Source organism: Bombus pascuorum, chromosome 3 (assembly GCF_905332965.1).
Source record: "Bombus pascuorum chromosome 3, iyBomPasc1.1, whole genome shotgun sequence".
Lineage (NCBI taxonomy): Eukaryota > Metazoa > Arthropoda > Insecta > Hymenoptera > Apidae > Bombus > Bombus pascuorum.
Window position 1 is genome coordinate 9,982,398 of NC_083490.1, and position 144,179 is coordinate 10,126,576.

The window sequence follows — 144,179 nt, forward strand, 5'->3', positions numbered from 1 at the left end:
ATTAGTTTATAACGTTATACGTTAGGACGTAATAGTATATAACGTTACTCGTCATTACGTATTAGTTTATAACGTTATACGTCATTACGTAATAGTATATAACGTTACACGTTAGCACGAAATAGTATATAACGTTATACGTTAGCACGTAATAGTATATAACGTTATACGTTAGTACGTATTAGTTTATAACGTTATACGTTAGTGCGTATTAGTATATAACGTTATACGTCATTGCGTAATAGTATATAACGTTATACGTTAGTACGTAATAGTATATAACGTTATTCGTCATTACGTATTAGTTTATAACGTTATACGTTAGTACGTAATAGTATATAGCGTTATACGTCATTACGTAATAGTATATAACGTTATACGTTAGTACGTAATAGTATATAACGATATACGTCATTACGTATTAGTATATAACGTTATACGTCATTACGTAATAGTATATAACGTTATACGTTACTACGTAATAGTATATAACGATATACGTCATTACGTATTAGTATATAACGTTATACGTCATTACGTAATAGTATATAACGTTATACGTTAGTACGTAATAGTATACAACGTTATACGTTATTACGTAATAGTATATAACGTTATACGTTAGTACGTATTAGTTTATAACGTTATACGTTAGTACGTAATAGTACATAACGTTATTCGTCATTACGTATTAGTTTATAACGTTATACGTCATTACGTATTAGTATATAACGTTATACGTTAGTACGTAATAGTATATAACATTATACGTTAGTACGTAATAGTATATAACGTTATACGTTAGTACGTAATAGTATATAACGTTATACGTTAGTACGTATTAGTTTATAACGTTATACGTTAGTACGTAATAGTACATAACGTTATTCGTCATTACGTATTAGTTTATAACGTTATACGTCATTACGTAATAGTGTATAACGTTATACGTTAGTACGTAATACTATACAACGTTACACGTTAGTACGTAATAGTAATAGCGTTATACGTCATTACGTAATATTATATAACGTTACACGTTAGCACGAAATAGTATATAACGTTATACGTTAGCACGTAATAGTATATAACGTTATACGTTAGTACGTATTAGTTTATAACGTTATACGTTAGTGCGTAATAGTATATAACGTTACACGTTAGCACGAAATAGTACATAACGTTATACGTTAGCACGTAATAGTATATAACGTTATACGTTAGTACGTATTAGTTTATAACGTTATACGTTAGTACGTAATAGTATATAACGTTATACGTCATTGCGTAATAGTATGTAACGTTATACGTTAGTACGTAATAGTATATAACGTTATTCGTCATTACGTATTAGTTTATAAGGTTATACGTTAGTACGTAATAGTATATAGCGTTATACGTCATTACGTAATAGTATATAACGTTATACGTTAGTACGTAATAGTATATAACATTATACGTTAGTACGTAATAGTATATAACGTTATACGTTATTACGTAATAGTATATAACGTTTTACGTTATTACGTAATAGTATATAACGTTATACGTTATTACGTAATAGTATATAACGTTATACGTTAGTACGTAATGGTATATAACGTTATTCGTCATTACGTATTAGTTTATAACGTTATACGTTAGTACGTATTAGTTTATAACGTTATACGTCATTACGTAATAGTATATAACGTTATACGTTATTACGTAATAGTATATAACGTTTTACGTTATTACGTATTAGTATATAACGTTATACGCTATAAGGTAATACTCAATAACGTTATACGTTAGTACGTAATACGATATAACGTTATACGTGATTACGTATTAGTATATAACGTTATACGTCATTACGTAATAGTATATAACGTTATACGTTATTACGTAATAGTATATAACGTTTTACGTTATTACGTAATAGTATATACCGTTATACGTTAGTACGTAATAGTATATAACGTTATACGTTAGTACGTAATGGTATATAACGTTATTCGTCATTACGTATTAGTTTATAACGTTATACTTTAGTACGTAATAGTATATAGCGTTATACGTCATTGCGTAATAGTATATAACGTTATACGTCATTGCGTAATAGTATATAACGTTATACGTTAGTACGTAATAGTATATAACGTTATACGTCATCAGGTAATACTATATTACTTTACACGTTATTACGTAATAGTATACAACGTTATACGTCATCAGGTAATACTATATAACGTTACACATTAGTACGTATTAGTTTATAACGTTATACGTTAGTACGTATTAGTTTATAACGTTATACGTTAGGACGTAATAGTATATAACGTTACTCGTCATTACGTATTAGTTTATAACGTTATACGTCATTACGTAATAGTATATAACGTTACACGTTAGCACGAAATAGTATATAACGTTATACGTTAGCACGTAATAGTATATAACGTTATACGTTAGTACGTATTAGTTTATAACGTTATACGTTAGTGCGTATTAGTATATAACGTTATACGTCATTGCGTAATAGTATATAACGTTATACGTTAGTACGTAATAGTATATAACGTTATTCGTCATTACGTATTAGTTTATAACGTTATACGTTAGTACGTAATAGTATATAGCGTTATACGTCATTACGTAATAGTATATAACGTTATACGTTAGTACGTAATAGTATATAACGATATACGTCATTACGTATTAGTATATAACGTTATACGTCATTACGTAATAGTATATAACGTTATACGTTACTACGTAATAGTATATAACGATATACGTCATTACGTATTAGTATATAACGTTATACGTCATTACGTAATAGTATATAACGTTATACGTTAGTACGTAATAGTATACAACTTTATACGTTATTACGTAATAGTATATAACGTTATACGTTAGTACGTATTAGTTTATAACGTTATACGTTAGTACGTAATAGTACATAACGTTATTCGTCATTACGTATTAGTTTATAACGTTATACGTCATTACGTATTAGTATATAACGTTATACGTTAGTACGTAATAGTATATAACATTATACGTTAGTACGTAATAGTATATAACGTTATACGTTAGTACGTAATAGTATATAACGTTATACGTTAGTACGTATTAGTTTATAACGTTATACGTTAGTACGTAATAGTACATAACGTTATTCGTCATTACGTATTAGTTTATAACGTTATACGTCATTACGTAATAGTGTATAACGTTATACGTTAGTACGTAATACTATACAACGTTACACGTTAGTACGTAATAGTAATAGCGTTATACGTCATTACGTAATATTATATAACGTTACACGTTAGCACGAAATAGTATATAACGTTATACGTTAGCACGTAATAGTATATAACGTTATACGTTAGTACGTATTAGTTTATAACGTTATACGTTAGTGCGTAATAGTATATAACGTTACACGTTAGCACGAAATAGTACATAACGTTATACGTTAGCACGTAATAGTATATAACGTTATACGTTAGTACGTATTAGTTTATAACGTTATACGTTAGTGCGTAATAGTATATAACGTTATACGTCATTGCGTAATAGTATGTAACGTTATACGTTAGTACGTAATAGTATATAACGTTATTCGTCATTACGTATTAGTTTATAAGGTTATACGTTAGTACGTAATAGTATATAGCGTTATACGTCATTACGTAATAGTATATAACGTTATACGTTAGTACGTAATAGTATATAACATTATACGTTAGTACGTAATAGTATATAACGTTATACGTTATTACGTAATAGTATATAACGTTTTACGTTATTACGTATTAGTATATAACGTTATACGCTATAAGGTAATACTCAATAACGTTATACGTTAGTACGTAATACGATATAACGTTATACGTGATTACGTATTAGTATATAACGTTATACGTCATTACGTAATAGTATATAACGTTATACGTTATTACGTAATAGTATATAACGTTTTACGTTATTACGTAATAGTATATACCGTTATACGTTAGTACGTAATAGTATATAACGTTATACGTTAGTACGTAATGGTATATAACGTTATTCGTCATTACGTATTAGTTTATAACGTTATACTTTAGTACGTAATAGTATATAGCGTTATACGTCATTGCGTAATAGTATATAACGTTATACGTCATTGCGTAATAGTATATAACGTTATACGTTAGTACGTAATAGTATATAACGTTATACGTCATCAGGTAATACTATATTACTTTACACGTTATTACGTAATAGTATACAACGTTATACGTCATCAGGTAATACTATATAACGTTACACATTAGTACGTATTAGTTTATAACGTTATACGTTAGTACGTATTAGTTTATAACGTTATACGTTAGGACGTAATAGTATATAACGTTACTCGTCATTACGTATTAGTTTATAACGTTATACGTCATTACGTAATAGTATATAACGTTACACGTTAGCACGAAATAGTATATAACGTTATACGTTAGCACGTAATAGTATATAACGTTATACGTTAGTACGTATTAGTTTATAACGTTATACGTTAGTGCGTATTAGTATATAACGTTATACGTCATTGCGTAATAGTATATAACGTTATACGTTAGTACGTAATAGTATATAACGTTATTCGTCATTACGTATTAGTTTATAACGTTATACGTTAGTACGTAATAGTATATAGCGTTATACGTCATTACGTAATAGTATATAACGTTATACGTTAGTACGTAATAGTATATAACGATATACGTCATTACGTATTAGTATATAACGTTATACGTCATTACGTAATAGTATATAACGTTATACGTTACTACGTAATAGTATATAACGATATACGTCATTACGTATTAGTATATAACGTTATACGTCATTACGTAATAGTATATAACGTTATACGTTAGTACGTAATAGTATACAACGTTATACGTTATTACGTAATAGTATATAACGTTATACGTTAGTACGTATTAGTTTATAACGTTATACGTTAGTACGTAATAGTACATAACGTTATTCGTCATTACGTATTAGTTTATAACGTTATACGTCATTACGTATTAGTATATAACGTTATACGTTAGTACGTAATAGTATATAACATTATACGTTAGTACGTAATAGTATATAACGTTATACGTTAGTACGTAATAGTATATAACGTTATACGTTAGTACGTATTAGTTTATAACGTTATACGTTAGTACGTAATAGTACATAACGTTATTCGTCATTACGTATTAGTTTATAACGTTATACGTCATTACGTAATAGTGTATAACGTTATACGTTAGTACGTAATACTATACAACGTTACACGTTAGTACGTAATAGTAATAGCGTTATACGTCATTACGTAATATTATATAACGTTACACGTTAGCACGAAATAGTATATAACGTTATACGTTAGCACGTAATAGTATATAACGTTATACGTTAGTACGTATTAGTTTATAACGTTATACGTTAGTGCGTAATAGTATATAACGTTACACGTTAGCACGAAATAGTACATAACGTTATACGTTAGCACGTAATAGTATATAACGTTATACGTTAGTACGTATTAGTTTATAACGTTATACGTTAGTGCGTAATAGTATATAACGTTATACGTCATTGCGTAATAGTATGTAACGTTATACGTTAGTACGTAATAGTATATAACGTTATTCGTCATTACGTATTAGTTTATAAGGTTATACGTTAGTACGTAATAGTATATAGCGTTATACGTCATTACGTAATAGTATATAACGTTATACGTTAGTACGTAATAGTATATAACATTATACGTTAGTACGTAATAGTATATAACGTTATACGTTAGTACGTAATAGTATATAACGTTATACGTTAGTACGTATTAGTTTATAACGTTATACGTTAGTACGTAATAGTACATAACGTTATTCGTCATTACGTATTAGTATATAACGTTATACGTTAGTACGTAATAGTATATAACATTATACGTTAGTACGTAATAGTATATAACGTTATACGTTAGTACGTAATAGTATATAACGTTATACGTTAGTACGTATTAGTTTATAACGTTATACGTTAGTACGTAATAGTACATAACGTTATTCGTCATTACGTATTAGTTTATAACGTTATACGTCATTACGTAATAGTGTATAACGTTATACGTTAGTACGTAATACTATACAACGTTACACGTTAGTACGTAATAGTAATAGCGTTATACGTCATTACGTAATATTATATAACGTTACACGTTAGCACGAAATAGTATATAACGTTATACGTTAGCACGTAATAGTATATAACGTTATACGTTAGTACGTATTAGTTTATAACGTTATACGTTAGTGCGTAATAGTATATAACGTTACACGTTAGCACGAAATAGTACATAACGTTATACGTTAGCACGTAATAGTATATAACGTTATACGTTAGTACGTATTAGTTTATAACGTTATACGTTAGTGCGTAATAGTATATAACGTTATACGTCATTGCGTAATAGTATGTAACGTTATACGTTAGTACGTAATAGTATATAACGTTATTCGTCATTACGTATTAGTTTATAACGTTATACGTTAGTACGTAATAGTATATAGCGTTAAGCGTCATTACGTATTAGTTTATAACGTTATACGTCATTACGTATTAGTATATAACGTTATACGTTAGTACGTAATAGTATATAACATTATACGTTAGTACGTAATAGTATATAACGTTATACGTTAGTACGTAATAGTATATAACGTTATACGTTAGTACGTAATAGTATATAACGTTATACGTTAGTACGTAATAGTATATAACGTTATACGTTAGTACGTAATGGTATATAACGTTATACGTTATTACGTAATAGGATATAACGTTATACGTTAGTACGTAATAGTATATAACGTTATACGTCATCAGGTAATACTATATAACGTTACACGTTAGTACGTAATAGTATATAACGTTATACGTTAGCACGTAATACGATATAACGTTATACGTTATTACGTAATAGGATATAACGTTATACGTTAGTACGTAATAGAATATAACGTTATTCGTTAGCACGTAATACGATATAACGTTATACGTTATTACGTAATAGTATATAACGTTATACGTTAGTACGTATTAGTTTATAACATTATACGTTAGTACGTAATAGTATATATCGTTATTCGTTAGTACGTATTAGTTTATAACGTTATACGTTAGTACGTAATAGTATATAACGTTATACGTCATTACGTATTAGTTTATAACGTTATACGTTAGTACGTAATAGTATATAGCGTTATACGTCATTGCGGAATAGTATATAACGTTATTCGTCATTACGTATTAGTTTATAACGTTATACGTTAGCACGTAATAGTATATAACGTTATACGTTAGTACGTAATAGTATATAACGTTATTCGTCATTACGTATTAGTTTATAACGTTATACGTTAGTACGTAATAGTATATAGCGTTATACGTTAGTACGTAATAGTATATAACGTTATAAGTTAGTACGTAATAGTATATAACGTTATACGTTAGTACGTAATGGTATATAACGTTATACGTTAGTACGTAATAGTATATAACGTTATTCGTCATTACGTATTAGTTTATAACGTTAAACGTTAGTACGTAATAGTATATAGCGTTATACGTCATTACGTAATAATATATAACGTTATACGTTAGTACGTAATAGTATATAGCGTTATACGTCATTGCGTAATAGTATATAACGTTATACGTCATTGCGTAATAGTATATAACGTTATACGTTAGTACGTAATAGTATATAACGTTATTCGTCATTACGTATTAGTTTATAACGTTATACGTTAGTACGTAATAGTATATAACGTTATACGTCATCAGGTAATACTATATTACGTTACACGTTATTACGTAATAGTATATAACGTTACACGTTAGCACGAAATAGTATATAACGTTATACGTTAGCACGTAATAGTATATAACGTTATACGTTAGTACGTATTAGTTTATAACGTTATACGTTAGTACGTAATAGTACATAACGTTATTCGTCATTACGTATTAGTTTATAACGTTATACGTCATTACGTATTAGTATATAACGTCATACGTTAGTACGTAATAGTATATAACATTATACGTTAGTACGTAATAGTATATAACGTTATACGTTAGTACGTAATAGTATATAACGTTATACGTTAGTACGTAATGGTATATAACGTTATACGTTATTGCGTAATAGGATATAACGTTATACGTTAGTACGTATTAGTATATAACGTTATACGTCATCAGGTAATACTATAAAACGTTACACGTTAGTACGTAATAGTATATAACGTTATACGTTAGTACGTAATACGATATAACGTTATACGTTATTACGTGATAGTATATAACGTTATACGTTAGTACGTATTAGTTTATAACATTATACGTTAGTACGTAATAGTATATAACGTTATTCGTTAGTACGTACTAGTTTATAACGTTATACGTTAGTACGTAATAGTATATAACGTTATACGTCATCAGGTAATACTATAAAACGTTACACGTTAGTACGTAATAGTATATAACGTTATACGTTAGCACGTAATACGATATAACGTTATACGTTATTACGTAATAGTATATAACGTTATACGTTAGTACGTATTAGTTTATAACATTATACGTTAGTACGTAATAGTTTATAACGTTATACGTTAGTGCGTAATAGTATATAACGTTATACGTCATTGCGTAATAGTATATAACGTTATACGTTAGTACGTAATAGTATATAACGTTATTCGTCATTACGTATTAGTTTATAACGTTATACGTTAGTACGTAATAGTATATAGCGTTATACGTCATTACGTAATAGTATATAACGTTGTACGTTAGTACGTAATAGTATATAACGTTATACGTCATTACGTATTAGTTTATAACGTTACACGTTAGTACGTAATATTATATAACGATATACGTCATTACGTATTAGTATATAACGTTATACGTCATTACGTAATAGTATATAACGTTATACGTTAGTACGTAATAGTATATAACGTTATACGTTAGTACGTATTAGTTTATAACATTATACGTTAGTACGTAATAGTACATAACGTTATTCGTCATTACGTAATAGTATATAACGTTATACGTTATTACGTAATAGTATATAACGTTTTACGTTCTTACGTATTAGTATATAACGTTATACGCTATAAGGTAATACTCAATAACGTTATACGTTAGTACGTATTAGTTTATAACGTTATACGTGAGTACGTAGTAGTACATAACGTTATTCGTCATTACGTATTAGTTTATAACGTTATACGTCATTACGTATTAGTATATAACGTTATACGTTAGTACGTAATAGTATATAACGTTATACGTTAGTACGTAATAGTATATAACGTTATACGTTAGTACGTAATAGTATATAACGTTATACGTTAGTACGTAACGGTATATAACGTTATACGTTATTACGTAATAGGATATAACGTTATAGGTTAGTACGTAATAGTATATAACGTTATACGTCATCAGGTAATACTATATAACGTTACTCGTTAGTACGTAATAGTATATAACGTTATACGTTAGCATGTAATACGATATAACGTTATACGCTATAAGGTAATACTCAATAACGTTATACGTTAGTACGTATTAGTTTATAACGTTATACGTTAGTACGTAATAGTACATAACGTTATTCGTCATTACGTATTAGTTTATAACGTTATACGTTAGTACGTAATAGTATATAACGTTATTCGTTAGTACGTACTAGTTTATAACGTTATACGTTAGTACGTAATAGTATATAACGTTATACGTCATCAGGTAATACTATAAAACGTTACACGTTAGTACGTAATAGTATATAACGTTATACGTTAGCACGTAATACGATATAACGTTATACGTTATTACGTAATAGTATATAACGTTATACGTTAGTACGTAATAGTATATAACATTATACGTTAGTACGTAATGGTATATAACGTTATACGTTAGTACGTAATAGTATATAACGTTATACGTTTGTACGTAATGGTATATAACGTTATACGTTAGTACGTAATGGTATATAACGTTATACGTTATTGCGTAATAGGATATAACGTTATACGTTAGTACGTATTAGTATATAACGTTATAAGTCATCAGGTAATACTATAAAACGTTACACGTTAGTACGTAATAGTATATAACGTTATACGTTAGCACGTAATACGATATAACGTTATACGTTATTACGTAATAGTATATAACGTTATACGTTAGTACGTATTAGTTTATAACATTATACGTTAGTACGTAATAGTATATAACGTTATTCGTTAGTACGTACTAGTTTATAACGTTATACGTTAGTACGTATTAGTTTATAACGTTATACGTTAGTACGTAATAGTACATAACGTTATTCGTCATTACGTATTAGTTTATAACGTTATACGTCATTACGTAATAGTGTATAACGTTATACGTTAGTACGTAATACTATACAACGTTACACGTTAGTACGTAATAATATACAACGTTATACGTTATTACGTAATAGTATATAACGTTATACGTTAGTACGTATTAGTTTATAACGTTATACGTTAGTACGTAATAGTACATAACGTTATTCGTCATTACGTATTAGTTTATAACGTTATACGTCATTACGTATTAGTATATAACGTTATACGTTAGTACGTAATAGTATATAACATTATACGTTAGTACGTAATAGTATATAACGTTATACGTTAGTACGTAATAGTATATAACGTTATACGTTAGTACGTATTAGTTTATAACGTTATACGTTAGTACGTAATAGTACATAACGTTATTCGTCATTACGTATTAGTTTATAACGTTATACGTCATTACGTAATAGTGTATAACGTTATACGTTAGTACGTAATACTATACAACGTTACACGTTAGTACGTAATAGTAATAGCGTTATACGTCATTACGTAATATTATATAACGTTACACGTTAGCACGAAATAGTATATAACGTTATACGTTAGCACGTAATAGTATATAACGTTATACGTTAGTACGTATTAGTTTATAACGTTATACGTTAGTGCGTAATAGTATATAACGTTACACGTTAGCACGAAATAGTACATAACGTTATACGTTAGCACGTAATAGTATATAACGTTATACGTTAGTACGTATTAGTTTATAACGTTATACGTTAGTGCGTAATAGTATATAACGTTATACGTCATTGCGTAATAGTATGTAACGTTATACGTTAGTACGTAATAGTATATAACGTTATTCGTCATTACGTATTAGTTTATAAGGTTATACGTTAGTACGTAATAGTATATAGCGTTATACGTCATTACGTAATAGTATATAACGTTATACGTTAGTACGTAATAGTATATAACATTATACGTTAGTACGTAATAGTATATAACGTTATACGTTAGTACGTAATAGTATATAACGTTATACGTTAGTACGTATTAGTTTATAACGTTATACGTTAGTACGTAATAGTACATAACGTTATTCGTCATTACGTATTAGTATATAACGTTATACGTTAGTACGTAATAGTATATAACATTATACGTTAGTACGTAATAGTATATAACGTTATACGTTAGTACGTAATAGTATATAACGTTATACGTTAGTACGTATTAGTTTATAACGTTATACGTTAGTACGTAATAGTACATAACGTTATTCGTCATTACGTATTAGTTTATAAGGTTATACGTCATTACGTAATAGTGTATAACGTTATACGTTAGTACGTAATACTATACAACGTTACACGTTAGTACGTAATAGTAATAGCGTTATACGTCATTACGTAATATTATATAACGTTACACGTTAGCACGAAATAGTATATAACGTTATACGTTAGCACGTAATAGTATATAACGTTATACGTTAGTACGTATTAGTTTATAACGTTATACGTTAGTGCGTAATAGTATATAACGTTACACGTTAGCACGAAATAGTACATAACGTTATACGTTAGCACGTAATAGTATATAACGTTATACGTTAGTACGTATTAGTTTATAACGTTATACGTTAGTGCGTAATAGTATATAACGTTATACGTCATTGCGTAATAGTATGTAACGTTATACGTTAGTACGTAATAGTATATAACGTTATTCGTCATTACGTATTAGTTTATAACGTTATACGTTAGTACGTAATAGTATATAGCGTTATGCGTCATTACGTATTAGTTTATAACGTTATACGTCATTACGTATTAGTATATAACGTTATACGTTAGTACGTAATAGTATATAACGTTATACGTTAGTACGTAATAGTATATAACGTTATACGTTAGTACGTAATAGTATATAACGTTATACGTTAGTACGTAATGGTATATAACGTTATACGTTAGTACGTAATAGTATATAACGTTATACGTTAGTACGTAATGGTATATAACGTTATACGTTATTACGTAATAGGATATAACGTTATACGTTAGTACGTAATAGTATATAACGTTATACGTCATCAGGTAATACTATATAACGTTACACGTTAGTACGTAATAGTATATAACGTTATACGTTAGCACGTAATACGATATAACGTTATACGTTATTACGTAATAGGATATAACGTTACACGTTAGTACGTAATAGTATATAACGTTATACGTTAGCACGTAATACGATATAACGTTATACGTTATTACGTAATAGTATATAACGTTATACGTTAGTACGTATTAGTTTATAACATTATACGTTAGTACGTAATAGTATATATCGTTATTCGTTAGTACGTATTAGTTTATAACGTTATACGTTAGTACGTAATAGTATATAACGTTATACGTCATTACGTATTAGTTTATAACGTTATACGTTAGTACGTAATAGTATATAGCGTTATACGTCATTGCGGAATAGTATATAACGTTATTCGTCATTACGTATTAGTTTATAACGTTATACGTTAGCACGTAATAGTATATAACGTTATACGTTAGTACGTAATAGTATATAACGTTATTCGTCATTACGTATTAGTTTATAACGTTATACGTTAGTACGTAATAGTATATAGCGTTATACGTTAGTACGTAATAGTATATAACGTTATAAGTTAGTACGTAATAGTATATAACGTTATACGTTAGTACGTAATGGTATATAACGTTATACGTTAGTACGTAATAGTATATAACGTTATTCGTCATTACGTATTAGTTTATAACGTTAAACGTTAGTACGTAATAGTATATAGCGTTATACGTCATTACGTAATAATATATAACGTTATACGTTAGTACGTAATAGTATATAGCGTTATACGTCATTGCGTAATAGTATATAACGTTATACGTCATTGCGTAATAGTATATAACGTTATACGTTAGTACGTAATAGTATATAACGTTATTCGTCATTACGTATTAGTTTATAACGTTATACGTTAGTACGTAATAGTATATAACGTTATACGTCATCAGGTAATACTATATTACGTTACACGTTATTACGTAATAGTATATAACGTTACACGTTAGCACGAAATAGTATATAACGTTATACGTTAGCACGTAATAGTATATAACGTTATACGTTAGTACGTATTAGTTTATAACGTTATACGTTAGTACGTAATAGTACATAACGTTATTCGTCATTACGTATTAGTTTATAACGTTATACGTCATTACGTATTAGTATATAACGTCATACGTTAGTACGTAATAGTATATAACATTATACGTTAGTACGTAATAGTATATAACGTTATACGTTAGTACGTAATAGTATATAACGTTATACGTTAGTACGTAATGGTATATAACGTTATACGTTATTGCGTAATAGGATATAACGTTATACGTTAGTACGTATTAGTATATAACGTTATACGTCATCAGGTAATACTATAAAACGTTACACGTTAGTACGTAATAGTATATAACGTTATACGTTAGCACGTAATACGATATAACGTTATACGTTATTACGTGATAGTATATAACGTTATACGTTAGTACGTATTAGTTTATAACATTATACGTTAGTACGTAATAGTATATAACGTTATTCGTTAGTACGTACTAGTTTATAACGTTATACGTTAGTACGTAATAGTATATAACGTTATACGTCATCAGGTAATACTATAAAACGTTACACGTTAGTACGTAATAGTATATAACGTTATACGTTAGCACGTAATACGATATAACGTTATACGTTATTACGTAATAGTATATAACGTTATACGTTAGTACGTATTAGTTTATAACATTATACGTTAGTACGTAATAGTTTATAACGTTATACGTTAGTGCGTAATAGTATATAACGTTATACGTCATTGCGTAATAGTATATAACGTTATACGTTAGTACGTAATAGTATATAACGTTATTCGTTATTACGTATTATTTTCTAACGTTATACGTTAGTACGTAATAGTATATAGCGTTATACGTCATTACGTAATAGTATATAACGTTATACGTTAGTACGTAATAGTATATAACGTTATACGTCATTACGTATTAGTTTATAACGTTACACGTTAGTACGTAATATTATATAACGATATACGTCATTACGTATTAGTATATAACGTTATACGTCATTACGTAATAGTATATAACGTTATACGTTAGTACGTAATAGTATATAACGTTATACGTTAGTACGTATTAGTTTATAACATTATACGTTAGTACGTAATAGTACATAACGTTATTCGTCATTACGTAATAGTATATAACGTTATACGTTATTACGTAATAGTATATAACGTTTTACGTTCTTACGTATTAGTATATAACGTTATACGCTATAAGGTAATACTCAATAACGTTATACGTTAGTACGTATTAGTTTATAACGTTATACGTGAGTACGTAATAGTACATAACGTTATTCGTCATTACGTATTAGTTTATAACGTTATACGTCATTACGTATTAGTATATAACGTTATACGTTAGTACGTAATAGTATATAACGTTATACGTTAGTACGTAATAGTATATAACGTTATACGTTAGTACGTAATAGTATATAACGTTATACGTTAGTACGTAACGGTATATAACGTTATACGTTATTACGTAATAGGATATAACGTTATAGGTTAGTACGTAATAGTATATAACGTTATACGTCATCAGGTAATACTATATAACGTTACTCGTTAGTACGTAATAGTATATAACGTTATACGTTAGCATGTAATACGATATAACGTTATACGCTATAAGGTAATACTCAATAACGTTATACGTTAGTACGTATTAGTTTATAACGTTATACGTTAGTACGTAATAGTACATAACGTTATTCGTCATTACGTATTAGTTTATAACGTTATACGTTAGTACGTAATAGTATATAACGTTATTCGTTAGTACGTACTAGTTTATAACGTTATACGTTAGTACGTAATAGTATATAACGTTATACGTCATCAGGTAATACTATAAAACGTTACACGTTAGTACGTAATAGTATATAACGTTACACGTTAGCACGTAATACGATATAACGTTATACGTTATTACGTAATAGTATATAACGTTATACGTTAGTACGTAATAGTATATAACATTATACGTTAGTACGTAATGGTATATAACGTTATACGTTAGTACGTAATAGTATATAACGTTATACGTTAGTACGTAATGGTATATAACGTTATACGTTATTGCGTAATAGGATATAACGTTATACGTTAGTACGTATTAGTATATAACGTTATAAGTCATCAGGTAATACTATAAAACGTTACACGTTAGTACGTAATAGTATATAACGTTATACGTTAGCACGTAATACGATATAACGTTATACGTTATTACGTAATAGTATATAACGTTATACGTTAGTACGTATTAGTTTATAACATTATACGTTAGTACGTAATAGTATATAACGTTATTCGTTAGTACGTACTAGTTTATAACGTTATACGTTAGTACGTAATAGTATATAACGTTATACGTCATCAGGTAATACTATAAAACGTTACACGTTAGTACGTAATAGTATATAACGTTATACGTTAGCACGTAATACGATATAACGTTATACGTTATTACGTAATAGTATATAACGTTATACGTTAGTACGTATTAGTTTATAACATTATACGTTAGTACGTAATAGTTTATAACGTTACACGTTAGTACGTAATATTATATAACGATATACGTCATTACGTATTAGTATATAACGTTATACGTCATTACGTAATAGTATATAACGTTATACGTTAGTACGTAATAGTATATAACGTTATACGTTAGTACGTATTAGTTTATAACATTATACGTTAGTACGTAATAGTACATAACGTTATTCGTCATTACGTAATAGTATATAACGTTATACGTTATTACGTAATAGTATATAACGTTTTACGTTCTTACGTATTAGTATATAACGTTATACGCTATAAGGTAATACTCAATAACGTTATACGTTAGCACGTATTAGTTTATAACGTTATACGTGAGTACGTAATAGTACATAACGTTATTCGTCATTACGTATTAGTTTATAACGTTATACGTCATTACGTATTAGTACATAACGTTATACGTTAGTACGTCATAGTATATAACGTTATACGTTAGTACGTAATAGTATATAACGTTATACGTTAGTACGTAATAGTATATAACGTTATACGTTAGTACGTAACGGTATATAACGTTATACGTTATTACGTAATAGGATATAACGTTATAGGTTAGTACGTAATAGTATATAACGTTATACGTCATCAGGTAATACAATATAACGTTACTCGTTAGTACGTAATAGTATATAACGTTATACGTTAGCATGTAATACGATATAACGTTATACGCTATAAGGTAATACTCAATAACGTTATACGTTAGTACGTATTAGTTTATAACGTTATACGTTAGTACGTAATAGTACATAACGTTATTCGTCATTACGTATTAGTTTATAACGTTATACGTCATTACGTATTAGTATATAACGTCATACGTTAGTACGTAATAGTATATAACATTATACGTTTGTACGTAATAGTATATAACGTTATACGTTAGTACGTAATAGGATATAACGTTATACGTCACCAGGTAATACTATATAACGTTACACGTTAGTACGTAATAGTATATAACGTTATACGTTAGTACGTAATAGTATATAGCGTTATACGTCATTGCGTAATAGTATATAACGTTATACGTCATTGCGTAATAGTATATAACGTTATACGTTAGTACGTAATAGTATATAACGTTATTCGTCATTACGTATTAGTTTATAACGTTATACGTTAGTACGTAATAGTATATAGCGTTATACGTCATTACGTAATAGTATATAACATTATACGTTAGTACGTAATAGTATATAGCGATATACGTCATTACGTATTAGTATATAACGTTATACGTCTTTACGTAATAGTGTATAACGTTATACGTTAGTACGTATTAGTTTATAACATTATACGTTAGTACGTAATAGTATATAACGTTATACGTTAGTACGTAATAGTATATAACGTTATACGTTAGTACGTAATGGTATATAACGTTATACGTTAGTACGTAATAGTATATAACGTTATTCGTCATTACGTATTAGTTTATAACGTTAAACGTTAGTACGTAATAGTATATAGCGTTATACGTCATTACATAATAATATATAACGTTATACGTTAGTACGTAATAGTATATAGCGTTATACGTCATTGCGTAATAGTATATAACGTTATACGTCATTGCGTAATAGTATATAACGTTATACGTTAGTACGTAATAGTATATAACGTTATTCGTCATTACGTATTAGTTTATAACGTTATACGTTAGTACGTAATAGTATATAACGTTATACGTCATCAGGTAATACTATATTACGTTACACGTTATTACGTAATAGTATACAACGTTATACGTCATCAGGTAATACTATATAACGTTACACATTAGTACGTATTAGTTTATAACGTTATACGTTAGTACGTATTAGTTTATAACGTTATACGTTAGTACGTAATAGTATATAACGTTACTCGTCATTACGTATTAGTTTATAACTTTATACGTCATTACGTAATAGTATATAACGTTACACGTTAGCACGAAATAGTATATAACGTTATACGTTAGCACGTAATAGTATATAACGTTATACGTCATTACGTAATAGTATATAACGTTATACGTTAGTACGTAATAGTATATAACGATATACGTCATTACGTATTAGTATATAACGTTATACGTCATTACGTAATAGTATATAACGTTATACGTTAGTACGTAATAGTATACAACGTTATACGTTATTACGTATTAGTATATAACGTTATACGCCTTTACGTAATAGTGTATAACGTTATACGTCATTACGTAATAGTATATAACGTTATACGTTATTACGTAATAGTATATAACGTTTTACGTTATTACGTATTAGTATATAACGTTATACGCTATAAGGTAATACTCAATAACGTTATACGTTTGTACGTATTAGTTTATAACGTTATACGTTAGTACGTAATAGTACATAACGTTATTCGTCATTACGTATTAGTTTATAACGTTATACGTCATTACGTATTAGTATATAACGTTATACGTTAGTACGTAATAGTATATAACATTATACGTTAGTACGTAATAGTATATAACGTTATACGTTAGTACGTAATAGTATATAACGTTATACGTTAGCACGTAATACGATATAACGTTATACGTTATTACGTAATAGTATATAACGTTATACGTTAGTACGTATTAGTTTATAACATTATACGTTAGTACGTAATAGTACATAACGTTACTCGTCATTACGTATTAGTTTATAACTTTATACGTCATTACGTAATATTATATAACGTTACACGTTAGCACGAAATAGTATATAACGTTATACGTTAGCACGTAATAGTATATAACGTTATACGTTAGTACGTATTAGTTTATAACGATATACGTCATTACGTATTAGTATATAACGTTATACGTCATTACGTAATAGTATATAACGTTATACGTTAGTACGTAATAGTATACAACGTTATACGTTATTACGTATTAGTATATAACGTTATACGCCTTTACGTAATAGTGTATAACGTTATACGTCATTGCGTAATAGTTTATAACGTTATGCGTTAGTACGTAATAGTATATAGCGTTATACGTCATTGCGTAATAGTATATAACGTTATACGTCATTGCGTAATAGTATATAACGTTATACGTTAGTACGTAATAATATATAACGTTATTCGTCATTACGTATTAGTTTATAACGTTATACGTTAGTACGTAATAGTATATAGCGTTATACGTCATTACGTAATAATATATAACGTTATACGTTAGTACGTAATAGCATATAACGTTATACGTTATTACGTATTAGTATATAACATTATACCTCTTTACGTAATAGTGTATAACATTATACGTTAGTACGTAATACTATATAACGTTACACGTTAGTACGTAATAGTATATAGCGTTATACGTCATTACGTATTAGTATATAACGTTACATGTTAGCACGAAATAGTATATAACGTTATACGTTAGCACGTAATAGTATATAACGTTATACGTTAGTACGTATTAGTTTATAACGTTATACGTTAGTGCGTAATAGTATATAACGTTATACGTCATTGCGTAATAGTATATAACGTTATACGTTAGTACGTAATAGTATATAACGTTATTCGTCATTACGTATTAGTTTATAACGTTATACGTTAGTACGTAATAGTATATAGCGTTATACGTCATTACGTAATAGTATATAACGTTGTACGTTAGTACGTAATAGTATATAACGTTATACGTCATTACGTATTAGTTTATAACGTTACACGTTAGTACGTAATATTATATAACGATATACGTCATTACGTAATAGTATATAACGTTATACGTCATTACGTAATAGTATATAACGTTATACGTTAGTACGTAATAGTATATAACGTTATACGTTAGTACGTATTAGTTTATAACATTATACGTTAGTACGTAATAGTACATAACGTTATTCGTCATTACGTAATAGTATATAACGTTATACGTTATTACGTAATAGTATATAACGTTTTACGTTCTTACGTATTAGTATATAACGTTATACGCTATAAGGTAATACTCAATAACGTTATACGTTAGTACGTATTAGTTTATAACGTTATACGTTAGTACGTAATAGTATATAACGTTATACGTTAGTACGTAATAGTATATAACGTTACACATTAGTACGTATTAGTTTATAACGTTATACGTTAGTACGTATTAGTTTATAACGTTATACGTTAGTACGTAATAGTATATAGCGTTATACGTCATTACGTAATAGTATATAACGTTATACGTTAGTACGTAATAGTATATAACGATATACGTCATTACGTATTAGTATATAACGTTATACGTCATTACGTAATAGTATATAACGTTATACGTTAGTACGTAATAGTATACAACGTTATACGTTAGTACGTATTAGTTTCTAACGTTATACGTTAGTGCGTAATAGTATATAACGTTATACGTCATTGCGTAATAGTATATAACGTTATACGTTAGTACGTAATAGTATATAACGTTATTCGTCATTACGTATTAGTTTATAACGTTATAAGTTAGTACGTAATAGTATATAGCGTTATACGTCATTACGTAATAGTATATAACGTTATACGTTAGTACGTAATAGTATATAACGATATACGTCATTACGTATTAGTATATAACGTTATACGTCATTACGTAATAGTATATAACGTTTTACGTTATTACGTATTAGTATATAACGTTATACGCTATAAGGTAATACTCAATAACGTTATACGTTAGTACGTATTAGTTTATAACGTTATACGTCATTACGTATTAGTATATAACGTTATACGTTAGTACGTAATAGTATATAACGTTATACGTTATTACGTAATAGTATATAACGTTTTACGTTATTACGTATTAGTATATAACGTTATACACTATAAGGTAATAATCAATAACGTTATACGTTAGTACGTATTAGTTTATAACGTTATACGTTAGTACGTAATAGTACATAACGTTATTCGTCATTACGTATTAGTTTATAACGTTATACGTCATTACGTATTAGTATATAACGTCATACGTTAGTACGTAATAGTATATAACGTTATACGTTAGTACGGAATGGTATATAACGTTATACGTTATTGCGTAATAGGATATAACGTTACACGTTAGTACGTAATAGTGTATAACGTTATACGTTAGTACGTAATACTATATAACGTTACACGTTAGTACGTAATAGTATATAGCGTTATACGTCATTACGTATTAGTATATAACGTTACACGTTAGTACGTAATAGTATATAACGTTATTCGTTAGTACGTATTAGTTTATAACGTTATACGTTAGTACGTAATAGTATATAACGTTATACGTCATTACGTATTAGTTTATAACGTTATACGTTAGTACGTAATAGTATATAGCGTTATACGTCATTGCGTAATAGTATATAACGTTATACGTCATTGCGTAATAGATTATAACGTTATGCGTTAGTACGTAATAGTATATAGCGTTATACGTCATTGCGTAATAGTATATAACGTTATACGTTAGCACGTAATACGATATAACGTTGTACGTTATTACGTATTAGTATATAACGTTATACGTCTTTACGTAATAGTATATAACGTTATACGTTAGCACGTAATAGTATATAACGTTATACGTTAGTACGTATTAGTTTATAACGTTATACGTTAGTGCGTAATAGTATATAACGTTATACGTCATTGGGTAATAGTATATAACGTTATACGTTAGTACGTAATAGTATATAACGTTATTCGTCATTACGTATTAGTTTATAACGTTATACGTTAGTACGTAATAGTATATAACGTTATACGTCATTGCGTAATAGTATATAACGTTATACGTTAGTACGTAATAGTATATAGCGTTATACGTCATTGCGTAATAGTATATAACGTTATACGTCATTGCGTAATAGATTATAACGTTATGCGTTAGTACGTAATAGTATATAGCGTTATACGTCATTGCGTAATAGTATATAACGTTATACGTTAGCACGTAATACGATATAACGTTGTACGTTATTACGTATTAGTATATAACGTTATACGTCTTTACGTAATAGTATATAACGTTATACGTTAGTACGTAATAGTATATAACGTTATACGTTAGTACGTAATAGTATACAACGTTATACGTTATTACGTATTAGTATATAACGTTATACGTCTTTACGTAATGGTGTATAACGTTATACGTTAGTACGTATTAGTTTATAACGTTATACGTCATTGCGTAATAGTATATAACGTTATACGTCATTGCGTAATAGTATATAACGTTATACGTTAGTACGTAATAGTATATAACGTTATACGTCATCAGGTAATACTATATTACGTTACACGTTATTACGTAATAGTATACAACGTTATACGTCATCAGGTAATACTATATAACGTTACACCTTAGTACGTATTAGTTTATAACGTTATACGTTAGTACGTATTAGTTTATAACGTTATACGTTAGTACGTAATAGTATATAACGTTACTCGTCATTACGTATTAGTTTATAACGTTATACGTCATTACGTAATAGTATATAACGTTACACGTTAGCACGAAATACTATATAACGTTACACGTTAGTACGTAATAGTATATAGCGTTATACGTCTTTACGTAATAGTGTATAACGTTATAAGTCATTACGTAATAGTATATAACGTTATACGTTATTACGTAATAGTATATAACGTTTTACGTTATTACGTATTAATATATAACGTTATACGCTATAAGGTAATACTCAATAACGTTATACGTTAGTACGTATTAGTTTATAACGTTATACGTTAGTACGTAATAGTACATAACGTTATTCGTCATTACGTATTAGTTTATAACGTTATACTTTAGTACGTAATAGTATATAGCGTTATACGTTAGTACGTAATAGTATATAACGTTATTCGTCATTACGTATTAGTTTATAACGTTATACGTTAGACGTAATAGTATATAACGTTATTCGTTAGTACGTATTAGTTTATAACGTTATACGTTAGTACGTAATATATATAACGTTATACGTCATTACGTATTAGTTTATAACGTTATACGTTAGTACGTAATAGTATATAGCGTTATACGTCATTGCGTAATAGTATATAACGTTATACGTCATTGCGTAATAGTTTATAACGTTATACGTTAGTACGTAATAGTATATAGCGTTATACGTCATTACGTAATAGTATATAACGTTGTACGTTAGTACGTAATAGTTTATAACGTTATACGTCATTACGTATTAGTTTATAACGTTACACGTTAGTACGTAATAGTATATAACGTTATACGTTAGCACGTAATACGATATAACGTTGTACGTTATTACGTAATAGTATATAACGTTATACGTCTTTACGTAATAGTATATAACGTTATACGTTAGTACGTAATACTATATAACGTTATTCGTCATTACGTATTAGTTTATAACGTTATACGTTAGTACGTAATAGTATATAGCGTTATACGTCATTACGTAATAGTATATAACGTTATACGTTAGTACGTAATAGTATACAACGTTATACGTTATTACGTATTAGTATATAACGTTATACGTCTTTACGTAATGGTGTATAACGTTATACGTTAGTACGTATTAGTTTATAACGTTATACGTCATTGCGTAATAGTATATAACGTTATACGTCATTGCGTAATAGTATATAACGTTATACGTTAGTACGTAATAGTATATAACGTTATACGTCATCAGGTAATACTATATTACGTTACACGTTATTACGTAATAGTATACAACGTTATACGTCATCAGGTAATACTATATAACGTTACACCTTAGTACGTATTAGTTTATAACGTTATACGTTAGTACGTATTAGTTTATAACGTTATACGTTAGTACGTAATAGTATATAGCGTTATACGTCATTACGTAATAGTATATAACGTTATACCTTAGTACGTAATAGTATATAACGATATACGTCATTACGTATTAGTATATAACGTTATTCGTCATTACGTATTAGTTTATAACGTTATACGTTAGTACGTAATAGTATATAGCGTTATACGTCATTGCGTAATAGTATATAACGTTATACGTCATTGCGTAATAGTTTATAACGTTATACGTTAGTACGTAATAGTATATAGCGTTATACGTCATTACGTAATAGTATATAACGTTGTACGTTAGTACGTAATAGTATATAACGTTATACGTCATTACGTATTAGTTTATAACGTTACACGTTAGTACGTAATAGTACACCCTTGGACAAAAAGATAGCACATGTGTGCTATCATTAATTTCTCATAGATAGAGTCCGAATTTCCCAAGTTTGACGAATGGCATATAAACAGTACCTTGTAGTAATAAGGTATATGAGCTTGAAACTGTATCTTCGCTATTCCTCTTGTATTTATCAACAATGATTGTGAAATCCGGTCGGCGAAATGATAGCACACCAAGCATTTTGTTTCCATTCCTTAGTATTTCTGTGTATTCTGAGTGGTGTAGACGTAGTGAAAAGTAGAAGAATTTCATTAGAAACCTTACAAATTTCGATTCAAACAATGGGACGTGGAAAACAGCTAAATAGTGAAGAGATTCAAACAGTTTTGAAATTAAAGAAAGAAAACTTTACTATTTCTAAAATTGCAAAAGTTCTCAGTAGAAGTCGGAAAGTCATTTATAATTTACTGAAAGATGTAAATAATTATGGAACAAAAAAAAGCAGTGGGAGACCTTCCGCGATTAGTACTCGTGAAAAACGTGCAATTTTACGTGCCGCGTCAAATTCGCTTCTCACGTCACGTGAAATTGCAGAAAAAGTTGGCGTAAAAACTAATCCTCGGAATGTCAGACGTGTACTACAACAATCCGCGCACATAAAGCGGATGAAATTAAAACGAAGACCAGCTCTAAAGCAGATTCACAAGGAGCATCGATTATATTTTGCAAAAGAACATATACGGTGGAACAAGAAGTGGAGGAAAGTTATATTTACAGATAAAAAAAGATTTAATTTAGATGGCCCAGATGGATTCAATTTTTACTATCATGATGTAAGAAAAAAAAAAATTGTCACAAATACGGCGTCAAATGGGTGGAGGTAGCATTATGCTTTGGGCAGGTATTGGGTATAACGGAAAGACTGATTTAATATCAATTCGCAGCAAGATGAATGCTATAACCTATCGTAATTTGATACAAAATCAAATTGCAAAGTACGCAACACATATTGCGAGACAAGATTTTATTTTTCAGCAAGATAATGCTGCAGTTCACACCGCTAAGGTTGTGAAAGAATATTTTTCAACAGAAAATATTGCAGTTTTGGACTGGCCTGCATGCTCCCCCGATTTAAACATAATCGAAAACTGTTGGAGTAAATTAAGCAATGCCGTTTATAGAGAAAATAGGCAATTTGAAAGTATTAATCAGTTAAAAAAGTGCCTTGAAGAGGAATGGAGAAATATATCGCTGGATTATATTAGAAAACTATATCGTTCTTTGCCGAAACGAATGCTGGAGGTGGTGGAGAATAAGGGAGGATCCACACATTATTAAATTTTAAAAGGTTTTTTATTTTTGTACAATTTAGTAGATAATAAACACTACAACTTTTGAAAGTGTGCTATCATTTCGCCGACCGGATTTCACAATCATTGTTGATAAATACAAGAGGAATAGCGAAGATACAGTTTCAAGCTCATATACCTTATTACTACAAGGTACTGTTTATATGCCATTCGTCAAACTTGGGAAATTCGGACTCTATCTATGAGAAATTAATGATAGCACACATGTGCTATCTTTTTGTCCAAGGGTGTATATAACGTTATACGTTAGCACGTAATACGATATAACGTTGTACGTCATTACGTATTAGTTTATAACGTTATACGTTAGTACGTAATAGTATATAACGTTATACGTCATCAGGTAATACTATATTACGTTACACGTTATTACGTAATAGTATACAACGTTATACGTCATCAGGTAATACTATATAACGTTACACATTAGTACGTATTAGTTTATAACGTTATACGTTAGTACGTATTAGTTTATAACGTTATACGTTAGTACGTAATAGTATATAACGTTACTCGTCATTACGTATTAGTTTATAACTTTATACGTCATTACGTAATAGTATATAACGTTACACGTTAGCACGAAATAGTATATAACGTTATACGTTAGCACGTAATAGTATATAACGTTATACGTTAGTACGTATTAGTTTATAACGTTATACGTTAGTGCGTAATAGTATATAACGTTATACGTCATTGCGTAATAGTATATAACGTTATACGTTAGTACGTAATAGTATATAACGTTATTCGTCATTACGTATTAGTTTATAACGTTATAAGTTAGTACGTAATAGTATATAGCGTTATACGTCATTACGTAATAGTATATAACGTTATACGTTAGTACGTAATAGTATATAACGATATACGTCATTACGTATTAGTATATAACGTTATACGTCATTACGTAATAGTATATAACGTTATACGTTAGTACGTAATAGTATACAACGTTATACGTTATTACGTATTAGTATATAACGTTATACGCCTTTACGTAATAGTGTATAACGTTATACGTCATTACGTAATAGTATATAACGTTATACGTTATTACGTAATAGTATATAACGTTTTACGTTATTACGTATTAGTATATAACGTTATACGCTATAAGGTAATACTCAATAACGTTATACGTTTGTACGTATTAGTTTATAACGTTATACGTTAGTACGTAATAGTACATAACGTTATTCGTCATTACGTATTAGTTTATAACGTTATACGTCATTACGTATTAGTATATAACGTTATACGTTAGTACGTAATAGTATATAACATTATACGTTAGTACGTAATAGTATATAACGTTATACGTTAGTACGTAATAGTATATAACGTTATACGTTAGCACGTAATACGATATAACGTTATACGTTATTACGTAATAGTATATAACGTTATACGTTAGTACGTATTAGTTTATAACATTATACGTTAGTACGTAATAGTACATAACGTTACTCGTCATTACGTATTAGTTTATAACTTTATACGTCATTACGTAATATTATATAACGTTACACGTTAGCACGAAATAGTATATAACGTTATACGTTAGCACGTAATAGTATATAACGTTATACGTTAGTACGTATTAGTTTATAACGATATACGTCATTACGTATTAGTATATAACGTTATACGTCATTACGTAATAGTATATAACGTTATACGTTAGTACGTAATAGTATACAACGTTATACGTTATTACGTATTAGTATATAACGTTATACGCCTTTACGTAATAGTGTATAACGTTATACGTCATTGCGTAATAGTTTATAACGTTATGCGTTAGTACGTAATAGTATATAGCGTTATACGTCATTGCGTAATAGTATATAACGTTATACGTCATTGCGTAATAGTATATAACGTTATACGTTAGTACGTAATAATATATAACGTTATTCGTCATTACGTATTAGTTTATAACGTTATACGTTAGTACGTAATAGTATATAGCGTTATACGTCATTACGTAATAATATATAACGTTATACGTTAGTACGTAATAGCATATAACGTTATACGTTATTACGTATTAGTATATAACATTATACGTCTTTACGTAATAGTGTATAACATTATACGTTAGTACGTAATACTATATAACGTTACACGTTAGTACGTAATAGTATATAGCGTTATACGTCATTACGTATTAGTATATAACGTTACATGTTAGCACGAAATAGTATATAACGTTATACGTTAGCACGTAATAGTATATAACGTTATACGTTAGTACGTATTAGTTTATAACGTTATACGTTAGTGCGTAATAGTATATAACGTTATACGTCATTGCGTAATAGTATATAACGTTATACGTTAGTACGTAATAGTATATAACGTTATTCGTCATTACGTATTAGTTTATAACGTTATACGTTAGTACGTAATAGTATATAGCGTTATACGTCATTACGTAATAGTATATAACGTTGTACGTTAGTACGTAATAGTATATAACGTTATACGTCATTACGTATTAGTTTATAACGTTACACGTTAGTACGTAATATTATATAACGATATACGTCATTACGTATTAGTATATAACGTTATACGTCATTACGTAATAGTATATAACGTTATACGTTAGTACGTAATAGTATATAACGTTATACGTTAGTACGTATTAGTTTATAACATTATACGTTAGTACGTAATAGTACATAACGTTATTCGTCATTACGTAATAGTATATAACGTTATACGTTATTACGTAATAGTATATAACGTTTTACGTTCTTACGTATTAGTATATAACGTTATACGCTATAAGGTAATACTCAATAACGTTATACGTTAGTACGTATTAGTTTATAACGTTATACGTTAGTACGTAATAGTATATAACGTTATACGTTAGTACGTAATAGTATATAACGTTACACATTAGTACGTATTAGTTTATAACGTTATACGTTAGTACGTATTAGTTTATAACGTTATACGTTAGTACGTAATAGTATATAGCGTTATACGTCATTACGTAATAGTATATAACGTTATACGTTAGTACGTAATAGTATATAACGATATACGTCATTACGTATTAGTATATAACGTTATACGTCATTACGTAATAGTATATAACGTTATACGTTAGTACGTAATAGTATACAACGTTATACGTTAGTACGTATTAGTTTCTAACGTTATACGTTAGTGCGTAATAGTATATAACGTTATACGTCATTGCGTAATAGTATATAACGTTATACGTTAGTACGTAATAGTATATAACGTTATTCGTCATTACGTATTAGTTTATAACGTTATAAGTTAGTACGTAATAGTATATAGCGTTATACGTCATTACGTAATAGTATATAACGTTATACGTTAGTACGTAATAGTATATAACGATATACGTCATTACGTATTAGTATATAACGTTATACGTCATTACGTAATAGTATATAACGTTTTACGTTATTACGTATTAGTATATAACGTTATACGCTATAAGGTAATACTCAATAACGTTATACGTTAGTACGTATTAGTTTATAACGTTATACGTCATTACGTATTAGTATATAACGTTATACGTTAGTACGTAATAGTATATAACGTTATACGTTATTACGTAATAGTATATAACGTTTTACGTTATTACGTATTAGTATATAACGTTATACACTATAAGGTAATAATCAATAACGTTATACGTTAGTACGTATTAGTTTATAACGTTATACGTTAGTACGTAATAGTACATAACGTTATTCGTCATTATGTATTAGTTTATAACGTTATACGTCATTACGTATTAGTATATAACGTCATACGTTAGTACGTAATAGTATATAACATTATACGTTAGTACGTAATAGTATATAACGTTATACGTTAGTACGTAATAGTATATAACGTTATACGTTAGTACGGAATGGTATATAACGTTATACGTTATTGCGTAATAGGATATAACGTTACACGTTAGTACGTAATAGTGTATAACGTTATACGTTAGTACGTAATACTATATAACGTTACACGTTAGTACGTAATAGTATATAGCGTTATACGTCATTACGTATTAGTATATAACGTTACACGTTAGTACGTAATAGTATATAACGTTATTCGTTAGTACGTATTAGTTTATAACGTTATACGTTAGTACGTAATAGTATATAACGTTATACGTCATTACGTATTAGTTTATAACGTTATACGTTAGTACGTAATAGTATATAGCGTTATACGTCATTGCGTAATAGTATATAACGTTATACATCATTGCGTAATAGATTATAACGTTATGCGTTAGTACGTAATAGTATATAGCGTTATACGTCATTGCGTAATAGTATATAACGTTATACGTTAGCACGTAATACGATATAACGTTGTACGTTATTACGTATTAGTATATAACGTTATACGTCTTTACGTAATAGTATATAACGTTATACGTTAGCACGTAATAGTATATAACGTTATACGTTAGTACGTATTAGTTTATAACGTTATACGTTAGTGCGTAATAGTATATAACGTTATACGTCATTGGGTAATAGTATATAACGTTATACGTTAGTACGTAATAGTATATAACGTTATTCGTCATTACGTATTAGTTTATAACGTTATACGTTAGTACGTAATAGTATATAGCGTTATACGTCATTGCGTAATAGTATATAACGTTATACGTTAGTACGTAATAGTATATAGCGTTATACGTCATTGCGTAATAGTATATAACGTTATACGTCATTGCGTAATAGATTATAACGTTATGCGTTAGTACGTAATAGTATATAGCGTTATACGTCATTGCGTAATAGTATATAACGTTATACGTTAGCACGTAATACGATATAACGTTGTACGTTATTACGTATTAGTATATAACGTTATACGTCTTTACGTAATAGTATATAACGTTATACGTTAGTACGTAATAGTATATAACGTTATACGTTAGTACGTAATAGTATACAACGTTATACGTTATTACGTATTAGTATATAACGTTATACGTCTTTACGTAATGGTGTATAACGTTATACGTTAGTACGTATTAGTTTATAACGTTATACGTCATTGCGTAATAGTATATAACGTTATACGTCATTGCGTAATAGTATATAACGTTATACGTTAGTACGTAATAGTATATAACGTTATACGTCATCAGGTAATACTATATTACGTTACACGTTATTACGTAATAGTATACAACGTTATACGTCATCAGGTAATACTATATAACGTTACACCTTAGTACGTATTAGTTTATAACGTTATACGTTAGTACGTATTAGTTTATAACGTTATACGTTAGTACGTAATAGTATATAACGTTACTCGTCATTACGTATTAGTTTATAACGTTATACGTCATTACGTAATAGTATATAACGTTACACGTTAGCACGAAATACTATATAACGTTACACGTTAGTACGTAATAGTATATAGCGTTATACGTCTTTACGTAATAGTGTATAACGTTATAAGTCATTACGTAATAGTATATAACGTTATACGTTATTACGTAATAGTATATAACGTTTTACGTTATTACGTATTAATATATAACGTTATACGCTATAAGGTAATACTCAATAACGTTATACGTTAGTACGTATTAGTTTATAACGTTATACGTTAGTACGTAATAGTACATAACGTTATTCGTCATTACGTATTAGTTTATAACGTTATACTTTAGTACGTAATAGTATATAGCGTTATACGTTAGTACGTAATAGTATATAACGTTATTCGTCATTACGTATTAGTTTATAACGTTATACGTTAGACGTAATAGTATATAACGTTATTCGTTAGTACGTATTAGTTTATAACGTTATACGTTAGTACGTAATATATATAACGTTATACGTCATTACGTACTAGTTTATAACGTTATACGTTAGTACGTAATAGTATATAGCGTTATACGTCATTGCGTAATAGTATATAACGTTATACGTCATTGCGTAATAGTTTATAACGTTATACGTTAGTACGTAATAGTATATAGCGTTATACGTCATTACGTAATAGTATATAACGTTGTACGTTAGTACGTAATAGTTTATAACGTTATACGTCATTACGTATTAGTTTATAACGTTACACGTTAGTACGTAATAGTATATAACGTTATACGTTAGCACGTAATACGATATAACGTTGTACGTTATTACGTAATAGTATATAACGTTATACGTCTTTACGTAATAGTATATAACGTTATACGTTAGTACGTAATACTATATAACGTTATTCGTCATTACGTATTAGTTTATAACGTTATACGTTAGTACGTAATAGTATATAGCGTTATACGTCATTACGTAATAGTATATAACGTTATACGTTAGTACGTAATCGTATACAACGTTATACGTTATTACGTATTAGTATATAACGTTATACGTCTTTACGTAATGGTGTATAACGTTATACGTTAGTACGTATTAGTTTATAACGTTATACGTCATTGCGTAATAGTATATAACGTTATACGTCATTGCGTAATAGTATATAACGTTATACGTTAGTACGTAATAGTATATAACGTTATACGTCATCAGGTAATACTATATTACGTTACACGTTATTACGTAATAGTATACAACGTTATACGTCATCAGGTAATACTATATAACGTTACACCTTAGTACGTATTAGTTTATAACGTTATACGTTAGTACGTATTAGTTTATAACGTTATACGTTAGTACGTAATAGTATATAACGTTACTCGTCATTACGTATTAGTTTATAACGTTATACGTCATTACGTAATAGTATATAACGTTACACGTTAGCACGAAATACTATATAACGTTACACGTTAGTACGTAATGGTATATAGCGTTATACGTCATTACGTAATAGTATATAACGTTACACGTTAGCACGAAATAGTATATAACGTTATACGTTAGTACGTAATAGTATATAGCGTTATACGTCATTACGTAATAGTATATAACGTTATACCTTAGTACGTAATAGTATATAACGATATACGTCATTACGTATTAGTATATAACGTTATTCGTCATTACGTATTAGTTTATAACGTTATACGTTAGTACGTAATAGTATATAGCGTTATACGTCATTGCGTAATAGTATATAACGTTATACGTCATTGCGTAATAGTTTATAACGTTATACGTTAGTACGTAATAGTATATAGCGTTATACGTCATTACGTAATAGTATATAACGTTGTACGTTAGTACGTAATAGTATATAACGTTATACGTCATTACGTATTAGTTTATAACGTTACACGTTAGTACGTAATAGTATATAACGTTATACGTTAGCACGTAATACGACATAACGTTGTACGTTATTACGTATTAGTATATAACGTTATACGTCTTTACGTAATAGTATATAACGTTATACGTTAGTACGTAATACTATATAACGTTATTGGTCATTACGTATTAGTTTATAACGTTATACGTTAGTACGTAATAGTATATAGCGTTATACGTTATTACGTAATAGTATATAACGTTATACGTTAGTACGTAATAGTATACAACGTTATACGTTATTACGTATTAGAATATAACGTTATACGTCTTTACGTAATGGTGTATAACGTTATACGTTAGTACGTATTAGTTTATAACGTTATACGTCATTGCGTAATAGTATATAACGTTACACGTCATTGCGTAATAGTATATAACGTTATACGTTAGTACGTAATAGTATATAACGTTATACGTCATCAGGTAATACTATATTACGTTACACGTTATTACGTAATAGTATACAACGTTATACGTCATCAGGTAATACTATATAACGTTACACCTTAGTACGTATTAGTTTATAACGTTATACGTTAGTACGTATTAGTTTATAACGTTATACGTTAGTACGTAATAGTATATAACGTTACTCGTCATTACGTATTAGTTTATAACGTTATACGTCATTACGTAATAGTATATAACGTTACACGTTAGCACGAAATACTATATAACGTTACACGTTAGTACGTAATAGTATATAGCGTTATACGTCATTACGTAATAGTATATAACGTTACACGTTAGCACGAAATAGTATATAACGTTATACGTTAGCACGTAATAGTATATAACGTTATACGTTAGTACGTATTAGTTTATAACGTTATACGTTAGTACGTAATAGTATATAACGTTATACGTCATCAGGTAATACTATATTACGTTACACGTTATTACGTAATAGTATACAACGTTATACGTCATCAGGTAATATTATATAACGTTACACATTAGTACGTATTAGTTTATAACGTTATACGTTAGTGCGTAATAGTATATAACGTTATACGATATTGCGTAATAGTATATAACGTTATACGTTAGTACGTATTAGTATATAACGTTATTCGTCATTACGTATTAGTTTATAACGTTATACGTTAGTACGTATTAGTATATAACGTTATTCGTCATTACGTATTAGTTTATAACGTTATACGTTAGTACGTAATAGTATATAGCGTTATACGTTAGTACGTAATAGTATATAGCGTTATACGTTATTACGTAATAGTATATAGCGTTATACGTCATTGCGTAATAGTATATAACGTTATACGTTAGTACGTATTAGTATATAACGTTATTCGTCATTACGTATTAGTTTATAACGTTATACGTTAGTACGTAATAGTATATAGCGTTATACGTTAGTACGTAATAGTATATAGCGTTATACGTTATTACGTAATAGTATATAACGTTATACGTCATTGCGTAATAGTATATAACGTTATACGTTAGTACGTAATAGTATATAACGTTATACGTCATCAGCTAATACTATATTACGTTACACGTTATTACGTAATAGTATACAACGTTATACGTCATCAGGTAATATTATATAACGTTACACAATAGTACGTATTAGTTTATAACGTTATACGTTAGTACGTATTAGTTTATAACGTTATACGTTAGTACGTAATAGTATATAACGTTACTCGTCATTACGTATTAGTTTATAACGTTATACGTTAGTACGTAATAGTATATAGCGTTATACGTCATTGCGTAATAGTATATAACGTTATACGTCATTGCGTAATAGTATATAACGTTATACGTTAGTACGTATTAGTTTATAACGTTATACGTTAGTGCGTAATAGTATATAACGTTATAAGTCATTGCGTAATAGTATATAACGTTATGCGTTAGTACGTAATAGTATATAACGTTATTCGTCATTACGTATTAGTTTATAACGTTATACGTTAGCACGAAATAGTATATAACGTTATACGTTAGCACGTAATAGTATATAACGTTATACGTTAGTACGTATTAGTTTATAACGTTATACGTTAGTGCGTAATAGTATATAGCGTTATACGTCATTACGTAATAGTATATAACGTTACACGTTAGCACAAAATAGTATATAACGTTATACGTTAGCACGTAATAGTATATAACGTTATACGTTAGTACGTATTAGTTTATAGCGTTATACGTCATTACGTAATAGTATATAACGTTATACGTTAGTACGTAATAGTATACAACGTTATACGTTATTACGTATTAGTATATAACGTTATACGTCTTTACGTAATGGTGTATAACGTTATACGTTAGCACGAAATAGTATATAACGTTATACGTTAGTACGTAATAGTATATAACGTTATACGTCATCAGGTAATACTATATTACGTTACACGTTATTACGTAATAGTATACAACGTTATACTTCATCAGGTAATACTATATAACGTTACACATTAGTACGTATTAGTTTATAACGTTATACGTTAGTACGTATTAGTTTATAACGTTATACGTTAGTACGTAATAGTATATAACCATACTCGTCATTACGTATTAGTTTATAACGTTATACGTCATTACGTAATAGTATATAACGTTACACGTTAGCACGAAATAGTATATAACGTTATACGTTAGCACGTAATAGTATATAACGTTATACGTTAGTACGTATTAGTTTATAACGTTATACGTTAGTGCGTAATAGTATATAACGTTATTCGTCATTACGTATTAGTTTATAACGTTATACGTTAGTACGTAATAGTATATAACGTTATACGTTATTACGTAATAGTATACAACGTTATACGTTATTACGTATTAGTATATAACGTTATACGTCTTTACGTAATGGTGTATAACGTTATACGTTAGCACGAAATAGTATATAACGTTATACGTTAGTACGTAATAGTATATAACGTTATACGTCATCAGGTAATACTATATTACGTTACACGTTATTACGTAATAGTATATAACGTTACTCGTCATTACGTATTAGTTTATAACGTTATACCTCATTACGTATTAGTTTATAACGTTATACGTTAGTACGTAATAGTATATAACGTTATTCGTCATTACGTATTAGTTTATAACGTTATACTTTAGTACGTAATAGTATATAGCGTTATACGTTAGTACGTAATAGTATATAACGATATACGTCATTACGTATTAGTATATAACGTTATACGTCATTACGTAATAGTATATAACGTTATACGTTAGTACGTAATAGTATACAACGTTATACGTTATTACGTATTAGTATATAACGTTATACGTCTTTACGTAATAGTGTATAACGTTATACGTCATTACGTAATAGTATATAACGTTATACGTTATTACGTAATAGTATATAACGTTTTACGTTATTACGTATTAGTATATAACGCTATACGCTATAAGGTAATACTCAATAACGTTATACGTTAGTACGTATTAGTTTATAACGTTATACGTTAGTACGTAATAGTACATAACGTTATTCGTCATTACGTATTAGTTTATAACGTTATACGTCATTACGTATTAGTATATAACCTTATACGTTAGTACGTAATAGTATATAACATTATACGTTAGTACGTAATAGTATATAACGTTATACGTTAGTACGTAATACTATATAACGTTATACGTTAGTACGTAATGGTATATAACGTTATACGTTATTACGTAATAGGATATAACGTTATACGTTAGTACGTAATAGTATATAACGTTATACGTCATCAGGTAATACTATATAACGTTACACGTTAGTACGTAATAGTATATAACGTTATACGTTAGCACGTAATACGATATAACGTTATACGTTATTACGTATTAGTATATAACGTTATACGTCATTACGTAATAGTATATAACGTTATACGTTATTACGTAATAGTACATAACGTTATTCGTCATTACGTATTAGTTTATAACGTTATACGTCATTACGTATTAGTATATAACCTTATACGTTAGTACGTAATAGTATATAACATTATACGTTAGTACGTAATAGTATATAACGTTATACGTTAGTACGTAATACTATATAACGTTATACGTTAGTACGTGATGGTATATAACGTTATACGTTATTACGTAATAGGATATAACGTTGTACGTTAGTACGTAATAGTTTATAACGTTATACGTCATTACGTATTAGTTTATAACGTTACACGTTAGTACGTAATAGTATATAGCGTTATACGTTATTACGTAATAGTATATAACGTTATACGTCATTGCGTAATAGTATATAACGTTATACGTTAGTACGTAATAGTATATAACGTTATACGTCATCAGGTAATACTATATTACGTTATACGTCATTGCGTAATAGTTTATAACGTTATACGTTAGTACGTAATAGTATACAACGTTATACGTTATTACGTATTAGTATATAACGTTATACTTCTTTACGTAATAGTGTATAACGTTATACGTCATTACGTAATAGTATATAACGTTATACGTTATTACGTAATAGTATATAACGTTTTACGTTATTACGTATTAGTATATAACGTTATACGCTATAAGGTAATACTCAATAACGTTATACGTTAGTACGTATTAGTTTATAACGTTATACGTTAGTACGTAATAGTACATAACGTTATTCGTCATTACGTATTAGTTTATAACGTTATACGTCATTACGTATTAGTATATAACCTTATACGTTAGTACGTAATAGTATATAACATTATACGTTAGTACGTAATAGTATATAACGTTATACGTTAGTACGTAATACTATATAACGTTATACGTTAGTACGTAATGGTATATAACGTTATACGTTATTACGTAATAGGATATAACGTTATACGTTAGTACGTAATAGTATATAACGTTATACGTCATCAGGTAATACTATATAACGTTACACGTTAGTACGTAATAGTATATAACGTTATACGTTAGCACGTAATACGATATAACGTTATACGTTATTACGTATTAGTATATAACGTTATACGTCATTACGTAATAGTATATAACGTTATACGTCATTACGTATTAGTTTATAACATTATACGGTAGTACGTAATAATATATAACGTTATTCGTTAGTACGTATTAGTTTATAACGTTATACGTTAGTACGTAATATATATAACGTTATACGACATTACGTATTAGTTTATAACGTTATACGTTAGTACGTAATAGTATATAGCGTTATACGTCATTGCGTAATAGTATATAACGTTATACGTCATTGCGTAATAGTTTATAACGTTATACGTTAGTACGTAATAGTATATAGCGTTATACGTCATTACGTAATAGTATATAACGTTGTACGTTAGTACGTAATAGTTTATAACGTTATACGTCATTACGTATTAGTTTATAACGTTACACGTTAGTACGTAATAGTATATAACGTTATACGTTAGCACGTAATACGATATAACGTTGTACGTTATTACGTATTAGTATATAACGTTATACGTCTTTACGTAATAGTATATAACGTTATACGTTAGTACGTAATACTATATAACGTTATTCGTCATTACGTATTAGTTTATTACGTTATACGTTAGTACGTAATAGTATATAGCGTTATACGTCATTACGTAATAGTATATAACGTTATACGTTAGTACGTAATAGTATACAACGTTATACGTTATTACGTATTAGTATATAACGTTATACGTCTTTACGTAATGGTGTATAACGTTATACGTTAGTACGTATTAGTTTATAACGTTATACGTCATTGCGTAATAGTATATAACGTTATACGTCATTGCGTAATAGTATATAACGTTATACGTTAGTACGTAATAGTATATAACGTTATACGTCATCAGGTAATACTATATTACGTTACACGTTATTCCGTAATAGTATACAACGTTATACGTCATCAGGTAATACTATATAACGTTACACCTTAGTACGTATTAGTTTATAACGTTATACGTTAGTACGTATTAGTTTATAACGTTATACGTTAGTACGTAATAGTATATAACGTTACTCGTCATTACGTATTAGTTTATAACGTTATACGTCATTACGTAATAGTATATAACGTTACACGTTAGCACGAAATACTATATAACGTTACACGTTAGTACGTAATAGTATATAGCGTTATACGTCATTACGTAATAGTATATAACGTTACACGTTAGAACGAAATAGTATATAACGTTATACGTTAGTACGTAATAGTATATAGCGTTATACGTCATTACGTAATAGTATATAACGTTATACGTTAGTACGTAATAGTATACAACGTTATACGTTATTACGTATTAGAATATAACGTTATACGTCTTTACGTAATGGTGTATAACGTTATACGTTAGTACGTATTAGTTTATAACGTTATACGTCATTGCGTAATAGTATATAACGTTATACGTCATTGCGTAATAGTATATAACGTTACACGTTAGCACGAAATAGTATATAACGTTATACGTTAGCACGTAATAGTATATAACGTTATACGTTAGTACGTATTAGTTTATAACGTTATACGTTAGTACGTAATAGTATACAACGTTATACGTCATCAGGTAATACTATATTACGTTACACGTTATTACGTAATAGTATACAACGTTATACGTCATCAGGTAATACTATATAACGTTACACCTTAGTACGTATTAGTTTATAACGTTATACGTTAGTACGTATTAGTTTATAACGTTATACGTTAGTACGTAATAGTATATAACGTTACTCGTCATTACGTATTAGTTTATAACGTTATACGTCATTACGTAATAGTATATAACGTTACACGTTAGCACGAAATACTATATAACGTTACACGTTAGTGCGTAATAGTATATAGCGTTATACGTCATTACGTAATAGTATATAACGTTACACGTTAGCACGAAATAGTATATAACGTTATACGTTAGCACGTAATAGTATATAACGTTATACGTTAGTACGTATTAGTTTATAACGTTATACGTTAGTGCGTAATAGTATATAACGTTATACGTCATTGCGTAATAGTATATAACGTTATACGTTAGTACGTATTAGTATATAACGTTATTCGTCATTACGTATTAGTTTATAACGTTATACGTTAGTACGTAATAGTATATAGCGTTATACGTTAGTACGTAATAGTATATAGCGTTATACGTTATTACGTAATAGTATATAACGTTATACGTTAGTACGTAATAGTATACAACGTTATACGTTATTACGTATTAGTATATAACGTTATACGTCTTTACGTAATGGTGTATAACGTTATACGTTAGTACGTATTAGTTTATAACGTTATACGTCATTGCGTAATAGTATATAACGTTATACGTCATTGCGTAATAGTATATAACGTTATACGTTAGTACGTAATAGTATATAACGTTATACGTCATCAGGTAATACTATATTGCGTTACACGTTATTACGTAATAGTATACAACGTTATACGTCATCAGGTAATATTATATAACGTTACACATTAGTACGTATTAGTTTATAACGTTATACGTTAGTACGTATTAGTTTATAACGTTATACGTTAGTACGTAATAGTATATAACGTTACTCGTCATTACGTATTAGTTTATAACGTTATACGTTAGTACGTAATAGTATATAGCGTTATACGTCATTGTGTAATAGTATATAACGTTATACGACATTACGTATTAGTTTATAACGTTACACGTTAGTACGTAATAGTATATAACGTTATACGTTAGCACGTAATACGATATAACGTTATACGTTAGCACGTAATACGATATAACGTTATACGTCTTTACGTAATAGTATATAACGTTATACGTTAGTACGTAATACTATATAACGTTATTCGTCATTACGTATTAGTTTATAACGTTATACGTTAGTACGTAATAGTATATAGCGTTATACGTTATTACGTAATAGTATATAACGTTATACGTTAGTACGTAATAGTATACAACGTTATACGTTATTACGTATTAGTATATAACGTTATACGTCTTTACGTAATGGTGTATAACGTTATACGTTAGTACGTATTAGTTTATAACTTTATACGTCATTGCGTAATAGTATATAACGTAATACGTCATTGCGTAATAGTATATAACGTTATACGTTAGTACGTAATAGTATATAACGTTATACGTCATCAGGTAATACTATATTACGTTACACGTTATTACGTAATAGTATACAACGTTATACGTCATCAGGTAATATTATATAACGTTACACATTAGTACGTATTAGTTTATAACGTTATACGTTAGTACGTATTAGTTTATATCGTTATACGTTAGTACGTAATAGTATATAACGTTACTCGTCATTACGTATTAGTTTTTAACGTTATACGTCATTACGTAATAGTATATAACGTTACACGTTAGCACGAAATAGTATATAACGTTATACGTTAGCACGTAATAGTATATAACGTTATACGTTAGTACGTATTAGTTTATAACGTTATACGTTAGTGCGTAATAGTATATAACGTTATAAGTCATTGCGTAATAGTATATAACGTTATACGTTAGTACGTAATAGTATATAACGTTATTCGTCATTACGTATTAGTTTATAACGTTATACGTTAGCACGAAATAGTATATAACGTTATACATTAGCACGTAATAGTATATAACGTTATACGTTAGTACGTATTAGTTTATAACGTTATACGTTAGTGCGTAATAGTATATAGCGTTATACGTCATTACGTAATAGTATATAACGTTACACGTTAGCACGAAATAGTATATAACGTTATACGTTAGCACGTAATAGTATATAACGTTATACGTTAGTACGTATTAGTTTATAGCGTTATACGTCATTACGTAATAGTATATAACGTTATACGTTAGTACGTAATAGTATACAACGTTATACGTTATTACGTATTAGTATATAACGTTATACGTCTTTACGTAATGGTGTATAACGTTATACGTTAGCACGAAATAGTATATAACGTTATACGTTAGTACGTAATAGTATATAACGTTATTCGTCATTACGTATTAGTTTATAACGTTATACGTTAGCACGAAATAGTATATAACGTTATACATTAGCACGTAATAGTATATAACGTTATACGTTAGTACGTATTAGTTTATAACGTTATACGTTAGTGCGTAATAGTATATAACGTTATTCGTCATTACGTATTAGTTTATAACGTTATTCGTTAGTACGTAATAGTATATAACGTTATACGTTATTACGTAATAGTATACAACGTTATACGTTATTACGTATTAGTATATAACGTTATACGTCTTTACGTAATGGTGTATAACGTTATACGTTAGCACGAAATAGTATATAACGTTATACGTTAGTACGTAATAGTATATAACGTTATACGTCATCAGGTAATACTATATTACGTTACACGTTATTACGTAATAGTATATAACGTTACTCGTCATTACGTATTAGTTTATAACGTTATACGTCATTACGTATTAGTTTATAACGTTATACGTTTGTACGTAATAGTATATAACGTTACTCGTCATTACGTATTAGTTTATAACGTTATACGTCATTACGTATTAGTATATAACGTTATACGCTATAAGGTAATACTCAATAACGTTATACGTTAGTACGTATTAGTTTATAACGTTATACGTTAGTACGTAATAGTACATAACGTTATTCGTCATTACGTATTAGTTTATAACGTTATACGTCATTACGTATTAGTATATGACCTTATACGTTAGTACGTAATAGTATATAACATTATACGTTAGTACGTAATAGTATATAACGTTATACGTTAGTACGTAATACTATATAACGTTATACGTTAGTACGTAATGGTATATAACGTTATACGTTATTACGTAATAGGATATAACGTTATACGTTAGTACGTAATAGTATATAACGTTATACGTTAGTACGTAATACTATATAACGTTATACGTTAGTACGTAATGGTATATAACGTTATACGTTAGCACGTAATACGATATAACGTTATACGTTATTACGTATTAGTATATAACGTTATACGTCATTACGTAATAGTATATAACGTTATACGTTATTACGTAATAGTATATAACGTTATTCGTTAGTACGTAATGGTATATAACGTTATACGTTATTACGTAATACGATATAACGTTATACGTTATTACGTATTAGTATATAACGTTATACGTCATTACGTAATAGTATATAACGTTATACGTCATTACGTATTAGTTTATAACATTATACGTTAGTACGTAATAGTATATAACGTTATTCGTTAGTACGTATTAGTTTATAACGTTATACGTTAGTACGTAATAGTATATAACGTTATACGTTAGTGCGTAATAGTATATAACGTTATACGTCATTGCGTAATAGTATATAGCGTTATACGTCATTGCGTAATAGTATATAACGTTATACGTCATTGCGTAATAGTTTATAACGTTATACGTTAGTACGTAATAGTATATAGCGTTATACGTCATTGCGTAATAGTGTATAACGTTATACGTCATTGCGTAATAGTATATAACGTTATTCGTTATTACGTAATAGTATATAACGTTTTACGTTATTACGTATTAGTATATAACGTTATACGCTATAAGGTAATACTCAATAACGTTATACGTTAGTACGTATTAGTTTATAACGTTATACGTTAGTACGTAATACTATATAACGTTATTCGTCATTACGTATTAGTTTATAACGTTGTACGTTAGTACGTAATAGTATATAACGTTATACGTCATTACGTATAAGTTTATAACGTTACACGTTAGTACGTAATAGTATATAACGTTATACGTTAGCACGTAATACGATATAACGTTGTACGTTATTACGTATAAGTATATAACGTTATACGTCTTTACGTAATAGTCTATAACGTTATACGTTAGTACGTAATACTATATAACGTTATTCGTCATTACGTATTAGTTTATAACGTTATACGTTAGTACGTAATAGTATATAGCGTTATACGTCATTACGTAATAGTATATAACGTTATACGTTAGTACGTAATAGTATACAACGTTATACGTTATTACGTATTAGTATATAACGTTATACGTCTTTACGTAATGGTGTATAACGTTATACGTTAGTACGTATTAGTTTATAACGTTATACGTTAGTACGTAATAGTATATAACGTTACTCGTCATTACGTATTAGTTTATAACGTTATACGTCATTACGTATTAGTTTATAACGTTATACGTTAGGACGTAATAGTATATAACGTTATTCGTCATTACGTATTAGTTTATAACGTTATACTTTAGTACGTAATAGTATATAGCGTTATACGTCATTGCGTAATAGTATATAACGTTATACGTCATTGCGTAATAGTATATAACGTTATACGTTAGTACGTAATAGTATATAACGTTATACGTCATCAGGTAATACTATATTACGTTACACGTTAGTACGTAATAGTATACAACGTTATACGTCATCAGGTAATACTATATAACGTTACACATTAGTACGTATTAGTTTATAACGTTATACGTTAGTACGTATTAGTGTATAACGTTATACGTTAGTACGTAATAGTGTATAACGTTATTCGTCATTACGTATTAGTTTATAACGTTATACGTTAGTACGTAATAGTCTATAGCGTTATACGTCATTACGTAATAGTATATAACGTTGTACGTTAGTACGTAATAGTATATAACTTTATACGTCATTACGTATTAGTTTATAACGTTACACGTTAGTACGTAATAGTATATAACGTTATACGTTAGCACGTAACACGATATAACGTTGTACGTTATTACGTATTAGTATATAACGTTATACGTCTTTACGTAATAGTATATAACGTTATACGTTAGTACGTAATACTATATAACGTTATTCGTCATTACGTATTAGTTTATAACATTATACGTTAGTACGTAATAGTATATAGCGTTATACGTCATTACGTAGTAGTATATAACGTTATACGTTAGTACGTAATAGTATTCAACGTTATACGTTATTACGTATTAGTATATAACGTTATACGTCTTTACGTAATGGTGTATAACGTTATACGTTAGTACGTATTAGTTTATAACGTTATACGTCATTGCGTAATAGTATAGAACGTTATACGTCATTGCGTAATAGTATATAACGTTATACGTTAGTACGTAATAGTATATAACGTTATACGTCATCAGGTAATACTATATTACGTTACACGTTATTACGTAATAGTATACAACGTTATACGTCATCAGGTAATACTATATAACGTTACACATTAGTACGTATTAGTTTATAACGTTATACGTTAGTACGTATTAGTTTATAACGTTATACGTTAGTACGTAATAGTATATAACGTTACTCGTCATTACGTATTAGTTTATAACGTTATACGTGATTACGTAATAGTATATAACGTTACACGTTAGCACGAAATAGTATATAACGTTATACGTTAGCACGTAATAGTATATAACGTTATACGTTAGTACGTATTAGTTTATAACGTTATACGTTAGTGCGTAATAGTATATAACGTTACACGTTATTACGTAATAGTATATAACGTTATACGTCATTACGTAATCGTATATAACGTTATACGTTAGTACGTAATAGTATACAACGTTATACGTTATTACGTATTAGTATATAACGTTATACGTCTTTACGTAATAGTGTATAACGTTATACGTCATTACGTAATAGTATATAACGTTATACGTTATTACGTAATAGTATATAACGCTTTACGTTATTACGTATTAGTATATAACGTTATACGCTATAAGGTAATACTCAATAACGTTATACATTAGTACGTATTAGTTTATAACGTTATACGTTAGTACGTAATAGTACATAACGTTATTCGTCATTACGTATTAGTTTATAACGTTATACGTCATTACGTATTAGTATATAACGTTATACGATAGTACGTAATAGTATATAACATTATACGTTAGTACGTAATAGTATATAACGTTATACGTTAGTACGTAATAGTATATAACGTTATACGTTAGTACGTAATGGTATATATCGTTATACGTTATTACGTAATAGGATATAACGTTATACGTTAGTACGTAATAGTATACAACGTTATACGTTATTACGTATTAGTATATAACGTTATACGTCTTTACGTAATAGTATATAACGTTATACGTTAGTACGTAATACTATATAACGTTATTCGTCATTACGTATTAGTTTATAACGTTATACGTTAGTACGTAATAGTATATAGCGTTATACGTCATTACGTAATAGTATATAACGTTATACGTTAGTACGTAATAGTATACAACGTTATACGTTATTACGTATTAGTATATAACGTTATACGTTAGTACGTAATAGTATATAACGTTATACGTCATCAGGTAATACTATATTACGTTACACGTTAGTACGTAATATTATACAACGTTATACGTCATCAGGTAATACTATATAACGTTACACATTAGTACGTATTAGTTTATAACGTTATACGTTAGTACGTATTAGTGTATAACGTTATACGTTAGTACGTAATAGTATATAACGTTACTCGTCATTACGTATTAGTTTATAACGTTATACGTCATTACGTATTAGTTTATAACGTTATTCGTTAGGACGTAATAGTATATAACGTTATTCGTCATTACGTATTAGTTTATAACGTTATACTTTAGTACGTAATAGTATATAGCGTTATACGTCATTGCGTAATAGTACATAACGTTATACGTCATTGCGTAATAGTATATAACGTTATACGTTAGTACGTAATAGTATATAACGTTATACGTCATCAGGTAATACTATATTACGTTACACGTTAGTACGTAATATTATACAACGTTATACGTCATCAGGTAATACTATATAACGTTACACATTAGTACGTATTAGTTTATAACGTTATACGTTAGTACGTATTAGTGTATAACGTTATACGTTAGTACGTAATAGTATATAACGTTACTCGTCATTACGTATTAGTTTATAACGTTATACGTCATTACGTAATAGTATATAACGTTACACGTTAGCACGAAATAGTATATAACGTTATACGTTAGCACGCAATAGTATATAACGTTATACGTTAGTACGTATTAGTTTATAACGTTATACGTTAGTGCGCAATAGTATATAACGTTATACGTCATTCCGTAATAGTATATAACGTTATACGTTAGTACGTAATAGTGTATAACGTTATTCGTCATTACGTATTAGTTTATAACGTTATACGTTAGTACGTAATAGTCTATAGCGTTATACGTCATTACGTAATAGTATATAACGTTGTACGTTAGTACGTAATAGTATATAACTTTATACGTCATTACGTATTAGTTTATAACGTTACACGTTAGTACGTAATAGTATATAACGTTATACGTTAGCACGTAATACGATATAACGTTGTACGTTATTACGTATTAGTATATAACGTTATACGTCTTTACGTAATAGTATATAACGTTATACGTTAGTACGTAATACTATATAACGTTATTCGTCATTACGTATTAGTTTATAACGTTATACGTTAGTACGTAATAGTATATAGCGTTATACGTCATTACGTAGTAGTATATAACGTTATACGTTAGTACGTAATAGTATACAACGTTATACGTTATTACGTATTAGTATATAACGTTATACGTCTGTACGTAATGGTGTATAACGTTATACGTTAGTACGTATTAGTTTATAACGTTATACGTCATTGCGTAATAGTATAGAACGTTATACGTCATTGCGTAATAGTATATATCGTTATACGTTAGTACGTAATAGTATATAACGTTATACGTCATCAGGTAATACTATATTACGTTACACGTTATTACGTAATAGTATACAACGTTATACGTCATCAGGTAATACTATATAACGTTACACATTAGTACGTATTAGTTTATAACGTTATACGTTAGTACGTATTAGTTTATAACGTTATACGTTAGTACGTAATAGTATATAACGTTACTCGTCATTACGTATTAGTTTATAACGTTATACGTGATTACGTAATAGTATATAACGTTACACGTTAGCACGAAATAGTATATAACGTTATACGTTAGCACGTAATAGTATATAACGTTATACGTTAGTACGTATTAGTTTATAACGTTATACGTTAGTGCGTAATAGTATATAACGTTACACGTTATTACGTAATAGTATATAACGTTATACGTCATTACGTAATCGTATATAACGTTATACGTTAGTACGTAATAGTATACAACGTTATACGTTATTACGTATTAGTATATAACGTTATACGTCTTTACGTAATAGTGTATAACGTTATACGTCATTACGTAATAGTATATAACGTTATACGTCATTACGTATTAGTATATAACGTTATACGTTAGTACGTAATAGTATATAACATTATACGTTAGTACGTATTAGTTTATAACGTTATACGTCATTGCGTAATAGTATAGAACGTTATACGTCATTGCGTAATAGTATATATCGTTATACGTTAGTACGTAATAGTATATAACGTTATACGTCATCAGGTAATACTATATTACGTTACACGTTATTACGTAATAGTATACAACGTTATACGTCATCAGGTAATACTATATAACGTTACACATTAGTACGTATTAGTTTATAACGTTATACGTTATTACGTAATAGTATATAACGCTTTACGTTATTACGTATTAGTATATAACGTTATACGCTATAAGGTAATACTCAATAACGTTATACATTAGTACGTATTAGTTTATAACGTTATACGTTAGTACGTAATAGTACATAACGTTATTCGTCATTACGTATTAGTTTATAACGTTATACGTCATTACGTATTAGTATATAACGTTATACGATAGTACGTAATAGTATATAACATTATACGTTAGTACGTAATAGTATATAACGTTATACGTTAGTACGTAATAGTATATAACGTTATACGTTAGTACGTAATGGTATATATCGTTATACGTTATTACGTAATAGGATATAACGTTATACGTTAGTACGTAATAGTATACAACGTTATACGTTATTACGTATTAGTATATAACGTTATACGTCTTTACGTAATAGTATATAACGTTATACGTTAGTACGTAATACTATATAACGTTATTCGTCATTACGTATTAGTTTATAACGTTATACGTTAGTACGTAATAGTATATAGCGTTATACGTCATTACGTAATAGTATATAACGTTATACGTTAGTACGTAATAGTATACAACGTTATACGTTATTACGTATTAGTATATAACGTTATACGTCTTTACGTAATGGTGTATAACGTTATTCGTTAGTACGTATTAGTTTATAACGTTATACGTTAGTACGTAATAGTATATAACGTTACTCGTCATTACGTATTAGTTTATAACGTTATACGTCATTACGTATTAGTTTATAACGTTATTCGTTAGGACGTAATAGTATATAACGTTATTCGTCATTACGTATTAGTTTATAACGTTATACTTTAGTACGTAATAGTATATAGCGTTATACGTCATTGCGTAATAGTACATAACGTTATACGTCATTGCGTAATAGTATATAACGTTATACGTTAGTACGTAATAGTATATAACGTTATACGTCATCAGGTAATACTATATTACGTTACACGTTAGTACGTAATATTATACAACGTTATACGTCATCAGGTAATACTATATAACGTTACACATTAGTACGTATTAGTTTATAACGTTATACGTTAGTACGTATTAGTGTATAACGTTATACGTTAGTACGTAATAGTATATAACGTTACTCGTCATTACGTATTAGTTTATAACGTTATACGTCATTACGTAATAGTATATAACGTTACACGTTAGCACGAAATAGTATATAACGTTATACGTTAGCACGCAATAGTATATAACGTTATACGTTAGTACGTATTAGTTTATAACGTTATACGTTAGTGCGCAATAGTATATAACGTTATACGTCATTCCGTAATAGTATATAACGTTATACGTTAGTACGTAATAGTGTATAACGTTATTCGTCATTACGTATTAGTTTATAACGTTATACGTTAGTACGTAATAGTCTATAGCGTTATACGTCATTACGTAATAGTATATAACGTTGTACGTTAGTACGTAATAGTATATAACTTTATACGTCATTACGTATTAGTTTATAACGTTACACGTTAGTACGTAATAGTATATAACGTTATACGTTAGCACGTAATACGATATAACGTTGTACGTTATTACGTATTAGTATATAACGTTATACGTCTTTACGTAATAGTATATAACGTTATACGTTAGTACGTAATACTATATAACGTTATTCGTCATTACGTATTAGTTTATAACGTTATACGTTAGTACGTAATAGTATATAGCGTTATACGTCATTACGTAGTAGTATATAACGTTATACGTTAGTACGTAATAGTATACAACGTTATACGTTATTACGTATTAGTATATAACGTTATACGTCTGTACGTAATGGTGTATAACGTTATACGTTAGTACGTATTAGTTTATAACGTTATACGTCATTGCGTAATAGTATAGAACGTTATACGTCATTGCGTAATAGTATATATCGTTATACGTTAGTACGTAATAGTATATAACGTTATACGTCATCAGGTAATACTATATTACGTTACACGTTATTACGTAATAGTATACAACGTTATACGTCATCAGGTAATACTATATAACGTTACACATTAGTACGTATTAGTTTATAACGTTATACGTTAGTACGTATTAGTTTATAACGTTATACGTTAGTACGTAATAGTATATAACGTTACTCGTCATTACGTATTAGTTTATAACGTTATACGTGATTACGTAATAGTATATAACGTTACACGTTAGCACGAAATAGTATATAACGTTATACGTTAGCACGTAATAGTATATAACGTTATACGTTAGTACGTATTAGTTTATAACGTTATACGTTAGTGCGTAATAGTATATAACGTTACACGTTATTACGTAATAGTATATAACGTTATACGTCATTACGTAATCGTATATAACGTTATACGTTAGTACGTAATAGTATACAACGTTATACGTTATTACGTATTAGTATATAACGTTATACGTCTTTACGTAATAGTGTATAACGTTATACGTCATTACGTAATAGTATATAACGTTATACGTCATTACGTATTAGTATATAACGTTATACGTTAGTACGTAATAGTATATAACATTATACGTTAGTACGTAATAGTATATAACGTTATACGTTAGTACGTAATAGTATATAACGTTATACGTTAGTACGTAATGGTATATATCGTTATACGTTATTACGTAATAGGATATAACGTTATACGTTAGTACGTAATAGTATATAACGTTATACGTCATCAGGTAATACTATATAACGTTACACGTTAGTACGTAATAGTATATAACGTTATACGTTAGCACGTAATACGATATAACGTTATACGTTATTACGTATTAGTATATAACGTTATACGGCATTACGTAGTAGTATATAACGTTTTACGTTATTACGTATTAGTATATAACGTTACACGTTATTACGTAATAGTATATAACGTTATACGTTACCACGTAATAGTATATAACGTTATACGTTAGTACGTATTAGTTTATAACGTTATACGTTAGTGCGTAATAGTATATAACGTTACTCGTCATTACGTATTAGTTTATAACGTTATACGTCATTACGTATTAGTTTATAACGTTATACGTTAGGACGTAATAGTATATAACGTTATTCGTTATTACGTATTAGTTTATAACGTTATACTTTAGTACGTAATAGTATATAGCGTTATACGTCATTGCGTAATAGTATATAACGTTATACGTCATTGCGTAATAGTATATAACGTTATACGTTAGTACGTAATAGTATATAACGTTATACGTCATCAGGTAATACTATATTACGTTACACGTTATTACGTAATAGTATACAACGTTATACGTCATCGGGTAATAGTATATAACGTTACACATTAGTACGTATTAGTTTATAACGTTATACGTTAGTACGTATTAGTTTATAACGTTATACGTTAGTACGTAATAGTATATAACGTTACTCGTCATTACGTATTAGTTTATAACGTTATACGTCATTACGTAATAGTATATAACGTTACACGTTAGCATGAAATAGTATATAACGTTATACGTTAGCACGTAATAGTGTATAACGTTATACGTTAGTACGTATTAGTTTATAACGTTATACGTTAGTGCGTAATAATATATAACGTTATGCGTCATTGCGTAATAGTATATAACGTTATACGTTAGTACGTGATAGTACATAACGTTATTCGTCATTACGTATTAGTTTATAACGTTATACGTCATTACGTATTAGTATATAACGTTATACGTTAGTACGTAATAGTATATAACATTATACGTTATTACGTATTAGTATATAACGTTATACGTCATTGCGTAATAGTATATTACGTTATACGTTAGTACGTAATAGTATATAACGTTATTCGTCATTACGTATTAGTTTATAACGTTATACGTTAGTACGTAATAGTATATAGCGTTATACGTCATTACGTAATAGTATATAACGTTATACGTTAGTACGTAATAGTATATAACGTTATACGTTAGTACGTAATGGTATATATCGTTATACGTTATTACGTAATGGTATATATCGTTATACGTTATTACGTAATAGGATATAACGTTATACGTTAGTACGTAATAGTATATAGCGTTATACGTCATTACGTAATAGTATATAACGTTATACGTTAGTACGTAATAGTATACAACGTTATACGTTATTACGTATTAGTATATAACGTTATACGTCTTTACGTAATGGTGTATAACGTTATTCGTTAGTACGTATTAGTTTATAACGTTATACGTTAGTACGTAATAGTATATAACGTTACTCGTCATTACGTATTAGTTTATAACGTTATACGTCATTACGTATTAGTTTATAACGTTATTCGTTAGGACGTAATAGTATATAACGTTATTCGTCATTACGTATTAGTTTATAACGTTATACTTTAGTACGTAATAGTATATAGCGTTATACGTCATTGCGTAATAGTACATAACGTTATACGTCATTGCGTAATAGTATATAACGTTATACGTTAGTACGTAATAGTATATAACGTTATACGTCATCAGGTAATACTATATTACGTTACACGTTAGTACGTAATATTATACAACGTTATACGTCATCAGGTAATACTATATAACGTTACACATTAGTACGTATTAGTTTATAACGTTATACGTTAGTACGTATTAGTGTATAACGTTATACGTTAGTACGTAATAGTATATAACGTTACTCGTCATTACGTATTAGTTTATAACGTTATACGTCATTACGTAATAGTATATAACGTTACACGTTAGCACGAAATAGTATATAACGTTATACGTTAGCACGCAATAGTATATAACGTTATACGTTAGTACGTATTAGTTTATAACGTTATACGTTAGTGCGCAATAGTATATAACGTTATACGTCATTCCGTAATAGTATATAACGTTATACGTTAGTACGTAATAGTGTATAACGTTATTCGTCATTACGTATTAGTTTATAACGTTATACGTTAGTACGTAATAGTCTATAGCGTTATACGTCATTACGTAATAGTATATAACGTTGTACGTTAGTACGTAATAGTATATAACTTTATACGTCATTACGTATTAGTTTATAACGTTACACGTTAGTACGTAATAGTATATAACGTTATACGTTAGCACGTAATACGATATAACGTTGTACGTTATTACGTATTAGTATATAACGTTATACGTCTTTACGTAATAGTATATAACGTTATACGTTAGTACGTAATACTATATAACGTTATTCGTCATTACGTATTAGTTTATAACGTTATACGTTAGTACGTAATAGTATATAGCGTTATACGTCATTACGTAGTAGTATATAACGTTATACGTTAGTACGTAATAGTATACAACGTTATACGTTATTACGTATTAGTATATAACGTTATACGTCTTTACGTAATGGTGTATAACGTTATACGTTAGTACGTATTAGTTTATAACGTTATACGTCATTGCGTAATAGTATAGAACGTTATACGTCATTGCGTAATAGTATATAACGTTATACGTTAGTACGTAATAGTATATAACGTTATACGTCATCAGGTAATACTATATTACGTTACACGTTATTACGTAATAGTATACAACGTTATACGTCATCAGGTAATACTATATAACGTTACACATTAGTACGTATTAGTTTATAACGTTATACGTTAGTACGTATTAGTTTATAACGTTATACGTTAGTACGTAATAGTATATAACGTTACTCGTCATTACGTATTAGTTTATAACGTTATACGTGATTACGTAATAGTATATAACGTTACACGTTAGCACGAAATAGTATATAACGTTATACGTTAGCACGTAATAGTATATAACGTTATACGTTAGTACGTATTAGTTTATAACGTTATACGTTAGTGCGTAATAGTATATAACGTTACACGTTATTACGTAATAGTATATAACGTTATACGTCATTACGTAATCGTATATAACGTTATACGTTAGTACGTAATAGTATACAACGTTATACGTTATTACGTATTAGTATATAACGTTATACGTCTTTACGTAATAGTGTATAACGTTATACGTCATTACGTAATAGTATATAACGTTATACGTCATTACGTATTAGTATATAACGTTATACGTTAGTACGTAATAGTATATAACATTATACGTTAGTACGTAATAGTATATAACGTTATACGTTAGTACGTAATAGTATATAACGTTATACGTTAGTACGTAATGGTATATATCGTTATACGTTATTACGTAATAGGATATAACGTTATACGTTAGTACGTAATAGTATATAACGTTATACGTCATCAGGTAATACTATATAACGTTACACGTTAGTACGTAATAGTATATAACGTTATACGTTAGCACGTAATACGATATAACGTTATACGTTATTACGTATTAGTATATAACGTTATACGGCATTACGTAGTAGTATATAACGTTTTACGTTATTACGTATTAGTATATAACGTTACACGTTATTACGTAATAGTATATAACGTTATACGTTACCACGTAATAGTATATAACGTTATACGTTAGTACGTATTAGTTTATAACGTTATACGTTAGTGCGTAATAGTATATAACGTTACTCGTCATTACGTATTAGTTTATAACGTTATACGTCATTACGTATTAGTTTATAACGTTATACGTTAGGACGTAATAGTATATAACGTTATTCGTTATTACGTATTAGTTTATAACGTTATACTTTAGTACGTAATAGTATATAGCGTTATACGTCATTGCGTAATAGTATATAACGTTATACGTCATTGCGTAATAGTATATAACGTTATACGTTAGTACGTAATAGTATATAACGTTATACGTCATCAGGTAATACTATATTACGTTACACGTTATTACGTAATAGTATACAACGTTATACGTCATCGGGTAATAGTATATAACGTTACACATTAGTACGTATTAGTTTATAACGTTATACGTTAGTACGTATTAGTTTATAACGTTATACGTTAGTACGTAATAGTATATAACGTTACTCGTCATTACGTATTAGTTTATAACGTTATACGTCATTACGTAATAGTATATAACGTTACACGTTAGCATGAAATAGTATATAACGTTATACGTTAGCACGTAATAGTGTATAACGTTATACGTTAGTACGTATTAGTTTATAACGTTATACGTTAGTGCGTAATAATATATAACGTTATGCGTCATTGCGTAATAGTATATAACGTTATACGTTAGTACGTGATAGTACATAACGTTATTCGTCATTACGTATTAGTTTATAACGTTATACGTCATTACGTATTAGTATATAACGTTATACGTTAGTACGTAATAGTATATAACATTATACGTTATTACGTATTAGTATATAACGTTATACGTCATTGCGTAATAGTATATTACGTTATACGTTAGTACGTAATAGTATATAACGTTATTCGTCATTACGTATTAGTTTATAACGTTATACGTTAGTACGTAATAGTATATAGCGTTATACGTCATTACGTAATAGTATATAACGTTATACGTTAGTACGTAATAGTATATAACGTTATACGTTAGTACGTAATGGTATATATCGTTATACGTTATTACGTAATGGTATATATCGTTATACGTTATTACGTAATAGGATATAACGTTATACGTTAGTACGTAATAGTATATAACGTTATACGTCATCAGGTAATACTATATAACGTTACACGTTAGTACGTAATAGTATATAACGTTATACGTTAGCACGTAATACGATATAACGTTATACGTTATTACGTATTAGTATATAACGTTATACGTCATTACGTAATAGTATATAACGTTATACGTTATTACGTAATAGTATATAACGTATTACGTTATTACGTATTAGTATATAACGTTACACGTTATTACGTAATAGTATATAACGTTATACGTCATTACGTATTAGTTTATAACATTATACGTTAGTACGTAATAGTATATAACGTTATTCGTCATTACGTATTAGTTTATAACGTTATACGTTAGTACGTAATAGTACATAACGTTATTCGTCATTACGTATTAGTTTATAACGTTATACGTCATTACGTATTAGTATATAACGTTATACGTTAGTACGTAATAGTATATAACATTATACGTTAGAACGTAATAGTATATAACGTTATACGTTAGTACGTAATAGTATATAACGTTATACGTTAGTACGTAATGGTATATATCGTTATACGTTATTACGTAATAGGATATAACGTTATACGTTAGTACGTAATAGTATATAACGTTATACGTCATCAGGTAATACTATATAACGTTACACGTTAGTACGTAATAGTATATAACGTTATACGTTAGCACGTAATACGATATAACGTTATACGTTATTACGTATTAGTATATAACGTTATACGGCATTACGTAATAGTATATAACGTTATACGTTATTACGTAATAGTATATAACGTTTTACGTTATTACGTATTAGTATATAACGTTACACGTTATTACGTAATAGTATATAACGTTATACGTCATTACGTATTAGTTTATAACATTATACGTTAGTACGTTATAGTATATAACGTTATTCGTCATTACGTATTAGTTTATAACGTTATACGTTAGTACGTAATAGTATATAGCGTTATACGTCATTACGTAATAATATATAACGTTATACGTTAGTACGTAATAGTATATAACGTTATACGTTATTACGTATTAGTATATAACGTTATACGTCTTTACGTAATAGTGTATAACGTTATACGTTAGTACGTAATACTATATAACGTTACACGTTAGTACGTAATAGTATATAACGTTTTACGTTATTACGTATTAGTATATAACGTTACACGTTATTACGTAATAGTATATAACGTTATACGTTATTACGTAATAGTATATAACGTTTTACGTTATTACGTATTAGTATATAACGTTACATGTTATTACGTAATAGTATATAACGTTATACGTCATTACGTATTAGTTTATAACGTTATACGTCATTACGTAATAGTATATAACGTTACACGTTAGCACGAAATAGTATATGACGTTATACGTTAGCACGTAATAGTATATAACGTTATACGTTAGTACGTATTAGTTTATAACGTTATACGTTAGCGCGTAATAATATATAACGTTATGCGTCATTGCGTAATAGTATATAACGTTATACGTTAGTACGTAATAGTGTATAACGTTATTCGTCATTACGTATTAGTTTATAACGTTATACGTTAGTACGTAATAGTATACAACGTTATACGTTATTACGTATTAGTATATAACGTTATACGTCTTAACGTAATGGTGTATAACGTTATACGTTAGTACGTAATACTATATCACGTTATTCGTTATAACGTATTAGTTTATAACGTTATACGTTAGTACGTAATAGTATATAGCGTTATACGTCATTACGTAATAGTATATAACGTTATACGTTAGTACGTAATAGTATACAACGTTATACGTTATTACGTATTAGTATATAACGTTATACGTCTTAACGTAATGGTGTATAACGTTATACGTTAGTACGTATTAGTTTATAACGTTATACGTCATTGCGTAATAGTATATAACGTTATACGTCATTGCGTAATAGTATATAACGTTATACGTTAGTACGTAATAGTATATAACGTTATACGTCATTAGGTAATACTATATTACGTTACACGTTATTACGTAATAGTATACAACGTTATACGTCATCAGGTAATACTATATAACGTTACACATTAGTACGTATTAGTTTATAACGTTATACGTTAGTACGTATTAGTTTATAACGTTATACGTTAGCACGTAATAGTATATAACGTTATACGTTAGTACGTATTAGTTTATAACGTTATACGTTAGTGCGTAATAATATATAACGTTATGCGTCATTGCGTAATAGTATATAACGTTATACGTTAGTACGTAATAGTGTATAACGTTATTCGTCATTACGTATTAGTTTATAACGTTATACGTTAGAACGTAATAGTCTATAGCGTTATACGTCATTACGTAATAGTATATAACGTTGTACGTTAGTACGTAATAGTATATAACGTTATACGTCATTACGTATTAGTTTATAACGTTACACGTTAGTACGTAATAGTATATAACGTTATACGTTAGCACGTAATACGATATAACGTTGTACGTTATTACGTATTAGTATATAACGTTATACGTCTTTACGTAATAGTATATAACGATATACGTTAGTACGTAATACTATATAACGTTATTCGTTATAACGTATTAGTTTATAACGTTATACGTTAGTACGTAATAGTATATAGCGTTATACGTCATTACGTAATAGTATATAACGTTATACGTTAGTACGTAATAGTATACAACGTTACTCGTCATTACGTATTAGTTTATAACGTTATACGTCATTACGTAATAGTATATAACGTTACACGTTAGCACGAAATATTATATAACGTTATACGTTAGCACGTAATAGTATATAACGTTATTCGTCATTACGTATAAGTTTATAACGTTATACGTTAGTACGTAATAGTATATAGCGTTATACGTCATTACGTAATAGTATATAACGTTATACGCTATAAGGTAATACTCAATAACGTTATACGTTAGTACGTATTAGTTTATAACGTTATACGTTAGTACGTAATAGTATATAGCGTTATACGTCATTACGTAATAGTATATAACGTTATACGCTATAAGGTAATACTCAATAACGTTATACGTTAGTACGTATTAGTTTATAACGTTATACGTTAGTACGTAATAGTATATAACGTTATTCGTCATTACGTATAAGTTTATAACGTTATACGTTAGTACGTAATAGTATATAGCGTTATACGTCATTACGTAATAGTATATAACGTTATACGCTATAAGGTAATACTCAATAACGTTATACGTTAGTACGTATTAGTTTATAACGTTATACGTTAGTACGTAATAGTATATAACATTATACGTTAGTACGTAATAGTATATAACGTTATACGTTAGTAAGTAATAGTATATAACGTTATACGTTAGTACGTAATTGTATATATCGTTACACGTTATTACGTAATAGGATATAACGTTACACGTTAGTACGTAATAGTATATAACGTTATAGGTTAGCACGTAATACTATATAACGTTGTACGTTATTACGTATTAGTATATAACGTTATACGTTATTACGTAATAGTATATAACGTTTTACGTTATTACGTATTAGTATATAACGTTACACGTTAGTACGTAATAGTATATAACGTTATTCGTCATTACGTATAAGTTTATAACGTTATACGTTAGTACGTAATAGTATATAGCGTTATACGTCATTACGTAATAGTATATAACGTTATACGTTAGTACGTAATAGTATATAACGTTATACGTTATTACGTAATAGTATATAACGTTTTACGTTATTACGTATTAGTATATAACGTTATACGCTATAAGGTAATACTCAATAACGTTATACGTTAGTACGTATTAGTTTATAACGTTATACGTTAGTACGTAATAGTACATAACGTTATTCGTCATTACGTATTAGTTTATAACGTTATACGTCATTACGTATTAGTATATAACGTTATACGTTAGTACGTAATAGTATATAACATTATACGTTAGTACGTAATAGTATATAACGTTATACGTTAGTACGTAATAGTATATAACGTTATACGTTAGTACGTAATGGTATATATCGTTATACGTTATTACGTAATAGGATATAACGTTACACGTTAGTACGTAATAGTATATAACGTTATACGTTAGCACGTAATACGATATAACGTTGTACGTTATTACGTATAAGTATATAACGTTATACGTCTTTACGTAATAGTCTATAACGTTATACGTTAGTACGTAATACTATATAACGTTATACGTCATTACGTAATAGTATATAACGTTATACGTTATTACGTAATAGTATATAACGTTTTACGTTATTACGTATTAGTATATAACGTTACACGTTATTACGTAATAGTATATAACGTTATACGTCATTACGTATTAGTTTACAACATTATACGTTAGTACGTAATAGTATATAACGTTATTCGTCATTACGTATTAGTTTATAACGTTATACGTTAGTACGTAATAGTATATAGCGTTATACGTCATTACGTAATAATATATAACGTTATACGTTAGTACGTAATAGTATATAACGTTATACGTTATTACGTATTAGTATATAACGTTATACGTCTTTACGTAATAGTGTATAACGTTATACGTTAGTACGTAATACTATATAACGTTACACGTTAGTACGTTATAGTATATAGCGTTATACGTCATTACGTAATAGAATATAACGTTACACGTTAGCACGAAATAGTATATAACGTTATACGTTAGCACGTAATAGTATATAACGTTATACGTTAGTACGTATTAGTTTATAACGTTATACGTTAGTGCGTAATAGTATATAGCGTTATACGTCATTACGTAATAGTATATAACGTTGTACGTTAGTACGTAATGGTATATAACGTTATACGTCATTACGTATTAGTTTATAACGTTACACGTTAGAACGTAATAGTATATAACGTTATACGTCATCAGGTAATACTATATTACGTTACACGTTATTACGTAATAGTATACAACGTTATACGTCATCAGGTAATACTATATAACGTTACACATTAGTACGTATTAGTTTATAACGTTATACGTTAGTACGTATTAGTTTATAACGTTATACGTTAGTACGTAATGGTATATAACGTTACTCGTCATTACGTATTAGTTTATAACGTTATACGTCATTACGTAATAGTATATAACGTTACACGTTAGCACGAAATAGTATATAACGTTATACGTTAGCACGTAATAGTATATAACGTTATACGTTAGTACGTATTAGTTTATAACGTTATACGTTAGTGCGTAATAGTATATAACGTTATACGTCATTGCGTAATAGTATATAACGTTATACGTTAGTACGTAATAGTATATAACGTTATTCGTCATTACGTATTAGTTTATAACGTTATACGTTAGTACGTAATAGTATATAGCGTTATACGTCATTACGTAATAGTATATAAAGTTATACGTTAGTACGTAATAGTATATAACGATATACGTCATTACGTATTAGTATATAACGTTATACGTTAGTACGTAATACTATATAACGTTATTCGTTATAACGTATTAGTTTATAACGTTATACGTCATTACGTAATCGTATATAACGTTATACGTTAGTACGTAATAGTATACAACGTTATACGTTATTACGTATTAGTATATAACGTTATACGTCATTGCGTAATAGTATATAACGTTATACGTTAGTACGTAATAGTATATAACGTTATTCGTCATTACGTATTAGTTTATAACGTTATACGTTAGTACGTAATAGTATATAGCGTTATACGTCATTACGTAATAGTATATAACGTTATACGTTAGTACGTAATAGTATATAACGTTATACGTTAGTACGTAATGGTATATATCGTTATACGTTATTACGTAGTGGTATATATCGTTATACGTTATTACGTAATAGGATATAGAGTTATACGTTAGCACGTAATAGTATATAACGTTATACGTCATCAGGTAATACTATATAACGTTACACGTTAGTACGTAATAGTATATAACGTTATACGTTAGCACGTAATACGATATAACGTTATACGTTATTACGTATTAGTATATAACGTTATACGTCATTACGTAATAGTATATAACGTTATACGTTATTACGTAATAGTATATAACGTATTACGTTATTACGTATTAGTATATAACGTTACACGTTATTACGTAATAGTATATAACGTTATACGTCATTACGTATTAGTTTATAACATTATACGTTAGTACGTAACAGTATATAACGTTATTCGTCATTACGTATTAGTTTATAACGTTATACGTTAGTACGTAATAGTACATAACGTTATTCGTCATTACGTATTAGTTTATAACGTTATACGTCATTACGTATTAGTATATAACGTTATACGTTAGTACGTAATAGTATATAACATTATACGTTAGAACGTAATAGTATATAACGTTATACGTTAGTACGTAATAGTATATAACGTTATACGTTAGTACGTAATGGTATATATCGTTATACGTTATTACGTAATAGGATATAACGTTATACGTTAGTACGTAATAGTATATAACGTTATACGTCATCAGGTAATACTATATAACGTTACACGTTAGTACGTAATAGTATATAACGTTATACGTTAGCACGTAATACGATATAACGTTATACGTTATTACGTATTAGTATATAACGTTATACGGCATTACGTAATAGTATATAACGTTATACGTTATTACGTAATAGTATATAACATTATACGTTAGTACGTAATAGTATATAACGTTATACGTTAGTACGTAATAGTATATAACGTTATACGTTAGTACGTAATGGTATATATCGTTATACGTTATTACGTAATAGGATATAACGTTTTACGTTATTACGTATTAGTATATAACGTTACACGTTATTACGTAATAGTATATAACGTTATACGTCATTACGTATTAGTTTACAACATTATACGTTAGTACGTAATAGTATATAACGTTATTCGTCATTACGTATTAGTTTATAACGTTATACGTTAGTACGTAATAGTATATAGCGTTATACGTCATTACGTAATAATATATAACGTTATACGTTAGTACGTAATAGTATATAACGTTATACGTTATTACGTATTAGTATATAACGTTATACGTCTTTACGTAATAGTGTATAACGTTATACGTTAGTACGTAATACTATATAACGTTACACGTTAGTACGTTATAGTATATAGCGTTATACGTCATTACGTAATAGAATATAACGTTACACGTTAGCACGAAATAGTATATAACGTTATACGTTAGCACGTAATAGTATATAACGTTATACGTTAGTACGTATTAGTTTATAACGTTATACGTTAGTGCGTAATAGTATATAGCGTTATACGTCATTACGTAATAGTATATAACGTTGTACGTTAGTACGTAATGGTATATAACGTTATACGTCATTACGTATTAGTTTATAACGTTACACGTTAGAACGTAATAGTATATAACGTTATACGTCATCAGGTAATACTATATTACGTTACACGTTATTACGTAATAGTATACAACGTTATACGTCATCAGGTAATACTATATAACGTTACACATTAGTACGTATTAGTTTATAACGTTATACGTTAGTACGTATTAGTTTATAACGTTATACGTTAGTACGTAATGGTATATAACGTTACTCGTCATTACGTATTAGTTTATAACGTTATACGTCATTACGTAATAGTATATAACGTTACACGTTAGCACGAAATAGTATATAACGTTATACGTTAGCACGTAATAGTATATAACGTTATACGTTAGTACGTATTAGTTTATAACGTTATACGTTAGTGCGTAATAGTATATAACGTTATACGTCATTGCGTAATAGTATATAACGTTATACGTTAGTACGTAATAGTATATAACGTTATTCGTCATTACGTATTAGTTTATAACGTTATACGTTAGTACGTAATAGTATATAGCGTTATACGTCATTACGTAATAGTATATAAAGTTATACGTTAGTACGTAATAGTATATAACGATATACGTCATTACGTATTAGTATATAACGTTATACGTTAGTACGTAATACTATATAACGTTATTCGTTATAACGTATTAGTTTATAACGTTATACGTCATTACGTAATCGTATATAACGTTATACGTTAGTACGTAATAGTATACAACGTTATACGTTATTACGTATTAGTATATAACGTTATACGTCATTGCGTAATAGTATATAACGTTATACGTTAGTACGTAATAGTATATAACGTTATTCGTCATTACGTATTAGTTTATAACGTTATACGTTAGTACGTAATAGTATATAGCGTTATACGTCATTACGTAATAGTATATAACGTTATACGTTAGTACGTAATAGTATATAACGTTATACGTTAGTACGTAATGGTATATATCGTTATACGTTATTACGTAGTGGTATATATCGTTATACGTTATTACGTAATAGGATATAGAGTTATACGTTAGTACGTAATAGTATATAACGTTATACGTCATCAGGTAATACTATATAACGTTACACGTTAGTACGTAATAGTATATAACGTTATACGTTAGCACGTAATACGATATAACGTTATACGTTATTACGTATTAGTATATAACGTTATACGTCATTACGTAATAGTATATAACGTTATACGTTATTACGTAATAGTATATAACGTATAACGTTATTACGTATTAGTATATAACGTTACACGTTATTACGTAATAGTATATAACGTTATACGTCATTACGTATTAGTTTATAACATTATACGTTAGTACGTAACAGTATATAACGTTATTCGTCATTACGTATTAGTTTATAACGTTATACGTTAGTACGTAATAGTACATAACGTTATTCGTCATTACGTATTAGTTTATAACGTTATACGTCATTACGTATTAGTATATAACGTTATACGTTAGTACGTAATAGTATATAACATTATACGTTAGAACGTAATAGTATATAACGTTATACGTTAGTACGTAATAGTATATAACGTTATACGTTAGTACGTAATGGTATATATCGTTATACGTTATTACGTAATAGGATATAACGTTATACGTTAGTACGTAATAGTATATAACGTTATACGTCATCAGGTAATACTATATAACGTTACACGTTAGTACGTAATAGTATATAACGTTATACGTTAGCACGTAATACGATATAACGTTATACGTTATTACGTATTAGTATATAACGTTATACGGCATTACGTAATAGTATATAACGTTATACGTTATTACGTAATAGTATATAACGTTTTACGTTATTACGTATTAGTATATAACGTTACACGTTATTACGTAATAGTATATAACGTTATACGTCATTACGTATTAGTTTATAACATTATACGTTAGTACGTTATAGTATATAACGTTATTCGTCATTACGTATTAGTTTATAACGTTATACGTTAGTACGTAATAGTATATAGCGTTATACGTCATTACGTAATAATATATAACGTTATACGTTAGTACGTAATAGTATATAACGTTATACGTTATTACGTATTAGTATATAACGTTATACGTCTTTACGTAATAGTGTATAACGTTATACGTTAGTACGTAATACTATATAACGTTACACGTTAGTACGTAATAGTATATAACGTTTTACGTTATTACGTATTAGTATATAACGTTACACGTTATTACGTAATAGTATATAACGTTATACGTTAGCACGTAATAGTATATAACGTTATACGTTAGTACGTATTAGTTTATAACGTTATACGTTAGTGCGTAATAGTATATAACGTTACTCGTCATTACGTATTAGTTTATAACGTTATACGTCATTGCGTAATAGTATATAACGTTATACGTTAGTACGTAATAGTATATAACGTTATACGTCATCAGGTAATACTATATTACGTTACACGTTATTACGTAATAGTATACAACGTTATACGTCATCAGGTAATACTATATAACGTTACACATTAGTACGTATTAGTTTATAACGTTATACGTCATTACGTAATAGTATATAACGTTACACGTTAGCACGAAATAGTATATAACGTTATACGTTAGCACGTAATAGTATATAACGTTATACGTTAGTACGTATTAGTTTATAACGTTATACGTTAGTGCGTAATAATATATAACGTTATGCGTCATTGCGTAATAGTATATAACGTTATACGTTAGTACGTAATAGTGTATAACGTTATACGTTAGTACGTAATAGTATATAGCGTTATACGTCATTACGTAATAGTATATAACGTTATACGTTAGTACGTAATAGTATACAACGTTATACGTTATTACGTATTAGTATATAACGTTATACGTCTTAACGTAATGGTGTATAACGTTATACGTTAGAACGTATTAGTTTATAACGTTATACGTCATTGCGTAATAGTATATAACGTTATACGTCATTGCGTAATAGTATATAACGTTATACGTTAGTACGTAATAGTATATAACGTTATACGTCATCAGGTAATACTATATTACGTTACACGTTATTACGTAATAGTATACAACGTTATACGTCATCAGGTAATACTATATAACGTTACACATTAGTACGTATTAGTTTATAACGTTATACGTTAGTACGTATTAGTTTATAACGTTATACGTTAGTACGTAATAGTACATAACGTTATTCGTCATTACGTATTAGTTTATAACGTTATACGTCATTACGTATTAGTATATAACGTTATACGTTAGTACGTAATAGTATATAACATTATACGTTAGAACGTAATAGTATATAACGTTATACGTTAGTACGTAATAGTATATAACGTTATACGTTAGTACGTAATGGTATATATCGTTATACGTTATTACGTAATAGGATATAACGTTATACGTTAGTACGTAATAGTATATAACGTTATACGTCATCAGGTAATACTATATAACGTGACATGTTAGTACGTAATAGTATATAACGTTATACGTTAGCACGTAATACGATATAACGTTATACGTTATTACGTATTAGTATATAACGTTGTACGGCATTACGTAATAGTATATAACGTTATACGTTATTACGTAATAGTATATAACGTTTTACGTTATTACGTATTAGTATATAACGTTACACGTTATTACGTAATAGTATATAACGTTATACGTCATTACGTATTAGTTTATAACATTATACGTTAGTACGTTATAGTATATAACGTTATTCGTCATTACGTATTAGTTTATAACGTTATACGTTAGTACGTAATAGTATATAGCGTTATACGTCATTACGTAATAATATATAACGTTATACGTTAGTACGTAATAGTATATAACGTTATACGTTATTACGTATTAGTATATAACGTTATACGTCTTTACGTAATAGTGTATAACGTTATACGTTAGTACGTAATACTATATAACGTTACACGTTAGTACGTAATAGTATATAACGTTTTACGTTATTACGTATTAGTATATAACGTTACACGTTATTACGTAATAGTATATAACGTTATACGTTAGCACGTAATAGTATATAACGTTATACGTTAGTACGTATTAGTTTATAACGTTATACGTTAGTGCGTAATAGTATATAACGTTACTCGTCATTACGTATTAGTTTATAACGTTATACGTCATTGCGTAATAGTATATAACGTTATACGTTAGTACGTAATAGTATATAACGTTATACGTCATCAGGTAATTCTATATTACGTTACACGTTATTACGTAATAGTATACAACGTTATACGTCATCAGGTAATACTATATAACGTTACACATTAGTACGTATTAGTTTATAACGTTATACGTCATTACGTAATAGTATATAACGTTACACGTTAGCACGAAATAGTATATAACGTTATACGTTAGCACGTAATAGTATATAACGTTATACGTTAGTACGTATTAGTTTATAACGTTATACGTTAGTGCGTAATAATATATAACGTTATGCGTCATTGCGTAATAGTATATAACGTTATACGTCAGTACGTAATAGTGTATAACGTTATTCGTCATTACGTATTAGTTTATAACGTTATACGTTAGAACGTAATAGTCTATAGCGTTATACGTCATTACGTAATAGTATATAACGTTGTACGTTAGTACGTAATAGTATATAACGTTATACGTCATTACGTATTAGTTTATAACGTTACACGTTAGTACGTAATAGTATATAACGTTATACGTTAGCACGTAATACGATATAACGTTGTACGTTATTACGTATTAGTATATAACGTTATACGTCTTTACGTAATAGTATATAACGATATACGTTAGTACGTAATACTATATAACGTTATTCGTTATAACGTATTAGTTTATAACGTTATACGTTAGTACGTAATAGTATATAGCGTTATACGTCATTACGTAATAGTATATAACGTTATACGTTAGTACGTAATAGTATACAACGTTATACGTTATTACGTATTAGTATATAACGTTATACGTCTTAACGTAATGGTGTATAACGTTATACGTTAGAACGTATTAGTTTATAACGTTATACGTCATTGCGTAATAGTATATAACGTTATACGTCATTGCGTAATAGTATATAACGTTATACGTTAGTACGTAATAGTATATAACGTTATACGTCACCAGGTAATACTATATTACGTTACACGTTATTACGTAATAGTATACAACGTTATACGTCATCAGGTAATACTATATAACGTTACACATTAGTACGTATTAGTTTATAACGTTATACGTTAGTACGTATTAGTTTATAACGTTATACGTTAGTACGTAATAGTATATAACGATATACGTCATTACGTATTAGTATATAACGTTATACGTTAGTACGTAATACTATATAACGTTATTCGTTATAACGTATTAGTTTATAACGTTATACGTCATTACGTAATCGTATATAACGTTATACGTTAGTACGTAATAGTATACAACGTTATACGTTATTACGTATTAGTATATAACGTTATACGTCATTGCGTAATAGTATATAACGTTATACGTTAGTACGTAATAGTATATAACGTTATTCGTCATTACGTATTAGTTTATAACGTTATACGTTAGTACGTAATAGTATATAGCGTTATACGTCATTACGTAATAGTATATAACGTTATACGTTAGTACGTAATAGTATATAACGTTATACGTTAGTACGTAATGGTATATATCGTTATACGTTATTACGTAGTGGTATATATCGTTATACGTTATTACGTAATAGGATATAGAGTTATACGTTAGCACGTAATAGTATATAACGTTATACGTCATCAGGTAATACTATATAACGTTACACGTTAGTACGTAATAGTATATAACGTTATACGTTAGCACGTAATACGATATAACGTTATACGTTATTACGTATTAGTATATAACGTTATACGTCATTACGTAATAGTATATAACGTTATACGTTATTACGTAATAGTATATAACGTATAACGTTATTACGTATTAGTATATAACGTTACACGTTATTACGTAATAGTATATAACGTTATACGTCATTACGTATTAGTTTATAACATTATACGTTAGTACGTAACAGTATATAACGTTATTCGTCATTACGTATTAGTTTATAACGTTATACGTTAGTACGTAATAGTACATAACGTTATTCGTCATTACGTATTAGTTTATAACGTTATACGTCATTACGTATTAGTATATAACGTTATACGTTAGTACGTAATAGTATATAACATTATACGTTAGAACGTAATAGTATATAACGTTATACGTTAGTACGTAATAGTATATAACGTTATACGTTAGTACGTAATGGTATATATCGTTATACGTTATTACGTAATAGGATATAACGTTATACGTTAGTACGTAATAGTATATAACGTTATACGTCATCAGGTAATACTATATAACGTTACACGTTAGTACGTAATAGTATATAACGTTATACGTTAGCACGTAATACGATATAACGTTATACGTTATTACGTATTAGTATATAACGTTATACGGCATTACGTAATAGTATATAACGTTATACGTTATTACGTAATAGTATATAACATTATACGTTAGTACGTAATAGTATATAACGTTATACGTTAGTACGTAATAGTATATAACGTTATACGTTAGTACGTAATGGTATATATCGTTATACGTTATTACGTAATAGGATATAACGTTTTACGTTATTACGTATTAGTATATAACGTTACACGTTATTACGTAATAGTATATAACGTTATACGTCATTACGTATTAGTTTACAACATTATACGTTAGTACGTAATAGTATATAACGTTATTCGTCATTACGTATTAGTTTATAACGTTATACGTTAGTACGTAATAGTATATAGCGTTATACGTCATTACGTAATAATATATAACGTTATACGTTAGTACGTAATAGTATATAACGTTATACGTTATTACGTATTAGTATATAACGTTATACGTCTTTACGTAATAGTGTATAACGTTATACGTTAGTACGTAATACTATATAACGTTACACGTTAGTACGTTATAGTATATAGCGTTATACGTCATTACGTAATAGAATATAACGTTACACGTTAGCACGAAATAGTATATAACGTTATACGTTAGCACGTAATAGTATATAACGTTATACGTTAGTACGTATTAGTTTATAACGTTATACGTTAGTGCGTAATAGTATATAGCGTTATACGTCATTACGTAATAGTATATAACGTTGTACGTTAGTACGTAATGGTATATAACGTTATACGTCATTACGTATTAGTTTATAACGTTACACGTTAGAACGTAATAGTATATAACGTTATACGTCATCAGGTAATACTATATTACGTTACACGTTATTACGTAATAGTATACAACGTTATACGTCATCAGGTAATACTATATAACGTTACACATTAGTACGTATTAGTTTATAACGTTATACGTTAGTACGTATTAGTTTATAACGTTATACGTTAGTACGTAATGGTATATAACGTTACTCGTCATTACGTATTAGTTTATAACGTTATACGTCATTACGTAATAGTATATAACGTTACACGTTAGCACGAAATAGTATATAACGTTATACGTTAGCACGTAATAGTATATAACGTTATACGTTAGTACGTATTAGTTTATAACGTTATACGTTAGTGCGTAATAGTATATAACGTTATACGTCATTGCGTAATAGTATATAACGTTATACGTTAGTACGTAATAGTATATAACGTTATTCGTCATTACGTATTAGTTTATAACGTTATACGTTAGTACGTAATAGTATATAGCGTTATACGTCATTACGTAATAGTATATAAAGTTATACGTTAGTACGTAATAGTATATAACGATATACGTCATTACGTATTAGTATATAACGTTATACGTTAGTACGTAATACTATATAACGTTATTCGTTATAACGTATTAGTTTATAACGTTATACGTCATTACGTAATCGTATATAACGTTATACGTTAGTACGTAATAGTATACAACGTTATACGTTATTACGTATTAGTATATAACGTTATACGTCATTGCGTAATAGTATATAACGTTATACGTTAGTACGTAATAGTATATAACGTTATTCGTCATTACGTATTAGTTTATAACGTTATACGTTAGTACGTAATAGTATATAGCGTTATACGTCATTACGTAATAGTATATAACGTTATACGTTAGTACGTAATAGTATATAACGTTATACGTTAGTACGTAATGGTATATATCGTTATACGTTATTACGTAGTGGTATATATCGTTATACGTTATTACGTAATAGGATATAGAGTTATACGTTAGTACGTAATAGTATATAACGTTATACGTCATCAGGTAATACTATATAACGTTACACGTTAGTACGTAATAGTATATAACGTTATACGTTAGCACGTAATACGATATAACGTTATACGTTATTACGTATTAGTATATAACGTTATACGTCATTACGTAATAGTATATAACGTTATACGTTATTACGTAATAGTATATAACGTATTACGTTATTACGTATTAGTATATAACGTTACACGTTATTACGTAATAGTATATAACGTTATACGTCATTACGTATTAGTTTATAACATTATACGTTAGTACGTAACAGTATATAACGTTATTCGTCATTACGTATTAGTTTATAACGTTATACGTTAGTACGTAATAGTACATAACGTTATTCGTCATTACGTATTAGTTTATAACGTTATACGTCATTACGTATTAGTATATAACGTTATACGTTAGTACGTAATAGTATATAACATTATACGTTAGAACGTAATAGTATATAACGTTATACGTTAGTACGTAATAGTATATAACGTTATACGTTAGTACGTAATGGTATATATCGTTATACGTTATTACGTAATAGGATATAACGTTATACGTTAGTACGTAATAGTATATAACGTTATACGTCATCAGGTAATACTATATAACGTTACACGTTAGTACGTAATAGTATATAACGTTATACGTTAGCACGTAATACGATATAACGTTATACGTTATTACGTATTAGTATATAACGTTATACGGCATTACGTAATAGTATATAACGTTATACGTTATTACGTAATAGTATATAACGTTTTACGTTATTACGTATTAGTATATAACGTTACACGTTATTACGTAATAGTATATAACGTTATACGTCATTACGTATTAGTTTATAACATTATACGTTAGTACGTTATAGTATATAACGTTATTCGTCATTACGTATTAGTTTATAACGTTATACGTTAGTACGTAATAGTATATAGCGTTATACGTCATTACGTAATAATATATAACGTTATACGTTAGTACGTAATAGTATATAACGTTATACGTTATTACGTATTAGTATATAACGTTATACGTCTTTACGTAATAGTGTATAACGTTATACGTTAGTACGTAATACTATATAACGTTACACGTTAGTACGTAATAGTATATAACGTTTTACGTTATTACGTATTAGTATATAACGTTACACGTTATTACGTAATAGTATATAACGTTATACGTTAGTACGTAATAGTATATAACGTTATACGTTAGTACGTATTAGTTTATAACGTTATACGTTAGTGCGTAATAGTATATAACGTTACTCGTCATTACGTATTAGTTTATAACGTTATACGTCATTACGTAATAGTATATAACGTTATACGTTAGTACGTAATAGTATATAACGTTATACGTCATCAGGTAATACTATATTACGTTACACGTTATTACGTAATAGTATACAACGTTATACGTCATCAGGTAATACTATATAACGTTACACATTAGTACGTATTAGTTTATAACGTTATACGTCATTACGTAATAGTATATAACGTTACACGTTAGCACGAAATAGTATATAACGTTATACGTTAGCACGTAATAGTATATAACGTTATACGTTAGTACGTATTAGTTTATAACGTTATACGTTAGTGCGTAATAATATATAACGTTATGCGTCATTGCGTAATAGTATATAACGTTATACGTTAGTACGTAATAGTGTATAACGTTATACGTTAGTACGTAATAGTATATAGCGTTATACGTCATTACGTAATAGTATATAACGTTATACGTTAGTACGTAATAGTATACAACGTTATACGTTATTACGTATTAGTATATAACGTTATACGTCTTAACGTAATGGTGTATAACGTTATACGTTAGAACGTATTAGTTTATAACGTTATACGTCATTGCGTAATAGTATATAACGTTATACGTCATTGCGTAATAGTATATAACGTTATACGTTAGTACGTAATAGTATATAACGTTATACGTCATCAGGTAATACTATATTACGTTACACGTTATTACGTAATAGTATACAACGTTATACGTCATCAGGTAATACTATATAACGTTACACATTAGTACGTATTAGTTTATAACGTTATACGTTAGTACGTATTAGTTTATAACGTTATACGTTAGTACGTAATAGTACATAACGTTATTCGTCATTACGTATTAGTTTATAACGTTATACGTCATTACGTATTAGTATATAACGTTATACGTTAGTACGTAATAGTATATAACATTATACGTTAGAACGTAATAGTATATAACGTTATACGTTAGTACGTAATAGTATATAACGTTATACGTTAGTACGTAATGGTATATATCGTTATACGTTATTACGTAATAGGATATAACGTTATACGTTAGTACGTAATAGTATATAACGTTATACGTCATCAGGTAATACTATATAACGTGACATGTTAGTACGTAATAGTATATAACGTTATACGTTAGCACGTAATACGATATAACGTTATACGTTATTACGTATTAGTATATAACGTTGTACGGCATTACGTAATAGTATATAACGTTATACGTTATTACGTAATAGTATATAACGTTTTACGTTATTACGTATTAGTATATAACGTTACACGTTATTACGTAATAGTATATAACGTTATACGTCATTACGTATTAGTTTATAACATTATACGTTAGTACGTTATAGTATATAACGTTATTCGTCATTACGTATTAGTTTATAACGTTATACGTTAGTACGTAATAGTATATAGCGTTATACGTCATTACGTAATAATATATAACGTTATACGTTAGTACGTAATAGTATATAACGTTATACGTTATTACGTATTAGTATATAACGTTATACGTCTTTACGTAATAGTGTATAACGTTATACGTTAGTACGTAATACTATATAACGTTACACGTTAGTACGTAATAGTATATAACGTTTTACGTTATTACGTATTAGTACATAACGTTATACGTTAGTACGTAATAGTATATAACGTTTTACGTCATTACGTAATAGTATATAACGTTATACGTTAGTACGTATAAGTTTATAACGTTATACGTTAGTGCGTAATAGTATATAACGTTACTCGTCATTACGTATTAGTTTATAACGTTATACGTTAGTACGTAATAGTATATAACGTTATACGTTAGTACGTAATAGTATATAACGTTATACGTCATCAGGTAATACTATATTACGTTACACGTTATTACGTAATAGTATACAACGTTATACGTCATCAGGTAATACTATATAACGTTACACATTAGTACGTATTAGTTTATAACGTTATACGTCATTACGTAATAGTATATAACGTTATACGTTAGTACGTAATAGTATATAACGTTATACGTTAGCACGTAATAGTATATAACGTTATACGTTAGTACGTATTAGTTTATAACGTTATACGTTAGTGCGTAATAATATATAACGTTATGCGTCATTGCGTAATAGTATATAACGTTATACGTCAGTACGTAATAGTGTATAACGTTATTCGTCATTACGTATTAGTTTATAACGTTATACGTTAGAACGTAATAGTCTATAGCGTTATACGTCATTACGTAATAGTATATAACGTTGTACGTTAGTACGTAATAGTATATAACGTTATACGTCATTACGTATTAGTTTATAACGTTACACGTTAGTACGTAATAGTATATAACGTTATACGTTAGCACGTAATACGATATAACGTTGTACGTTATTACGTATTAGTATATAACGTTATACGTCTTTACGTAATAGTATATAACGATATACGTTAGTACGTAATACTATATAACGTTATTCGTTATAACGTATTAGTTTATAACGTTATACGTTAGTACGTAATAGTATATAGCGTTATACGTCATTACGTAATAGTATATAACGTTATACGTTAGTACGTAATAGTATACAACGTTATACGTTATTACGTATTAGTATATAACGTTATACGTCTTAACGTAATGGTGTATAACGTTATACGTTAGAACGTATTAGTTTATAACGTTATACGTCATTGCGTAATAGTATATAACGTTATACGTCATTGCGTAATAGTATATAACGTTATACGTTAGTACGTAATAGTATATAACGTTATACGTCACCAGGTAATACTATATTACGTTACACGTTATTACGTAATAGTATACAACGTTATACGTCATCAGGTAATACTATATAACGTTACACATTAGTACGTATTAGTTTATAACGTTATACGTTAGTACGTATTAGTTTATAACGTTATACGTTAGTACGTAATAGTATATAACGTTACTCGTCATTACGTATTAGTTTATATCGTTATACGTCATTACGTAATAGTATATAACGTTACAGGTTAGCACGAAATAGTATATAACGTTATACGTTAGCACGTAATAGTATATAACGTTATACGTTAGTACGTATTAGTTTATCACGTTATACGTTAGTGCGTAATAGGATATAACGTTATACGTCATTGCGTAATAGTATATAACGTTATACGTTAGTACGTAATAGTATATAACGTTATTCGTCATTACGTATAAGTTTATAACGTTATACCTTAGTACGTAATAGTATATAGCGTTATACGTCATTACGTAATAGTATATAACGTTATACGTTAGTACGTAATAGTATATAACGATATACGTCATTACGTATTAGTATATAACGTCATACGTCATTACGTAATCGTATATAACGTTATACGTCAGTACGTAATAGTATACAATGTTATACGTTATTACGTATTAGTATATAACGTTATACATCTTTACGTAATAGTGTATAACGTTATACGTCATTACGTAATAGTATATAACGTTATACGTTATTACGTAATAGTATATAACGTTTTACGTTATTACGTATTAGTATATAACGTTATACGCTATAAGGTAATACTCAATAACGTTATACGTTAGTACGTATTAGTTTATAACGTTATACGTTAGTACGTAATAGTACATAACGTTATTCGTCATTACGTATTAGTTTATAACGTTATACGTCATTACGTATCAGTATATAACGTTATACGTTAGTACGTAATAGTATATAACATTATACGTTAGTACGTAATAGTATATAACGTTATACGTTAGTACGTAATAGTATATAACGTTATACGTTAGTACGTAATGGTATATATCGTTATACGTTATTACGTAATAGGATATAACGTTACACGTTAGTACGTAATAGTATATAACGTTATACGTTAGCACGTAATACGATATAACGTTGTACGTTATTACGTATTAGTATATAACGTTATACGTCTTTACGTAATAGTATATAACGATATACGTTAGTACGTAATACTATATAACGTTATTCGTTATAACGTATTAGTTTATAACGTTATACGTTAGTACGTAATAGTATATAGCGTTATACGTCATTACGTAATAGTATATAACGTTATACGTTAGTACGTAATAGTATACAACGTTATACGTTATTACGTATTAGTATATAACGTTATACGTTTTAACGTAATGGTGTATAACGTTATACGTTAGTACGTATTAGTTTATAACGTTATACGTCATTGCGTAATAGTATATAACGTTATACGTCATTGCGTAATAGTATATAACGTTATACGTTAGTACGTAATAGTATATAACGTTATACGTCATTAGGTAATACTATATTACGTTACACGTTATTACGTAATAGTATACAACGTTATACGTCATCAGGTAATACTATATAACGTTACACATTAGTACGTATTAGTTTATAACGTTATACGTTAGTACGTATTAGTTTATAACGTTATACGTTAGCACGTAATAGTATATAACGTTATACGTTAGTACGTATTAGTTTATAACGTTATACGTTAGTGCGTAATAATATATAACGTTATGCGTCATTGCGTAATAGTATATAACGTTATACGTTAGTACGTAATAGTGTATAACGTTATTCGTCATTACGTATTAGTTTATAACGTTATACGTTAGAACGTAATAGTCTATAGCGTTATACGTCATTACGTAATAGTATATAACGTTGTACGTTAGTACGTAATAGTATATAACGTTATACGTCATTACGTATTAGTTTATAACGTTACACGTTAGTACGTAATAGTATATAACGTTATACGTTAGCACGTAATACGATATAACGTTGTACGTTATTACGTATTAGTATATAACGTTATACGTCTTTACGTAATAGTATATAACGATATACGTTAGTACGTAATACTATATAACGTTATTCGTTATAACGTATTAGTTTATAACGTTATACGTTAGTACGTAATAGTATATAGCGTTATACGTTATTACGTAATAGTATACAACGTTATACGTCATCAGGTAATACTATATAACGTTACACATTAGTACGTATTAGTTTATAACGTTATACGTTAGTACGTATTAGTTTATAACGTTATACGTTAGTACGTAATAGTATATAACGTTACTCGTCATTACGTATTAGTTTATATCGTTATACGTCATTACGTAATAGTATATAACGTTACAGGTTAGCACGAAATAGTATATAACGTTATACGTTAGCACGTAATAGTATATAACGTTATACGTTAGTACGTATTAGTTTATCACGTTATACGTTAGTGCGTAATAGGATATAACGTTATACGTCATTGCGTAATAGTATATAACGTTATACGTTAGTACGTAATAGTATATAACGTTATTCGTCATTACGTATAAGTTTATAACGTTATACCTTAGTACGTAATAGTATATAGCGTTATACGTCATTACGTAATAGTATATAACGTTATACGTTAGTACGTAATAGTATATAACGATATACGTCATTACGTATTAGTATATAACGTCATACGTCATTACGTAATCGTATATAACGTTATACGTCAGTACGTAATAGTATACAATGTTATACGTTATTACGTATTAGTATATAACGTTATACATCTTTACGTAATAGTGTATAACGTTATACGTCATTACGTAATAGTATATAACGTTATACGTTATTACGTAATAGTATATAACGTTTTACGTTATTACGTATTAGTATATAACGTTATACGCTATAAGGTAATACTCAATAACGTTATACGTTAGTACGTATTAGTTTATAACGTTATACGTTAGTACGTAATAGTACATAACGTTATTCGTCATTACGTATTAGTTTATAACGTTATACGTCATTACGTATCAGTATATAACGTTATACTTTAGTACGTAATAGTATATAACATTATACGTTAGTACGTAATAGTATATAACGTTATACGTTAGTACGTAATAGTATATAACGTTATACGTTAGTACGTAATGGTATATATCGTTATACGTTATTACGTAATAGGATATAACGTTACACGTTAGTACGTAATAGTATATAACGTTATACGTTAGCACGTAATACGATATAACGTTGTACGTTATTACGTATTAGTATATAACGTTATACGTCTTTACGTAATAGTATATAACGATATACGTTAGTACGTAATACTATATAACGTTATTCGTTATAACGTATTAGTTTATAACGTTATACGTTAGTACGTAATAGTATATAGCGTTATACGTCATTACGTAATAGTATATAACGTTATACGTTAGTACGTAATAGTATACAACGTTATACGTTATTACGTATTAGTATATAACGTTATACGTCTTAACGTAATGGTGTATAACGTTATACGTTAGTACGTATTAGTTTATAACGTTATACGTCATTGCGTAATAGTATATAACGTTATACGTCATTGCGTAATAGTATATAACGTTATACGTTAGTACGTAATAGTATATAACGTTATACGTCATTAGGTAATACTATATTACGTTACACGTTATTACGTAATAGTATACAACGTTATACGTCATCAGGTAATACTATATAACGTTACACATTAGTACGTATTAGTTTATAACGTTATACGTTAGTACGTATTTGTTTATAACGTTATACGTTAGCACGTAATAGTATATAACGTTATACGTTAGTACGTATTAGTTTATAACGTTATACGTTAGTGCGTAATAATATATAACGTTATGCGTCATTGCGTAATAGTATATAACGTTATACGTTAGTACGTAATAGTGTATAACGTTATTCGTCATTACGTATTAGTTTATAACGTTATACGTTAGAACGTAATAGTCTATAGCGTTATACGTCATTACGTAATAGTATATAACGTTGTACGTTAGTACGTAATAGTATATAACGTTATACGTCATTACGTATTAGTTTATAACGTTACACGTTAGTACGTAATAGTATATAACGTTATACGTTAGCACGTAATACGATATAACGTTGTACGTTATTACGTATTAGTATATAACGTTATACGTCTTTACGTAATAGTATATAACGATATACGTTAGTACGTAATACTATATAACGTTATTCGTTATAACGTATTAGTTTATAACGTTATACGTTAGTACGTAATAGTATATAGCGTTATACGTCATTACGTAATAGTATATAACGTTATACGTTAGTACGTAATAGTATACAACGTTATACGTTATTACGTATTAGTATATAACGTTATACGTCTTAACGTAATGGTGTATAACGTTATACGTTAGTACGTATTAGTTTATAACGTTATACGTCATTGCGTAATAGTATATAACGTTATACGTCATTGCGTAATAGTATATAACGTTATACGTTAGTACGTAATAGTATATAACGTTATACGTCATTAGGTAATACTATATTACGTTACACGTTATTACGTAATAGTATACAACGTTATACGTCATCAGGTAATACTATATAACGTTACACATTAGTACGTATTAGTTTATAACGTTATACGTTAGTACGTATTAGTTTATAACGTTACACGTTAGCACGAAATATTATATAACGTTATACGTTAGCACGTAATAGTATATAACGTTATACGTTAGTACGTATTAGTTTATCACGTTATACGTTAGTGCGTAATAGGATATAACGTTATACGTCATTGCGTAATAGTATATAACGTTATACGTTAGTACGTAATAGTATATAACGTTATTCGTCATTACGTATAAGTTTATAACGTTATACGTTAGTACGTAATAGTATATAACGTTATACGTTATTACGTAATAGTATATAACGTTTTACGTTGTTACGTATTAGTATATAACGTTATACGCTATAAGGTAATACTCAATAACGTTATACGTTAGTACGTATTAGTTTATAACGTTATACGTTAGTACGTAATAGTACATAACGTTATTCGTCATTACGTATTAGTTTATAACGTTATACGTCATTACGTATTAGTATATAACGTTATACGTTAGTACGTAATAGTATATAACATTATACGTTAGTACGTAATAGTATATAACGTTATACGTTAGTACGTAATAGTTTATAACGTTATACGTTAGTACGTAATGGTATATAACGTTATACGTCATTACGTATTAGTTTATAACGTTACACGTTAGTACGTAATAGTATATAACATTATACGTTAGCACGTAATACGATATAACGTTGTACGTTATTACGTATTAGTATATAACGTTATACGTCTTTACGTAATAGTCTATAACGTTATACGTTAGTACGCAATACTATATAACGTTATTCGTCATTACGTATTAGTTTATAACGTTATACGTTAGTACGTAATAGTATATAGCGTTATACGTCATTCCGCAATAGTATATAACGTTATACGTTAGTACGTAATAGTATACAACGTTATACGTTATTACGTATTAGTATATAACGTTATACGTCTTTACGTAATGGTGTATAACGTTATTCGTTAGTACGTATTAGTTTATAACGTTATACGTTAGTACGTAATAGTATATAACGTTACTCGTCATTACGTATTAGTTTATAACGTTATACGTCATTACGTATTAGTTTATAACGTTATACGTTAGGACGTAATAGTATATAACGTTATTCCTCATTACGTATTAGTTTATAACGTTATACTTTAGTACGTAATAGTATATAGCGTTATACGCTATTGCGTAATAGTATATAACGTTATACGTCATTGCGTAATAGTATATAACGTTATACGTTAGTACGTAATAGTATATAACGTTATACGTCATCAGGTAATACTATATTACGTTACACGTTATTACGTAATAGTATACAACGTTATACGTCATCAGGTAATACTATATAACGTCACACATTAGTACGTATTAGTTTATAACGTTATACGTTAGTACGTATTAGTTTATAACGTTATACGTTAGTACGTAATAGTATATAACGTTATACGTTAGTACGTATTAGTTTATAACGTTATACGTTAGTGCGAAATAGTATATAACGTTATACGTCATTGCGTAATAGTATATAACGTTATACGTTAGTACGTAATAGTATATAACGTTATTCGTCATTACGTATTAGTTTATAACGTTATACGTCATTACGTAATCGTATATAACGTTATACGTTAGTACGTAATAGTATACAACGTTATACGTTATTACGTATTAGTATATAACGTTATACGTCATTGCGTAATAGTATATAACGTTATTCGTCATTACGTATTAGTTTATAACGTTATACGTCATTACGTATTAGTATATAACGTTATACGTTAGTACGTAATAGTATATAACATTATACGTTAGTACGTAATAGTATATAACGTTATACGTTAGTACGTAATAGTTTATAACGTTATACGTTAGTACGTAATGGTATATAACGTTATACGTCATTACGTATTAGTTTATAACGTTACACGTTAGTACGTAATAGTATATAACATTATACGTTAGCACGTAATACGATATAACGTTGTACGTTATTACGTATTAGTATATAACGTTATACGTCTTTACGTAATAGTCTATAACGTTATACGTTAGTACGCAATACTATATAACGTTATTCGTCATTACGTATTAGTTTATAACGTTATACGTTAGTACGTAATAGTATATAGCGTTATACGTCATTCCGTAATAGTATATAACGTTATACGTTAGTACGTAATAGTATACAACGTTATACGTTATTACGTATTAGTATATAACGTTATACGTCTTTACGTAATGGTGTATAACGTTATTCGTTAGTACGTATTAGTTTATAACGTTATACGTTAGTACGTAATAGTATATAACGTTACTCGTCATTACGTATTAGTTTATAACGTTATACGTCATTACGTATTAGTTTATAACGTTATACGTTAGGACGTAATAGTATATAACGTTATTCCTCATTACGTATTAGTTTATAACGTTATACTTTAGTACGTAATAGTATATAGCGTTATACGCTATTGCGTAATAGTATATAACGTTATACGTCATTGCGTAATAGTATATAACGTTATACGTTAGTACGTAATAGTATATAACGTTATACGTCATCAGGTAATACTATATTACGTTACACGTTATTACGTAATAGTATACAACGTTATACGTCATCAGGTAATACTATATAACGTCACACATTAGTACGTATTAGTTTATAACGTTATACGTTAGTACGTATTAGTTTATAACGTTATACGTTAGTACGTAATAGTATATAACGTTATACGTTAGTACGTATTAGTTTATAACGTTATACGTTAGTGCGAAATAGTATATAACGTTATACGTCATTGCGTAATAGTATATAACGTTATACGATAGTACGTAATAGTATATAACGTTATTCGTCATTACGTATTAGTTTATAACGTTATACGTCATTACGTAATCGTATATAACGTTATACGTTAGTACGTAATAGTATACAACGTTATACGTTATTACGTATTAGTATATAACGTTATACGTCATTGCGTAATAGTATATAACGTCATACGTTAGTACGTAATAGTATATAACGTTATTCGTCATTACGTATTAGTTTATAACGTTATACGTTAGTACGTAATAGTATATAGCGTTATACGTCATTACGTAATAGTATATAACGTTTTACGTTAGTACGTAATAATATATAACGTTATACGTTAGTACGTAATGGTATATATCGTTATACGTTATTACGTAATGGTATATATCGTTATACGTTATTACGTAATAGGATATAACGTTATACGTTAGTACGTAATAGTATATAACGTTATACGTCATCAGGTAATACTATATAACGTTACACGTTAGTACGTAATAGTATATAACGTTATACGTTAGCACGTAATACGATATAACGTTATACGTTATTACGTATTAGTATATAACGTTATTCGTCATTACGTAATAGTATATAACGTTATACGTTATTACGTAATAGTATATAACGTATTACGTTATTACGTATTAGTATATAACGTTACACGTTATTACGTAATAGTATATAACGTTATACGTCATTACGTATTAGTTTATAACATTATACGTTAGTACGTAATAGTATATAACGTTATTCGTCATTACGTATTAGTTTATAACGTTATACGTTAGAACGTAATAGTACATAACGTTATTCGTCATTACGTATTAGTTTATAACGTTATACGTCATTACGTATTAGTATATAACGTTATACGTTAGTACGTAATAGTATATAACATTATACGTTAGAACGTAATAGTATATAACGTTATACGTTAGTACGTAATAGTATATAACGTTATACGTTAGTACGTAATGGTATATATCGTTATACGTTATTACGTAATAGGATATAACGTTATACGTTAGTACGTAATAGTATATAACGTTATACGTCATCAGGTAATACTATATAACGTTACACGTTAGTACGTAATAGTATATAACGTTATACGTTAGCACGTAATACGATATAACGTTATACGTTATTACGTATTAGTATATAACGTTATACGGCATTACGTAATAGTATATAACGTTATACGTTATTACGTATTAGTATATAACGTTATACGTCTTTACGTAATAGTGTATAACGTTATACGTTAGTACGTAATACTATATAACGTTACACGTTAGTACGTAATAGTATATAACGTCATACGTCATCAGGTAATACTATATTACGTTACACGTTATTACGTAATAGTATACAACGTTATACGTCATCAGGTAATACTATATAACGTTACACATTAGTACGTATTAGTTTATAACGTTATACGTCATTACGTAATAGTATATAACGTTACACGTTAGCACGAAATAGTATATAACGTTATACGTTAGCACGTAATAGTATATAATGTTATACGTTAGTACGTATTAGTTTATAACGTTATACGTTAGTGCGTAATAACATATTACGTTATGCGTCATTGCGTAATAGTATATAACGTTATACGTTAGTACGTAATAGTGTATAACGTTATTCGTCATTACGTATTAGTTTATAACGTTATACGTTAGAACGTAATAGTCTATAGCGTTATACGTCATTACGTAATAGTATATAACGTTGTACGTTAGTACGTAATAGTATATAACGTTATACGTCATTACGTATTAGTTTATAACGTTACACGTTAGTACGTAATAGTATATAACGTTATACGTTAGCACGTAATACGATATAACGTTGTACGTTATTACGTATTAGTATATAACGTTATACGTCTTTACGTAATAGTATATAACGATATACGTTAGTACGTAATACTATATAACGTTATTCGTTATAACGTATTAGTTTATAACGTTATACGTTAGTACGTAATAGTATATAGCGTTATACGTCATTACGTAATAGTATATAACGTTATACGTTAGTACGTAATAGTATACAACGTTATACGTTATTACGTATTAGTATATAACGTTATACGTCTTAACGTAATGGTGTATAACGTTATACGTTAGAACGTATTAGTTTATAACGTTATACGTCATTGCGTAATAGTATATAACGTTATACGTCATTGCGTAATAGTATATAACGTTATACGTTAGTACGTAATAGTATATAACGTTATACGTCATCAGGTAATACTATATTACGTTACACGTTATTACGTAATAGTATACAACGTTATACGTCATCAGGTAATACTATATAACGTTACACATTAGTACGTATTAGTTTATAACGTTATACGTTAGTACGTATTAGTTTATAACGTTATACGTTAGTACGTAATAGTATATAACGTTACTCGTCATTACGTATTAGTTTATATCGTTATACGTCATTACGTAATAGTATATAACGTTACAGGTTAGCACGAAATAGTATATAACGTTATACGTTAGCACGTAATAGTATATAACGTTATACGTTAGTACGTATTAGTTTATCACGTTATACGTTAGTGCGTAATAGGATATAACGTTATACGTCATTGCGTAATAGTATATAACGTTATACGTTAGTACGTAATAGTATATAACGTTATTCGTCATTACGTATAAGTTTATAACGTTATACGTTAGTACGTAATAGTATATAGCGTTATACGTCATTACGTAATAGTATATAACGTTATACGTTAGTACGTAATAGTATATAACGATATACGTCATTACGCATTAGTATATAACGTCATACGTCATTACGTAATCGTATATAACGTTATACGTTAGTACGTAATAGTATACAACGTTATACGTTATTACGTATTAGTATATAACGTTATACATCTTTACGTAATAGTGTATAACGTTATACGTCATTACGTAATAGTATATAACGTTATACGTTATTACGTAATAGTATATAACGTTTTACGTTATTACGTATTAGTATATAACGTTATACGCTATAAGGTAATACTCAATAACGTTATACGTTAGTACGTATTAGTTTATAACGTTATACGTTAGTACGTAATAGTACATAGCGTTATTCGTCATTACGTATTAGTTTATAACGTTATACGTTAGTACGTAATAGTATATAGCGTTATACGTCATTACGTAATAATATATAACGTTATACGTTAGTACGTAATAGTATATAACGTTATACGTTATTACGTATTAGTATATAACGTTATACGTCTTTACGTAATAGTGTATAACGTTATACGTTAGTACGTAATACTATATAACGTTACACGTTAGTACGTTATAGTATATAGCGTTATACGTCATTATGTAATAGTATATAACGTTACACGTTAGCACGAAATAGTATATAACGTTATACGTTAGCACGTAATAGTATATAACGTTATACGTTAGTACGTATTAGTTTATAACGTTATACGTTAGTGCGTAATAGTATATAGCGTTCTACGTCATTACGTAATAGTATATAACGTTGTACGTTAGTACGTAATAGTATATAACGTTATACGTCATTTCGTATTAGTTTATAACGTTACACGTTAGTACGTAATAGTATATAACGTTATACGTTAGCACGTAATACGATATAACGTTGTACGTTATTACGTATTAGTATATAACGTTATACGTCTTTACGTAATAGTCTATAACGTTATACGTTAGTACGCAATACTATATAACGTTATTCGTCATTACGTATTAGTTTATAACGTTATACGTTAGTACGTAATAGTATATAGCGTTATACGTCATTACGTAATAGTATATAACGTTATACGTTAGTACGTAATAGTATACAACGTTATACGTTATTACGTATTAGTATATAACGTTATACGTCTTTACGTAATGGTGTATAACGTTATACGTTAGTACGTAATAGTTTATAACGTTATACGTTAGTACGTAATAGTATATAACGTTACTCGTCATTACGTATTAGTTTATAACGTTATACGTCATTACGTATTAGTTTATAACGTTATACGTTAGGACGTAATAGTATATAACGTTATTCGTCATTACGTATTAGTTTATAACGTTATACTTTAGTACGTAATAGTATATAGCGTTATACGCTATTGCGTAATAGTATATAACGTTATACGTCATTGCGTAATAGTATATAACGTTATACGTTAGTACGTAATGGTATATATCGTCATACGTTATTACGTAATAGGATATAACGTTATACGTTAGTACGTAATTGTATATAACGTTATACGTCATCAGGTAATACTATATAACGTTACACGTTAGTACGTAATAGTATATAACGTTATACGTTAGCACGTAATACGATACAACGTTATACGTTATTACGTATTAGTATATAACGTTATACGTCTTTACGTAATAGTGTATAACGTTATACGTCATTACGTAATAGTATATAACGTTATACGTTATTACGTAATAGTATATAACGTTTTACGTTATTACGTATTAGTATATAACGTTATACGCTATAAGGTAATACTCAATAACGTTAGACGTTAGTACGTATTAGTTTATAACGTTATACGTTAGTACGTAATAGTACATAACGTTATTCGTCATTACGTATTAGTTTATAATGTTATACGTCATTACGTATTAGTATATAACGTTATACGTTAGTACGTCATAGTATATAACATTATACGTTAGTACGTAATAGTATATAACGTTATACGTATGTACGTAATAGTATATAACGTTATACGTTAGTACGTAATGGTATATATCGTCATACGTTATTACGTAATAGGATATAACGTTATACGTTAGTACGTAATTGTATATAACGTTATACGTCATCAGGTAATACTATATGACGTTACACGTTAGTACGTAATAGTATATAACGTTATACGTTAGCACGTAATATGATATAACGTTGTACGTTATTACGTATTAGTATATAACGTTATACGTCATTACGTAATAGTATATAACGTTATACGTTATTACGAAATAGTATATAACTATTTACGTTATTACGTATTAGTATATAACGTTACACGTTATTACGTAATAGTATATAACGTTATACGTTAGCACGTAATAGTATATAACGTTATACGTTAGTACGTATTAGTTTATAACGTTATACGTTAGTGCGTAATAGTATATAGCGTTATACGTCATTACGTAATAGTATATAACGTTGTACGTTAGTACGTAATAGTATATAACGTTATACGTCATTACGTATTAGTTTATAACGTTACACGTTAGTACGTAATAGTATATAACGTTATACGTTAGCACGTAATACGATATAACGTTGTACGTTATTACGTATTAGTATATAACGTTATACGTCTTTACGTAATAGTCTATAACGTTATACGTTAGTACGTAATACTATATAACGTTATTCGTCATTTCGTATTAGTTTATAACGTTATACGTTAGTACGTAATAGTATATAGCGTTATACGTCATTACGTAATAGTATATAACGTTATACGTTAGTACGTAATAGTATACAACGTTATACGTTATTACGTATTAGTATATAAGGTTATACGTCTTTACGTAATGGTGTATAACGTTATTCGTCATTACGTATTAGTTTATAACATTATACTTTAGTACGTAATAGTATATAGCGTTATACGTCATTGCGTAATAGTATATAACGTTATACGTCATTGCGTAATAGTATATAACGTTATACGTTAGTACGTAATAGTACATAACGTTATTCGTCATTACGTATTAGTTTATAATGTTATACGTCATTACGTATTAGTATATAACGTTATACGTTAGTACGTAATAGTATATAACATTATACGTTAGTACGTAATAGTATATAACGTTATACGTATGTACGTAATAGTATATAACGTTATACGTTAGTACGTAATGGTATATATCGTCATACGTTATTACGTAATAGGATATAACGTTATACGTTAGTACGTAATTGTATATAACGTTATACGTCATCAGGTAATACTATATGACGTTACACGTTAGTACGTAATAGTATATAACGTTATACGTTAGCACGTAATACGATATAACGTTGTACGTTATTACGTATTAGTATATAACGTTATACGTCATTACGTAATAGTATATAACGTTATACGTTATTACGTAATAGTATATAACGATTTACGTTATTACGTATTAGTATATAACGTTACACGTTATTACGTAATAGTATATAACGTTATACGTTAGCACGTAATAGTATATAACGTTATACGTTAGTACGTATTAGTTTATAACGTTATACGTTAGTGCGTAATAGTATATAGCGTTATACGTCATTACGTAATAGTATATAACGTTGTACGTTAGTACGTAATAGTATATAACGTTATACGTCATTACGTATTAGTTTATAACGTTACACGTTAGTACGTAATAGTATATAACGTTATACGTTAGCACGTAATACGATATAACGTTGTACGTTATTACGTATTAGTATATAACGTTATACGTCTTTACGTAATAGTCTATAACGTTATACGTTAGTACGTAATACTATATAACGTTATTCGTCATTTCGTATTAGTTTATAACGTTATACGTTAGTACGTAATAGTATATAGCGTTATACGTCATTACGTAATAGTATATAACGTTATACGTTAGTACGTAATAGTATACAACGTTATACGTTATTACGTATTAGTATATAAGGTTATACGTCTTTACGTAATGGTGTATAACGTTATACGTTAGTACGTATTAGTTTATAACGTTATACGTTAGTACGTAATAGTATATAACGTTACTCGTCATTACGTATTAGTTTATAACGTTATACGTCATTACGTATTAGTTTATAACGTTATACGTTAGTACGTAATAGTATATAACGTTATTCGTCATTACGTATTAGTTTATAACATTATACTTTAGTACGTAATAGTATATAGCGTTATACGTCATTGCGTAATAGTATATAACGTTATACGTCATTGCGTAATAGTATATAACGTTATACGTTAGTACGTAATAGTATATAACGTTATACGTCATCAGGTAATACTATATTACGTTACACGTTATTACGTAATAGTATACAACGTTATACGTCATCAGGTAATACTATATAACGTTACACATTAGTACGTATTAGTTTATAACGTTATACGTTAGTACGTAATAGTATATAACGTTACTCGTCTTTACGTATTAGTTTATAACGTTTTACGTTATTACGTATTAGTATATAACGTTACACGTTATTACGTAATAGTATATAACGTTATACGTCATTACGTATTAGTTTATAACATTATACGTTAGTACGTAATAGTATATAACGTTATACGTTAGTGCGTAATAGTATATAACGTTATACGTCATTGCGTAATAGTATATAACGTTATACGTTAGTACGTAATAGTATATAACGTTATTCGTCATTACGTATTAGTTTATAACGTTATACGTTAGTACGTAATAGTATATAGCGTTATACGTCATTACGTAATAGTATATAACGTTATACGTTAGTACGTAATAGTATATAACGATATGCGTCATTACGTATTAGTATATAACGTTATACGTCATTACGTAATAGTATATAACGTTATACGTTAGTACGTAATAGTATACAACGTTATACGTTATTACGTATTAGTATATAACGTTATACGTCTTTACGTAATAGTGTATAACGTTATACGTCATTACGTAATAGTATATAACGTTATACGTTATTACGTAATAGTATATAACGTTATACGTTAGTACGTAATTGTATAAATATTATACGTTAGTACGTAATAGTATATAACGTTATACGTTAGTACGTAATAGTATATAACGTTATACGTTAGTAGGTAATGGTATATAACGTTACACGTTATTACGTAATAGGATATAACGTTATACGTTAGTACGTAATAGTATATAACGTTATACGTCATCAAGTAATACTATATAACGTTACACATTAGGACGTAATAGTATATAACGTTATACGTTAGCACGTAATACGATATAACGTTATACGTCATTACGTAATAGTATATAACGTTATACTTTATTACGTAATAGTATATAACGTTTTACGTTATTACGTATTAGTATATAACGTTACACGTTATTACGTAATAGTATATAACGTTATACGTCATTACGTATTAGTTTATAACATTATACGTTAGTACGTAATAGTATATAACGTTATTCGTTAGTACGTATTAGCTTATAACGTTATACGTTAGTACGTAATAGTATATAACGTTATACGTCATTACGTAATAGTTTATAACGTTATACGTTAGTACGTAATAGTATATAGCGTTATACGTCATTGCGTAACAGTATATAACGTTATACGTCATTGCGTAATAGTTTATAACGTTATACGTTAGTACGTATTAGTATATAGCGTTATACGTCATTGCGTAATAGTATATAACGTTATACGTCATTGCGTAATAGTATATGACGTTATACGGTAGTACGTAATAGTATATAACGTTATACGTCATTACGTAATAATATATAACGTTATACGTTAGTACGTAATAGTATATAACGTTATACGTTATTACGTATCAGTATATAACGTTATACGTCATTGCGTAATAGTATATAACGTTATACGTTAGTACATAGTAGTATATAACGTTATTCGTCATTACGTATTAGTTTATAACGTTATACGTTAGCACGTAATACGATATAACGTTGTACGTTATTACGTATTAGTATATAACGTTATACGTCTTTACGTAATAGTCTATAACGTTATACGTTAGTACGTAATACTATATAACGTTATTCGTCATTACGTATTAGTTTATAACGTTATACGTTAGTACGTAATAGTATATAGCGTTATACGTCATTACGTAATAGTATATAACTTTATGCGTTAGTACGTAATAGTATACAACGTTATACGTTATTACGTATTAGTATATAACGTTATACGTCTTTACGTAATGGTGTATAACGTTATACGTTAGTACGTATTAGTTTATAACGTTATACGTTAGTACGTAATAGTATATAACGTTACTCGTCATTACGTATTAGTTTATAACGTTATACTTTAGTACGTAATAGTATATAGCGTTATACGTCATTGCGTAATAGTATATAACGTTACACGTCATTGCGTAATAGTATATAACGTTATACGTTATTACGTAATAGTATATAACGTTTTACGGTATTACGTATTAGTATATAACGTTATACGCTATAAGGTAATACTCAATAACGTTATACGTTAGTACGTATTAGTTTATAACGTTATACGTTAGTACGTAATAGTACATAACGTTATTCGTCATTACGTATTAGTTTATAACGTTATACGTCATTACGTATTAGTATATAACGTTATACGTTAGTACGTAATAGTATATAACGTTACTCGTCATTACGTATTAGTTTATAACGTTATACGTCATTACGTAATAGTATATAACGTTTTACGTTATTACGTATTAGTATATAACGTTATACGCTATAAGGTAATACTCAATAACGTTATACGTTAGTACGTATTAGTTTATAACGTTATACGTTAGTACGTAATAGTACATAACCTTATTCGTCATTACGTATTAGTTTATAACGTTATACGTCATTACGTATTAGTATATAACGTTATACGTTAGTACGTAATAGTATATAACATTATACGTTAGTACGTAATAGTATATAACGTTATACGTTAGTACGTAATAGTATATAACGTTATACGTTAGTACGTAATGGTATATAACGTTATACGTTATTACGTAATAGGATATAACGTTATACGTTAGTACGTAATAGTTATATAACGTTATACCTCATCAAGTAATACAATATAACGTTACACGTTAGTACGTAATAGTATATAACGTTATACGTTAGCACGTAATACGATATAACGTTGTACGTTATTACGTATTAGTATATAACGTTATACGTCATTACGTAATAGTATATAACGTTATACGTTATTACGTAATAGTATATAACGTTATACGTCATTACGTATTAGTTTATAACATTATACGTTACACGTAATAGTATATAACGTTGTACGTTATTACGTATTAGTATATAACGTTATACGCCTTTACGTAATAGTATATAACGTTATACGTTAGTACGTAATAGTATATAGCGTTATACGTCATTACGTAATAGTATATAACGTTATACGTTAGTACGTAATAGTATACAACGTTATACGTTATTACGTATTAGTATATAACGTTATACGTCTTTACGTAATGGTGTATAACGTTATACGTTAGTACGTACTAGTTTATAACGTTATACGTTAGTACGTATTAGTTTATAACGTTATACGTTAGTACGTAATAGTATATAACGTTACTCGTCATTACGTATTAGTTTATAACGTTATACGTCATTACGTAATAGTACATAACGTTACACGTTAGCACGAAATAGTATATAACGTTATACGTTAGCACGTAATAGTATATAACGTTATACGTTAGTACGTATTAGTTTATAATGTTATACGTTAGTGCGTAATAGTATATAACGTTATACGTCATTGCGTAATAGTATAGAACGTTATACGTTAGTACGTAATAGTATATAACGTTATTCGTCATTACGTATTAGTTTATAACGTTATACGTTAGTACGTAATAGTATATAGCGTTATACGTCATTACGTAATAGTATATAACGTTATACGTTAGTACGTAATAGTATATAACGATATACGTCATTACGTATTGGTATATAACGTTATACGTCATTACGTAATAGTATATAACGTTATACGTTAGTACGTAATAGTATACAACGTTATACGTTATTACGTATTAGTATATAACGTTATACGTCTTTACGTAATAGTGTATAACGTTATACGTCATTACGTAATAGTATATAACGTTATACGTTAGTACGTAATAGTATACAACGTTATACGTTATTACGTAATAGTATATAACGTTTTACGTTATTACGTATTAGTATATAACGTTACACGTTATTACGTAATAGTATATAACGTTATACGTCATTACGTATTAGTTTATAACATTATACGTTAGTACGTAATAGTATATAACGTTATTCGTCATTATGTATTAGTTTATAACGTTATACGTTAGTACGTAATAGTATATAGCGTTATACGTCATTACGTAATAATACATAACGTTATACGTTAGTACGTAATAGTATATAACGTTATACGTTATTACGTATTAGTATATAACGTTATACGTCTTTACGTAATAGTGTATAACGTTATACGTTAGTACGTAATACTATATAACGTTACACGTTAGTACGTAATAGTATATAGCGTTATACGTCATTACGTAATAGTATATAACGTTACACGTTAGTACGTAATAGTATACAACGTTATACGTTATTACGTATTAGTATATAACGTTATACGTCTTTACGTAATAGTGTATAACGTTATACGTCATTACGTAATAGTATATAACGTTGTACGTTATTACGTAATAGTATATAATGTTATACGTCATTACGTATTAGTTTATAACGTTACACGTTAGTACGTAATAGCATATAACGTTATACGTTAGCACGTAATACGATATAACGTTATTCGTCATTACGTATTAGTTTAAAACGTTATACGTTAGTACGTAATAGTATATAGCGTTATACGTCATTACGTAATAGTATATAACGTTATACGTTAGTACGTAATAGTATACAACGTTATACGTTATTAAGTATTTGTATATAACGTTATACGTCTTTACGTAATGGTGTATAACGTTATACGTTAGTACGTATTAGTTTATAACGTTATACGTTAGTACGTAATAGTATATAACGTTACTCGTCATTACGTATTAGTTTATAACGTTATACGTCATTACGTATTAGTTTATAACGTTATACGTTAGTACGTAATAGTATATAATGTTATTCGTCAATACGTATTAGTTTATAACGTTATACTTTAGTACGTAATAGTATATAGCGTTATACGTCATTGCGTAATAGTATATAACGTTATACGTCATTGCGTAATAGTATATAACGTTATACGTTAGTACGTAATAGTATATAACGTTATACGTCATCAGGTAATACTATATTACGTTACACGTTATTACGTAATAGTATACAACGTTATACGTCATCAGGTAATACTATATAACGTTACACATTAGTACGTATTAGTTTATAACGTTATACGTTAGTACGTATTAGTTTATAACTTTATACGTTAGTACGTAATAGTATATAACGTTACTCGTCATTACGTATTAGTTTATAACGTTATACGTCATTACGTAATAGTATATAACGTTACACGTTAGCACGAAATAGTATATAACGTTATACGTTAGCACGTAATAGTATATAACGTTATACGTTAGTACGTATTAGTTTATAACGTTATACGTTAGTGCGTAATAGTATATAACGTTATACGTTAGCACGTAATAGTATATAACGTTATACGTTAGTACGTATTAGTTTATAATGTTATACGTTAGTGCGTAATAGTATATAACGTTATACGTCATTGCGTAATAGTATATAACGTTATACGTTAGTACGTAATAGTATATAACGTTATTCGTCATTACGTATTAGTTTGTAACGTTATACGTTAGTACGTAATAGTATATAGCGTTATACGTCATTACGTAATAGTATATAACGTTATACGTTAGTACGTAATAGTATATAACGATATACGTCATTACGTATTAGTATATAACGTTATACGTCATTACGTAATAGTATATAACGTTATACGTTAGTACGTAATAGTATACAACGTTATACGTTATTACGTATTAGTATATAACGTTATACGTCTTTACGTAATAGTGTATAACATTATACGTCATTACGTAATAGTATATAACGTTATACGTTATTACGTAATAGTATATAAAGTTTTACGTTATTACGTATTAGTATATAACGTTATACGCTGTAAGGTAATACTCAATAACGTTATACGTTAGTATGTTTTAGTTTATAACGTTATACGTTAGTACGTAATAGTACATAACGTTATTCGTCATTACGTATTAGTTTATAACGATATACGTCATTACGTATTAGTATATAACGTTATACGTTAGTACTTAAAAGTATATAACATTATACGTTAGTACGTAATAGTATATAACGTTATACGTTAGTACGTAATAGTATATAACGTTATACGTTAGTACGTAATGGTATATATCGTTATACGTTATTACGTAATAGGATATGACGTTATACGTTAGTACGTAATAGTATATAACGTTATACGTCATCAGGTAATACTATATAACGTTACACGTTAGTACGTAATAGTATATAACGTTATACGTTAGCACGTAATACGATATAACGTTATACGTTATTACGTATTAGTATATAACGTTATACGTCATTACGTAATAGTATATAACGTTATACGTTATTACGTAATAGTATATAACGTTTTACGTTATTACGTATTAGTATATAACGTTACACGTTATTACGTAATAGTATATAACGTTATACGTCATTACGTATTAGTTTATAACATTATACGTTAGTACGTAATAGTATATAACGTTATTCGTCATTACGTATTAGTTTATAACGTTATACGTTAGTACGTAATAGTATATAGCGTTATACGTCATTACGTAATAATATATAACGTTATACGTTAGTACGTAATAGTATATAACGTTATACGTTATTACGTATTAGTATATAACGTTATACGTCTTTACGTAATAGTGTATAACGTTATACGTTAGTACGTAATACTATATAACGTTACACGTTAGTACGTAATAGTATATAGCGTTATACGTCATTACGTAATAGTATATAACGTTACACGTTAGCACGAAATAGTATATAACGTTATACGTTAGCACGTAATAGTATATAACGTTATACGTTAGTACGTATTAGTTTATAACGTTATACGTTAGTGCGTAATAGTATATAGCGTTATACGTCATTACGTAATAGTATACAACGTTGTACGTTAGTACGTAATAGTATATAACGTTATACGTCATTACGTATTAGTTTATAACGTTACACGTTAGTACGTAATAGTATATAACGTTATACGTTAGCACGTAATACGATATAACGTTGTACGTTATTACGTATTAGTACATAACGTTATACGTCTTTACGTAATAGTCTATAACGTTATACGTTAGTACGTAATACTATATAACGTTATTCGTCATTACGTATTAGTTTATAACGTTATACGTTCGTACGTAATAGTATATAGCGTTATACGTCATTACGTAATAGTATATAACGTTATACGTTAGTACGTAATAGTATACAACGTTATACGTTATTACGTATTAGTATATAACGTTATACGTCTTTACGTAATAGTGTATAACGTTATACGTCATTACGTAATAGTATATAACGTTGTACGTTATTACGTAATAGTATATAATGTTATACGTCATTACGTATTAGTTTATAACGTTACACGTTAGTACGTAATAGTATATAACGTTATACGTTAGCACGTAATACGATATAACGTTATGCGTCATTACGTATTAGTTTAAAACGTTATACGTTAGTACGTAATAGTATATAGCGTTATACGTCATTACGTAATAGTATATAACGTTATACGTTAGTACGTAATAGTATACAACGTTATACGTTATTAAGTATTAGTATATAACGTTATACGTCTTTACGTAATGGTGTATAACGTTATACGTTAGTACGTATTAGTTTATAACGTTATACGTTAGTACGTAATAGTATATAACGTTACTCGTCATTACGTATTAGTTTATAACGTTATACGTCATTACGTATTAGTTTATAACGTTATACGTTAGTACGTAATAGTATATAATGTTATTCGTCAATACGTATTAGTTTATAACGTTATACTTTAGTACGTAATAGTATATAGCGTTATACGTCATTGCGTAATAGTATATAACGTTATACGTCATTGCGTAATAGTATATAACGTTATACGTTAGTACGTAATAGTATATAACGTTATACGTCATCAGGTAATACTATATTACGTTAAACGTTATTACGTATTAGTTTATAACGTTATACGTTAGTGCGTAATAGTATATAACGTTATACGTCATTGCGTAATAGTATATAACGTTATACGTTAGTACGTAATAGTATATAACGTTATTCGTCATTACGTATTAGTTTATAACGTTATACGTTAGTACGTAATAGTATATAGCGTTATACGTCATTACGTAATAGTATATAACGTTATACGTTAGTACGTAATAGTATATAACGATATACGTCATTACGTAATAGTATATAACGTTACTCGTCATTACGTATTAGTTTATAACGTTATACGTCATTACGTATTAGTTTATAACGTTATACGTTAGTACGTAATAGTATATAATGTTATTCGTCAATACGTATTAGTTTATAACGTTATACTTTAGTACGTAATAGTATATAGCGTTATACGTCATTGCGTAATAGTATATAACGTTATACGTCATTGCGTAATAGTATATAACGTTATACGTTAGTACGTAATAGTATATAACGTTATACGTCATCAGGTAATACTATATTACGTTACACGTTATTACGTATTAGTTTATAACGTTATACGTTAGTGCGTAATAGTATATAACGTTATACGTCATTGCGTAATAGTATATAACGTTATACGTTAGTACGTAATACTATATAACGTTATTCGTCATTACATATTAGTTTATAACGTTATACGTTCGTACGTAATAGTATATAGCGTTATACGTCATTACGTAATAGTATATAACGTTATACGTTAGTACGTAATAGTATACAACGTTATACGTTATTACGTATTAGTATATAACGTTATACGTCTTTACGTAATAGTATATAACGTTATACGTTAGTACGTAATGGTATATATCGTTATACGTTATTACGTAATAGGATATAACGTTATACGTTAGTACGTAATAGTATATAACGTTATACGTCATCAGGTAATACTATATAACGTTACACGTTAGTACGTAATAGTATATAACGTTATACGTTAGCACGTAATAGTATATAACGTTATACGTTAGTACGTATTAGTTTATAATGTTATACGTTAGTGCGTAATAGTATATAACGTTATACGTCATTGCGTAATAGTATATAACGCTATACGTTAGTACGTAATAGTATATAACGTTATTCGTCATTACGTATTAGTTTATAACGTTATACGTTAGTACGTAATAGTATATAGCGTTATACGTCATTACGTAATAGTATATAACGTTATACGTTAGTACGTAATAGTATATAACGATATACGTCATTACGTAATAGTATATAACGTTATACGTTAGTACGTAATAGTATATAACGTTATACGTTAGCACGTAATACGATATAACGTTGTACGTTATTACGTATTAGTATATAACGTTATACGTCATTACGTAATAGTATATAACGTTATACGTTATTACGTAATAGTATATAACGTTATACGTCATTACGTATTAGTTTATAACATTATACGTTACACGTAATAGTATATAACGTTGTACGTTATTACGTATTAGTATATAACGTTATACGCCTTTACGTAATAGTATATAACGTTATACGTTAGTACGTAATAGTATATAGCGTTATACGTCATTACGTAATAGTATATAACGTTATACGTTAGTACGTAATAGTATACAACGTTATACGTTATTACGTATTAGTATATAACGTTATACGTCTTTACGTAATGGTGTATAACGTTATACGTTAGTACGTACTAGTTTATAACGTTATACGTTAGTACGTATTAGTTTATAACGTTATACGTTAGTACGTAATAGTATATAACGTTACTCGTCATTACGTATTAGTTTATAACGTTATACGTCATTACGTAATAGTACATAACGTTACACGTTAGCACGAAATAGTATATAACGTTATACGTTAGCACGTAATAGTATATAACGTTATACGTTAGTACGTATTAGTTTATAATGTTATACGTTAGTGCGTAATAGTATATAACGTTATACGTCATTGCGTAATAGTATATAACGTTATACGTTAGTACGTAATAGTATATAACGTTATTCGTCATTACGTATTAGTTTATAACGTTATACGTTAGTACGTAATAGTATATAGCGTTATACGTCATTACGTAATAGTATATAACGTTATACGTTAGTACGTAATAGTATATAACGATATACGTCATTACGTATTGGTATATAACGTTATACGTCATTACGTAATAGTATATAACGTTATACGTTAGTACGTAATAGTATACAACGTTATACGTTATTACGTATTAGTATATAACGTTATACGTCTTTACGTAATAGTGTATAACGTTATACGTCATTACGTAATAGTATATAACGTTATACGTTAGTACGTAATAGTATACAACGTTATACGTTATTACGTAATAGTATATAACGTTTTACGTTATTACGTATTAGTATATAACGTTGCACGTTATTACGTAATAGTATATAACGTTATACGTCATTACGTATTAGTTTATAACATTATACGTTAGTACGTAATAGTATATAACGTTATTCGTCATTATGTATTAGTTTATAATGTTATACGTTAGTACGTAATAGTATATAGCGTTATACGTCATTACGTAATAATACATAACGTTATACGTTAGTACGTAATAGTATATAACGTTATACGTTATTACGTATTAGTATATAACGTTATACGTCTTTACGTAATAGTGTATAACGTTATACGTTAGTACGTAATACTATATAACGTTACACGTTAGTACGTAATAGTATATAGCGTTATACGTCATTACGTAATAGTATATAACGTTACACGTTAGTACGTAATAGTATACAACGTTATACGTTATTACGTATTAGTATATAACGTTATACGTCTTTACGTAATAGTGTATAACGTTGTACGTTATTACGTAATAGTATATAATGTTATACGTCATTACGTATTAGTTTATAACGTTACACGTTAGTACGTAATAGCATATAACGTTATACGTTAGCACGTAATACGATATAACGTTATTCGTCATTACGTATTAGTTTAAAACGTTATACGTTAGTACGTAATAGTATATAGCGTTATACGTCATTACGTAATAGTATATAACGTTATACGTTAGTACGTAATAGTATACAACGTTATACGTTATTAAGTATTAGTATATAACGTTATACGTCTTTACGTAATGGTGTATAACGTTATACGTTAGTACGTATTAGTTTATAACGTTATACGTTAGTACGTAATAGTATATAACGTTACTCGTCATTACGTATTAGTTTATAACGTTATACGTCATTACGTATTAGTTTATAACGTTATACTTTAGTACGTAATAGTATATAGCGTTATACGTCATTGCGTAATAGTATATAACGTTATACGTCATTGCGTAATAGTATATAACGTTATACGTTAGTACGTAATAGTATATAACGTTATACGTCATCAGGTAATACTATATTACGTTACACGTTATTACGTAATAGTATACAACGTTATACGTCATCAGGTAATACTATATAACGTTACACATTAGTACGTATTAGTTTATAACGTTATACGTTAGTACGTATTAGTTTATAACTTTATACGTTAGTACGTAATAGTATATAACGTTACTCGTCATTACGTATTAGTTTATAACGTTATACGTCATTACGTAATAGTATATAACGTTACACGTTAGCACGAAATAGTATATAACGTTATACGTTAGCACGTAATAGTATATAACGTTATACGTTAGTACGTATTAGTTTATAACGTTATACGTTAGTGCGTAATAGTATATAACGTTATACGTCATTGCGTAATAGTATATAACGTTATACGTTAGTACGTAATAGTATATAACGTTATTCGTCATTACGTATTAGTTTATAACGTTATACGTTAGTACGTAATAGTATATAGCGTTATACGTCATTACGTAATAGTATATAACGTTATACGTTAGTAGGTAATAGTATATAACGATATACGTCATTACGTATTAGTATATAACGTTATACGTCATTACGTAATAGTATATAACGTTATACGTTAGTACGTAATAGTATACAACATTATACGTTATTACGTATTAGTATATAACGTTATACGTCTTTACGTAATAGTGTATAACGTTATACGTCATTACGTAATAGTATATAACGTTATACGTTATTACGTAATAGTATATAAAGTTTTACGTTATTACGTATTAGTATATAACGTTATACGCTATAAGGTAATACTCAATAACGTTATACGTTAGTATGTTTTAGCTTATAACGTTATACGTTAGTACGTAATAGTACATAACGTTATTCGTCATTACGTATTAGTTTATAACGATATACGTCATTACGTATTAGTATATAACGTTATACGTTAGTACGTAATAGTATATAACATTATGCGTTAGTACGTAATAGTATATAACGTTATACGTTAGTACGTAATAGTATATAACGTTATACGTTAGTACGTAATGGTATATATCGTTATACGTTATTACGTAATAGGATATGACGTTATACGTTAGTACGTAATAGTATATAACGTTATACGTCATTACGTAATAGTATATAACGTTACACGTTAGCACGAAATAGTATATAACGTTATACGTTAGCACGTAATAGTATATAACGTTATACGTCTTTACGTAATAGTGTATAACGTTATACGTTAGTACGTAATACTATATAACGTTACACGTTAGTACGTAATAGTATATAGCGTTATACGTCATTACGTAATAGTATATAACGTTACACGTTAGCACGAAATAGTATATAACGTTATACGTTAGCACGTAATAGTATATAACGTTATACGTTAGTACGTATTAGTTTATAACGTTATACGTTAGTGCGTAATAGTATATAGCGTTATACGTCATTACGTAATAGTATACAACGTTGTACGTTAGTACGTAATAGTATATAACGTTATACGTCATTACGTATTAGTTTATAACGTTACACGTTAGTACGTAATAGTATATAACGTTATACGTTAGCACGTAATACGATATAACGTTGTACGTTATTACGTATTAGTACATAACGTTATACGTCTTTACGTAATAGTCTATAACGTTATACGTTAGTACGTAATACTATATAACGTTATTCGTCATTACGTATTAGTTTATAACGTTATACGTTCGTACGTAATAGTATATAGCGTTATACGTCATTACGTAATAGTATATAACGTTATACGTTAGTACGTAATAGTATACAACGTTATACGTTATTACGTATTAGTATATAACGTTATACGTCTTTACGTAATAGTGTATAACGTTATACGTCATTACGTAATAGTATATAACGTTGTACGTTATTACGTAATAGTATATAATGTTATACGTCATTACGTATTAGTTTATAACGTTACACGTTAGTACGTAATAGTATATAACGTTATACGTTAGCACGTAATACGATATAACGTTATTTGTCATTACGTATTAGTTTAAAACGTTATACGTTAGTACGTAATAGTATATAGCGTTATACGTCATTACGTAATAGTATATAACGTTACTCGTCATTACGTATTAGTTTATAACGTTATACGTCATTACGTATTAGTTTATAACGTTATACGTTAGTACGTAATAGTATATAATGTTATTCGTCAATACGTATTAGTTTATAACGTTATACTTTAGTACGTAATAGTATATAGCGTTATACGTCATTGCGTAATAGTATATAACGTTATACGTCATTGCGTAATAGTATATAACGTTATACGTTAGTACGTAATAGTATATAACGTTATACGTCATCAGGTAATACTATATTACGTTACACGTTATTACGTATTAGTTTATAACGTTATACGTTAGTGCGTAATAGTATATAACGTTATACGTCATTGCGTAATAGTATATAACGTTATACGTTAGTACGTAATAGTATATAACGTTATTCGTCATTACGTATTAGTTTATAACGTTATACGTTAGTACGTAATAGTATATAGCGTTATACGTCATTACGTAATAGTATATAACGTTATACGTTAGTACGTAATAGTATATAACGATATACGTCATTACGTAATAGTATATAACGTTACTCGTCATTACGTATTAGTTTATAACGTTATACGTCATTACGTATTAGTTTATAACGTTATACGTTAGTACGTAATAGTATATAATGTTATTCGTCAATACGTATTAGTTTATAACGTTATACTTTAGTACGTAATAGTATATAGCGTTATACGTCATTGCGTAATAGTATATAACGTTATACGTCATTGCGTAATAGTATATAACGTTATACGTTAGTACGTAATAGTATATAACGTTATACGTCATCAGGTAATACTATATTACGTTACACGTTATTACGTATTAGTTTATAACGTTATACGTTAGTGCGTAATAGTATATAACGTTATACGTCATTGCGTAATAGTATATAACGTTATACGTTAGTACGTAATGCTATATAACGTTATTCGTCATTACATATTAGTTTATAACGTTATACGTTCGTACGTAATAGTATATAGCGTTATACGTCATTACGTAATAGTATATAACGTTATACGTTAGTACGTAATAGTATACAACGTTATACGTTATTACGTATTAGTATATAACGTTATACGTCTTTACGTAATAGTATATAACGTTATACGTTAGTACGTAATGGTATATATCGTTATACGTTATTACGTAATAGGATATAACGTTATACGTTAGTACGTAATAATATATAACGTTATACGTCATCAGGTAATACTATATAACGTTACACGTTAGTACGTAATAGTATATAACGTTATACGTTAGCACGTATTAGTATATAACGTTATACGTTAGTACGTATTAGTTTATAATGTTATACGTTAGTGCGTAATAGTATATAACGTTATACGTCATTGCGTAATAGTATATAACGTTATACGTTAGTACGCAATAGTATATAACGTTATTCGTCATTACGTATTAGTTTATAACGTTATACGTTAGTACGTAATAGTATATAGCGTTATACGTCATTACGTAATAGTATATAACGTTATACGTTAGTACGTAATAGTATATAACGATATACGTCATTACGTATTAGTATATAACGTTATACGTCATTACGTAATAGTATATAACGTTGTACGTTAGTACGTAATAGTATACAACGTTATACGTTATTACGTATTAGTATATAACGTTATACGTCTTTACGTAATAGTGTATAACATTATACGTCATTACGTAATAGTATATAACGTTATACGTTATTACGTAATAGTATATAAAGTTTTACGTTATTACGTATTAGTATATAACGTTATACGCTATAAGGTAATACTCAATAACGTTATACGTTAGTATGTTTTAGTTTATAACGTTATACGTTAGTACGTAATAGTACATAACGTTATTCGTCATTACGTATTAGTTTATAACGATATACGTCATTACGTATTAGTATATAACGTTATACGTTAGTACGTAATAGTATATAACATTATACGTTAGTACGTAATAGTATATAACGTTATACGTTAGTACGTAATAGTATATAACGTTATACGTTAGTACGTAATGGTATATATCGTTATACGTTATTACGTAATAGGATATGACGTTATACGTTAGTACGTAATAGTATATAACGTTATACGTCATCAGGTAATACTATATAACGTTACACGTTAGTACGTAATAGTATATAACGTTATACGTTAGCACGTAATACGATATAACGTTATACGTTATTACGTATTAGTATATAACGTTATACGTCATTACGTAATAGTATATAACGTTATACGTTATTACGTAATAGTATATAACGTTTTACGTTATTACGTATTAGTTTATAACGTTATACGTCATTACGTATTAGTTTATAACGTTATACGTCATTACGTATTAGTTTATAACGTTATACGTTAGTACGTAATAGTATATAATGTTATTCGTCAATACGTATTAGTTTATAACGTTATACTTTAGTACGTAATAGTATATAGCGTTATACGTCATTGCGTAATAGTATATAACGTTATACGTCATTGCGTAATAGTATATAACGTTATACGTTAGTACGTAATAGTATATAACGTTATACGTCATCAGGTAATACTATATTACGTTACACGTTATTACGTATTAGTTTATAACGTTATACGTTAGTGCGTAATAGCATATAACGTTATACGTCATTGCGTAATAGTATATAACGTTATACGTTAGTACGTAATAGTATATAACGTTATTCGTCATTACGTATTAGTTTATAACGTTATACGTTAGTACGTAATAGTATATAGCGTTATACGTCATTACGTAATAGTATATAACGTTATACGTTAGTACGTAATAGTATATAACGATATACGTCATTACGTATTAGTATATAACGTTATACGTCATTACGTAATAGTATATAACGTTATACGTTAGTACGTAATAGTATACAACGTTATACGTTATTACCTATTAGTATATAACGTTATACGTCTTTACGTAATAGTGTATAACGTTATACGTCATTACGTAATATTATATAACGTTATACGTTATTACGTAATAGTGTATAACGTTATACGTCATCAGGTAATACTATATAACGTTATACGTTATTACGTAATAGTATATAACGTTTTACGTTATTACGTATTAGTATATAACGTTACACGTTATTACGTAATAGTATATAACGTTATACGTTAGTACGTAATAGTATATAACGTTATACGTCGTCAGGTAATACTATATTACGTTACACGTTATTACGTAATAGTATACAACGTTATACGTCATCAGGTAATACTATATAACGTTACACATTAGTACGTATTAGTTTATAACGTTATACGTTAGTACGTATTAGTTTATAACTTTATACGTTAGTACGTAATAGTATATAACGTTACTCGTCATTACGTATTAGTTTATAACGTTATACGTCATTACGTAATAGTATATAACGTTACACGTTAGCACGAAATAGTATATAACGTTATACGTTAGCACGTAATAGTATATAACGTTATACGTTAGTACGTATTAGTTTATAACGTTATACGTTAGTGCGTAATAGTATATAACGTTATACGTCATTGCGTAATAGTATATAACGTTATACGTTAGTACGTAATAGTATATAACGTTATTCGTCATTACGTAATAGTATATAACGTTATACGTTAGCACGTAATACGATATAACGTTATACGTTATTACGTATTAGTATATAACGTTATACGTCATTACGTAATAGTATATAACGTTATACGTTATTACGTAATAGTATATAACGTTTTACGTTATTACGTATTAGTATATAACGTTACACGTTATTACGTAATAGTATATAACGTTATACGTTAGTACGTAATAGTATATAACGTTATACGTCATCAGGTAATACTATATTACGTTACACGTTATTACGTAATAGTATACAACGTTATACGTCATCAGGTAATACTATATAACGTTACACATTAGTACGTATTAGTTTATAACGTTATACGCTAGTACGTATTAGTTTATAACTTTATACGTTAGTACGTAATAGTATATAACGTTACTCGTGATTACGTATTAGTTTATAACGTTATACGTCATTACGTAATAGTATATAACGTTACACGTTAGCACGAAATAGTATATAACGTTATACGTTAGCACGTAATAGTATATAACGTTATACGTTAGTACGTATTAGTTTATAACGTTATACGTTAGTGCGTAATAGTATATAACGTTATACGACATTGCGTAATAGTATATAACGATATACGTTAGTACGAAATAGTATATAACGTTATTCGTCATTACGTATTAGTTTATAACGTTACACGTCATTACGTAATAGTATATAACGTTGTACGTTAGTACGTAATAGTATATAACGTTATACGTTAGCACGTAATACGATATAACGTTATACGTTATTACGTATTAGTATATAACGTTATACGTCATTACGTAATAGTATATAACGTTATACGTTATTACGTAATAGTATATAACGTTTTACGTTATTACGTATTAGTTTATAACGTTATACGTCATTACGTATTAGTTTATAACGTTATACGTCATTACGTATTAGTTTATAACGTTATACGTTAGTACGTAATAGTATATAATGTTATTCGTCAATACGTATTAGTTTATAACGTTATACTTTAGTACGTAATAGTATATAGCGTTATACGTCATTGCGTAATAGTATATAACGTTATACGTCATTGCGTAATAGTATATAACGTTATACGTTAGTACGTAATAGTATATAACGTTATACGTCATCAGGTAATACTATATTACGTTACACGTTATTACGTATTAGTTTATAACGTTATACGTTAGTGCGTAATAGTATATAACGTTATACGTCATTGCGTAATAGTATATAACGTTATACGTTAGTACGTAATAGTATATAACGTTATTCGTCATTACGTATTAGTTTATAACGTTATACGTTAGTACGTAATAGTATATAGCGTTATACGTCATTACGTAATAGTATATAACGTTATACGTTAGTACGTAATAGTATATAACGATATACGTCATTACGTATTAGTATATAACGTTATACGTCATTACGTAATAGTATATAACGTTATACGTTAGTACGTAATAGTATACAACGTTATACGTTATTACCTATTAGTATATAACGTTATACGTCTTTACGTAATAGTGTATAACGTTATACGTTATTACGTAATAGTATATAACGTTATACGTTATTACGTAATAGTGTATAACGTTATACGTCATCAGGTAATACTATATAACGTTATACGTTATTACGTAATAGTATATAACGTTTTACGTTATTACGTATTAGTATATAACGTTACACGTTATTACGTAATAGTATATAACGTTATACGTTAGTACGTAATAGTATATAACGTTATACGTCGTCAGGTAATACTATATTACGTTACACGTTATTACGTAATAGTATACAACGTTATACGTCATCAGGTAATACTATATAACGTTACACATTAGTACGTATTAGTTTATAACGTTATACGTTAGTACGTATTAGTTTATAACTTTATACGTTAGTACGTAATAGTATATAACGTTACTCGTCATTACGTATTAGTTTATAACGTTATACGTCATTACGTAATAGTATATAACGTTACACGTTAGCACGAAATAGTATATAACGTTATACGTTAGCACGTAATAGTATATAACGTTATACGTTAGTACGTATTAGTTTATAACGTTATACGTTAGTGCGTAATAGTATATAACGTTATACGTCATTGCGTAATAGTATATAACGTTATACGTTAGTACGTAATAGTATATAACGTTATTCGTCATTACGTAATAGTATATAACGTTATACGTTAGCACGTAATACGATATAACGTTATACGTTATTACGTATTAGTATATAACGTTATACGTCATTACGTAATAGTATATAACGTTATACGTTATTACGTAATAGTATATAACGTTTTACGTTATTACGTATTAGTATATAACGTTACACGTTATTACGTAATAGTATATAACGTTATACGTTAGTACGTAATAGTATATAACGTTATACGTCATCAGGTAATACTATATTACGTTACACGTTATTACGTAATAGTATACAACGTTATACGTCATCAGGTAATACTATATAACGTTACACATTAGTACGTATTAGTTTATAACGTTATACGTTAGTACGTATTAGTTTATAACTTTATACGTTAGTACGTAATAGTATATAACGTTACTCGTGATTACGTATTAGTTTATAACGTTATACGTCATTACGTAATAGTATATAACGTTACACGTTGGCACGAAATAGTATATAACGTTATACGTTAGCACGTAATAGTATATAACGTTATACGTTAGTACGTATTAGTTTATAACGTTATACGTTAGTGCGTAATAGTATATAACGTTATACGACATTGCGTAATAGTATATAACGATATACGTTAGTACGTAATAGTATACAGGGTGCGCCGTTAGAATCCGGACAAAGAAGTTTTGTGCAGAAAGTTGTTTATTTAAGTCAATACACAAAAACACATGAAAATGTTGTTATATCTCATTTAAAGGGTCCTTGCTGAGAACTTTTATTCTATGTAACCACCCTCTGCCTCTATGACCTGCTCTATTCTTGCTCTAAAGCGCGAGCACGCTGACTTCAACTGGTCGCGTTTAATTGTCGCGAATTCTGACTCGATAGCAGCTCGTAGGGAGTTGACGTTGGGGTGCCTGCATTTATTAGTTTGTCTCTCGATAACGCCCCACACGTAATAGTCCAATGGGTTTAGGTCGGGACTGTTAGGAGGCCAGAAATCTTTCGACCAAAACATGTCCACATTGTCAGAGAGCCAATTTTGAACAAGATGACTTGTGTGAGCAGGTGCGCCATCTTGTTGAAATAAATACGGCCTTCCAGAAGCCGTAATTTCCATCCACGGCTTTATTACTGTCTTCAGGACCTCCAAATAAACCTCCTTTGTGATTCTTTCGCCTTTTTGGAAGAAGTGCGGAGGCATGACGTCGCCCTCACTTGAGACAACGCTCAAAACGTGAACACTTGCTGGAAATTTGGTTTTGCCCACAACAAAATTAAATTACCGTCGATCTTGGGTAGCTAAAGAATTTTATAATTTCGACCGGCGTTCTCCCGGCGCGAAGACTTTCTATAATCGCCGCTCTTCTATCGTATTCCGGGTTTTGCTTAACGAGTTCTGTCATTTTGAGGTTATAGAAGACTTATTGACATATTTAACTAACTTCAGAGTCAATCAGCACAAACATCTGAATTCTAATATGGTGGGAACTACAAATTGAATTCTGTCCGAATTCTAACGGCGCACCCTGTATAACGTTATTCGTCATTACGTATTAGTTTATAACGTTATACGTTAGTACGTAATAGTATATAGCGTTATACGTCATTACGTAATAGTATATAACGTTGTACGTTAGTACGTAATAGTATATAACGTTATACGTCATTACGTATTAGTTTATAACGTTACACGTTAGTACGTAATAGTATATAACGTTATACGTTAGCACGTAATACGATATAACGTTGTACGTTATTACGTATTAGTATATAACGTTATACGTCTTTACGTAATCGTATATAACGTTATACGTTAGTACGTAATACTATATAACGTTATTAGTCATTACGTATTAGTTTATAACGTTATACGTTAGTACGTAATAGTATATAGCGTTATACGTCATTACGTAATAGTATATAACGTTATACGTTAGTACGTAATATTATACAACGTTATTCGTCATTACGTATTAGTTTATAACGTTATACGTTAGTACGCAATCGTATATAGCGTTATACGTCATTACGTAATAGTATATAACGTTATACGTTAGTACGTAATAGTATATAACGACATACGTCATTACGTATTAGTATATAACGTTATAAGTTAGTGCGTAATAGTATATAACGTTATACGTTAGTACGTAATAGTATACAACGTTATACGTTTTTACGTATTAGTATATAACGTTATATGCTATAAGGTAATACTCAATAACGTTATACGTTAGTACGTAATAGTATATAGCGTTATACGTTAGTACGCAATCGTATATAGCGTTATACGTCATTACGTAATAGTATATAACGTTATACGTTAGTACGTAATAGTATATAACGACATACGTCATTACGTATTAGTATATAACGTTATACGTCATTGCGTAATAGTATATAACGTTATACGTTAGTACGTAATAGTATATAACGTTATTCGTCATTACGTAATAGTATATAACGTTATATGTTAGCACGTAATACGATATAACGTTATACGTTATTACGTATTAGTATATAACGTTATACGTCATTACGTAATAGTATATAACGTTATATACTATTACGTAATAGTATATAACGTTTTACGTTATTACGTATTAGTATATAACGTTACACGTTATTACGTAATAGTATATAACGTTATACGTTAGTACGTAATAGTATATAACGTTATACGTCATCAGGTAATACTATATTACGTTACACGTTATTACGTAATATTATACAACGTTATACGTCATCAGGTAATACTATATAACGTTACACATTAGTACGTATTAGTTTATAACGTTATACGCTAGTACGTATTAGTTTATAACTTTATACGTTAGTACGTAATAGTATATAACGTTACTCGTGATTACGTATTAGTTTATAACGTTATACGTCATTACGTAATAGTATATAACGTTACACGTTAGCACGAAATAGTATATAACGTTATACGTTAGCACGTAATAGTATATAACGTTATACGTTAGTACGTATTAGTTTATAACGTTATACGTTAGTGCGTAATAGTATATAACGTTATACGACATTGCGTAATAGTATATAACGATATACGTTAGTACGTAATAGTATATAACGTTATTCGTCATTACGTATTAGTTTATAACGTTATACGTTAGTACGTAATAGTATATAGCGTTATACGTCATTACGTAATAGTATATAACGTTGTACGTTAGTACGTAATAGTATATAACGTTATACGTTAGCACGTAATACGATATAACGTTATACGCTATTACGTATTAGTATATAACGTTATACGTCATTACGTAATAGTATATAACGTTATACGTCATTGCGTAATAGTATATAACGTTATACGTTAGTACGTAATAGTATATAACGTTATACGTCATCAGGTAATACTATATTACGTTACACGTTATTACGTATTAGTTTATAACGTTATACGTTAGTGCGTAATAGTATATAACGTTATACGTCATTGCGTAATAGTATATAACGTTATACGTTAGTACGTAATAGTATATAACGTTATTCGTCATTACGTATTAGTTTATAACGTTATACGTTAGTACGTAATAGTATATAGCGTTATACGTCATTACGTAATAGTATATAACGTTATACGTTAGTACGTAATAGTATATAACGATATACGTCATTACGTAATAGTATATAACGTTACTCGTCATTACGTATTAGTTTATAACGTTATACGTCATTACGTATTAGTTTATAACGTTATACGTTAGTACGTAATAGTATATAATGTTATTCGTCAATACGTATTAGTTTATAACGTTATACTTTAGTACGTAATAGTATATAGCGTTATACGTCATTGCGTAATAGTATATAACGTTATACGTCATTGCGTAATAGTATATAACGTTATACGTTAGTACGTAATAGTATATAACGTTATACGTCATCAGGTAATACTATATTACGTTACACGTTATTACGTATTAGTTTATAACGTTATACGTTAGTGCGTAATAGTATATAACGTTATACGTCATTGCGTAATAGTATATAACGTTATACGTTAGTACGTAATGCTATATAACGTTATTCGTCATTACATATTAGTTTATAACGTTATACGTTCGTACGTAATAGTATATAGCGTTATACGTCATTACGTAATAGTATATAACGTTATACGTTAGTACGTAATAGTATACAACGTTATACGTTATTACGTATTAGTATATAACGTTATACGTCTTTACGTAATAGTATATAACGTTATACGTTAGTACGTAATGGTATATATCGTTATACGTTATTACGTAATAGGATATAACGTTATACGTTAGTACGTAATAGTATATAACGTTATACGTCATCAGGTAATACTATATAACGTTACACGTTAGTACGTAATAGTATATAACGTTATACGTTAGCACGTAATAGTATATAACGTTATTCGTCATTACATATTAGTTTATAACGTTATACGTTCGTACGTAATAGTATATAGCGTTATACGTCATTACGTAATAGTATATAACGTTATACGTTAGTACGTAATAGTATACAACGTTATACGTTATTACGTATTAGTATATAACGTTATACGTCTTTACGTAATAGTATATAACGTTATACGTTAGTACGTAATGGTATATATCGTTATACGTTATTACGTAATAGGATATAACGTTATACGTTAGTACGTAATAGTATATAACGTTATACGTCATCAGGTAATACTATATAACGTTACACGTTAGTACGTAATAGTATATAACGTTATACGTTAGCACGTATTAGTATATAACGTTATACGTCTTTACGTAATAGTATATAACGTTATACGTTAGTACGTAATGGTATATATCGTTATACGTTATTACGTAATAGGATATAACGTTATACGTTAGTACGTAATAGTATATAACGTTATACGTCATCAGGTAATACTATATAACGTTACACGTTAGTACGTAATAGTATATAACGTTATACGTTAGCACGTAATAGTATATAACGTTATACGTTAGTACGTATTAGTTTATAACGTTATACGTTAGTACGTAATAGTATATAACGTTATTCGTCATTACGTATTAGTTTATAACGTTATACGTTAGTACGTAATAGTATATAGCGTTATACGTCATTACGTAATAGTATATAACGTTATACGTTAGTACGTAATAGTATATAACGATATACGTCATTACGTAATAGTATATAACGTTACTCGTCATTACGTATTAGTTTATAACGTTATACGTCATTACGTATTAGTTTATAACGTTATACGTTAGTACGTAATAGTATATAATGTTATTCGTCAATACGTATTAGTTTATAACGTTATACTTTAGTACGTAATAGTATATAGCGTTATACGTCATTGCGTAATAGTATATAACGTTATACGTCATTGCGTAATAGTATATAACGTTATACGTTAGTACGTAATAGTATATAACGTTATACGTCATCAGGTAATACTATATTACGTTACACGTTATTACGTATTAGTTTATAACGTTATACGTTAGTGCGTAATAGTATATAACGTTATACGTCATTGCGTAATAGTATATAACGTTATACGTTATTACGTAATAGTATATAACGTTTTACGTTATTACGTATTAGTTTATAACGTTATACGTCATTACGTATTAGTTTATAACGTTATACGTCATTACGTATTAGTTTATAACGTTATACGTTAGTACGTAATAGTATATAATGTTATTCGTCAATACGTATTAGTTTATAACGTTATACTTTAGTACGTAATAGTATATAGCGTTATACGTCATTGCGTAATAGTATATAACGTTATACGTCATTGCGTAATAGTATATAACGTTATACGTCAGTACGTAATAGTATATAACGTTATACGTTAGTACGTATTAGTTTATAACGTTATACGTTAGTGCGTAATAGTATATAACGTTATACGACATTGCGTAATAGTATATAACGATATACGTTAGTACGTAATAGTATACAGGGTGCGCCGTTAGAATCCGGACAAAGAAGTTTTGTGCAGAAAGTTGTTTATTTAAGTCAATACACAAAAACACATGAAAATGTTGTTATATCTCATTTAAAGGGTCCTTGCTGAGAACTTTTATTCTATGTAACCACCCTCTGCCTCTATGACCTGCTCTATTCTTGCTCTAAAGCGCGAGCACGCTGACTTCAACTGGTCGCGTTTAATTGTCGCGAATTCTGACTCGATAGCAGCTCGTAGGGAGTTGACGTTGGGGTGCCTGCATTTATTAGTTTGTCTCTCGATAACGCCCCACACGTAATAGTCCAATGGGTTTAGGTCGGGACTGTTAGGAGGCCAGAAATCTTTCGACCAAAACATGTCCACATTGTCAGAGAGCCAATTTTGAACAAGATGACTTGTGTGAGCAGGTGCGCCATCTTGTTGAAATAAATACGGCCTTCCAGAAGCCGTAATTTCCATCCACGGCTTTATTACTGTCTTCAGGACCTCCAAATAAACCTCCTTTGTGATTCTTTCGCCTTTTTGGAAGAAGTGCGGAGGCATGACGTCGCCCTCACTTGAGACAACGCTCAAAACGTGAACACTTGCTGGAAATTTGGTTTTGCCCACAACAAAATTAAATTACCGTCGATCTTGGGTAGCTAAAGAATTTTATAATTTCGACCGGCGTTCTCCCGGCGCGAAGACTTTCTATAATCGCCGCTCTTCTATCGTATTCCGGGTTTTGCTTAACGAGTTCTGTCATTTTGAGGTTATAGAAGACTTATTGACATATTTAACTAACTTCAGAGTCAATCAGCACAAACATCTGAATTCTAATATGGTGGGAACTACAAATTGAATTCTGTCCGAATTCTAACGGCGCACCCTGTATAACGTTATTCGTCATTACGTATTAGTTTATAACGTTATACGTTAGTACGTAATAGTATATAGCGTTATACGTCATTACGTAATAGTATATAACGTTGTACGTTAGTACGTAATAGTATATAACGTTATACGTCATTACGTATTAGTTTATAACGTTACACGTTAGTACGTAATAGTATATAACGTTATACGTTAGCACGTAATACGATATAACGTTGTACGTTATTACGTATTAGTATATAACGTTATACGTCTTTACGTAATCGTATATAACGTTATACGTTAGTACGTAATACTATATAACGTTATTAGTCATTACGTATTAGTTTATAACGTTATACGTTAGTACGTAATAGTATATAGCGTTATACGTCATTACGTAATAGTATATAACGTTATACGTTAGTACGTAATATTATACAACGTTATTCGTCATTACGTATTAGTTTATAACGTTATACGTTAGTACGCAATCGTATATAGCGTTATACGTCATTACGTAATAGTATATAACGTTATACGTTAGTACGTAATAGTATATAACGACATACGTCATTACGTATTAGTATATAACGTTATAAGTTAGTGCGTAATAGTATATAACGTTATACGTTAGTACGTAATAGTATACAACGTTATACGTTTTTACGTATTAGTATATAACGTTATATGCTATAAGGTAATACTCAATAACGTTATACGTTAGTACGTAATAGTATATAGCGTTATACGTTAGTACGCAATCGTATATAGCGTTATACGTCATTACGTAATAGTATATAACGTTATACGTTAGTACGTAATAGTATATAACGACATACGTCATTACGTATTAGTATATAACGTTATACGTCATTGCGTAATAGTATATAACGTTATACGTTAGTACGTAATAGTATATAACGTTATTCGTCATTACGTAATAGTATATAACGTTATATGTTAGCACGTAATACGATATAACGTTATACGTTATTACGTATTAGTATATAACGTTATACGTCATTACGTAATAGTATATAACGTTATATACTATTACGTAATAGTATATAACGTTTTACGTTATTACGTATTAGTATATAACGTTACACGTTATTACGTAATAGTATATAACGTTATACGTTAGTACGTAATAGTATATAACGTTATACGTCATCAGGTAATACTATATTACGTTACACGTTATTACGTAATATTATACAACGTTATACGTCATCAGGTAATACTATATAACGTTACACATTAGTACGTATTAGTTTATAACGTTATACGCTAGTACGTATTAGTTTATAACTTTATACGTTAGTACGTAATAGTATATAACGTTACTCGTGATTACGTATTAGTTTATAACGTTATACGTCATTACGTAATAGTATATAACGTTACACGTTAGCACGAAATAGTATATAACGTTATACGTTAGCACGTAATAGTATATAACGTTATACGTTAGTACGTATTAGTTTATAACGTTATACGTTAGTGCGTAATAGTATATAACGTTATACGACATTGCGTAATAGTATATAACGATATACGTTAGTACGTAATAGTATATAACGTTATTCGTCATTACGTATTAGTTTATAACGTTATACGTTAGTACGTAATAGTATATAGCGTTATACGTCATTACGTAATAGTATATAACGTTGTACGTTAGTACGTAATAGTATATAACGTTATACGTTAGCACGTAATACGATATAACGTTATACGCTATTACGTATTAGTATATAACGTTATACGTCATTACGTAATAGTATATAACGTTATACGTCATTGCGTAATAGTATATAACGTTATACGTTAGTACGTAATAGTATATAACGTTATACGTCATCAGGTAATACTATATTACGTTACACGTTATTACGTATTAGTTTATAACGTTATACGTTAGTGCGTAATAGTATATAACGTTATACGTCATTGCGTAATAGTATATAACGTTATACGTTAGTACGTAATAGTATATAACGTTATTCGTCATTACGTATTAGTTTATAACGTTATACGTTAGTACGTAATAGTATATAGCGTTATACGTCATTACGTAATAGTATATAACGTTATACGTTAGTACGTAATAGTATATAACGATATACGTCATTACGTAATAGTATATAACGTTACTCGTCATTACGTATTAGTTTATAACGTTATACGTCATTACGTATTAGTTTATAACGTTATACGTTAGTACGTAATAGTATATAATGTTATTCGTCAATACGTATTAGTTTATAACGTTATACTTTAGTACGTAATAGTATATAGCGTTATACGTCATTGCGTAATAGTATATAACGTTATACGTCATTGCGTAATAGTATATAACGTTATACGTTAGTACGTAATAGTATATAACGTTATACGTCATCAGGTAATACTATATTACGTTACACGTTATTACGTATTAGTTTATAACGTTATACGTTAGTGCGTAATAGTATATAACGTTATACGTCATTGCGTAATAGTATATAACGTTATACGTTAGTACGTAATGCTATATAACGTTATTCGTCATTACATATTAGTTTATAACGTTATACGTTCGTACGTAATAGTATATAGCGTTATACGTCATTACGTAATAGTATATAACGTTATACGTTAGTACGTAATAGTATACAACGTTATACGTTATTACGTATTAGTATATAACGTTATACGTCTTTACGTAATAGTATATAACGTTATACGTTAGTACGTAATGGTATATATCGTTATACGTTATTACGTAATAGGATATAACGTTATACGTTAGTACGTAATAGTATATAACGTTATACGTCATCAGGTAATACTATATAACGTTACACGTTAGTACGTAATAGTATATAACGTTATACGTTAGCACGTAATAGTATATAACGTTATTCGTCATTACATATTAGTTTATAACGTTATACGTTCGTACGTAATAGTATATAGCGTTATACGTCATTACGTAATAGTATATAACGTTATACGTTAGTACGTAATAGTATACAACGTTATACGTTATTACGTATTAGTATATAACGTTATACGTCTTTACGTAATAGTATATAACGTTATACGTTAGTACGTAATGGTATATATCGTTATACGTTATTACGTAATAGGATATAACGTTATACGTTAGTACGTAATAGTATATAACGTTATACGTCATCAGGTAATACTATATAACGTTACACGTTAGTACGTAATAGTATATAACGTTATACGTTAGCACGTATTAGTATATAACGTTATACGTCTTTACGTAATAGTATATAACGTTATACGTTAGTACGTAATGGTATATATCGTTATACGTTATTACGTAATAGGATATAACGTTATACGTTAGTACGTAATAGTATATAACGTTATACGTCATCAGGTAATACTATATAACGTTACACGTTAGTACGTAATAGTATATAACGTTATACGTTAGCACGTAATAGTATATAACGTTATACGTTAGTACGTATTAGTTTATAACGTTATACGTTAGTACGTAATAGTATATAACGTTATTCGTCATTACGTATTAGTTTATAACGTTATACGTTAGTACGTAATAGTATATAGCGTTATACGTCATTACGTAATAGTATATAACGTTATACGTTAGTACGTAATAGTATATAACGATATACGTCATTACGTAATAGTATATAACGTTACTCGTCATTACGTATTAGTTTATAACGTTATACGTCATTACGTATTAGTTTATAACGTTATACGTTAGTACGTAATAGTATATAATGTTATTCGTCAATACGTATTAGTTTATAACGTTATACTTTAGTACGTAATAGTATATAGCGTTATACGTCATTGCGTAATAGTATATAACGTTATACGTCATTGCGTAATAGTATATAACGTTATACGTTAGTACGTAATAGTATATAACGTTATACGTCATCAGGTAATACTATATTACGTTACACGTTATTACGTATTAGTTTATAACGTTATACGTTAGTGCGTAATAGTATATAACGTTATACGTCATTGCGTAATAGTATATAACGTTATACGTTATTACGTAATAGTATATAACGTTTTACGTTATTACGTATTAGTTTATAACGTTATACGTCATTACGTATTAGTTTATAACGTTATACGTCATTACGTATTAGTTTATAACGTTATACGTTAGTACGTAATAGTATATAATGTTATTCGTCAATACGTATTAGTTTATAACGTTATACTTTAGTACGTAATAGTATATAGCGTTATACGTCATTGCGTAATAGTATATAACGTTATACGTCATTGCGTAATAGTATATAACGTTATACGTCAGTACGTAATAGTATATAACGTTATACGTCATCAGGTAATACTATATTACGTTACACGTTATTACGTATTAGTTTATAACGTTATACGTTAGTGCGTAATAGTATATAACGTTATACGTCATTGCGTAATAGTATATAACGTTATACGTTAGTACGTAATAGTATATAACGTTATTCGTCATTACGTATTAGTTTATAACGTTATACGTTAGTACGTAACAGTATATAGCGTTATACGTCATTACGTAATAGTATATAACGTTATACGTTAGTACGTAATAGTATATAACGATATACGTCATTACGTAATAGTATATAACGTTACTCGTCATTACGTATTAGTTTATAACGTTATACGTCATTACGTATTAGTTTATAACGTTATACGTTAGTACGTAATAGTATATAATGTTATTCGTCAATACGTATTAGTTTATAACGTTATACTTTAGTACGTAATAGTATATAGCGTTATACGTCATTGCGTAATAGTATATAACGTTATACGTCATTGCGTAATAGTATATAACGTTATACGTTAGTACGTAATAGTATATAACGTTATACGTCATCAGGTAATACTATATTACGTTACACGTTATTACGTATTAGTTTATAACGTTATACGTTAGTGCGTAATAGTATATAACGTTATACGTCATTGCGTAATAGTATATAACGTTATACGTTAGTACGTAATGCTATATAACGTTATTCGTCATTACATATTAGTTTATAACGTTATACGTTCGTACGTAATAGTATATAGCGTTATACGTCATTACGTAATAGTATATAACGTTATACGTTAGTACGTAATAGTATACAACGTTATACGTTATTACGTATAAGTATATAACGTTATACGTCTTTACGTAATAGTATATAACGTTATACGTTAGTACGTAATGGTATATATCGTTATACGTTATTACGTAATAGGATATAACGTTATACGTTAGTACGTAATAGTATATAACGTTATACGTCATCAGGTAATACTATATAACGTTACACGTTAGTACGTAATAGTATATAACGTTATACGTTAGCACGTAATAGTATATAACGTTATTCGTCATTACATATTAGTTTATAACGTTATACGTTCGTACGTAATAGTATATAGCGTTATACGTCATTACGTAATAGTATATAACGTTATACGTTAGTACGTAATAGTATACAACGTTATACGTTATTACGTATTAGTATATAACGTTATACGTCTTTACGTAATAGTATATAACGTTATACGTTAGTACGTAATGGTATATATCGTTATACGTTATTACGTAATAGGATATAACGTTATACGTTAGTACGTAATAGTATATAACGTTATACGTCATCAGGTAATACTATATAACGTTACACGTTAGTACGTAATAGTATATAACGTTATACGTTAGCACGTATTAGTATATAACGTTATACGTCTTTACGTAATAGTATATAACGTTATACGTTAGTACGTAATGGTATATATCGTTATACGTTATTACGTAATAGGATATAACGTTATACGTTAGTACGTAATAGTATATAACGTTATACGTCATCAGGTAATACTATATAACGTTACACGTTATTACGTAATAGTATATAACGTTATACGTCAGCACGTAATAGTATATAACGTTATACGTTAGTACGTATTAGTTTATAACGTTATACGTTAGTACGTAATAGTATATAACGTTATTCGTCATTACGTATTAGTTTATAACGTTATACGTTAGTACGTAATAGTATATAGCGTTATACGTCATTACGTAATAGTATATAACGTTATACGTTAGTACGTAATAGTATATAACGATATACGTCATTACGTAATAGTATATAACGTTACTCGTCATTACGTATTAGTTTATAACGTTATACGTCATTACGTATTAGTTTATAACGTTATACGTTAGTACGTAATAGTATATAATGTTATTCGTCAATACGTATTAGTTTATAACGTTATACTTTAGTACGTAATAGTATATAGCGTTATACGTCATTGCGTAATAGTATATAACGTTATACGTCATTGCGTAATAGTATATAACGTTATACGTTAGTACGTAATAGTATATAACGTTATACGTCATCAGGTAATACTATATTACGTTACACGTTATTACGTATTAGTTTATAACGTTATACGTTAGTGCGTAATAGTATATAACGTTATACGTCATTGCGTAATAGTATATAACGTTATACGTTAGTACGTAATGCTATATAACGTTATTCGTCATTACATATTAGTTTATAACGTTATACGTTCGTACGTAATAGTATATAGCGTTATACGTCATTACGTAATAGTATATAACGTTATACGTTAGTACGTAATAGTATACAACGTTATACGTTATTACGTATTAGTATATAACGTTATACGTCTTTACGTAATAGTATATAACGTTATACGTTAGTACGTAATGGTATATATCGTTATACGTTATTACGTAATAGGATATAACGTTATACGTTAGTACGTAATAGTATATAACGTTATACGTCATCAGGTAATACTATATAACGTTACACGTTAGTACGTAATAGTATATAACGTTATACGTTAGCACGTAATAGTATATAACGTTATTCGTCATTACATATTAGTTTATAACGTTATACGTTCGTACGTAATAGTATATAGCGTTATACGTCATTACGTAATAGTATATAACGTTATACGTTAGTACGTAATAGTATACAACGTTATACGTTATTACGTATTAGTATATAACGTTATACGTCTTTACGTAATAGTATATAACGTTATACGTTAGTACGTAATGGTATATATCGTTATACGTTATTACGTAATAGGATATAACGTTATACGTTAGTACGTAATAGTATATAACGTTATACGTCATCAGGTAATACTATATAACGTTACACGTTAGTACGTAATAGTATATAACGTTATACGTTAGCACGTATTAGTATATAACGTTATACGTCTTTACGTAATAGTATATAACGTTATACGTTAGTACGTAATGGTATATATCGTTATACGTTATTACGTAATAGGATATAACGTTATACGTTAGTACGTAATAGTATATAACGTTATACGTCATCAGGTAATACTATATAACGTTACACGTTAGTACGTAATAGTATATAACGTTATACGTTAGCACGTAATAGTATATAACGTTATACGTTAGTACGTATTAGTTTATAATGTTATACGTTAGTGCGTAATAGTATATAACGTTATACGTCATTGCGTAATAGTATATAACGTTATACGTTAGTACGTAATAGTATATAACGTTATTCGTCATTACGTATTAGTTTATAACGTTATACGTTAGTACGTAATAGTATATAGCGTTATACGTCATTACGTAATAGTATATAACGTTATACGTTAGTACGTAATAGTATATAACGATATACGTCATTACGTATTAGTATATAACGTTATACGTCATTACGTAATAGTATATAACGTTATAGGTTAGTACGTAATAGTATACAACGTTATACGTTATTACGTATTAGTATATAACGTTATACGTCTTTACGTAATAGTGTATAACATTATACGTCATTACGTAATAGTATATAACGTTATACGTTATTACGTAATAGTATATAAAGTTTTACGTTATTACGTATTAGTATATAACGTTATACGCTATAAGGTAATACTCAATAACGTTATACGTTAGTATGTTTTAGTTTATAACGTTATACGTTAGTACGTAATAGTACATAACGTTATTCGTCATTACGTATTAGTTTATAACGATATACGTCATTACGTATTAGTATATAACGTTATACGTTAGTACGTAATAGTATATAACATTATACGTTAGTACGTAATAGTATATAACGTTATACGTTAGTACGTAATAGTATATAACGTTATACGTTAGTACGTAATGGTATATATCGTTATACGTTATTACGTAATAGGATATGACGTTATACGTTAGTACGTAATAGTATATAACGTTATACGTCATCAGGTAATACTATATAACGTTACACGTTAGTACGTAATAGTATATAACGTTATACGTTAGCACGTAATACGATATAACGTTATACGTTATTACTTATTAGTATATAACGTTATACGTCATTACGTAATAGTATATAACGTTATACGTTATTACGTAATAGTATATAACGTTTTACGTTATTACGTATTAGTTTATAACGTTATACGTCATTACGTATTAGTTTATAACGTTATACGTCATTACGTATTAGTTTATAACGTTATACGTTAGTACGTAATAGTATATAATGTTATTCGTCAATACGTATTAGTTTATAACGTTATACTTTAGTACGTAATAGTATATAGCGTTATACGTCATTGCGTAATAGTATATAACGTTATACGTCATTGCGTAATAGTATATAACGTTATACGTTAGTACGTAATAGTATATAACGTTATACGTCATCAGGTAATACTATATTACGTTACACGTTATTACGTATTAGTTTATAACGATATACGTTAGTGCGTTATAGTATATAACGTTATACGTCATTGCGTAATAGTATATAACGTTATACGTTAGTACGTAATAGTATATAACGTTATTCGTCATTACGTATTAGTTTATAACGTTATACGTTAGTACGTAATAGTATATAGCGTTATACGTCATTACGTAATAGTATATAACGTTATACGTTAGTACGTAATAGTATATAACGATATACGTCATTACGTATTAGTATATAACGTTATACGTCATTACGTAATAGTATATAACGTTATACGTTAGTACGTAATAGTATACAACGTTATACGTTATTACCTATTAGTATATAACGTTATACGTCTTTACGTAATAGTGTATAACGTTATACGTCATTACGTAATAGTATATAACGTTATACGTTATTACGTAATAGTGTATAACGTTATACGTCATCAGGTAATACTATATAACGTTATACGTTATTACGTAATAGTATATAACGTTTTACGTTATTACGTATTAGTATATAACGTTACACGTTATTACGTAATAGTATATAACGTTATACGTTAGTACGTAATAGTATATAACGTTATACGTCGTCAGGAAATACTATATTACGTTACACGTAATTACGTAATAGTATACAACGTTATACGTCATCAGGTAATACTATATAACGTTACACATTAGTACGTATTAGTTTATAACGTTATACGTTAGTACGTATTAGTTTATAACTTTATACGTTAGTACGTAATAGTATATAACGTTACTCGTCATTACGTATTAGTTTATAACGTTATACGTCATTACGTAATAGTATATAACGTTACACGTTAGCACGAAATAGTATATAACGTTATACGTTAGCACGTAATAGTATATAACGTTATACGTTAGTACGTATTAGTTTATAACGTTATACGTTAGTGCGTAATAGTATATAACGTTATACGTCATTGCGTAATAGTATATAACGTTATACGTTAGTACGTAATAGTATAATACGTTATTCGTCAATACGTAATAGTATATAACGATATACGTTAGCACGTAATACGATATAACGTTATACGTTATTACGTATTAGTATATAACGTTATACGTCATTACGTAATAGTATATAACGTTATACGTTATTACGTAATAGTATATAACGTTTTACGTTATTACGTATTAGTATATAACGTTACACGTTATTACGTAATAGTATATAACGTTATACGTTAGTACGTAATAGTATATAACGTTATACGTCATCAGGTAATACTATATTACGTTACACGTTATTACGTAATAGTATACAACGTTATACGTCATCAGGTAATACTATATAACGTTACACATTAGTACGTATTAGTTTATAACGTTATACGCTAGTACGTATTAGTTTATAACTTTATACGTTAGTACGTAATAGTATATAACGTTACTCGTGATTACGTATTAGTTTATAACGTTATACGTCATTACGTAATAGTATATAACGTTACACGTTAGTACGTAATAGTATATAACGTTACTCGTGATTACGTATTAGTTTATAACGTTATACGTTAGTACGTATTAGTTTATAACTTTATACGTTAGTACGTAATAGTATATAACGTTACTCGTCATTACGTATTAGTTTATAACGTTATACGTCATTACGTAATAGTATATAACGTTACACGTTAGCACGAAATAGTATATAACGTTATACGTTAGCACGTAATAGTATATAACGTTATACGTTAGTACGTATTAGTTTATAACGTTATACGTTAGTGCGTAATAGTATATAACGTTATACGTCATTGCGTAATAGTATATAACGTTATACGTTAGTACGTAATAGTATATAACGTTATTCGTCATTACGTAATAGTATATAACGTTATACGTTAGCACGTAATAGTATATAACGTTACTCGTGATTACGTATTAGTTTATAACGTTATACGTCATTACGTAATAGTATATAACGTTACACGTTAGCACGAAATAGTATATAACGTTATACGTTAGCACGTAATAGTATATAACGTTTTACGTTATTACGTATTAGTATATAACGTTACACGTTATTACGTAATAGTATATAACGTTATACGTTAGTACGTAATAGTATATAACGTTATACGTCATCAGGTAATACTATATTACGTTACACGTTATTACGTAATAGTATACAACGTTATACGTCATCAGGTAATACTATATAACGTTACACATTAGTACGTATTAGTTTATAACGTTATACGTTAGTACGTATTAGTTTATATCTTTATACGTTAGTACGTAATAGTATATAACGTTACTCGTGATTACGTATTAGTTTATAACGTTATACGTCATTACGTAATAGTATATAACGTTACACGTTAGCACGAAATAGTATATAACGTTATACGTTAGCACGTAATAGTATATAACGTTATACGTTAGTACGTATTAGTTTATAACGTTATACGTTAGTGCGTAATAGTATATAACGTTATACGACATTGCGTAATAGTATATAACGATATACGTTAGTACGTAATAGTATATAACGTTATTCGTCATTACGTATTAGTTTATAACGTTATACGTTAGTACGTAATAGTATATAGCGTTATACGTCATTACGTAATAGTATATAACGTTGTACGTTAGTACGTAATAGTATATAACGTTATACGTCATTACGTATTAGTTTATAACGTTACACGTTAGTACGTAATAGTATATAACGTTATACGTTAGCACGTAATACGATATAACGTTGTACGTTATTACGTATTAGTATATAACGTTATACGTCTTTACGTAATAGTATATAACGTTATACGTTAGTACGTAATACTATATAACGTTATTAGTCATTACGTATTAGTTTATAACGTTATACGTTAGTACGTAATAGTATATAGCGTTATACGTCATTACGTAATAGTATATAACGTTATACGTTAGTACGTAATATTATACAACGTTATTCGTCATTACGTATTAGTTTATAACGTTATACGTTAGTACGCAATCGTATATAGCGTTATACGTCATTACGTAATAGTATATAACGTTATACGTTAGTACGTAATAGTATATAACGACATACGTCATTACGTATTAGTATATAACGTTATAAGTTAGTGCGTAATAGTATATAACGTTATACGTTAGTACGTAATAGTATACAACGTTATACGTTTTTACGTATTAGTATATAACGTTATATGCTATAAGGTAATACTCAATAACGTTATACGTTAGTACGTAATAGTATATAGCGTTATACGTCATCACGTAATAGTATATAACGTTATACGTTAGTACGTAATAGTATATAACGATATACGTCATTACGTATTAGTATATAACGTTATACGTCATTACGTAATAGTATATAACGTTATACGTTTTTACGTAATAGTATATAACGTTTTACGTTATTACGTATTAGTATATAACGTTACACGTTATTACGTAATAGTATATAACGTTATACGTCATTACGTATCAGTTTATAACATTATACGTTAGTACGTAATAGTATATATAACGTTATACGTTAGTACGTATTAGTTTATAACGTTATACGTTAGTACGTAATAGTATATAACGTTATACATCATTACGTATTAGTTTATAACGTTATACGTTAGTACGTAATAGTATATAGCGTTATACGTCATTGCATAATAGTATACAACGTTATACGTCATTGCGTAATAGTTTATAACGTTATACGTTAGTACGTAATAGTATATAGCGTTATACGTCATTGCGTAATAGTATATAACGTTATACGTCATTGCGTAATAGTATATAACGTTATACGTTAGTACGTAATAGTATATAACGTTATACGTCATTACGTAATAATATATAACGTTATACGTCATTGCGTAATAGTATATAACGTTATACGTTAGTACGTAATACTATATAACGTTACACGTTAGTACGTAATAGTATATAGCGTTATACGTCATTACGTATTAGTATATAACGTTATACGTTAGTACGTAATACTATATAACGTTATTCGTCATTACGTATTAGTTTATAACGTTATACGTTAGTACGTAATAGTATATAGCGTTATACGTCATTACGTAATAGTATATAACGTTATACGACAGTACGTAATATTATACAACGTTATACGTTATTACGTATTAGTATATAACGTTATACGTCTTTACGTAATGGTGTATAACGTAATACGTTAGTACGTATTAGTTTATAACGTTATACGTTAGTACGTAATAGTATATAACGTTACACGTCATTACGTATTAGTTTATAACGTTATACGTCATTACGTATTAGTTTATAACGTTATACGTTAGTACGTAATAGTATATAACGTTATTCGTCATTACGTATTAGTTTATAACGTTATACTTTAGTACGTAATAGTATATAGCGTTATACGTCATTGCGTAATAGTATACAACGTTATACGTCATCAGGTAATACTATATAACATTACACATTAGTACGTATTAGTTTATAACGTTATACGTTAGTACGTAATAGTATATAACGACATACGTCATTACGTATTAGTATATAATGTTATACGTCATTACGTAATAGTATATAGCGTTATACGTTATTACGTATTAGTTTATAACGTTATGTGTTAGTACGTAATAGTATATATCGTTATACGTCATTGCGTAATAGTATATAACGTTATACGTTAGTACGTAATGGTATATAACGTTATACGTCATCAGGTAATACTATATTACGTTATACGTCAGTACGTAATAGTATATAACGATATACGTCATTCCGTATTAGTATATAACGTTATACGTCATTACGTAATAGTATATAACGTTATACGTTAGTGCGTAATAGTATATAACGTTATACGTCATTGCGTAATAGTATATAATGTTATACGTTAGTACGTAATAGTATATAACGTTACTCGTCATTACGTATTAGTTTATAACGTTATACGTTAGTACGTAATCGTATATAGCGTTATACGTCATTACGTAATACTATATAACGTTATACGTCAGTACGTAATAGTATATAACGACATACGTCATTCCGTATTAGTATATAACGTTACACGTCATTACGTAATAGTATATAACGTTATACGTTAGTGCGTAATAGTATATAACGTTATACGTCATTGCGTAATAGTATATAATGTTATACGTTAGTACGTAATAGTATATAACGTTATTCGTCATTACGTATTAGTTTATAACGTTATACGTTAGTACGTAATCGTATATAGCGTTATACGTCATTACGTAATACTATATAACGTTATACGTTAGTACGTAATAGTATATAACGATATACGTCATTCCGTATTAGTATATAACGTTATACGTCATTACGTAATAGTATATAACGTTATACGTTAGTACGTAATAGTATATAACGTTATACGTCATCAGGTAATACTATATTACGTTACACGTTATTACGTAATAGTATACAACGTTATACGTCATCAGGTAATACTATATAACGTTACACATTAGTACGTATTAGTTTATAACGTTATACGTTAGTACGTATTAGTTTATAACTTTATACGTTAGTACGTAATAGTATATAACGTTACTCGTGATTACGTATTAGTTTATAACGTTATACGTCATTACGTAATAGTATATAACGTTACACGTTAGCACGAAATAGTATATAACGTTATACGTTAGCACGTAATAGTATATAACGTTATACGTTAGTACGTATTAGTTTATAACGTTATACGTTAGTGCGTAATAGTATATAACGTTATACGACATTGCGTAATAGTATATAACGATATACGTTAGTACGTAATAGTATATAACGTTATTCGTCATTACGTATTAGTTTATAACGTTATACGTTAGTACGTAATAGTATATAGCGTTATACGTCATTACGTAATAGTATATAACGTTGTACGTTAGTACGTAATAGTATATAACGTTATACGTCATTACGTATTAGTTTATAACGTTACACGTTAGTACGTAATAGTATATAACGTTATACGTTAGCACGTAATACGATATAACGTTGTACGTTATTACGTATTAGTATATAACGTTATACGTCTTTACGTAATAGTATATAACGTTATACGTTAGAACGTAATACTATGTAACGTTATTAGTCATTACGTATTAGTTTATAACGTTATACGTTAGTACGTAATAGTATATAGCGTTATACGTCATTACGTAATAGTATATAACGTTATACGTTAGTACGTAATATTATACAACGTTATTCGTCATTACGTATTAGTTTATAACGTTATACGTTAGTACGCAATCGTATATAGCGTTATACGTCATTACGTAATAGTATATAACGTTATACGTTAGTACGTAATAGTATATAACGACATACGTCATTACGTATTAGTATATAACGTTATAAGTTAGTGCGTAATAGTATATAACGTTATACGTTAGTACGTAATAGTATACAACGTTATACGTTTTTACGTATTAGTATATAACGTTATATGCTATAAGGTAATACTCAATAACGTTATACGTTAGTACGTAATAGTATATAGCGTTATACGTCATCACGTAATAGTATATAACGTTATACGTTAGTACGTAATAGTATATAACGATATACGTCATTACGTATTAGTATATAACGTTATACGTCATTACGTAATAGTATATAACGTTATACGTTTTTACGTAATAGTATATAACGTTTTACGTTATTACGTATTAGTATATAACGTTACACGTTATTACGTAATAGTATATAACGTTATACGTCATTACGTATCAGTTTATAACATTATACGTTAGTACGTAATAGTATATATAACGTTATACGTTAGTACGTATTAGTTTATAACGTTATACGTTAGTACGTAATAGTATATAGCGTTATACGTCATTACGTATTAGTATATAACGTTATACGTTAGTACGTAATACTATATAACGTTATTCGTAATTACGTATTAGTTTATAACGTTATACGTTAGTACGTAATAGTATATAACGTTACACGTCATTACGTATTAGTTTATAACGTTATACGTCATTACGTATTAGTTTATAACGTTATACGTTAGTACGTAATAGTATATAACGTTATTCGTCATTACGTATTAGTTTATAACGTTATACTTTAGTACGTAATAGTATATAGCGTTATACGTCATTGCGTAATAGTATACAACGTTATACGTCATCAGGTAATACTATATAACATTACACATTAGTACGTATTAGTTTATAACGTTATACGTTAGTACGTAATAGTATATAACGACATACGTCATTACGTATTAGTATATAACGTTATACGTCATTACGTAATAGTATATAGCGTTATACGTTATTACGTATTAGTTTATAACGTTATGCGTTAGTACGTAATAGTATATATCGTTATACGTCATTGCGTAATAGTATATAACGTTATACGTTAGTACGTAATGGTATATAACGTTATACGTCATCAGGTAATACTATATTACGTTACACGCTATTACGTAATAGTATACAACGCTATACGTCATCAGGTAATACTATATAACGTTACACATTAGTACGTATTAGTTTATAACGTTATACGTTAGTACGTATTAGTTTATAACGTTATACGTTAGTACGTAATAGTATATAACGTTACTCGTCATTACGTATTAGTTTATATCGTTATACGTTAGTACGTAATCGTATATAGCGTTATACGTCATTACGTAATACTATATAACGTTATACGTTAGTACGTAATAGTATATAACGATATACGTCATTCCGTATTAGTATATAACGTTATACGTCATTACGTAATAGTATATAACGTTATACGTTAGTGCGTAATAGTATATAACGTTATACGTCATTGCGTAATAGTATATAATGTTATACGTTAGTACGTAATAGTATATAACGTTATTCGTCATTACGTATTAGTTTATAACGTTATACGTTAGTACGTAATCGTATATAGCGTTATACGTCATTACGTAATACTATATAACGTTATACGTTAGTACGTAATAGTATATAACGATATACGTCATTCCGTATTAGTATATAACGTTATACGTCATTACGTAATAGTATATAACGTTATACGTTAGTACGTAATAGTATACAACGTTATACGTTATTACGTATTAGTATATAACGTTATACGCTATAAGGTAATACTCAATAACGTTATACGTCATTACGTATTAGTATATAACGTTATACGTTAGAACGTAATAGTATATAACATTATACGTTAGTACATAATAGTATATAACGTTATACGTTAGTACGTAATAGTATATAACGTTATACGTTAGTACGTAATGGTATATAACGTTATACGTTATTACGTAATAGGATATAACGTTATACGTTAGTACGTAATAGTATATAACGTTATACGTCATCAGGTAATACTATATAACGTTACACGTTAGTACGTAATAGTATATAACGTTATACGTTAGCACGTAATACGATATAACGTTATACGTTAGTACGTAATAGTATATAACGTTATTCGTCATTACGTATTAGTTTATAACGTTATACGTTAGTACGTAATAGTATATAGCGTTATACGTCATTACGTAATAGTATATAACGTTATACGTTAGAACGTAATAGTATATAACATTATACGTTAGTACATAATAGTATATAACGTTATACGTTAGTACGTAATAGTATATAACGTTATACGTTAGTACGTAATGGTATATAACGTTATACGTTATTACGTAATAGGATATAACGTTATACGTTAGTACGTAATAGTATATAACGTTATACGTCATCAGGTAATACTATATAACGTTACACGTTAGTACGTAATAGTATATAACGTTATACGTTAGCACGTAATACGATATAACGTTATACGTTAGTACGTAATAGTATATAACGTTATTCGTCATTACGTATTAGTTTATAACGTTATACGTTAGTACGTAATAGTATATAGCGTTATACGTCATTACGTAATAGTATATAACGTTATACGTTAGTACGTAATAGTATATAACGATATACGTCACTACGTATTAGTATATAACGTTATACGTCATTACGTAATAGTATATAACGTTATACGTTATTACGTAATAGTATATAACGTTTTACGTTATTACGTATTAGTATATAACGTTACAAGTTATTACGTAATAGTATATAACGTTATACGTCATTACGTATTAGTTTATAACATTATACGTTAGTACGTAATAGTATACAACGTTATACGTTAGTACGTATTAGTTTATAACGTTATACGTTAGTACGTAATAGTATATAACGTTATACGTCATTACGTAATAGTATATAACGTTATACGTCATTACGTAATAATATATAACGTTATACGTCATTGCGTAATAGTATATAACGTTATACGTCATTACGTAATAGTATATAAAGTTATACGTTAGTACGTAATATTATACAACGTTATACGTTATTACGTATTAGTTTATAACGTTATACGTTAGTACGTAATAGTATATAACGTTATACGTCATTACGTATTAGTTTATAACGTTATACGTTAGTACGTATTAGTATATAGCGTTATACGTCATTGCGTAATAGTATACAACGTTATTCGTCATTACGTATTAGTTTATAACGTTATACGTTAGTACGTAATAGTATATAGCGTTATACGTCATTACGTAATAGTATATAACGTTATACGTTAGTACGTAATATTATACAACGTTATACGTTATTACGTATTAGTATATAACGTTATACGTCTTTACGTAATGGTGTATAACGTTATACGTTAGTACGTATTAGTTTATAACGTTATACGTTAGTACGTAATAGTATATAACGTTACACGTCATTACGTATTAGTTTATAACGTTATACGTCATTACGTATTAGTTTGTAACATTATACGTTAGTACGTAATAGTATACAACGTTATACGTTAGTACGTATTAGTTTATAACGTTATACGTTAGTACGTAATAGTATATAACGTTATACGTCATTACGTAATAGTATATAACGTTATACGTCATTACGTAATAATATATAACGTTATACGTCATTGCGTAATAGTATATAACGTTATACGTCATTACGTAATAGTATATAAAGTTATACGTTAGTACGTAATATTATACAACGTTATACGTTATTACGTATTAGTTTATAACGTTATACGTTAGTACGTCATAGTATATAACGTTATACGTCATTACGTATTAGTTTATAACGTTATACGTTAGTACGTATTAGTATATAGCGTTATACGTCATTGCGTAATAGTATACAACGTTATTCGTCATTACGTATTAGTTTATAACGTTATACGTTAGTACGTAATAGTATATAGCGTTATACGTCATTACGTAATAGTATATAACGTTATACGTCATCAGGTAATACTATATAACGTTACACGTTAGTACGTAATAGTATATAACGTTATACGTTAGCACGTAATACGATATAACGTTATACGTTAGTACGTAATAGTATATAACGTTATTCGTCATTACGTATTAGTTTATAACGTTATACGTTAGTACGTAATAGTATATAGCGTTATACGTCATTACGTAATAGTATATAACGTTATACGTTAGTACGTAATAGTATATAACGATATACGTCACTACGTATTAGTATATAACGTTATACGTCATTACGTAATAGTATATAACGTTATACGTTATTACGTAATAGTATATAACGTTTTACGTTATTACGTATTAGTATATAACGTTACAAGTTATTACGTAATAGTATATAACGTTATACGTCATTACGTATTAGTTTATAACATTATACGTTAGTACGTAATAGTATACAACGTTATACGTTAGTACGTATTAGTTTATAACGTTATACGTTAGTACGTAATAGTATATAACGTTATACGTCATTACGTAATAGTATATAACGTTATACGTCATTACGTAATAATATATAACGTTATACGTCATTGCGTAATAGTATATAACGTTATACGTCATTACGTAATAGTATATAAAGTTATACGTTAGTACGTAATATTATACAACGTTATACGTTATTACGTATTAGTTTATAACGTTATACGTTAGTACGTAATAGTATATAACGTTATACGTCATTACGTATTAGTTTATAACGTTATACGTTAGTACGTATTAGTATATAGCGTTATACGTCATTGCGTAATAGTATACAACGTTATTCGTCATTACGTATTAGTTTATAACGTTATACGTTAGTACGTAATAGTATATAGCGTTATACGTCATTACGTAATAGTATATAACGTTATACGTTAGTACGTAATATTATACAACGTTATACGTTATTACGTATTAGTATATAACGTTATACGTCTTTACGTAATGGTGTATAACGTTATACGTTAGTACGTATTAGTTTATAACGTTATACGTTAGTACGTAATAGTATATAACGTTACACGTCATTACGTATTAGTTTATAACGTTATACGTCATTACGTATTAGTTTGTAACATTATACGTTAGTACGTAATAGTATACAACGTTATACGTTAGTACGTATTAGTTTATAACGTTATACGTTAGTACGTAATAGTATATAACGTTATACGTCATTACGTAATAGTATATAACGTTATACGTCATTACGTAATAATATATAACGTTATACGTCATTGCGTAATAGTATATAACGTTATACGTCATTACGTAATAGTATATAAAGTTATACGTTAGTACGTAATATTATACAACGTTATACGTTATTACGTATTAGTTTATAACGTTATACGTTAGTACGTCATAGTATATAACGTTATACGTCATTACGTATTAGTTTATAACGTTATACGTTAGTACGTATTAGTATATAGCGTTATACGTCATTGCGTAATAGTATACAACGTTATTCGTCATTACGTATTAGTTTATAACGTTATACGTTAGTACGTAATAGTATATAGCGTTATACGTCATTACGTAATAGTATATAACGTTATACGTTAGTACGTAATATTATACAACGTTATACGTTATTACGTATTAGTATATAACGTTATACGTCTTTACGTAATGGTGTATAACGTTATACGTTAGTACGTATTAGTTTATAACGTTATACGTTAGTACGTAATAGTATATAACGTTACACGTCATTACGTATTAGTTTATAACGTTATACGTCATTACGTATTAGTTTATAACGTTATACGTTAGTACGTAATAGTATATAACGTTATTCGTCATTACGTATTAGTTTATAACGTTATACTTTAGTACGTAATAGTATATAGCGTTATACGTCATTGCGTAATAGTATATAACGTTATACGTCATTGCGTAATAGTATATAACGTTATACGTTAGTACGTAATAGTATATAACGTTATACGTCATCAGGTAATACTATATTACGTTACACGTTATTACGTAATAGTATACAACGTTATACGTCATCAGGTAATACTATATAACGTTACACATTAGTACGTAATAGTTTATAACGTTATACGTTAGTACGTATTAGTTTATAACGTTATACGTTAGTACGTAATAGTATATAACGTTATACGTCATTACGTAATAGTATATAACGTTATAGGTCATTACGTAATAATATATAACGTTATACGTCATTGCGTAATAGTATATAACGTTATACGTCATTACGTAATAGTATATAAAGTTATACGTTAGTACGTAATATTATACAACGTTATACGTTATTACGTATTAGTTTATAACGTTATACGTTAGTACGTAATAGTATATAACGTTATACGTCATTACGTATTAGTTTATAACGTTATACGTTAGTACGTATTAGTATATAGCGTTATACGTCATTGCGTAATAGTATACAACGTTATTCGTCATTACGTATTAGTTTATAACGTTATACGTTAGTACGTAATAGTATATAGCGTTATACGTCATTACGTAATAGTATATAACGTTATACGTTAGTAAGTAATATTATACAACGTTATACGTTATTACGTATTAGTATATAACGTTATACGTCTTTACGTAATGGTGTATAACGTTATACGTTAGTACGTATTAGTTTATAACGTTATACGTTAGTACGTAATAGTATATAACGTTACACGTCATTACGTATTAGTTTATAACGTTATACGTCATTACGTATTAGTTTATAACGTTATACGTTAGTACGTAATAGTATATAACGTTATTCGTCATTACGTATTAGTTTATAACGTTATACTTTAGTACGTAATAGTATATAGCGTTATACGTCATTGCGTAATAGTATATAACGTTATACGTCATTGCGTAATAGTATATAACGTTATACGTTAGTACGTAATAGTATATAACGTTATACGTCATCAGGTAATACTATATTACGTTACACGTTATTACGTAATAGTATACAACGTTATACGTCATCAGGTAATACTATATAACGTTACACATTAGTACGTAATAGTTTATAACGTTATACGTTAGTACGTATTAGTTTATAACGTTATACGTTAGTACGTAATAGTATATAACGTTACTCGTCATTACGTATTAGTTTATAACGTTATACGTCATTACGTAATAGTACATAACGTTACACGTTAGCACGAAATAGTATATAACGTTATACGTTAGCACGTAATAGTATATAACGTTATACGTTAGTACGTATTAGTTTATAACGTTATACGTAAGTGCGTGATAGTATATAACGTTATACGTCATTGCGTAATAGTATATAACGTTATACGTTAGTACGTAATAGTATATAACGTTATTCGTCATTACGTATTAGTTTATAACGTTATACGTTAGTACGTAATCGTATATAGCGTTATACGTCATTACGTAATAGTATATAACGTTATACGTTAGTACGTAATAGTATATAACGATATACGTCATTACGTATTAGTATATAACGTTATACGTCATTACGTAATAGTATATAACGTTATACGTTAGTACGTAATAGTATACAACGTTATACGTTATTACGTATTAGTATATAACGTTATACGCTATAAGGTAATACTCAATAACGTTATACGTTAGTACGTATTAGTTTATAACGTTATACGTTAGTACGTAATAGTACATAACGTTATTCGTCATTACGTATTAGTTTATAACGTTATACGTGATTACGTATTAGTATATAACGTTATACGTTAGTACGTAATAGTATATAACATTATACGTCAGTACGTAATAGTATATAACGTTATACGTTAGTACGTAATAGTATATAACGTTATACGTTAGTACGTAATGGTATATAACGTTATACGTTATTACGTAATAGGATATAACGTTATACGTTAGTACGTAGTAGTATATAACGTTATACGTCATCAGGTAATACTATATAACGTTACACGTTAGTACGTAATAGTATATAACTTTATACGTTAGCACGTAATACGATATAACGTTATACGTTATTACGTTTTAGTATATAACGTTAAACGTCATTACGTAATAGTATATAGCGTTATACGTCATTACGTAATAGTATATAACGTTATACGTTAGTACGTAATAGTATATAACGTTATACGTTAGTACGTAATAGTATACAACGTTATACGTTATTACGTATTAGTATATAACGTTATACGCTATAAGGTAATACTCAATAACGTTATACGTTAGTACGTAATAGTATATAGCGTTATACGTCATCACGTAATAGTATATAACGTTATACGTTAGTACGTAATAGTATATAACAATATACGTCATTACGTATTAGTATATAACGTTATACGTCATTACGTAATAGTATATAACGTTATACGTTTTTACGTAATAGTATATAACGTTTTACGTTATTACGTATTAGTATATAACGTTACACGTTATTACGTAATAGTATATAACGTTATACGTCATTACGTATCAGTTTATAACATTATACGTTAGTACGTAATAGTATATATAACGTTATACGTTAGTACGTATTAGTTTATAACGTTATACGTTAGTACGTAATAGTATATAACGTTATACGTCATTACGTATTAGTTTATAACGTTATACGTTAGTACGTAATAGTATATAGCGTTATACGTCATTGCGTAATAGTATACAACGTTATACGTCATTGCGTAATAGTTTATAACGTTATACGTTAGTACGTAATAGTATATAACGTTATACGTCATTACGTAATAATATATAACGTTATACGTCATTGCGTAATAGTATATAACGTTATACGTTAGTACGTAATACTATATAACGTTACACGTTAGTACGTAATAGTATATAGCGTTATACGTCATTACGTATTAGTATATAACGTTATACGTTAGTACGTAATACTATATAACGTTATTCGTCATTACGTATTAGTTTATAACGTTATACGTTAGTACGTAATAGTATATAACGTTACACGTCATTACGTATTAGTTTATAACGTTATACGTCATTACGTATTAGTTTATAACGTTATACGTTAGTACGTAATAGTATATAACTTTATTCGTCATTACGTATTAGTTTATAACGTTATACTTTAGTACGTAATAGTATATAGCGTTATACGTCATTGCGTAATAGTATATAACGTTATACGTCATTGCGTAATAGTATATATCGTTATACGTTAGTACGTAATAGTATATAACGTCATACGTCATCAGGTAATACTATATTACGTTACACGTTATTACGTAATAGTATACAACGTTATACGTCATCAGGTAATACTATATAACATTACACATTAGTACGTATTAGTTTATAACGTTATACGTTAGTACATAATAGTATATAACGACATACGTCATTACGTATTAGTATATAACGTTATACGTCATTACGTAATATTATATAGCGTTATACGTTATTACGTATTAGTTTATAACGTTATACGTTAGTACGTAATAGTATATAACGTTATACGTCATTACGTATTAGTTTATAACGTTATACGTTAGTACGTATTAGTATATAGCGTTATACGTCATTGCGTAATAGTATACAACGTTATTCGTCATTACGTATTAGTTTATAACGTTATACGTTAGTACGTAATAGTATATAGCGTTATACGTCATTACGTAATAGTATATAACGTTATACGTTAGTACGTAATATTATACAACGTTATACGTTATTACGTATTAGTATATAACGTTATACGTCTTTACGTAATGGTGTATAACGTTATACGTTAGTACGTATTAGTTTACAACGTTATACGTTAGTACGTATTAGTTTATAACGTTATACTTTAGTACGTAATAGTATATAGCGTTATACGTCATCACGTAATAGTATATAACGTTATACGTTAGTACGTAATAGTATATAACAATATACGTCATTACGTATTAGTATATAACGTTATACGTCATTACGTAATAGTATATAACGTTATACGTTTTTACGTAATAGTATATAACGTTTTACGTTATTACGTATTAGTATATAACGTTACACGTTATTACGTAATAGTATATAACGTTATACGTCATTACGTATCAGTTTATAACATTATACGTTAGTACGTAATAGTATATATAACGTTATACGTTAGTACGTATTAGTTTATAACGTTATACGTTAGTACGTAATAGTATATAACGTTATACGTCATTACGTATTAGTTTATAACGTTATACGTTAGTACGTAATAGTATATAGCGTTATACGTCATTGCGTAATAGTATACAACGTTATACGTCATTGCGTAATAGTTTATAACGTTATACGTTAGTACGTAATAGTATATAGCGTTATACGTCATTGCGTAATAGTATATAACGTTATACGTCATTGCGTAATAGTATATAACGTTATACGTTAGTACGTAATAGTATATAACGTTATACGTCATTACGTAATAATATATAACGTTATACGTCATTGCGTAATAGTATATAACGTTATACGTTAGTACGTAATACTATATAACGTTACACGTTAGTACGTAATAGTATATAGCGTTATACGTCATTACGTATTAGTATATAACGTTATACGTTAGTACGTAATACTATATAACGTTATTCGTCATTACGTATTAGTTTATAACGTTATACGTTAGTACGTAATAGTATATAGCGTTATACGTCATTACGTAATAGTATATAACGTTATACGACAGTACGTAATATTATACAACGTTATACGTTATTACGTATTAGTATATAACGTTATACGTCTTTACGTAATGGTGTATAACGTAATACGTTAGTACGTATTAGTTTATAACGTTATACGTTAGTACGTAATAGTATATAACGTTACACGTCATTACGTATTAGTTTATAACGTTATACGTCATTACGTATTAGTTTATAACGTTATACGTTAGTACGTAATAGTATATAACTTTATTCGTAATTACGTATTAGTTTATAACGTTATACTTTAGTACGTAATAGTATATAGCGTTATACGTCATTGCGTAATAGTATATAACGTTATACGTCATTGCGTAATAGTATATATCGTTATACGTTAGTACGTAATAGTATATAACGTCATACGTCATCAGGTAATACTATATTACGTTACACGTTATTACGTAATAGTATACAACGTTATCCGTCATCTGGTAATACTATATAACATTACACATTAGTACGTATTAGTTTATAACGTTATACGTTAGTACATAATAGTATATAACGACATACGTCATTACGTATTAGTATATAACGTTATACGTCATTACGTAATAGTATATAGCGTTATACGTTATTACGTATTAGTTTATAACGTTATACGTTAGTACGTAATAGTATATAACGTTATACGTCATTACGTATTAGTTTATAACGTTATACGTTAGTACGTATTAGTATATAGCGTTATACGTCATTGCGTAATAGTATACAACGTTATTCGTCATTACGTATTAGTTTATAACGTTATACGTTAGTACGTAATAGTATATAGCGTTATACGTCATTACGTAATAGTATATAACGTTATACGTTAGTACGTATTAGTATATAACGTTATACGTCTTTACGTAATGGTGTATAACGTTATACGTTAGTACGTATTAGTTTACAACGTTATACGTTAGTACGTAATAGTATATAACGTTACACGTCATTACGTATTAGTTTATAACGTTCTACGTCATTACGTATTAGTTTATAACGTTATACGTTAGTACGTAATAATATATAACGTTATTCGTCATTACGTATTATTTTATAACGTTATACTTTAGTACGTAATAGTATATAGCGTTATACGTCATTGCGTAATAGTATATAACGTTATACGTCATTGCGTAATAGTATATAACGTTATACGTCATTGCGTAATAGTATATAACGTTAAACGTTAGTACGTA